The sequence below is a fragment of the Miniopterus natalensis genome, chromosome 12, assembly GCF_054644295.1.
Source record: "Miniopterus natalensis isolate mMinNat1 chromosome 12, mMinNat1.hap1, whole genome shotgun sequence".
Taxonomy (NCBI): domain Eukaryota; kingdom Metazoa; phylum Chordata; class Mammalia; order Chiroptera; family Miniopteridae; genus Miniopterus; species Miniopterus natalensis.
In genome coordinates this window covers 3,837,368-3,981,546 of record NC_142092.1, presented here as the reverse complement: position 1 = coordinate 3,981,546, position 144,179 = coordinate 3,837,368, and the positions used below count along the sequence as shown (strand labels likewise).

The window sequence follows — 144,179 nt, the reverse complement described above, 5'->3', positions numbered from 1 at the left end:
AGCCCTCACTTCCCGCTGACACAGAGCCTAGATGCCAGCCGGAGGTGAGAGCTAAGGTCGTTCCTGAGCGCGCCCGCGGGCCTGTGCACCTGCATGGCCTTCTAGAGTCCCCGGGATGCAGTGTAGCTTTTCAAAGCCCCTGTGAATATGTCATTTTCCAACTTTTCCTTTTAAGCCTTTTTGTTAGCCTATAATTTTCCCCAACTTTGTGCAGTTGTGAAGTTAGACAATTGCCTCTAAATGTTTTTAACAAACACCTTTTAGCAAAGAGGTGTTTTTTCTTGCTGGGTGAGCTCTGAATCAGGCCAAATGAAGACAACCTTTAACTAGAGTCTTCTAGGGAACCGCAGACATGTCAAATAACGACAATTCTCTGAGACAAGGACCTGAAGAGGTTCCACTTCCATTCTGCCCTTCCTGGTGGCTGTCAGGCTGCTGCTTTTCAAAGCTTCTGAAAAGCTGGAGAGAAAAGGATGGGTGCAGGGCAAGTTAAAGCTCCACAAAGCTTTCTGTTCTTACTGAGACTTGGCTGCTTTTCTTGCATAAATGCTCCCTGGATTGCAACAAGACTTCAGTTACTCTCCAAGGTTCTTAGAAAGTTGATTCTGACAATTTTACCAGTTTTCTCGTTGCTCTTATGAAGCAGAGAATTTTCAGAAGCCCTTACTCCACCATCTTCACTGACCTTGAACTCACTCTTACCTGGACTGCACCTCCACCTCTCCACAAAAGCTGCTCCAACAAGGCCTTGCGTGATCTCCATCGCTCTAACCCCAAGGGTCGGTTATAAATTTTAATCTTATTGACTTGTTAGTGGCATTGGACCCTCATCTTCCTGAAGCCCTTTCTTGGCTTGGCTCCTGAACATCTCGCCCCCCAGTTTCCCTGGGGTGACATTGGTCATTCTTTTTCCGTCTCCTTTTCTGTTTCCTCACATTGCCTGATCTCTGCGTCCATCCTTGCCCTGCCCTGTCTGCTCTCCACATGGCAGCTGGGATGATGCATTCAAACTCTCACTCATGCCCTGACCAGGAAGCTCAGTCGGTCAGAACACCATCCTGATATGCCAAAGCTGCGGGTTCGATCCCCAGTCAGGGCTCATATGAGTGCATAAATAAGTGGGACAACAAATCGATCTCTCTCTCCCTTTTTCTCTCTCTCTCTCTCTCTCTCAAATCAATAAATATTGTTTAAAATCTTTAAAAAATAAAATAAAATTTTTAAAAATCCAATTCACATCTTTTCCTCCTGTCTCATTAACAGTCTCTGCAATTTTCCCATCTATAGAGAACACAAACATCTTTCCAGTGGCCCACAGGTTCTGTGTGATTTGGCCCTCTTCTCTCCATGTACCCTCCCCTCCTGTGGCCGTCCCTGTTCCTCCCTCCCTCACTCCTCCCTCGCTGGCTTCCTTAGTCTTCTCAACAGGCTGGGCCCAGTGTCCCTGTCACCTGGAATGCCCTCCTCCCAGAGGCTGCCTGGCTTCTCCACCTCCTCCAGGTTCTGCTCAAGCGGCACCTTCTCACTGGAGCCTTCCCTGACCACTCTGTTCCCATGCCCGTAGCTGCTCTATTTTTTCCTTAGCATGTACCACTAACTACAACACTATACATTTTACTTATTATTACTGAGTGTTTATTCAACTCCCCATATGAGCTGATCCAAATGGGTGTCTTGCTGTTGTTGTTTTTCAGATTTCACCTCTTTCCCAAGACACTGGGGCATGGGTGTAGCTTAATGCGCTGTGACAGTGAGAAGAAAGAAAAGCCTCAGATCCATGCAGAGAGCCCAGCAGCGTTACCGGTGGGATGGCTGGACTGGTCTGCTCCCTGATCCCATCTGCCCTTTGGAAGTGATTTGCTGTCATTTGCCTTTGGAGTCTGTGCCCCCAGCCCTGGACTGCCACCTAAGTGGCCTTGTTCTCCTGAACCAGGGCTCTGACATTCCACAGATGTGCTCAGAGTTCTTCCGCTGGCCCACATGGAAACTCCTTCTATTCTGCTACACAAGAATGTATGATTTATTCATCTCTTAGGGGGCATAGATTATACAAACAATGTATTATGCCACAAATTCCAGCCTTGCTCCTGTCAGTATTTATTTGAGAATCTGATGCCGTGTCATAAAAATGATATGAACAGTAACAACTAAAATGGATCAGGACTAGGTGAAAAAATAAGATCGAGAACTTGTTGGAATAATAAAACACAAAATGTTTTTCTTTTTAAGGAGAGAAAAAGTTAGTATTCACCTGAGATGGAAACTAAACTTTTTTTTGGTAAATCCTGATGTATGATTTACTAAAGTAATATAATATAAGCAGCAAAGTAATATAACAGGATGCATACCATCCTCAAAATTGATTATATTCTCAACTTAAACCGTTTCTGAATTGCCATATATAGTAATTTTCATGAGCCTGCTGTAAACAGACTACTTATAATGAAGTAAGGTTGAATAAATTTATATATATCACTCAGAATGGTGTTCGTCACGCTGTAAGCACTATATGTGTGAGCAATTATTACTCATTATAGAATGCAAAGCTGTCTGCCACATTATGTATTTTACTTTCCACATAAAAAATAGTTATAGTAACCTTGTAAATCTAGCAGTTTTGTCTCAGCAGCTATTTTAGAACTTTTGGAGGACTCAATGAACACACATTGTTGAAACCATGAAGAAGCCACACTAACAAGCATGTATATTGCCTGACTGTGCTTCATTCTAACCAGGACTCTCCTCACATTTAACCAGCACAAACTTTCTGAGCTGAGGCTCATCAAAGCCCAAATTCAAGCAGAGGGTTTTTGTATTCCTATTTTGTTTAGGTGAGGTGTTTAGCATGTAGTTTAAGAGAATGGATCTAAAAATCTAGGCTCTAAGACCATGTAACCTGGAACAGTTTTGGGTGTTTATAACATATGTAGAAGGACATCAATATAATAAAGAACAAATATAATAGCCATGGCCACTTTGGCTCAGTGCTTAGAGCATCAGCCTGTGGACTGAAGGGTCTCGGGTTCGATTCCAGCCAAGGGCATGTACCTCGGTTGCAGGCTCAATCCCCAGCCCTGGTCGGTGCGTGAATGGGAGGCAACCAATCGATGTGTCTCTTTCACATTGATGTTTCTCTCTCTCTCTCTCCCTTTCACCCTCTTTGAAAAGCAATGGAAACAATATCCTCAAGTGAGGATTAAAAAAACAAACACAAAGAATAAATATAATAATAAAATAAAGAAGAAAATAAAAATGGAAGTATAGTATTATAAGGTACTCACACTACCTGTGAAGTATTGTAATATCATTCATAAGTAAATTGTGATAAATTAAAAATGTATACTATAAACTGTAAAGCAACCACTAAAATTACAAAGCTGTAATTTTAGTTGTAGCTAATTAGTCAATGAAAGAAATAAAATAGAAAACTTAATATCTGGAAAACAGACAGTGGCTTTTTTCCCCTGAAATAACCCTGGCCAATATGAATTGCCATCATGACCCTTAGATAGATTCATGTGCATCAATAAGACAAGAATGGGTTGCTATGAAAATGGAGCAATCAGCAAACGTTGCAAGAAAAATTTAAAATTGTATATGCCACATATAAAATCATGTATGATTATTAAAACAAATTTCATTTGAAGTTTCAAATTATTGATTTAACATAGGTAAACATGGAATTACCTGTGGTCTATAAAGTAAAATAAGAGAAATTAGAAATGAGGGAAAACTTAAGAGACCTAAAAATGTACATAGAAGTCAGACAAGTCTATTAGATTCTTTGAAGCACAGAATAAAGTCAATAGGCAGACAGGGAGATTCCAAAGCAGCTGCAGTGTAGCTAGAGGATCCATCTGCTTGCTTCCAACACTGGACCAGACTTGCAGCTAAACTGTAGAGCCATTGGCTTGAAAAACCAGTTGAAGTGTAACTGATCTGAAATATTGAGAGCAGGGAGGACGGAGGAAAGAAAGGAGGAGACGTGCAGAGGGTGATCCAATTCCCACAGCTGGGAAGCCATAGGGGTTTGGGGGCAGCAGATTCCCCACCCCTGAAAGTGTGGGGTCTTGGCTTTATGCAGGGATCCCCAATCCAGAGCAGCAGAGAAGGGAGGGGAGCCCATATAGGATGGGCAGTGGGAATCAGTAAGGATTCAGTCCACCTGGGAGACTCAGACCCCATTATCCCAGGTAAAAAGGGATTGCACCAGCCTGATAAGTTCATCCCAGTCTGTGTCTGTGGGCAAGGCCATGTGGCAAAGCTCAGGGCCCACCCTTAAATGGGACAACAGCAATCAGACACAACTGCAAGAGTGAGGGCCCACATAACCCAAATAGGAGACATTCCTAGAGCACCCAGCTCTGATCAAGGACACTAAACCACCGGGTCCCACAAGAAACCCAATACAGAAGACCACCCCACCAACTCTGGGAGTCATAGCATCCTATCCAATACACAGAAACAAACACAAAGAAACAGCACCAATGGGGAAACAAATGAAAGAGCAGGAGGAATCTCCAGAAAGAGAATTAAATGAAATGGAGGCAAGCAATTTATCAGAAACAGAGTATAAAGTAATGATCTTAAGAGTGCTCAACAGCATGAAAAAGTACATAGAAACCATGAAAAACAACCAGTTGGAAATTAAGAATGACATATCTGAAATAGAAAATACAGTGGAAGGAATAAACAGTAGATTAGACGAAGTAGAAGATTGAATCAGTGAATTAGAAAACAAGAAAGAAAAAAATCACTCAATCAGAGTAAAGGAAAGAAAAAATAATAAAAAATCATGAGGATGTCCTGGAGAGAACATGAAACACAACAAAATCTGCATGATAGAGGTAACAGAGGGAGAAGAAAGTGAGCAAGGAATAGAGAACCTGTTTGAAGAAATAATGACAGAAAACTTCCCTAACTTGGTGAAGGAAAAAGTCACACAAGTTCAGGAACCACCAAGGTTCCCAACCAAGATGAACCCAAAGAGATCCACACTAAGACACATCTTATTTATTTATTTATATTATTATTTTTTTAATCCTCACCTGAGGATATTTTTTTCCATTGCTTTTTCAGAGAGAGTGGAAAAGGGGAGAGAGAGAGAGACATTGATTGCTTGCCTCCCTGACCAGGGCCAAGGACAAGCCTGTAACTGAGGTAGGTGCCCTTGACTGGAATCAAATATGGGACCCTTCAGTCCTTGCAGGCTGATGCCCTAACCACGTAGCCAAACCAACCAGGGCAAGACATCATTTTTAAAATGGCCAACCTTAAAGACAAAGAGAGGCTCTTAAAAGCACACAGAGAGAGACAGTCAGTTACCTACAAGCGAGCTCCCGGAAGGCTGTCAGCTGACTTCTCATCAGAAACTCTACAGGCCAGAAGGGAATGGCCTGAAGTGTTCAATGTAATGAAAAGCAAGGATCTGAAACCAAGACTACTCTATCCAGCAAGGCTATCATTCAAAACAGATGGTGAAATAAAGAGCTTCCTGGGCTAAAGAGGCTAAAGGAGTTTATCACCACCAAAGCAGCACTGCAGGAAATGTTAAAGGGACTCCTGTAATAAGTAGTCAAAATAGAGAGAGAAACATAGGCATAAAGAATTAAAACGGCAATAAATAAGTACCTATCAACAATAACCTTAAATGTAAATGGATTAAGTGCTCCAATAAAAAGATATAGGGTAGCTGAATAGATAAGAAAACATCACCCATATATATAATGTCTACAAGAGACCCACCTAAGAACCAAACACTCACAAAGGGTGAAAGTGAAGGTCTGAAAAAATGTTTTCCATGCAAATGGAAACAACAACAAAAAAGTTGGGCTAGCAGTACTTATATTTGACAAAATAGACTTCAAAACAAAGGACATAACAAGAGACAAAGAAGGTTACTCCATAATACAAAAGGGATTGATCCAAAAAGATTATATGACTCTGAAAAACATATATGCACCCAATACAGGAGCACCTAAATATATTTAAAAACTCTTGGAGGACTTTAAGGGAGAAATAGACAGCAATACAGTCATACTAGGGGACTTTAACACCCCACTGACATCACTGGATAGATTTTCCAGACAAAAAAATCAACACGGAAAAAGCAACCTTAAACAACACACTAGATCAGATGGATTAACTGATATTTTCAGAACATTTCACCCCAAAGCTGAAGAATACACATTCTTCTCAAGTGCACATGGAACATTCTCAAAGATAGACCACATGCTAGAACTCAAAATAAATCTGAACAAATTCAAGAAGATTGAATCATATCAAGCATCTTCTCAGATCACAATGGCATAAAACTAGAAATCAACAAAGTAAAAACACTCAAAAACATCAAACACATGGAGACTAAATAGTATGTTATTAAAGAATGAATGGGTTACCAATGAGATCAAGGAAGAAATTGAAAACTTCCTGGAAACAAATGAAAAGGAACACACAACAACCCCAATTCTATGGGACACAGCAAAAGCAGTTTTCAGAGGGAAATTCCTAGAATTACAAGACTACCTCAAGAAACAAAATAAAAATCTCAAATAAACAATCTAACCCTACAAGAGAACTAGAAAAAGAGCAACAAACAAAGCTCAGAGTAAGTAGAAGGAAGGAAATAATAAAGATCAGAGCGGAAATAAATGACATGTAGAGACCAAAAAAATACAAAAGATCAATGAAACTAAGAGCTGGTTTTTTGAAAACATAAACAAAATTGATGAACCTTTAGTCACACTCATCGAGAAACTAAGAGAGAACCCAAATAAATAAAACCAGAAATGAAGGAGGCGAAGTTAATAGCTGACATCACAGAAATACAAAGGATCATAAGAAAATACTATGAACAACTATATGCCAACAAATTGGACAACCTGGGTGAAACGCACAAATTCCTATAAACATACAATACTCCAACACAATCAGGAAGAGTCAGAAAACATGAACAGGCTGCTAGTAAGTAATGAAATTGAAGTGTTAATCAAAAAACTCCCAGCAAACAAAAGTCCTGGACCAGATGGCTTCACAGGTGAGTTTTAGCAAACATTCAAAGAACTAACATCTCTCCACCTCAAACTATTCCAAAAACTTCAAGAGGGTGGGAGACTTCCAAGCTCTTTCTATGAGGTCAGTATCATCCTAATTCTTAAACCACACAAAGACACTCCAGCCCTGGCAAGTGTGGCTCCGTGGATGGAGTGTCGGGCTGTGCACTGCAGGCTTGCAGGTTCGATCACAGCCCTGTTTGGGGCACGTGTGGGAGGCAACCAATCGATGTGTCTCTCACACTGATGTTTCTCTCCCTCTGTCTCTCCCCCCCTTTCCATTCTCTCTAAAAAAAATCAATAGGAAAAAAATATTCGGGTGAAAATTAAAAAAAAAAAAGCTGCGATACATTTACACGAAGGAATCCTATGCAGTTGTAAGAATAAAAAGGACCTCTTACCCATTTTGACAGCATGGATGGACCTGGAGAATATTAAGCTAAGCGAAATAAATTAGCCAGAGAAAGACAAACATCACATGATCTTACTTATTTGTGGAATCTAATGAACAAAATAAATTCACAAGCAAAATAGGTGCAGAGGCATGGAGACATGGAACAGAGTGACAGATGGCAGAGGGGAGGCGTGAAGAGATTAACCAAAGAACATATATGCACATATGCATAACCCATGGACACAGACAATGGTGTGGTGAGGGACTGGGGTGGGGTGGGGGCTGGGTGGAGGGAGGTAAGGGGTAAAAATTGGGGTCATCTGTAATACTGTCAACAATATAAATAAACACATAACTACATAAAATCATGACAAAAATAGGCAGCCAGAGAGCAATAAAAGAAATAATTAATGTAAGAATAATTCCTAGATACGAGCAAAGACTCAAGTTTTGACATTTAAAGAACCTATCAAGTGCCAAGCAGAAAAATTTAAAGACACACACCTAGGTACATACGAGCAAGAGCCACTGCCAAGGGACTCCCATAACGACTGAAATATAATTCAATAGCGTGGGAGGAGTAACGGTAAGTGAAGGATCCCCTGAAAACCTCAGCTGGACTCCTCAAACTCGGTGGTTCTCAGAAGGTTCTTGGGAAGCTGCTGCTTTTCTCATGAATCTTTGGCAGTTCCTCCACCTTGCCCCCTGCAGAAGTATGGTGGGAGCTCTGTCAAGCAACCTGCGACAGTGTTTTGAATTCAACAGCTGGCATGTGTTCTGTTACAGCTGCCATCTCTTAACAATCTGTCGCTCCCGGGCACACTGTTAGGCCCAGAGCCACCCAGGGAGGGGGCCCCGGGAACGCGGCGCAGGCTGCCTTGCAGTGTGGGGATGCAGGGGGAGCCTGATGCCGGGCTGAGGGCGGACTGGCACTCACACCGCCCCTCGCTGTGCTCCTTCCAGGTCATCCCCTGCGCATCTTGTTTCTTCTCTTCGCGCATGTTCCAAGTGCTTCAACGACAGAAAGTGGCTGAGAGCATCTGGTGTGTTTCCTTTGCAACCCGTCTTGAACTCGGCACTCTACAGTGCCTTTGTTAACACGTGACTCTCCAAGTCTTTCCTGTGCTCGGCACACCAAGCTTGGGGAGAAAATGTGAATTTGGGGAGGGCCAATGGATTAAAGACTGAGCATATTATTAGAATCTTCTCAGGAAAAAAAATAAGAAAATACTCTTATTTATATTTTTTAATGTCTTACCTAGAGAACATCTGGAAAATGCCATTGTCACTAACTCATTCTATTTATACTGTTTTAATAAAAATAAAAGGAATTCCCAAACAACAATTTCTTTTTGCACTGCCAAATATCTCTCCTTATTATAGACATATTTAATTATAGCTGTTGGTACAGCTCTCAACATTTGGTAACACAGGCTTATAGTGAGTGTACACTGTTACGGGTTGCTGAATACAATAATTGTTACTACCGTTAATCAGGAGTGTTCTGTGAGTACCTCCTATCTTAGAACATGTGCTTCAGAATGCAGGAGACACAACCTTCCCATGTGGCTCCTGCCTGAAAAGAACGTATGGTCCAGTTACAGAGGTTATATTAATGGTCCTGGTGCAGTCTGAGATAATGAATTGTGTGGTTCTGACCATCAAGGATTAGCAGGGACTCAGAGCATTAGGGTCCTAAGGATACTAAGGTATTTAGATTGGTCTTTAAAGACTGGTTAGGCTTGAAATATAAATTGAGGTATGTGGGGCATATAAATTATCTATTGTTAGGTAACAAATCACCCCAAAACTTATTAGCTTAAAACAACATGCATTTACTACCTCATCGTTTCTGTGGGTGGGAATCCAGGTGCAGCTTAGCTGAACGGTCTTGCTCAGGGTCTCGTGAAGCCACAGCAAGGTGTTAGCCACGGCTGGGGTCTCATATGAAAGCTCAAATGGGGAAGGAGCCACTTCCAGGCTCGCGTGCAAGGTTCTTGGCAGGCTCTGGGTCCTTGAGGGCCTCGTTGCTCGCTGGTGAAAGCTGCGCCGGCTTCCTCCCCCCCGAACTTTTCCAGCATGGCAGTTTGCTTCGTCAGGGTCAGCAAGAGACAGAACCTTCGGGCTAGATGGTCGCTGTTGCACTAGCCTGGTCAGGGAAGCGACCTCCCTCACCTGCTCTGTATTCTGCTGGTCAGCAGCAAGTCCCCGTCCCGGCGACACAGGAGCTAGAGGCACGCCGCGCCTGCGGGACAAGCGTGGCCTCTGGAGAGCGCAGCACACGCGGAGGCTCGGGAGCGGGACAGGGAGCGGGGCGCCAGGCCGGTGTCCGAGAAGCCTGCCTGGGCCTGGAGGGGACCCCGCCACACGCCAAGAAAAGAAAGCGTGAAAACTAGCCCAGGGATCTCCTGCCAGGTTCTTGCCAAACATTTAACTCAAATCTCATCAAACCTTTACATATAACTCCAGTTACGGGAAATATAGGGACAGAAACAATAAAATGACACCAGAGGAAACAATCTGACAAACCCTTCCAGTGAGACACTTCATGACAACAGGCTTGTTCTCTTGCACAAGCCAAGAAATGAGGGCAGGGGCTAGTTTGGGTAACGACGCAAGGCAGTGCCCAGCTCGGTTCCGAAGCAGCAGCTGCAGGCGACACGCAGGCGGGACAGCGGGAACCGCTGCGGAATGGGCGTTGGATGTGTTAGGGAATCCTAACTATGATAATGGCTTCCTGGTTATAGGGGAGAAAACCCTTCCCGTTGCGGCTGTAGGGCAATGCATTCGGGGACAGCGTCATGAAAGCCAGGCCTATGTTATAGTGGTTCACAAAAATACACACGTCGCCTTATGTTGGGAGGTCATACCGGAAAAAACAAAATGTAAGACTTGGGGACGCGACAGAACTCTCGAGTGGGCTTCCCTGTACGTTCTCAAAAGCATCGTCTCGGGTGCGTCTCTAGGTCAGGCCGCGGCTGCCCCCGGCCAGCGCAGCGCCTGCTCCGGGCACGGGCTCCACTGCTCGCGCCGAACCGACGCGCTCAAGGACGTGGGCCACCCCTGGGTAGACGCTGTCTGAAGAGAGGGCCCGTTGTCCTACAGAACAAGAGGCTTGGAGCTGGCAGGCGCCCCTGCCCGCGGGCCGCTGCCTGCTACCCCCCAGAACCCCGTCTGTCTGTCTGTCTCCTGCTCCCCCCCCCGGGTGTGATGAACCGGAGTCCCTTTCACCCTCCCGTCTGCAGGCCGCAGCAGCCTTCAGAGGAACAAGCAGGGGAACAGGGTGGCACTGGTCTGAGAGGCCTCCGACGGCTCTTCCACTGGCAGCTTTGGCCGTGACTACTCCCGTAGCACACGGAGCTGCAAGGGAGTCTGGGAAGCCAGTATTTTGCTCTTCCAACCTCTCACGGGGGTCATGAGTTGGGTTTTGAGGTGCTAACGAACAGGCTCTACTTCCAACCATTCCTACAATATCTAAAGGTATCTTTTAAATATATTTCTCCATATGCAAATTAAAGGAAAGCAAAAAGTTGAAAAAGCTTAATTTGAGTAACTTTTGAGTGTATGGACAGAACACAATTTTTTTCCATAAACATTTAAGAAGTCACCAAGGGCTGAGCTGAAAACAGGGAGCAGATGAATGAGGGGTGCTCGGTGTCCCTGGAAAGTTCACACTGCAATGGTGGAAACAGCCCTGTAAGTAAATAGTGACAAAGTAACGTGGGAAAGAGCCCCTAAAAGAAGCACTGAACAGGCGGTGATAAACTAGCCGGGACTCAGGCATGTTTTAGAGAAAATTTGGCACAGGTAAGGCCTGGCGCTGAGGGCAGCTGGCACCCAGAGGAGCTGGAAGCAGCTCTATGTGACCGCTCTTGGGAGGAGGGTCTGTACCTGCTCTTCAAAGAACTTCCATTTCTCAGGTTTGCAGAAACGTGCAAGACGCGGAGCGAGGGGTAGACTTCTGTTTCTGCTGCTGATTAGCTGGGTGAGAGCAAGTCTGAAACCTGAGTCCGGAAGCCGTTGCTTTATCACCGCATCGTAGCCGTTCCACGTGCTCAGCACACCGGCTCTTAGCTTAGGCGCTGACACAGGGTTGGAACTGCGGCCATCTGCTAGCACTTGGGGTATTTTTTTGCAGAATTAGCCAGACGTAACTTACTATGGCAAATTTGTACCTGGAAATCATGGGGATGTGATGGCAGACGAGCTGTGCTCTTTGAGGAGCCCCGCTCCCTGGGACAGTGCGGCCTCCTGGTGACCATGCGGGAACAATCAGGAAGCTGTTGAGATCACTGCTACCCACCCCGTTGGGAGAAAGAGCTGCACTGTCGTCAGCGCTCTAACTTAATTTATTTCATAGAAAGCCTTCACCTCTCCTTTTTTGGTCACTAGCCTTTTTGCTGGTGACTTAGAAATGCCTTTTATTCCATGGCATTGCAGGGAAGGCTCTTGGAGCCACAGTTTAGTTATAAATGACTCTCGCACAACTGTTTTTTATTTCCATTTTGTTTCACTGACGGAGAATGTAAATTGAACTCCAGTGCCCTTGTGCTTTCTTCTCTTTGTGGAAATGTGTTCTGAATTAAGGCCTCGAGGAAGCCGGGCAGGCCCGAACACTGCCCTTCAGCTTTCCAACAGCCTGAGAGCCAAGAAAAGATAGCGAATGCGGCTTATGAGCCCCAGATGGCTGGTGGGTGTCGCGGACGGCTGTGTGCAGAGAGGTCAGGGGTTCAGGCTCCATCTGGAGCTGACTCGGAGCCACTTCACAAGGGAAAGAGTCAAGACGGGGTCTTGGGGGAGGCACCCGGGCCTGCGGCACCTCGCCGGACCCTGGCAAGGCCTGGCACTGCTGCTCCCTGGCGCAGAACAGAGCCCTGCGGAGCCACTCCTGTCACCTGTCCCCACCGCCTTTACCTTTGCCAGGAGCCCAGATCAGCTTCTCCCCTGCTCATTCTGGGCCTCACAGCGTCCTCGACCCACTCGGTCCTGAAGCAGGTAGGCAGGTCCTGAGAGCATTTTCTGATGGTCCCTGTGCTGTTGCCCTGGAGAGGCAATAACCAAAACAAGCGTTTCTGAGGCCTTTTTCTGCTTCTCCCCAAAGCAGACATAAATCTAGGCAGAGTGGCAGCCTTCTGTTCCACTTTTGAATGGCACCGATAAGGTAAAACCACAGTGAGTTTGTGGCCGTGTTGTTAATCCATGTACCTTTTAAAAACACCTTTTAAAATTGTGGTAGAATAGATAGAAGATAAAACTTACCATCTTGGCCTTTTATTTTAACCCTCACCCGAGGATGTTTTTTCTGTTGCTTTTCAGAGAGAGTGGAAGGGGGAGGGAGAGAGGAACATCGCTGTGTCTCTTGGTTGCCTCCCGCTTGGCCGGAATCGAACCTGGGACCCGTCAGTCCCCGGCCGAAGCTCTAACCACTGGGACAACCAGCGAGGGCACCACCTTGGCCGTTTTCGAGCTGCAGTCAGGTGGTATTAAGCACGTTCACCGGGTGCTGCCATCACCACCACCCATCCCCCGGGAGGACGCTTCCATCTTACTAAACTGAAACTCGGTCCGGCAAACACAAACTCTCCGTTTCCCCTCCCCCACAGCCCCTGGCAGCCTTAATTCATGGGCTTTTGCTGGACTTTTAGGTATAAGCTGTAGGGCAGGGGTGCGGAAACTTTTTTCTGCCAAGGGCCATTTGGATATTTATAACATCATTCTCAGGCCATACAAAATTGTCAACTTAAAAATTGGCCATGAAAAAAGCTCCTAGATTTATTGAATTTCAAGTCCCGCCTGTGGTTGCCTTGGCAGGGCCAGACCCAATGATTTCATGGGCGGGACGGTCCCCACCCCTGATTCTGAGCGTGGCCCAGGAACGAGAAATCCCTTCCCCTTCGCCGCAGTGGGTGTGAGGGAAGGGGGTTCTTCTCTGATGGGTGTTTGGGGGAAGCCAAGTGCGCCTGGCTCATCCACAGTCTTTGGAGATAACAGGCGCATCAGGTGTGGTCATTGGATCTTCAGCCTCCTCAGGGTCTGTGACTGGATGGGGCTGGGGAGAATATTAAGGAAAAGCCCTTAGAAAGCAGAGGAAAAACCCTTTTCTCCGATCAGCTTTAACATGAGTGAAGCGTACTTTGATCTCTGACTCTCTGTTTGTGAGTTGGTTCAGAAGTCAGGAGAAAAGAAGAGTGTTGCTCGTGCCCCACCAAGCCTCCGCGTGAGCCTGAGAACCTCGCGGGCCTTCATTTGTGGACACATTCTGGTCAGCTTGTGAGCATCTCTCCGAAGGTTCCTTAACTCAGCTTTCTGCTTAAGCCACAGGCCAGTCTGGGGACTGAGAGCCAGTGCTCTTATTATTAAAACTGGCACCTTCCCATCTTGTAAAGGACGAACTAGTCCTGCCCGCCACTGTCCTGGCACCGGGCTGGTTGCCCTTCAGAGAAACGGCCGGACTGCGGATCGCAGACCCAGGCCAGGGTCGCAGACCCTGCAGTGGGACTTGTGATTTGGTGCTCAAGTGGGAGGAAACCAAGCTCTCTGTTGCCAGTTTCTTTTCTTTACATTTTTTATTTTGAAATAATTTTAGACTCACAGAAGAGTTGCACAATAGGACGGAGAGTTCCTGTACACCCTCACCCAGGCTCCTCGACGGCAACATCTCCGAGCCGCGTGACCAGGCCCTGGACGCTCAGAGGGCGCTCCCAACACCGGTGTCCCACCCATGCCGTCTTTCTGCTCCAGGGCCCTCCGTGCACTCAGTGCCCCGCTCTTGGGCAGTTCCGCAGTCTTCTCCCTCCTTCACGGCCTTGGCACTTTTGAAGGTCACTGGTCAGCTGCTCTAGAGACTGAGCCCCCAGATGGTTGGGGCTCGTCTGGGGCTCCCTGTGCCCCGCCCGAGGCTGCACCTGCAGCCGGAACCCCAGCGGCGCCGCGCCCTCCTCAGCGGGTGCCCTCGGGCCTTCCCCGCGCCTCCCCGACCCTCGGCGAGGTGGTCCCGTTGTTCCCTCGGGCGCGGCCGTCCCTCAGGGTCTCCACCGTGCAGTGTTTAGCAGAGGGCACCTTCTGAGGCCAGGCGAGCATCTTGCGTCTCCTCGACTCCGCTCCTGCTGGTGGGCCACTGCTGCGTCTGCCTGTAGGTGATTCTCCATTTCCCCGGTTTCTTCCACCTCTGTTAACTAGAGCGCATCCGCAAGAAAGAGCTCTTCCTCCTTCCCATTATTTACTTATCAAGCTTTACTTGAATCCTGTGGTCTCACAGATATTTATTTTATTCTAAGGCCCTGGCTCCATTGCTTTCACTGTGCATCTCGCTGCTCCGTTTGCCTTCCCGTGTCCAGCCCTGGGCTCCTCTCCCCCTATGTGCGGACCATGCAAAACCTCTCTGAAGCCCGGGCCGCCTCCTGCAGTCGCCGTTCCACAGGGCGCTCCAGGGAAAAGTCACTGGATGTTTTTTAATATCTTACTCTAACATCCTACTGATTTATCTTGATTGAATGGTTAAATGTATTAGTCATTGAAAGTTTGGTGTTCGTGGGAGGTTCTGCCTGGTGTTTGAGTGAATCAAGGAAGCGCTTGACACTTTGCAGGGGCTCGTGAAATGCTCGTCACCATCGCTGTTCTCCCCACCCAGGTGCGGCATAACCGAGGAGGCCAGGCTGCGAAGACCCAGCAAGGCTCATTCCCGCGAGACCCAGCAAAGGCTCATTCCCGCGAGACCCAGCAAGGCTCATTCCCGCGAGACCCAGCAAGGCTCATTCCCGTGAGACCCAGCAAGGCTCATTCCCGTGAGACCCAGCAAGGCTCATTCCCGTGAGACCCAGCAAGGCTCATTCCCAAAGAATCCTCGGTTCCTGGGGTGGGGAGGGCGCCTACCCACAGAGTTGCTTAATACATAAAATTATTTTTTAAGTGTTGAGTGGCCCATACTCGAACATTTCTTCTTTAAATATTGCTTTTCTACTCCCTGAGCTAAATCTGTCACTAATTAGGTTACTACTTTCAAATCTTAATAATTTGTTGGTTACCTTTGTGTGGCAGGATTAAGGGTGATTTTTGTACTTGATACTTTCCTGAACTTTTAAAGTTTTTGTACAAAGAACATGTATTTCTTCTATTATAATAAACTTTTATTTGAAATATTTTATGATATAACCTTTAAACGCCGCTCAAAACGATGTAGAGCCTTCACTCTGCTGAAGAGACACGGTGCTCATACTGAAACAGCTGTTTCCCCTGGACACTCACTCAATTGTTTATCATTAGGATGGTGTTAGGGAGATTATTTTGTTAGCTTATAAAATACACCCAATTTTATTTGTAGTTCTCCTTTTGAAAATAGCACCACCAGAAAATGTGATCTGTTAAAATTTCCCCAGTACAGTAAAGAATTTTAATTTACTTATGTTTTGGCTTTGAGAACAGGGTTGCTTAAGCAAACTCCCTCGAGACCTTGGAGCATTTGGGCCAAGTACTGGATCAAATTAAGCCGAGTTTCCCTACCTATGTAGGGCTGTGTAGTGTATTAGCACTGGGTAACACAGCATCGCTCACCATACCCTGTTAAAAGCTTGAATGGAGTTTTAACCTAATTGGGTTAATTCAGAAAACTTTCTACAGAACTAACCTTGAAAGCACTGTCATTCAATAAAACATTTAGGATGAAGCCGTCCGGCCTGGACTCCAGTTGAGATGAAATGCATTACTCTGGGCTGTGAGCAGCCACCTGGATGGTTTAGGTAAAGCCCACTGGAAGGGCAGTGGAGGGGCTGACACTGGGGAGATCCCCAGCAAGACCCCAAAGTCAGGGCCTCACAAATTCTGGTCATGCAGCAGAGCTCATCTAAGTCCCAGAGCATTTATTTGCATAGAATATTTATAATATTTCTGGTTAAAATCTCCAGGCTATTTACTTGCTAAATGAAAGTTAATGACCCTACCCTGGGAGAAAGCAGGTGGGAGGTGCGTGGAGGAAGGAGTGTGGACACCCTACCTGCTGAAGGGAGCAGAACACGCCACCCCCAGACAGGCCACTTTGGCCTAAAGATTATTTTGAGCTGAAAGCACTTGAGAAGCGGCAGGTGCAGGAAGGGCTCTCTGCCCTCCTCCTTTCTACCTACAAGCAGGACATACAATTTCCCATGAGAAAAGCGCCCTCCATGGACCAAGAAGAGAACAGAGGGATATGGAGCTCTCTCCACTCCAGGTGATCGATAGTCTTCTGAGCTCCAAAGATACTCTTCCTCTATCTCGTAACTTCCTGTATTGCTGCTGATTATTTGTCTTACGCTGTTATTGCTGATTGTTCGTATGTGTATTAAGATACATTGGGCAGCAGGGAACCGTAGGGGAGAAGAAACTTCCCCACTACCCTCTTAGGTTCTGGAGCCGCGAGTTGTGAATTAAACTGACAAAGGACACATTAACAGGAAAAAGCACACAGATTTTATTTGCTGTACAGCTTCATTTCTATGTGTACACGGAGGCCTTCATAGTAAGAAGTGAAGGCCCAAAGCGGCAGTGAAACCCGGAGGCCTCTGTACCAGTTTAGAAAAGGGTGGAAAGTTGTGGAGACAACTACACAAAGGAAAGGGGCCTGGGCTTCTGGAGGCAGGAACCTGTGGGAGGGTAACGCAGGGGATAGTAATGGAGGCACCGGGGCCGTCAGACTCATCTCGGTGCCACCTCCACCTCTGGATCAAGGGCCCTCGTCCCTCCGTGGCACGGGGAAGGGGGACTCCTTCACACGGGAGCTCACGCCCGTTTCCGGCAGACAGGGCTGGCTGAGAGCTGTTCCTGTGCGTCTGCTGTCTCTCAGGTGCCTTCAGTTCAAAATAATCCTTGTGCCCTCGTGGCCTATTTTGGGGTGTGATGTTCTGATCCTCCCAGAACGTAATATCTATCTAAAAATAGCATGTGCACCTTGGGAGTAGGCAATCCACGGGCGGGTGGGCCCCTCCCCCACTCAAGGGCCCAGGCTTCCCTGGGTTCGCTGTCCCTCCCTCCTCAGGGTGTTAGCAGCGGTGCCCCCCCTGGGATCAGATGGCTGCACCAGCTCCAGACATCACAGCTAGAGTCACAAGTAGAGTAGTGATAAGACTAAAGGACCCCCAGCAGATGTCTTCCCGCATTTCCTTGGTCAGGGCAGTGCCACACCACACCCAGCCCAATTACTGGTCAAGAGGCCCTGGAGGACCACGCCTGGCTTGGTCACAATTCTTCCCCTGGGAATGGCCATTCTGCAGGCCTCCAATCTGGGTTCAGAGGAGCCAGGAAGGGGAACAGGCAATTGAGCAGACATTGGCAGTGTCTGTCACAATAGAGGATCTGTATTTTTTTCTCTCTGGAAGTTTAAGATGAACAATCTCTCTGTGTTTTGGGTAGAAGTAGGTAACTCTAAGCCCAAGATTCATTAATTTAGCCTTGACTAGAACATTTGCCTTAAGTGAAAGCATTTAATGTAAAACCCTGAGAATGAGAATCTGCTAAAACAGTTACTTTTAAAAGAACAGCCTAGGGCTAGACATTAAATATTTTTTAGATCGATGGGGAAATGTTCCGTGACAAACCTGTTAAACCTACGTGTACGCTCTCTCACCATCAGAAAGGAAACCTCTGGCTCAGTCTTTTTGATGAGAAGTAGAGAGGCTTTTATGTCATATTGGTAGTGCTGTGTTTTCTCGTAACCTTGGGACTGGAGTATCCTGAGATAGTCCAAGTCTTTAGCCTACTTGTACAGGCAACTGAGTCTGTCCCCTTGGAGCTGATGGCTGGCTTCACTCACAGCCCGGGGACCTACCCTACTCCGCTCCCCGGATTCGCTCAGCCTCTGCTAGAGACAGCCAGGGCGCCGCTGAAGCACAGCTCCCACGCTCCGTGCTGTGAATCAGTGACGTAACGGACAGGTTACTGAACGCGACTCAGACACTCGCTTTGCTAAGACATTTGACACCTCCTCACGCTGTGCTTTGCTGGGGTCGTGGACACTCGTCCTCGGAGGCGTTCCCTGGGCTTTTTCAACGTGGAGACGCCGTCGGAGCTCTGGGATACGCCCAGGGGTTAAGTTTTGAGGAGTGAAAAGCCTGGGTTATTTGTCCACTCTCATTCTAGAAGGTCCAATATCTACTTAATATTTTTGTTAGTTGAGCTTTTAGTTAATTAAAAATTTTTCTGTCTTTTCATTCTATACCTTCAGTTAATCAGATATTGTACCTTCTAGACTGATGCTCTCATTTCCTATATTTTCTCTTGTATTTTTCAATTTCTCCATCCCCCTTACCCTGGCATTTCCTTTTTCTTTTTTTTTTAAATTTTCTTTTTGTTTAAAATATTACCGATGTCCCTTTTTCTCCCCAATGACCAGCTCCACCCCACCCCATCCCCCTTCCCAGTCCCCCTCCCATGCATTGTCCATGTCTTTGGGCTGTGCATATCTGCATATAAATTCTTTGGTTACTCTCTCCCCCTCCACCCCCCCGCCCTCCTCCCTCCCTCTGACATTCGTCAGTCTGATCCATGCTTCCATGTCATTGAATCTATTCTGTTCATCAGTTTATTAAGTGCTTTAGATTCCACGTATAAGCGAGATCATGTGATGTTTTTCTTTCTCTGCCTGGCTTATTTCACTCAGCATAATATTCCCCAGGTCCATCCATATTGTCCCAAAGGGTACGAGGTCCTTCTTCTTTACAGCTGCATAGTATTCCATGGTGTGAATGTCCCACAGCTTTTTATCCACTCAGCTACTGATGGGCACTTGGGCTGCTTCCAGATCTTAGCTATTGTCAACTGTGCTGCTATGAACATAGGGGTGCATATATTCTTTCTGATCAGTGTTTCAGGTTTCTTAGGATATCTTCCTAGGAGTGGAATCACTGGGTCAAAAAGCAGCTCCATTTTTAATTTTTTGAGGAATCTCCACACTATTTTCCATGGTGGCTGCACCAGTCTGCATTCCCACCAGCAGTGCACCAGGTTCCCCTTTCCCCACACCCTCGCCAGCACATGTTGTTTGTTGATTTGTTGATGGAGCCATTCTGACAGGTGTGAAATTGAGCGTTTTCTCATGTGTCTCTTGGCCATCCATAGGTCCTCTTTGGAGAAGTGTCTATTCAGGTCCTTTGCCCATTTCTTAATTGGGTGGTTTGTCTTCCTCTTGCTGAGTAATATGACTTCTTTGTACACTTTGGAAATTAGCCCCTTATCAGATGCATCCTTGGCACATATGTTTTCCCAGACTGTGGGGTTCCTTTGTATTTTGAGGCTGTTTTCTTTTGCTGTGCAGAAGCTTTTTAGTTTGATGTAGTCCCAGATGTTTATTTTTTCCTTTCTTTCTCTTGCCCCAGGAGATGTATCAGTGAAAAGTCCACTATGTGGGATGGCTGTGACTTTACTGCCTATGTTTTCTTCCAGGATTTTTATGGTTTTGTGACTTACATTTAAGTCTTTTGTCCATTTTGACTTTATTTCTGTGTATGGTGAAAGTTGGTGGTCTAGTTTCATTCTTTTGCATGTATCTGTCCAGTTTTCCCAGCACCACTTATTGAAGAGACTGTCTTTACTCCATTGGATGCTCTTGCCTCCTTTGTCAAACATTAACTGACCATAATGGCGTGGGTCTACTTCTGGGGTCTCTGTTCTGTTCCATTGACCTATATGCCTGTTGTTGGACCAATACCAGGCCGTTTTGGTTACAGTGGCTTTGTAATATAGTTTGATGTTCCGTAAAGTGATCCCTTCCACTCTGTTGTTTTTTCTCAAGATGGCTGCAGCAATTCGGAGTCTTTTTTGGTTCCATATAAATTTTTGAAGTGTTTGTTCTAGGTCTGTGAAATATGCTGTTGGTATTTTCATAGGAATTGCACTGAATTTATAAATTGCTTTGGGTAGTATGGACATTTTAATGATATTAATTTTCCAATCCATGAGCATGGTATATTCTTCCACTTGTTTAAATCTTCCTCTGTTTCTTTTTTAGTGTCACGTAGTTTTCTGAGTACAGGTCTTTTACATTCTTGGTTAAGTTTATTGCTGGGTATCTTATTTTTTTAGTTGCAATGGTCAATGGTATTGTTTTTTTAGTTTCTCTCTCTGAAAGTTCATTGTTGGTGTATAAGAATGCCATTGATTTCCAGATGTTGATTTTGTATCCAGCTACCTTGCCAAATTGGTTTATCAAATCCAATAGTACTTTGATGGAGCCTTTACAGTTTTCTAGATACAATATCATGTCATCTGCAAATAATGACAGTTTTACTTCCTCCTTTCCAATTTGGATACCTTTTGTTTTGTTCCTGTGATGGCTGTGGCGAGGACTTCCAATACTATGTTGAATAAGAGGGTGAAAGTGGACATCCCTGTCTTGTTCCTGTTTTTAATGGAAATGGTATTTTCCTTAACTTTATCATCTGCCTCACCTACTGAAATTGTAAAAAAATAATTTAGGTTATGTTTGGTCTCTGATGATTATTCTCAATTCATGAATGCAAGATTTTCTCTTTATTTCTTATATCCAACCATAGGGGGGGGTGTGTGTGTGAATAATTTATCTAAGTTGTTTTGTCTATTCATTTGTTTTGGTCCCTCCTACGAAGGTAACTGTTGTCTTCCTGTCCTATCGAGAGTCACATGCTAAGAAGCTGGTTGTACTGTACGTGGGTGAGGGGAGCTTGGGGCCTGGTGGTCCCCACTGAGGTGCTTGGCAAGGACCTAATTCTGTCACTCCACATGTCAACACCCGGAGGTTTCTTGTCCAAAGAAGTGTTCTTGGAGGGGGTGGCATTGCCTGCCAGAATTCTAGAAGCAAGATAAGGCAAAGGTGCCTGACAGACACCCATCCAATTCCTCCTTCTAGGAAGAGCTTGTCACCCCAGCCGTCAGCTCCTTCAGGGTGGGCCTCAGTGTAGGGAGCCCCTTCCATCCAGTGCCCTCTGGCACAGCCCAGTCCTTTGCCTTCTGTGTCCAGCCCTGAACTTGAGCCGCTGACAGTTTCAGGGTCCCTCAAAATCCTTGGTTTAAGTCTCTGGTGAAAGTGACCAACGTCACCCTGGGGACTCCATACATAAGTTCTCTTTTGCAAAAGCTGTAACAGCTGATGTAGCAGCCAGTGTGGATGCTGCAGGCCCGTGACCCCCAGTGCCAGGAACGTGTGCAGAGCAGGCAGGGGTGGGGTAACTGGCCAGCCTCGCTCCCCAAGGACTGAGCCCCGCTGCCCTCAGGGGCCCTGTACTGACCCTGTTCCTGGAGCAAAATCAGCGCCCCCGCCCCCCTGCAGGAGCCCCTGGGACAGCCGCCCAGCTCGGGGGCTGCGACCAACCCTCCTGCCGCCGCTTCTCAGGAAGCCCCAGCTCGAACGGCAGTCAGTGGGCACTGGGCTGCCCCGGGAAGCCGCCCCGGGCGTCCTCAGGTCCGTGGGCCCTGAGCAGCGTGGCCTCCCTCCGTGCTCGCTGTGCCAGGCTGCAGCTGTGCCAGGCTGCGTGTCCACTCACTGCCTAGGAGGGGAGCTGAGGCTGTCCACGAAATAATATTGAATGTCAACTGAGATTTTTAAAATTTAAAACATTTACAAAATTAAAAAACCAAAACATTGCCTGAGGTCACAGCTGAGAACACCCGGCTCCAGGCTCCAGGCTCCAGGCTCCAGGCTCCCGGCCCCCGGCCCCCGGCCCCCGGCCCCCGGCCCCCGGCTCCCAGTCCCCGGCTCCCAGCCCCCGGCCCCGGCTCCAGGCCGGGCTCCCAGCGGGGAGGCTGCGCCTGGACAGGAACCCGAGGAAGAGCGATGCAGAAACAACAGCCGCAGGAATATCCTCATGTTCTCGAGGCTCTCCACTACTCCCCCCAAAATACACCAGTTCCTCTCACTTTGTGATGTAAAGAGTCCTTTTCGATACACAAGGAAAAACACCATAATACGAAGAGAAAAAAATTCCCAATTTAAAAGCAGAGGGTGGTGAGTGGATCAAAGGGAAGTCACGGGGGTTAGAACTTAAGGGAGATTCAGAGGCCCTTTTCCATTGTTTTCCCAGGGTTTTCGCCTCCAGTTATTTTTAGCCTATTTTGGTTTGCTGGGGTGAAGGGAACACTTCAGCTAGTGAGGCAGAGGAACCCGGAGAGGGTCTGGGTGACCCCCTGGCTGTGGGGCCTGGCACAAGTGAGTCCCCCGGTCTCTGCTTTCTCCCCCGTAAGGAGACTGGGGGGTTGAATGAGATGCCAGGCCTGCAGGTGCCCGCGTCCCGCACCCTCCCAGGGCTGTAAGCGGGGCCTTGGGAGGCACCAAGTGTGATCAAGCCAAGGGCTGCTTTCGGGTCTCTTGGCGCAGAATCTCTTCCCAGAATATTAGCTGCTAAACCCGTTTCCATATATGAAAGCTCGTCAAAGTTTCCTATTCCTCTCTGAAATGTAAATGCACTCGGAATTTGGTGTCTGAAATTATCTGAGCAATGCCTGGTGACTGTTTCTGAAACAACATAAAAGAGGGAACACAGGCAGCTGGTAAGCTCTTTAGATGTGAAAATGTCTTCTTTCTCTCCTGACTCTGACCCTGAAAAACAAACTTCCAAATACAAATGCTCCTTAAATCAGAAAAGTTTACATCCTAGCTGCTGAAAACGGGGTCTACCCCCAAGTTCACACCTTCTTGCTTGACTGCAGGTAGGGTGGAACGGGAGAGTTTGGTCTGAAGCCCTGCCTCCTGGAGATGGGCAGGGGGACGCGGGCGGGACAGGCCGCAGGGAGCGTCGAGCCGCCCAGAGCACACTCCTACACTGACAGGAGCTTGTTTTGGAGTAATTCCCATTCCTTTAATAAGTATTCATAGAAGAAGCTATTTAGTGTCACTTGTGCTCCTGAGGAAAAAAATTAAATACTAATAAAATGCTCCAGGTTTAACTTACCTGTGGCATGAAAGCCATCATTGCTGATCAAACATAAAAGGTGGCATTCTGAAAGATTATTAAAATGGGGCACCGGCCCGGCCGGGCATGGCTCAGCGGTTGAGCGGCGACCTAGGATCCAGGCGATCGGGGTTCGATTCCCAGTCAGGGCACATGCCCGGGTTGCGGGCTCGATCCCCAGTTGGGGGCGTGCAAGAGGCGGCCTATCGTTGATGTTTCAACTCTCCCTCTTCCTCTCTCTGAAATCAATAAAGATATATTTTTTAAAATAGATAAATAAAATAAAATGGGGCACTGACTGAAACAACAGAGTGCAGAATGAATATGAGAACTTATTCCTAAGTATTTAGAATTATATTAATTTCCCATATCATCTGGGGATACAAGGTCTGTGTGCAGTAGCAGTTTCATAGAGGGGTGGGGACCAGCACCCCACAACCTAATTTAAAATAATCAAGTCCAGACACTTGCCAAAAATGGTTTGCACCATTTGCCACAGTGACCTGGATCCTATTTCAAAAGTGTCAAATCAAAGCTGTCCCACCAAAGACTGATTTCTTAATGAATTCCTTACGTATTTCATCTCTTGAATACAAAATGTGGGGTATCCGCTGAGGGTTAAAATTCAGATTTACAAAAACAAAACCTGCGGGTGTGGTCCTCGCTGAACCCGCACACTCTGACCCCTCAGGGAGAGTCATTTACTGTTTCAGTAAGAGGCTTCCACTTAAACAGCCACATCTGAGAGGCATCATGATGCTTACAGAGAAAGGGAGCGCGAGCTGAAGGGAATCTTGCTGAAATCTCAACATTTAAGTCTTTAAAAAATGCTGGCATTCTGTCATGCTAATATGATACTGTTAAGGGCAAAATATTTTTAAAAATTGTCATTTCTCTATGTTAAATACTGGCCTCTTTCCTGAGAAAGATTCCGGCCAAAGGTTTGTAGTCCTGACTTATTATGCTGAGTGTGTCTGGACACTGAACAGCAAGACTCCTTCTTTTTGGAAAGCTGAGAAAATAATGATCCCCAAGGTGACTAGATAAACATCTATACACAGTACAGACAAAAACACAGTCGGATAGGCGAACAGACAGCTGAATAGATAGATATATGTAAACAGTAGTATCATCAGCTTTGGAAAACAGCAGTGTGCCACCTGCAGACCCCTGGTGCCCGGGGTCTTTTCTCAGGAAGATGCAGCCTAAAAGCCCTGAGAAGCACTTGTCTAAGAACTTAGGGAATGGAGCTCTTTATGCCTTTAGGACACTGAAATTAAAGTATGGAAACTCATCCACTCATTCATTTAACCAATAATTATTGCAGAATGTCCACTACGTACCAACGCTCTGCAGTCATGGAATTTAAATGGTTCATCTGTGTTTCCATTAGCAAAATCTCAAATGGTACTTCCAGAACAAGCAGGCATAGATCCCCGTCCCTCCTCCTCCCCTGGAAACAACTAAATAGCCTGGAAATAATCCAACAGACAACAATAAAAGATTCCGGAGGCTGGAAGGAATGCGGTGCCTTGGTTAGACCTCCGGCTTGAGGACCAATGTGGTGAGTTGTTTCACCTCCCAGATGGGTGCCAGAGAGGCCTGAAACCTGGAACCACCAAAGGACACAGACAGACAAACAAACAAGAAAGGCCTGGCCAGTGTCAGGGTGGCCACAGAAGCCGTGAAGCTGTCGTAGGACCCCGGGCTGTCGTATCCTCCCCTTTTCCACTTCCCGTTGCAACCAATAAAGGTGTTTGTACAGTTGGGGGGTGGGGGTGGGAGAAGGACTGCGAAAGGAGAAACCTAACAAAGCCCATTTTCAAAGGGGCCCAACTTGCCTTCAAAGCCCTGCTGAGCTGACCCAACCCCCTACTCCACACCTGGCAAGGTGGATGGACTGATCCACTGAGGAGCAGCACTGGCACAGCCTAGTATCTCTCTGCCCTTCATCCAGTGCCATGAGAAGACACAGACCCATTGGCTTCGACCCCCCTCACTTTCCATGCAGAAGGTGGACTTGCACCACAGGTGGCCCTCAGAAACAACTTTCACCCCTTCAGCAGCACCAGTAGGGACTGAGTGACAGCTCCAGAAAAGCCAGAAGAACGGGGCAGGCCAGAATAGAAATGCAGGGGCTCTGTAAACTAAACTGTCACTGGAACCACAGCCCACAGAAGTGGGCCAGAACCTAGACATTAAACTTAAAAGGGGTGACTCCTGCTAAAGTAGAAGATTTAAATAGCATTAAGAGTCTCCTGACATAATAACCAGAATGTCCAGGATTCAATAAAAATTCACTCATCATACCAAGAACAGGGACAGCCACAATTTAATGAGAAAAAGGTCAGCTAATACCAATGCTGAAATGAATGATGTTGAAATTATTGCGCAAGGGTTTTAAAACCATTGTAATGCTTCAATAAAAAATTACAAATTCTCTTGAAAACAAATGAAAAATTAGAAAGTCTCATCAAAGAAGTAGAAGTTATAAAAAAAATGTGGAAATTATAGAACTGAAAAATACAATAAGATTTTAAAAATTCACTGCACAGACTCAGCAGTAGAGTGGACGTGATGGTGGTTAGAATCCATGGACCTAGCCTGGCCCGGCGTGGCTCAGCAGTTGAGCGTCGACCTAGGATCCAGGCGATTGGGGTTCAATTCCCGGTCAGAGCACATGCCTGGGTTGAGGGCTTGATCCCCAGCAAGGGGCGTGCAGGGGGCAGCCGATCGATGACTCTCTTGTCATTGGTGTTTCTATCTCTCTTTCTCCCTCTCCTTTCCTCTCTCTGAAATCAATAAAGATATATTTAAAAAAAAAAAAAAAAAAAGAATCCATGGACCTGAAGATAGATCAGTAGAGTTTATTCAATCTGAATAAAACAGGGGGAAAAAAATGAATGGAGCTTCCAGGATCTGTGAAACACATATCTAACTAAATATCTAACATTCTATCATTAGCATCCTGGAGGAAAAGAGAAAGAAGGTGTGACTGAAAAATATTCAAAGAAATAATGGTTGATAACTTTCTAAATTTAGCAAGAGACACAAAACTACAGATTCAAGAAGCCGAATGAAGCCTACAGAGAATAAACCCAAAGAAAAGTACATCATCATTAAACTTCTGAAAAACTAAAAGAGAGAGAGAGAAAAATGATGCATTACCTATAGAGGAAAGCCAAATTAATGACACCAGATTTCTTATCTGAAACCATGAAGGCCAGAAATTAATGGCACATTTTTCTACTGATAGAAGAAAACAACTGTCAACCATGAATCCTGTATCTGGCAAAACTATCTTTCAAAAATGAAGTGGAAATAAGACTCCTCAGATAAAGGAAAATTAAGAGAATTTGTGGCTAGCAGACTTACCTTTAAAGGTTGGATAAAGGAAGCTCCCAAGTATTAGAAAAAAAAAAGTTATGTATTGAGTGCTGTCACTGAAAATCCGTATGTTGAAACCCTAATCCCCAATGAGACTGTATTTGAAGATATAAACTTTAAGGAGGTAATTAAGGTTAATCCAGGTCATAAGGATGGGACCCTAATCCCTGATAAGACTAGTATCTTTATAAGAAGAGGAAGAGACACTGGGAGTGTGTGCATATAAAAAGGGCCATGTGAGGACATAGTGCAAAACTGTTCTCTGCAATCCAAGGAAAGGAGCCCCAGGAGAAATTAAACCTGCCCACACCTTGATGTTGGACTTCCAGCCTCCAGAATGTGAGAAATAAATTTCTGTTGTTTAAGCTGCCTGGTCTGTAGTGTTTCTTTTGGCAGCCCGAGCAGATAAATACAGAAAATGACAACAGACAAATGATGGGACCTTCAGAGAGGAAAAGAGCAATGGAATGAGGAAATATAGATAGGGGTCAACATAGGAGGCTAGCCTTTACCTCTTTAGTTTCTTTAATTATACTCTGTGTTTGGAGTCCAAATCACAACACCGTTTGATGTGGTACTCCATGCATGTCGTGGAAACACGTAAGACAATTGTATTTGGAAAGTGGGATGGATAAAGGCATCGAAATGGAAGTCATGTTTCTGCACTTCACTCACAGGGGTGAAACGCTGACACCACAGGTGATGGCACATTTCAGAGGCATCAGGAAAAACCCAGAGCAACAACCAACAGAACTATATGAAGTGGTGTAAAAAATTACAAATAAAGAAGAGTCTAATGCTAAACAGTGTTCAAGTAACTATGGAGAAAGCAAGAACACAGACCTCAGAGGAATGAAAAACAATTGGACAAATAGAAAACAAATATTAAAATGGTAGACTTACGCTCTAATGCATCAATGATTAACAAATATAATTGGTATAAATACACCAATTAAAAGATAGAGGCCAATTATTCCTCAGTAAAGATGGAAAAAATTAAAAATATAAAAAAGAGAGTAGATGACACATAACTCAATTATTTGAAGTTATAAGAAAATGACTTCAAGGATAATAACAATAAATAAGTAGGAAATAAAAGCATGAAAATATATAGCATGCAGATATGAATGAGAAAAAAGCAAGAGTGACTTATGATGACGTCAGATACACTTCAGAGCAAAGAACATTATTAGGAACAAGAGTGGGTACCACACAGCGATCCGTCCGACCATGAGGATGCAGCCACCCAAAGGGTGTGAGCGGCACACGGCAGGACTTCAAAACAAGGAGCGAAAGCTGAGACGGTGAAAGGAGAAACGGACAAATTCACAGCTCGGGTTTCAAAACCCAACTTGCAGCAACTGGTAAGAGCAGCAAAGATAAAGAGGGATGAACACCGCCTTCGGCCTGTTGGATCTGGCATTTAGGGACCCCTCCGGCAAAAGCAGGACATACTCTCCAGTGAAGCGGCCACAGCGCGCTCACCGTGAAGGCCATGCCGAGCCCAAAGCCTTAACCGATTGCAAAGAACCGAAATTACACAGAGAATCCAATTAGGAATCAGTAACTGAAAGACGACAAACAAATCTCTAAAAACTTGGAAATTAAACAATATACTTCTAAATAACCCATAGGTCAAAGGAGAAGTCTCAAAGAAAATTAAAAAATAAAAATAAAAAATTTGCACGAATGAAATGGAAAAAACAACATATCATAGTTTGTGGTGTTCAGCTAACGAAGTGCTGAGGGGAGATTTACAGCACTAAATGCTTACACTAGAAAAGAGAAATAATCAATAATCAATCATCTAAGTCCCCAGCTCGAAAGACTGGAAAAAAGCAGAGAAACAACAAAGCGAGCAGAAGCAAGAATGAAAAAATAAAAGTAGAAGTCAATAAAAATGAAAACAAGAGAGAAAATTAATGAAACAACCTGTTTGACAAAAAAGTCAATAAATTTGACAAACCACTAGTGCAACTGAAAAAGATCGAGAGAGAGAAAGCGCGAATGGATGTGAAAATAGAAGATGGGCATCAGCGCGGACCCCGCAGCCGGAAAGATGCGGGAAAGTCCTGCAGACCTCCCAGCTCAGCCGGCCAGTCGCGCAGTGGTTAGCGCGCTGGCCCAGAGGCTGAGGGCCTGGGGTCCGCCCCAGCCAAGGGCTCGAGCCACGCGTCTCTCTCACATCGATGTTTCCCTCTGTCCCTCTCTCCCTTCCACTCTCTGAGAAGCAACGGAAAAATACCCTTGGGTAAGGGTAAAAACAAAACAGAAATTTTTTAAAAACCTCCATGCTCATAAATTTGACAGTTTAGAAGAAGTGGACCTTACGGGGTGGAACGGGTCATTGGGGAGAAAAGGGACCTCTGAAATATTTTAAACAAGGGCGTGCAGGAGTGTTTCTCTCTCTCTCTCCCTCTCCCTTTCTCTCTCTCTCTCAAATCAATAAAAACATATTTTTTAAAAAGGGAAAGAAAGAAAGAGCCAGGGAAGTGGTCAACTCAGCATATTTCTCCCTCTTTCCCTTTCATCTGCGGGGGATCAGCTGGTGCCTGAAGACACGGGCCAGGGATTTGGACAGAGGTCTCTCCCTGGTTGACCTCAGCTCCGCCCGTAGAGCACACTCAGTTCCTCAGTCTCCTTTCGGTCACGTGTGGGGAAGAGGGGTGGGCCTGGAACTTACTGCCGGGAGATCTGCATTCTCAACCACAGGCGGGCTGGGTCCCGAGGCTGCGTGAGTGGAGGGCAGGGAGCTGGCTCCCGGAGTCACAGCCCAATCCTGGACCCCCAGGAGGTCAGAGATCTGCACTCCTGTATGGAGTTCTTTTTGCCAATTTGTCTCAGTCATGCAATTATTGTTAAAAATAATAACAGATAATATGTATCTGGGAGGCACCAGGTTCAGTTTTAAGTGGTGGCTCGTTGTGGCTCCTAATTCTCACACAGGCCCTGTGGGCTTGGGCACGCTCATCCTTCACTTGCAGGTGAGGAAGCCGAGGCACAGGTTTCAGCCCCTGCTGAGGCTCACGGGGACGGTGAGTGGTAATGCAGGTCCTCGCTGGGTGACCTGTCCCTGGGGCCTGAACTCTGTGCTGCGCATGGACTCTCAGTGGCCTCTTTGGGCATCACAGGGTCTGTGGGACAAATGACAGTTCTTGATGGTGCATGCGGGGAGGGTGCCTCCGAGACAGCGCAAGGAGCCCAGTAAGCGGGGGAGGGATGGTAGGGGCTACAGGGGCAGAGACACTCCGCTGGTAGGTAGTGACAGTTGTGGGAATGGAGCCCAGCATGTGAAGCTTTCTGGCTGATCCGTTGTCACCAGAATGGGACGTGGGCTGGTGTGCGAGAGAGTGAAAGGGCCTCTGCACGCCCTCGAGAAGTAGTTCATTCTCCCAGATGGAAGTCTGTCTGGCACCAAATAAAACTTTCCAAGCTGGCATGGGAGAACACTCTGGGAGTCAGATAATTCAGACAAACACTGTCCCACTCGACCCTCTGTTTCACAGGCAAGAGCTTGCCCAGTGAGGAGCAGGTCTCACCTAAGGTCTCTCAGCTGCCGAATAAGGGAGCTGGGGTCAGAATCTGCCTGCCCTCCAGTGCTTTCCGTTTTCAGACTGGCCTTGGCTGCCCCCGCTCCCAGCTCGGCCTCTTCCAGCCCCTGGAGGCTGCTGGTGTTCCTTGGCTTGTAGCTGCCTCCCTTAATCTCTGCCTGTCTTTACACTGCCTTCTCCTCTGGCATCACCTCCTCTGTGTCTATGGACCATCTCCTTCTGCGTCTATCTCATAAGGGCTCTTGTGATGGCATTTAGGGCCCACGGTTACAATTCAAGGTAATCTCACCTTTATATCCTAAACTTAATCATAGCCACACAGATCTTTTTTTCCAGATAAGGTAACATTTACGAGGTCCAGGGATTAGGACTTGATTCTTTGGGTGGTCGTTATTCAATCTACTACAATATCCAATTTTCAGCAATATTTGTTGAAGACTAGCCTTTCCCCATTGAATGGTCTTGGCGCTTTGTCTAAAATTAGCTGACCATAAGCCTGAGGGTTTATTTCTCAACTCTCAGCTCTATTCTATTGATATATCCTTGAATCAGTACCATGCTGTGTTGCTAACTATAATATTATAGTGTTTTATTTTTATTTTATTTTATCTTTATTGTTGAAAGTATTACAGATGTCCCCTTTTTCCCCATTGATCCCTTCCACCCCCCACCCATCCCCGCCCCAGGCCTTCACCACACTATTGTCTGTGTCCATGGGTTATGCATATATGCATATAAGTTCTTTGGTTAATCTCTTCCCAAACCCCCCAAACCCCTCCCCTCCGCCATCTGTCTGTTCCACCTGTCCATGCCTCTGGACCTACTTTGTTCATCAGATTATTTTGTTCATTAGATTCCACATATAAATGAGATCATGTGATGTTTGTCTTTCTCTGCCTGGCTTATTTCACTCAGCATAATATTCTCCAGGTCCTTCCACACTGTCCCAAAGGGTAAGGGATCCTTCTTCTTTACAGCTGCGTAGTATTCCATGGTGTGAATGTCCCACAGCTTTTTATCCACTCAGCTACTGAGGGGCACTTGGGCTGTTTCCAGATCTTGGCTATTGTAAATTGTGCTGCTATGAACATCGGGGTGCATATATTCTTTCTGATTAGTGTTTCAGGATTCTTAGGATATATCCCTAGAAGTGGAATCACTGGATCAAAAGGCAGCTCCATTTTTAATTTTTTGAGGAACCTCCATGCTGTTTTCCACAGTGGCTGCACCCGTTTCCATTCCCAGCAGCAGGTTCCCCTTTCCCCACACCCTCGCCAGCACTTGTTTGTTGATTTGTTGATGGAGCCATTCTGACAGGTGTGAGGTGACACCTCATTGTGGTTTTAATTTGCATCTCTGATGATTAGTGACTTTGAGCATCTTTTCATATGTCCCTTGGCCATCTGTGTGTCCTCTTTGAAGAAGTGTCTATGCAGGTCCTTTGCCAATTTTTTAATTGGATTGTTTGTCTTCTTTTTGTTAAGTTGTATGAGTTCCTTATATATTTTACAAATTAACCCCTTATTATATGTATCAGCTCTTGGTTTCATTGATATATTTTATTTTATTTTTAGTCTCTGTGTCATTTATTTCTGCTCTGCTTTTTATTATTTCCTTCCTTCTGTTTACTCTGGGCTTTTCTTGTTGTTTTCTTTCTGGTACTTTCAGTTGTAGGGTTGCATTATTTGAGATTTTTTCTGTTTTTTGAGGTAGGCCTGTAATGCTATGAACTTAACTCTCAGGATTGCTTTCGCTGTGTCCCATAAATATTGGGTTGTTGTGTGTTCATTTTCATTTGTTTCCAGGAAGCTTTTTATTTCTTCCTTGATCTCATTTGTAACTCATTCACTGTTTAACATGCTATTTAGTCTCCATATGTTTGAATGTTTTTTAGTGTTTTTATTGTAGTTGATTTCTAATTTCATGTCATTGTGGTCTGACAAAATGCTTGGTATGATTTCAATCTCCTTGAACTTGTAAAGACTTGTTTTGTGTCCTAACATGTGATCTATTTTCGAGAATGTCCCGTGGGCACCTGAGAAGAATGTGTATTCTTCAGCTTTGGGATGAAATGTTCTGAAATATATTTCAGAATATCAATAAATCCATCTGATCTAGTGTGTTAACGTTGTTGTTTCCTTGTTGATTTTTTGTCTGGAAGATCTATCCAGTAAAGTCAGTGGGGTGTTAAAGTCCCCCATTATGACTGTATTGCTGTTGATCTCTCCCTTAATGTCCTCCAAGAGCATTTTTAATATATTTAGGTGCTCCTGTATTGGGTGCATATATGTTTGTCAGACTTATATAATCTTTTTGGATCAGTCCCTGTAGTATTATGTAATGTCAGTCTTTGCCTCTTGTTATGTCCTTTGTTTTGAAGTCTACTTTTGTCAGTTATAAGTATTGCTACCCCTGCTTTTCTTTCATTTCCATTTGCATAGAATATTTTTTCCCATCGCTTCACTTTTTCATCCTGTGTGTCTTTTGTTCTGAGGTGGGTCTCTTGTAGACAGCATATATTTGGGTCATGTTTTCTTATCCATTCAGCTACCCTATGTCTTTTGATTGGGACATTTAATCCATTTACATTTAAGGTTATTGATAGGTACTTATACATTGCCATTTTTATTATTTATGACTGTCTCTCTCTATTACAGCAGTCCCTTTAACATTTCCTGCAATCCTGGTTTGGTGGTGATAAACTTTTTTTTTTTTTTTTGGTCTGGGAAGCTCTTTATTTTACCTTTACTTTTGAATGATAGCCTTGCTGGATGGGGCAGTCTTGATACAGCTTCTTGCTTTTCATTACTTTGAATATTCACGCCATTCCCTTCTGGCCTGCAGTGTTTCTGTTGAGAAATCTGCTGACAGCCTTGTAGGTCGCTGTCTGTCGCTCTCTATCTGCCCTTAAGATTCTCTCTTTGTCTTTCATGTTGACCATTTTAATTATCATGTGTCTTAGTGTGGATCTCTTTGGGTTCATCTTGATTGAGAATCTCTGCGGTTCTTGAACCTGTGTGACTTTTTCCTTCACCAGGTTAGGGAAGTTTTCTGTCATTATTTCTTCCTACAGGTTTTCTATCCCTTGCTCACTTTCATCTCCCTCTGCATCCCTATGATGTGTATGTTTTTGTGTTTCATGTTGTCCCAAAGTTCCCTCTTGCTTTTTAAATTTTTTATGCTCTGATTGATATTTTGTACCTTATCTCCCAATTTTCTGATTCAATCCTCTGCTTCCTCTAACCTACTGTTTATTCCGACCAGTGTATTCTTTATTTCAGATGCCATTCTTCATTTCTGACTTATTGTTTTTCATGGTTTCTATTTTTTCATCTTGATAAGCATTCTTAAAACCATTACTTTATACTCTGCGTCTTGTAAATTGCTTGCCTCCTATTCATTTTACTCTTTTGTTCTGGAGATTCCTCCCATGTTTTCATTTGGGGCTTGTTTCTTTGTTTTCCCATTTTTGCTGTTCCTTTTTGTTTGTTACTGTGTATTGGATAGGACTGCTATGGCTCCCAGTCTTGGTGGAGTGGCCTTATGTAGTGAGTGTTTTGTGGGACCCAGTGGTATAGTCTCCTTAATCTTCTGACCTGGGTTTTCTAGGAATGTCCCTTGTGTGCATTATATGGACCCTCCTGTTTTAATTGGGTCTTGATTGCTCTTGTCCTGTTTGTAGGTGGGCTCAGCCCTCTGGCTGGCTGACTGTGAGGCTGAACCCCAACCATGTCATGCCTGTGGAGCTTGCCAGATTTTGTTACGATGTTGTTCGAATCTGGCCACTTGGTATGCTGTTCCTGGGACAGCCAATGTCAGTGACTATCCCTGCCTGGCCTTCCGTGACTTGACTGAAGCTTGGCAGAGCAAAGCCCCAAGTAGTCCAGCAGGGGGGGGCCTGTAGCCCAGGGGCTGGGTCTGGTTCAGGTCTCGCACTTTGAATGTCCCTGCTCTGAGCTGCTCTCCCTTTCCCCATGGAGCTGGGCTCTGCGGGAGTATCCAGACCATGCCAGGGTGGTTTAAACAGATTCATATTGGGGATGGTGCCTATAGCTTGTAGGAGGGGGGGCAAGCATTTCCTTTCCTTCTCAGGGCTTCACTTGCTGAACTCACTTGGAAGCTCGGCTCTGGTTCCCTGTAATGCAGCTGAAGGGCCCAGGACATGCCCATCTGTCTCTAGGACAGAAGCCCACCCCAGAGACACAGTCACAATGCATCAGCTTTACTGGATTCCCTCGCACCCCCTCACCACCACACCAAGTAGGAGGGGATAAAAAAATCAGCGCCTCTTGGCACTTCAATCTTTCATCACATCTGGCCCTGGTGGGTGGGGTCTCCACCCAGGCTCTGACCCGGCCAAATGCCCAGTCCTCTGAGCCTTAAGACCTAGCTATATGGGCATAGATTTCCAGCCCAGAGCCCTTCCCCTTTGCCTTGGGTCCCAGCAGCATGGGACAGACCCAGACGTTTCACGGTTTGGGGTGGGGTGTCACTCATGCCCTTGAGGTGGACAAGACAAATTCTTTTTCCCAAGTCACACTGTCCAGCCCCCATCTGGCTCTCTGCCCACAGTTCTTACAGAGACTAAGGGCCCCTCAGATTCACTACTGGGTGTACCCATCAGACCCTTCCCTCGCCCAGGGCTTTGCTGCTGGCCCCTCCCACAGACACAGATCTGAGCAAACTTCCCAGGCTGGTGTTGCTACAAACAAATCTCTCTTTGCCTGGGGTGGGGTGGTCTGCATCTCCCAAGTGGACAAATCCCCACTGATTCCCATTACCAAATACTATGCCAGTCCCCCTTCTTTTCTATGTTGATCTGAATTAGGGATCCCTGTGTGGGGTTGGGATCGCTGCCGCTTTCCTCTGGCCTCCCAGCCTTGTAGGTGTGGTAGTTGGCTCACCCTCACCGCTCTCCCACTGTCCTTTCTCTGCATCTCCTGCTCGCAATGTTTCAGAGCAGTTACACTTCAACCAATTTTCAAACCAAATGGTCTGCTGTTTGGCCACAAGCCGGGCCCAGTGTTGGGAGCAGCTGTTTGGGATCTTTCTATCGTGTTTGTTTTCTCTCTCATTGCTCTCCTCTCTAATCAGTTTCCTCCCTCAGGCTCGCTTTGGGTTTAGCTTGTTTTCTAGTTTTTAAGGTGGAAGCGCAGGCTATGGATGGAAACCTTCCCTCTTTTCTGGTGCAGCATTTACATCTATGATCCTTCCCACCACTGTGTTAGCTGTGTAACATACATCGGGATGTGTTATATTTAATTCATTCAGTTCAAAACATTTAAAATTCCCTGTGTAATTCTTTTTTATGAGTTATTTAGACATATGCTGGTTAATTAACAGATATTTGGGGATTTTCCAGTTTTCTTTCTATTGTGGATCTCTGATTTAATTGGGTTGTGGACAAGGAACATACTTTTTATGATTTCAATCTTTTTAAATTTTTTGAGACTTGTTTTATGGCCCAGTATGTGGTTTGTCCTAGAGACTGTTTCATATGCAGTTGAAAAGACTGTGCGCTTTGGAATCTGTGGAGAGTTCAATAAATGTTTGTCCAAGGTGGTTGATAGCGGTGTTCAAATCTTCTATATCCTTACTAATTTTCTTTCTGGTTGTTCTACCAATTATTTATGGTGGGCTATTCAAATATCCAATTATTATCAAATTATCTATTTCTTTCAATTATGTCAGTTTTACTTCATATATTTTAGGACTGTTTTTAGGAACATATATACTTATAATTATGTTTTCATTATATATTGACCCTTTTATCGTTCTGAAATGTCTCCATTTGTAGTAACATTTCTTGTCTTAAAGTCCATTATTTTTCTAATATCCATTCAGGCCACTCCCACTCTCACGGTTTATTTGCTCGCATATTACTTTGCATCTCTTTACTTTCTACCCACTTGAGTCTTTGAATGTAAAGTGTGTCTTTCATACACATTAGGCTCTGTTTTCTTTAATTCAGCCTACCAGCCTTTTGAAAGAAATGGTTGGTCTATTCCCATTTTAATGGAGTTACTGACATAGCTGGGTTTTTATTATTTGTGTTGTATCATTTCTGTGCCTCCACTGCTCCTTTACTGCTTTCTTTTCGGTTCAATATTTTTCGGTTTACTATGATTCCTCTAACTTTATTATACTCTGTGAGTTATTTTCTTATTGTTCACTCTGTTGATTACAATGTGCATTTTAATTTCAGAGTAATAGTTACCTAATTTGGTAGAATACAGAGCTTTTCTGTTTTTACTCCCTATTTCTTTGTGCTATTATCATATATATTAGATGTGTGTTATGAACTCCCAAAACAGTGTTACAGTTATTGCTCTGCACACTCGTATCTTTTAAAAGAGTAAAGGGAAGAAATGGGAAATATATTTATAGTTTAAAAAAACTTACCCACATATTTACCATTTCTGGAGGTCTCCCTTCTTCCTGCAGATGTTAGTTACTGTCTGTTACAGTCATTTCTTTCGGCCTGAAGAACTTCCTTTAGTATTTCTTATGAGGCACATGTGCTGGCAATGAACTCTTAGTTCTCCTGGGAATGTCTTTCTTCACTTTTATTTTTGAAGGATGATTTTGCCAATACTGAATTCTTGGTTGATAGGCTTTTTCTTCTAGGACCTCGGTGTCTTTGCTCCACACTCTGGCTTGTTATCTATCCCACGAGGTCAGTGCTGACCGTTGCTGCCTTGTGTACGGTGAGCCACTTCTCTCTCGCTGCTTTCAAGATTCTCTTTGTCTTTCAACGTTTTGACAATGATGTGTCTGGATGTGAATTTCTGTGCTTATCCTACTTTGTGAAATTTTTCAATCTGTAGATTCATTTTAAAAATAAAATATGGGGAGTTTTTAACATTATTTCTTCAAATATATTTTTTGCCCCTTTCTCTTTCCCTCCTCTCTGCCTCTCCCATACAGACATGTTGGGAGGCCTGACACTGTCCACAGGCACCTGAGGCTCTGCTCACTTTCCTTCAAGCATTATGTTCTCTTTCCTTCAGGTTGATTCCTACTTATCTGTCTTCAAGTTACTGGTCCTCTGTGTGGCCCTCTTAGTGAGTTTTTTACGTTTTCTTATTTTTCAACTCCAGAATTATTTCCATGTTACTCTTTTAAAATATGAGATTATTTTATTCTTTGTCATAGTTTCCTTTACTTTTTATAAACGTGGTTTCCTATACTTTGAAATATCTGTAATAACTGCCTTGAAATCTTTGCTAAATGCATTATATGGGGTGATGAAGACAGTATGGGCCACACTTCGCTTCTTTGCAAACCTTGTACTCTACGAAGTTAATCCGTGCTTTCTCATGTATGATCAGTACTTGTGACAGTCCGTGTGTTTGAGAACGAGCTATTCTCTAACATCCAGGCACCTAGCTTGGCACTGCCACGTGATCTGTCATATCACATTGCTTAGGTCATCTACAGCCCTATTCCCTTCCCACTTGACTTTTCTAGGACTAAAAGTTCCAACCTGCTACTCTTGATTGTATTTCTAATTTCCCTTGAATCTCTATGGAATATAGTATATGCTTGGGGTGTGCGTTGTGGTATTTAGAGCAAAATTATCTGTAACTGTTGTATCATTAAATTGTGCCCTTAAGCAATCCATGCTTAATGACTACTGGCTTGAATTCTACCTTGTGCCATCAGGATTTCTATGTCTGCTTCCTTTTGTTTCCATTTTTCTTTTCGTTTAGCCCAAGTCACGAGTTTAGGTTTGTCTTTTGTATCTACACGATGAGCATATTCTGCAGTTTTCCCTCCCACATTTTACTGCTATCACTTCTTTCTACTTTGTCAGAGTAACATTTATATATTACTCTCCCACTTGTCCCATCTTTACTTTATTCTTATATTTAATTTTATTCATTGCTCCTATTTTGTCCTTTTGATGAAGTTTCCTGTTACTCCTTTCTTTCTTTAAAAAATACCCGAGGATGTGTTTATTGACTTGAGGGAGAGGGGAAAGGAGGGAGGGGGGAGAGAGAGATGGAGTGGTTGCCTCTCGTATGTGCCCCCACCGGGGATCAAATCCGCAACCTAGGTATGTGCCTGACCAGGAACTGAACCTTCAACCTTGTGTGTAGGGGATGATGCTCTGACCAGCCAAGCTACCCGGCCAGGACCATCACTCTTGACTAGATGGAGCTGTTCCTGAGTAAGCTTCTCAGGAAGGCTCACGAGCACAGCACTGAGCTCTGATTTTGTTTCTATACACTTGTCACTTAAAAGACAGCTTTTCTGGATATAAAGTCCTTGATTCACACTCATTTTTTGCCTTCAATCTCTTCAAAATGCGACCTAACTTTCACTTTGTTTGTATGTTGCTGTTGAGATGAATTTTTACTTGTTTTATCTACCTGTGCTCCATCACCCGTACGCTGCCCAGTCCATACTCGTCATCAGACAGCAGGCAGGGAAATAAAGCTTAAGCGCCCTCTACGACCCCCTGTGCTGCACTGCGGTTTTACTTGACATCTTTCTTCATAAGGAGTGTCGCAGAGATGCTCAGATTTAGTGGCTGTAATTATCCTCAAACATCTCTATTTCTGGGACTAAGGTTTTATGTCCACAGGAAATATAGCATCAGGCCCACACACCAGATTATGGTCTTATTTCACAGATTTTAAGATGCCCCTTTCCCACCCACATTACTGAAATGCATCTTACAACTGATGGCATATTAGAGAGCAGGGTGCACAACACACACACACACAGTCGTCACGCGCGTTCGGTTTGGGGTACTGCTCTCTTTTCTGTCCTAATGCCTCAAAGCCCCGCTTTCGCTGAGTTGGAACCTCAGTGCAGACAGCAGAAGGGGGGCAGTCACGTGGCTCCTTCCTCCCCTGGGGACACGACCCTGCGTGGAAAAGGGGTTGTGCCACTGACGCTGCTTCTGGCAGCCACCGCCATTCTCAGCAGAGGGCCATCACAGAGCACCCCAGAACCCCATTTCTAAGGGAAACTTGTAACCCGCACCAGATTTGTAATAAAAGACATTATTTTTGTTTAAAATGTTGGTATTTTTCAAGGATTGAGTTAAATAATGTGTTCTACCATCTTTCCCAGGAACTTACAGCCATTTTTAAAAGTAGCAATAAACACCTAGCTGTTGCAATTTTGACATAGAAAGTACAAAGTAGTTGAAAAGTGCCTATCCTCATCATTTACAAAATAATGGTTCTGGTATTTTTGTAGTTCTGTGTGGCCAAGGCTTAGATTAATAGGAACCTAGGAAATTTCAGATACTACACACACTGAAGTAAAGTACCAAGAAATTAATATTTTCTACCTTGCTCATCCCCCACAAAAATACCATCTTAGAATTGTAGGGAAGTAAAATCAAAGGACTATTCTGCCGAATACATTATATACACAAATATCATTATCAAGAATGTAACTTTATTTTCATTAAAAAACAAACAAAATAGATTCATCCTGCAAAGAGTACTGTATCCTTTAAGCAGCAGCAGCAGTCACAAGGCACATGTGTACGAAATAACTCAAGCAAATCAAAACCAAATATTAAAAAATGTGTTATTTTAGAAGATGGTGATCGGGGGGAAGAGGGGATATCTGTAATACTTTCAACAATGAAGATTTAAAAAAAAAGATGGTAAACACAGATTACAAAAATGACATTTTTACAATTTTATTCCTTTACTGTTAATGAAAGAACAAATGGTATAATATTTATGCAACATGTGTGCACATCACAAATATTTACACCACTTGCCGGGGTTCGCTAAGTGCTTACATCATTTTTGGATATTTGGATTACTATGCTGAAGAGAAAAAACTTCACATTTTCCTTAGGCCGGTAGCTCCATGTTCCCAGGCAAACCCACTATACAAAAGAGGAATACATTAAAGATATTCTAAAATATCGAGGACATGACTTTACACCTTGGGATCATCACAGGAACCCTCTTCTTAACGCAGACAGGTCTCCCCATAATAAAGGGGAAAGTCATCTACCAGAACAGGCCAGGGCCCAGTTTAAACTATCGCTCACGCAAGGACGTCTAACGACTATTCTCTGGCTAGAGGTAAGATTGGCCGTCAGAAACGGTGTAACATCAATATTTAGTGTCTATAAAAATCCTAGGAGTCAAATAGGATGAAGGGTTTATAATAACCGCCGCAGCTGAGCTTCACAGGATGGACACTGAGAGCCGGCTGAGCCAGGCCTTCGAGGACACACTGCGCCCCCCACACTGTTTCCTGTGGGCCTGAGGAGGGCGAAAGCCTAGTCTTCACCAGAAGGGAGGAAAGAGAGGCTGACCTCCGTTTTTAAACGGTGACAACAACAAAAAAGAATATAAAATACTAGTATAATGAAACATTTAAATAGTACTAAATAGCCCAACTTAATACCAGTTATACTCTTATTAGTTTTCCTTTAAAAAAAACCAATCGGTTCCTGGGCTTTTAGATGTGTTTTCTTTGTCATGCCAAGTCCACCACCACTGCATATGGCGACGACAGTGCCAGCGTGTGCAGCCCTCCAGAAGCTCCCTCCAGCAGTCCCGAGCTGTCTGCGCTGGGCGGAGGCCACCAGCCCTGACACGCACTACAGCAGGACGGCCCGGGCTACCTCCTTGATCACAGACGCAGCTTTCTCCAGTTCCTCTTCCGTTTGCTCCACTGTGACCACAACCCTAATGCTGAGAGGGTAAAGGGCACAGGAAACCCACTGGTCAGCTTGCCGCCTGCCCATAGCTGGCCCACGGGCTGCAGCTGCTGTCTCACCACTACAGCAGGTGAGGGCGGGGACAGGGGCCCTATGTCCAGCAGGCAGAAAACTTCTAACACCAGGCCGTCCACAGAGGTCTGTCGCTCCTGCCTGGACGGCTGGAGTGTATCCTCGAGGTGACCTTGCAGTGGGGCTCTGCCCGGGATGCCAGAAAACTTGGTCTTTTAAGTAACCTACTGCTTCAGGCAGTATCAGACCCAAGGCCAAGTTCCAATGTCTGGAATCAGTGCTGTCTGGCTGCTCATGTTTGTACCATAAAGTCATGTGGAAGTTTCTATAATACTCTGAGGCAAGGCAGACATTTTCAAGTTTGCAGAAAATTGAAGACAAATATCAGCTCCTCAGGGCAATTCTACCTTTGCCTCCTGCAAAGACCTGCTGCACCTACTGGACAGCTTACTGAGCGGCACTGTGCTGGGCATGGAGCCCAGGGCATAAAACAAAACGCAGCCGGTCCTCCTGACATACTCAATCACACCTCTGCCTGGAGCAGTGGGAAAGGAGGGGGTAGGATCTTAGGGTGCTTGAGCTGCTGCCAGGGTGTACCTCCAGAACCCCAGCCTGCCTCCGTGTCTGCACTCAGGTCCTCTGGGGACTTCTCCAAACTCCCTTTCGCCATTGCCGTTCAAGCTTGGGCTCTGGCTCACGCCTGCACCTGGCGGCCACCATGCCAAGCACACCCTGCTCCATCCTGGAAGGCCTTGATGCCCACTGGGCCGCATGACATATTCGACTTTCCGGGCTCAGCTTAGGTGTTACCTGCTCTCAGAAGCCCGAGTCCCTCCCAGGCTAGACTCCCCCCGGCCGACTCTGTGACCCCATGGAGCCCATGCCCTGGCCCTGCAGACACCATGCTCCAAGTCTCCCACCTCAGCTGCACTGGAAGGCCAGCACGCAGGGCCCGTGCTGTGTAAACCCTGGGCCAGGCGCACCCCACGCAGGTCCCTGTGCCGCGCTCCCCACCACAGCTGCTTCCGAGGGTGCTGTAAGGGTTGTGCCTCAGCCAAAAGCACTGTCCCCATGGTGGAAGCTGCCGGCACCCTGTGTGCTGTCTTAGGGTGTGGGGGTATTTGCTGATCAAAACTTCAGCTGTCTCAGTTTGTTCTTGGGACCTCAGACATTTCTTTCAGTCAATGAAGAGGATGCCCTGAGCCCTGGGGGCTTCTTAGTTACCATGAAAACATCTACTCTAAGGACAACCAATGCTGATGTACTATAACGATAAACATTCTTCCTTCCCCAGCATTTCAAAAAACTTCAAAGCATGATACATTTCACACAGATTTTAAAGTAGGAAACAAAAGTAGGGCCATAGTTGAATGTCTACCAACCTGGGAGGAGGGAGGCACTTCTCTTCTCTCTCCAGGTAGCGCGCCTGGGTCAGTGCTACGCCCCTGTCCATGCACTGCGGAGAGAGAGGGACAGTCAGCCCAGCTGCAGATGCTGTGAAGCACAACCGCAGGTCCCTGAGGCGCCACCCTCCACAGCAGCTCTAATGCACGTTTCCACTTGCGGCTGCCGGGCGAGACTGACCCCCCTGAACAGAGCCCCCCGGCTAAATGTGTCTGCTCTGCACCATCCTGCTCTGAGGTCCAGCCAGCGCCCTGGGGCTGGGCTTTCAGTCCTACTTCACTTGAACGGAAACGGCCGCAGCAGCTAGTAGCCACTCCAGACAAAGCCAAGTTTGGGACGGGGCACGGTGCCAGCAGAGCCCGCAGGACGACCACCCGCTGGACAAGACTACAGAGCAGAACATCTAAGAAAGTGCTCGCACTCTGAGCACCAGCGGTGCCCGACCCTGGCTGCTCCGCGGCAGGTGCTCCCGGCACACCAGCCGGCTGCCACACCGTGCGGGTGCCCACGCCCTCACCACCTGCCGACAGCTTCAGAACGGAAACATCCTCCATCGAAACGCAGCAAGCATGACAGTAGGGACTTACGGGGGTTCTTTGGGGAGAGGAGAACGTTTGGAGTTAGTGATAGCTGCACACCTGTGTGTATGAAAAACCTCTCAACTGTGAACTCTGAAACAGTGGTGGACAGAGAGCAGCCGCCGGAGCGCACCTTCTGCAGGCCGCAGGGCAGGCTTCCTGCTGGGAAGGACCAGACGCCAGGTGGACACACCCGAGCTGTGCCTGTGTGGTCAGTGCCCTGGGCCCGCACCGGCTGCTTCCAGCCTGCTAGTTAAGGGCATCATCGATCGACCATCACTCAGTTTGCACAAGCAACTCAACACACACTTGATAAAACTTCTCGCTTCTACGAAGCTTAAACGAGAGCCACAGCTCCACGCTTCTTCCATCTCCATCACTGGAAGGAACAGTGGAGAGAAGCCGGGCAGCCAGTGTAGACAACGGAGCAGGATGTCAGCGCCGACTCACCTCACTGCCTGCCCTCTTCGGCGCCTCTTCTGCACAGAGCAGTAGTGAGACCTGCGCCGCTGCTGTGCAGTGAGAGGCACAGAGGTGGGTCTAACGAGGCTCTGGCCCCGCGCACTGGAGGAGGCCCTGTCCCACCCACTGCAGGTCCCAGCGTGCCCTGCAGAGTCACACCCGCCACACTCCTAGGCCGTCCAGTCTGGGGACAAGCTCACTGCCAAGGAATGGCAGTGTGATGACACTGAGCTCCTGGACTGACTTGTCAGCTTGTGTGTAAGTTACAAATGTGTTTTGGTATCGTGTTTAAGAACTCTAATATCGAGGATGCTGTAACTATCTTTTTTCTGTACACTTTTAAGTAAAATTACAATAAAAACACCAAGGCAGTATTGTGGTTGGTAGGATGCTTGTCCCTCTAAAAAGCCTGTGCTTTTTGCGCTTGGGGAGCTGTCTGTACCTGAGGGGACATCTGTGACATTTCCTCACGCAGCAGGCCGAATCACTCCAGCCTAATTAGGAATCTCACATTCTGGGCCTGATAATATTTTGGGTTTTTAAGAGGACTGACTCTAGAAGCCATGACTCCAGAAGCTGTCCAGGAATCTGCTACTCCAGGTGCTGTGGTTCACACACCACAAGACACAGGACACCTAAAGCAAGCTGTGAAGCCAGTGGTTGGCTTCACACTGTGGTTCCCATCCTGAGCAGCCACGTGCCTGTGGGCAGGGCCTGACCTCAGCCAGAGCCAGGCAAAGGCACAGGACAGATGTAGCCATCACAAAACCCTGGGGCCAGTGGCAGGGACCGGAGAGGAGTCCCTGGAAGGAAACGGCAGCAGGAACAGCAGGTCAGGGAAGGAGAGCGTAGCCCATTTTCACTCCCAAATGCACTCTGATGGACCTCAGATGAAGTGAAAGGCATGCTCACTCCCAGAGCTGCAGGGCCCCGGGACATTTCTGAGGAGCAGCAGCATGGAGGGAAGTGAGGGGAGGACTCCAGGAGGCGCAGATCTACTGAGCAGAAAAGGGCTAGTGGTCTTCCCCAGGGAGCATTTCTCATTAATAACTGAGTTACAATTAGTAATAAACTGACTTTTAGACAATAAAGACATTGAAATCAATCTCCCAAATTAGGCATGGTTACACAGTGGTCCTCCTTCCTTTCTGGTTAAAAGATCATTATGACCTGTTTCTGAGCCAGGCTGGGGATTCGCCAGTGGGCTGCTGTCCAGTGTGGCATGGGGCCGCCACACAACGCCGTCTTTGTAAACAGTAAGCAAAAGGGTTGTCTGGAAGGCCAGTTATTCAGAGTAGAAGCGGAGCGTGCTTCCACTCTGATACAATGTGGCACAGAACACAGCGCCTCCAGCGCGAGCTGAGCGCGGACCCAGCGGAGAGCTGCTCCTGCCAGACACGGGCTCCAGACTCAATGCCGACAGCGGCCAGCGACCTCCACTATACCCTATCCTGAGGCAGAGAGCTCTGAAAAATGACAGAAAGCTCTTGGTTCAGGAGAGGAGTACAAGGAGACTCGCTGGGACAGAGGGACACTTGCCTGACTGACGATTTCCTGAAGCAGCTGGATGTCCTGTTCCCGCGACCCAGTGCTCTCTTCCAGCTGCAGGTGGAACGCGGGGGACACGGCCTCTCCCACCACTCTCAATCCAGAAATGCTGAGGGAGGGAAAACACACGTCAGAGCCCAAGCCCCTTCCAGGATCAGGGGTCTCCACACAGATGACTGCACACAGTCTGCATTAACGAATGTCACAGAGACTGTGACTTTTACAAGAAACATCCTGAGGTGGGATTCTGGTTCAGACAAAAGTCCAAGGCATGCTCTGGGCAAAGCTCTAGTCCAGGGCCCCGCCAGTGGACACCCCGGATCACATATCAAAGAAAGCACAGGTGTTACCTCCAGTCTCCCACTAGGTCTGCAGGCCTTGCTCCCTCACCTACCTAGGCTCAGGTGACCCCTCATGTGGCTCCTCGCAGGCCCCAGCCCCAGGCCTCTGCCCTGCTGTTTCCTCCCCCAGCCTTCCACTGCAGCACACATGCCTCTCGGCCGTGTCACTCCCGTGGGGGAGGGGTCTGTGCACCATTCTCTGTACTTGGTTTCCTTCACTCCACCTCCTACTCATTACTAGTCGTAACACTGTTTCCTTGCTCGCCGTTTAAGTCTTTAGTCTGTATCTCATCTTCTCAAAAATCATAGGAATAATTTCTGATATTGAAAATGTTATTTGACTACCAGCAATATGTTTTGATTGAAAAGTCTCCGCCGTATTTGTATGTTTAATTTTAAATTTTACCTGAGTTAATTATTTTCTTCTTTGTTAGGGTTAACAGCACAAAAATCTGCTACTTCCCAGGGAGGGAGATTTTAAGGATGATTTTTGGCCTATCTCCTGGAACACAAAAGGTAATGTATCTTTATCTGAAATCAGGTTAAATATCTTGGGTTGCTTTCATGTAGTGTGTTTTACCTGGAAATGTTTACTCTTCCCTCAGGATGACATGGGGCAGAAAGCACCTGGTAGCATCCCTGATTCCAGGGTTATGTTTAGGACTCAACAAGCTTTTACTAAATGTCTACCACATGCCAAGAAGCATGTGAGGCACTAGAAGCTAACCTGGCTTGGCTCTCAACCAGCCCTTGCACAGTATTAAATTGTGTCTCCTTTCTCTGAATGCCATACACCATGCTATGATCTTGTAATAAACCAGGCTGCAAATTCAAACCATAGAGTCTTAGAATCTGGGGTCTGGAATGGGGGAGAACCTTCTAGATTAGTTTTCTTTACTAATGTAGAAGCAAAGCAATATGCTTTCAAAACCCATATCCTATGTGAACTTTGTGTTAAACTTGTACAAAAGAAAGTACCAATTCTTTTTAGGTCATGTACTCGCAGGGGAGAATTTTAAAAATTGCTTCCCAAATAGCATTTCATATGAATTAAATGCCCCAGATTTTTCTTTTCTTTTTAAATACATTTTTATTGATTTCAGAGAGAGGAAGGGAGAGGAAGAGAAACATCAATGATAAGAATCATCGATCAGCTGCCTCCTGCACGCCCCCCACTGGGGATCGAGCCCACAACCTGGAAATGTGCTCTAACCAGGACTTGAACCGTGGCCTCCTGGTTCATGGTTTGATGCTCAACCATTAAACCACACTGGTTGGGCCTGGATTTTTCTTAATACATACAGGGCACCTACAGCCCAGCTAAGCCTGTGCTTTAACCAAACAGGCTCATCTCACATGGTGGGTGGGGCTGGTGGGAGAAGGAAGGAAACAAAGTGCCCTGGCTTTGGCTGCCATGGCTGAATGTTAGGTGCAAGTGTCATTAAAACCAAATGGAGAAGATCTGACTTTGGGTGGTGGAGACACACAGAGCAATATAAAAATCTTGTAACATAGAAAATCCACACCTGAAACCTCTGTTCATATTAACCACCGTCACCCCAATAAATTTAATAAGTATTAAAAAAACACACACAAATGGGACACAAAATGATAGCTTGAGTTCAGAAGCTTAAAAGCTGTGTTTCAGGACCTAAAAATTTTGGAAAGCATGTTATTTCATCCATATGGGTAAATACTAAGCACTGGGCTAGGTCCCAGGACAGACCAATCAACAGTTCAGACGAGGTGTCCATCACGTGCTTACAGTCTGGGAAGCAAGCTGGACACGAGTAACTCTCTGCTAGAATTTAGGGACTCTTCAAGTTTCCAGCAGGCAACCAAACCAGCACAGGCTGCTGACTTCTCCCAAACGCAACCTTGGAGGTGAGAGAAGAGAATCACTGATTAAAGGAGACTAATTACTTAGATTTGAATGTTGATCACTGACTTTGATATTGTTTATCTTTTAAGAAATTTATTGAAAAATAAGAAATAAAACCAATAACCTAAATGTAAGAAGCTAAAAAGAGTAAGAACAAATTCAAACACGGAAGAAAAGGAAGGAAGACCTCAATGAAAAAGAATGATAAAAACACAAACAAAATTAAATTTAAAAACAATGAGCTAGGTAAATTTCTGGGAAGTTTATCATAAAAATAAAAAAGAAACACAAAATATTAAGGGGGAATAACGTAGACACAGAGAGACAGTCACTGACCATCCCCAATGCAAAGGCCCAAGCCTAGACCTGCAGGGGTGGGGTCCAGCCCAGCTCTGGAGAAACAGCGAGCCTGGCTTACGTGGTGGCTTCCTAAGCAGGAAAAGGGAGAGCTGCTCAGCCGTTCACCAAGGCTACCAGAACACTGATTCCTAGGCTACATAAGCTTGGTATAAAAGATTATAGAACCATTTATTTATTTATTTATTTTAAAACTGAATTTACTGGGGTGACAATGGTTAATAAAATTATATAGGTTTCAGGTGTACAGTTCTGTATACATCATCTGTATATTGTATCGTGTGTTCACCACCCAAGTCAAGTCTCCTCCGTCACCATGTACCCCTTTACCCTCTGCACCTCCCTCCACCTCCTTCCCTCTGGTAACCACCACACTGTTGTCTGTGTCCAGGAGTCTTATTTTTTCCCCTTTGCTTAATCCCTTCACCTTCTCACCCAACCCTCCACCCCTCCCCTCTGACAGCTGTCAGTCTGTTCTTAGTATCCATGGGTCTGTCTCCTAAATAAACTTTGTTAGTTTATTTTGTTCATTAAATTCCACATATAAGTGAAATCATAGGGTACTCATCTTTCTCTGGCTGGATGATTTCACTTACCATAACACTCTCCAGGTCCATTTAAATTATAAGTATAGATGTAAAAATCCAAACTAAAATATAAGCCAACTAAATCTAATAGTGTAGAAAATTAAATTGTAATCAAAAGGAGTCTAGTCAGAAATGCAAGGATGGCTTAACATCAGAAAATACATCAGCATGGGGAAGACCTGGGGTGGGGTGGGGGTTAGGTGGAGGGGGGCAAAAAGGGAGAAAATGGGAGACATCTGTAATACTGTCAACAATACAAATTTAAAAAGGAAATATATCAATGCAATTCAGCATTAGACAAATCTATAATTTTTAAAAAGTCTCCAAACCTAGGAATAATTTGATAGAGGCCACCCAGCAAACCCCTACTGTATGATGTTTTATACTGAATTAAGAAAACACTTTATATTGGGAATGAGAAGGATGTATGCTCTGACTGCCAGTTCAAGAGAGTATCAGAGACCCAGACCAATGCAATATAAGAAGAAAAAGATAACAGGGTTTTTATGAACATCATCACAACAGAAGGAAAAGAACTGCTGGAATTAATAAGATCTTTAACATTCTTATAAATCAGCAATAATTAGAAAATATAAAAGACAACTCTACTCATAATAGGAACAAAATCTATAGGATATCTACAAATTACCCTTAAAGGTACCATGAGGTAAAAGAGCTTCAGGGAAAATTTTTAAATTTCTATTAAAGGACACAAAGGAAAATTCCAGGAAGTGGATACATATTCCCTCCACATTAATCAGAACATTTAATACAATTACAATGAAAATTCTAGTACTATTTTTGACAAAACCCAAAGTTATTCCAAAACTTATATATTGATTGTGCTCACTTTCGCCGCACATATACCAAAAGTTACATAGTGATAAGAACAGAAATAGTAATAAGAAAAACAGAGCATTGAGCAGATAAACTAATGAAGGAGAAAAGACAGCTAAAAGCCAGATTCGGGTACAGCTGGGAAACTGGTACATGACAGAGAGCTGGTCTCCAGCTACCGAAGAAAGGCTGCGACATTTGGACATTCATAAACAGACTGCACTAGACTAACACAAACCAAGACGTCCTTCTCCTGACCCAATCTCTTCCCCATTCACCATCCCATTTCTCTGTTCCTCTTAACAGCAAGACTCAAAATAGTTACAGAGCTGTGTCCAATCCCTCCTTTCCCAGTTTCTCTGGAACCTGCCTCTATGAGGCTTTTTGCACCCGCTGCTCCCCTGAAACTGCTCGAGTGCAACAGCCTGTGAGTCAGTGTCCGTCTGCTCCGCCAGCAGCGGTGCGTGCCATGCTGACCCACGTACACTTTCTGCAGTAGACTCCCCTGGTTGCCTTTTCCGCACTCTTTCTCAGTCTCCTGGCTGGTTCCTGACCTCTTCGCAATGAAATGTTTGAAATACTATTTATATGCAACTGACTCCAAAATGTATCTCTAGCTCAGGCCTCTCCCTTAAACTTAAAATTGTATATCCAACTGCTACACACTCCTGGACGTCTGATTGCATTTTGAGCTTAACATATTCAACACCAAACTTACCCAACAAACTTCCCCGAACAGTTCTAACCATCTCACTTACTAGCAACTCCATCTAGTTACTCAGACCAAATACCTTAAGCCCAAGCTTGAGTCTTCTCTTTCTCACTCACCCCGAATATGAACTTCCAGGAAACCCACCTTCAAAATACATCTGAAGTCACCATCATCTTTTACATGCAGCACTGCACAATTTCTCACTGGTCTCCTTGTCTCTGTACTTGCCACCACAGAATATTAGATATTTCTTCACACAGCACAAAAGCAGTTTTGCTAAGATGGAAGCTCAGTCACGTGATGCCGTATTTTGCTCAGAACCAGGCCATGGCTTCCTATCTGTGCCCGGTCCTGTCACGGCCTCCAAGGCCCTGCATCCCTGGCCTGTCTTCCCCTCTTGCAGCACTGATGTCCTTGCTGTTTTGTTTTCTGTTACCCCTAAGTATCGAGATACCTATGTGACATGCTCCCAAACTTGCCTTACTGTGTGTGTGGTATGAGGTGCCTGTGGAGTCCTCCAAGAGATACTAAGTGAGCCTCTGGATGTGAGACCCGGAACCCTAAAGAGCGGGAAGCATTGGAGATGCAAATTTGTGAGCTGTCCACATATAGGTGTCAGGATCTGAAGCCCCAGGGGTGGAAAAGCACGATTTTCCAAGAAGGTAACAGAAAAAAGGACCACAGACTAAGCCCTGAAGAGGACGGTGCCAAAAGAAAGGCTTTGACCGAGTATTAGCTGGAAGGAGTGCTGCGGAAACTAACCAAGGAGGCATTATGCTTCCAGAAAAATCTCAAGGAAAAGTATTACAAGCAACAGTAGTAGCTGATGGATCGGGCTCTAAAGGAAAGGGTGGAGAGATTCAACCAGTCAAAGGAGAACAAGATGAAGCAATTCAAAGAGGTAGAAGACCAGTGTGTTGTAACAGAGCCCAGAGAGAGAGCTGGGAAGGAAAGCAGTCAGCTGTGCTGAGGCTCCTGGGTAGCGAGATGAGCTCTGAGGACCGTCTGCTGGACTCGGCAACAAGCAGTCACCGGTGGCTCCACAGGCACAGTGGTGAAGTGTAAGAGCAGAGGCAGGTTCAGGAGTTTCAAGTGTAAATGAGAGAGGTGAGGCTGTGGAGAAAGCACACAATCCCGGAGAAGATGAGCTAAGGAGAAGCAGAGCACGGGCGAGTCGTAGAGGGAAAGGTGAGGTCAGGGAAAGGAGTGTGAGAGGGCCATGGGCCTGAATGTAGTCACGCGGCTCGGGACCAGAAAGACCCAGGACAGAGAGGAGGGGACAGCCAAAGGCACTCAGCGTTTAGGAAGAGGGGCTGTGATGGCTGGAGGGACATTTCTTAGCTGTAATACAGGGAAGACTGGCTCGGACACCCATAAGTGCACAGGTTTGTTAGGAAAATGAAGGAGTTCCCAAGTGACAGCATGAAGCACGCTTGTCAGCTAGAAGTAGGTGGAGAGAGACAGAGGGTAAGGATGTTGGAGACGAAAAGGTGTAAAGAGCTGGGAGAAGTGGGGGATAGGACTTACAAACAAAATGCCTGAGCACCCCAGACAGAAGGCAGGGCCTGAACACCCCCAAGAGAAGGTATGGCCTCGGCACCCCAGAGAGACAGAAGGCAGAGCCTGAGCACCCCAGACAGAAGGCTGGGCCTCAGTATCCCAAAGAGAAGACAGGGCGTCAACCCTGCCAGACAGAAGGGTGACTGTTCTGAACTGACAGCGGCGCCCATGCTGCCCGCATTGGTAGATTAATATTTCATAACCTAATGTGACTGGAATCAATACAAATTGTAATCTCTCCACCATAAATCATGCAGGAACCTTTGTTGCTACGAGGCAGACACACCCAGAACTTTAATCACTTCTGCCCCTACTGTATCAGAACAGCTGTGATCTCCTCCTTTTCCACCTGTCTTTTTCTTTCCGTATCTGGCATAACAAGAAACAACCTGGCAACGTGAGATCATTTTCTTTAAGACCAGAAATCTGCCTGAAAATGTCACCAGCCTCATTTTTTCTGAGCTCTGGAGGAATCTTAAAGTGCTCGTGTGTTGTTAAAAACACATAAACCACTCATAAGGTTCCCTCCCATTTCACTTGTTTCTTTTTGCTATATTAACTTGAGGTGAAACTTAGTGACTCTCTAAAAAGAATGTCAGCAGTGCGGGCACTGGCGTCTAGTGACGCAGCAGGGAATTGCGCCTCTTGCTCGTAGGGACGTGGAGTCTCCGGGCTTTACGCTGATCACTTCTGTGGCTGCGTGCTGGGTTATTTGATGTTTTTATCTTGTACACTGCTATAATATTTTAGTGATGAGCCTGTATCATTTTTTTAGAAAAACAATCTTGATTCTTTAACGACCCAACAGAAGCTCTGGTTTCACACACACAGACAGATGTGGGTGAACTGAGGTTTTGGTTTCTTAGTTGCAATTTAAGTCAAACTGACCCAAGCCTATCAACTGTACCCAAAACCAAAGAAATGACATTCAAAATTTTTCATTAGTTTATATGTGCAGCAGATAAACTTTAAGTTGGCTGAAAACTTGTAAAACTTACCCTTGCAAAGCTTTATGAATTCTCTTGCACTTTTCCTTCAACACTGCAAAAATACCTGGGTGGAAAAAAAACATTCCATGGCACAGCTGCACCTTGAACAGCATGCGTTAGAAAACCTGCCTTGAACTTTCCACTTCTCAAAACCTTGAGCTGTCCTTCAGCATTTGTGGGGATACCGAAATCCACAGGCGAGTATGACGACACAGGTCAATGAACGCAGCACACCCTCGTACCCTCGACTTCCAATAGCAGATCCAAAACAGTTCAGGTATTTATTGAAAAAAATTGCATATAAGTGGATCTGTGCAGTTCAAACCCATGTTGCTCAAGGGGCAACTACATATTTGGGAAACTTGATATTAATCCAAAACTATTTTTAAAGATCCAGTTCAAGTTCATCAATTTAAAATGCTGCAAATCCTTCTACATACTAATAACACAGACAGGCGGCCAGATACGCCTCTAGAGGCGCCAGCTTTCGTCCTTGGCACACACTGATACCTTTACACCCCTTTCAGCAATATTTGGGATGGCGTTTTTCTACAGCAGAATAGTGGCTCTTGCTCTCATCAAAATTCTACAATCTGTTTAAGAATAAAAGGGCACCAAGATGTTACAGAAATAAATTGGCAAACAAGTTGGTAAAAAATAGAGACTATATGTAATAATGTTTATGATCTTTTCCCTTTCCTCAGGAAAACTCTAAACAACCTGAGCAGGAGGGCCAGGCCACCTGTCGAGCAGGAACGCGAAAGTGCAGAGAAAACACGCATGTTTCCTGATTCTCTGAAGAAAGACCAAAGCTGAAAATTTAAAATGCAGAAATACCAGATAATGCCTGTCTCTCAAGTTCTGTTTCAGGCTTTGGTGAGTAGGCATGGTCACAGCCAAAGCCATGTTTTAAATTTAGTCCAGCCCAGCGGGGTGTGGCTCAGCAGTTGAGCGTTGACCCAGGATCCAGGAGATGGGGGTTCAATTCCCGGTCAGGGCACATGCCTGGGCTACAGGATTGATCCCCATTTGGGGGCCTGCAGGAGGCAGCCGATCAATGACTCTCTCATCATTGATGTTTCTATCTCTCTCTCTCTCCCTTCCTCTCTCTAAAGTCAATGAAGATATATTTAAAAATAAATAAATAAATTTAGTCGACTTTGCCCGTTAAGTAACCATTAGGTTCTTAAACTAGGTACCAACTGTTGATACAAAAGAGCTGAAGGGAAACTAGACAATACTTATAAAACATATATAACAAAAATTAGTAGCACACTTTGGCTAATTTCTGAAACAAAAAGATAAACCAAATGACAAATGGCCCAGAACTGAGCCCCCTCCTGTGGGCAGCCCCACCCACCCAGGGAGCCAGGCTCTGGCCCCAGCTCTGGGACAGGAGAGACGGCTGTACCCGCTCCCAGATGCAGGACAACTGCTGCACTGCTGCTCCTTCTACTAATGCCGGGAGTGAAATTCAGACTGGAGCTATCAGACCAATCACTTCCTCTAGCTAATTCCTCCAAAAAGCACACCGGCAGCATGGCTAATGTGACTTGCACAGTCTGACTTCCTGGCTGTACCTGGACTCTCTTCCATGATGTTGAGGGCCTCGATTGCAGCTGCAGCTAGCAGGGGTGGCAACGAAGCTGAAAAGCAGTATCCCTGGCCGGAAAGTCGCTGAGAAGAAACAAACAAGTTAAAAACATAAATACATCTCTCCCTCCTTCTTCTCTCTCTAAAAAGCAACAGAGAAAATATCTTCAGATGAAGATTAACAATAAATAAAAATTGTGTGATTTACTGTGAAGGCTTTTAATTATAAGTTACATTTTGAGGCAACCAAGGAGCAATGCATTTCAGCTGCTGCTTTTGTTTTAAAAGAACCTACCTGATGGTCAATTACGAAAGACCTGCCACAGCAGAAACCCCCAATAGAAGCCAGTGAATTCTCCATGTTGGCACTGATGAGGTCAATATCATCTATCTGCCAGGAAAGAGGCACCGTGTCAATGACTCCTTGATTGAAACAGACCAATTTCAAGCCTAGAGACAAAATTTCAGCACTCACCATGTCAACATCTGGGCTCTACAAACTACTTACGCAAAATAGAGGGTAAACCACATAAAACCTATCATTAAAAGGACTGATGTTTCAAAGCCCTCCTGAAAGTGCCATTTCATCACGCATTAACATTTATACACAATGAAAGAGAGAGATAAATTAGAAGATGATGAAATCCAAAGCTGTTTGATACTAAAAGTATTCAGAGGTACAAAATAAAACCATCTCCTGGCCTTCCCCACAGAAGGTACTTGAGGTTTTAAATAAAACCTGAGTTTTAAGCACTTGGTTCCTACATTCCATTTACCTTTCATCTTTTCAAAAATGAAATCATACATGGCAAGCAATTCTTTGACCACAGTGGACGAACTGGGCAGTGGACGAACCTAACGTAGTCCATGGGCTTCTGAGTTCCCACTAGCTTCTCAACTCCTTAAGTATTCCTGGGATCCTCACCTTCCACTCCAGCTCCAGAACCAAGTTTCATCCTGGCTACATGGTAACCATCCAATAGTTACTCACTGATGGCCACGACAATGACTGGTCAGACCAAATCCGGTATTTTGCTAAGTGTTCCAACATATACAAAAGTAAAGTGAATAGAAAAAGAACCCCATCACCCAGATTCAAAGTTCAACTCGTGGATAATCTCATTCCATGTACAGCCCCCCTACAACCCTCACAACCCTCATCAATTCCTTCAAAAACATAATAATAAAACTATTATCACACCTAAAAAATGAGAAATTTCTTAATATCAACTATTTGGTTTAAACATTTGTCTCATGAAGCTTGCTCCTGTGTTTGACTTGGGATTCAAATCAGGCCCCTATACTCGGTGCTCCTCCTCAAGGTCTCACGTATACATCTCTGAGACGGGTGATTAAGCACTTGAGAACTAGACAGAGACACTGGACATGCTTTTTCCTCCTTCACACTGTCATGCCTTAAATTTTGCTTAAATTACGCTTCCATTTTATCTTCGATTCCTCAGTGCCTGTCTTTGAGGAGCACATGTCAGTCTAGCTTCTCCAGGACTGTATGGGTAGTGGATGCAGTTCCTCTAGGGGGATTTTATGTTTATAGTTCAACTTAACACAGGTTGCAGAACTTTTATGCACAGGATTTGGAGAAAGCGTCCTTCAGCCGGACTATACACAGTGCAGGGTGAAGACAGGTTCTGCAGATGGACTGACTCACTTCTCCCTGAGGCTCCAGGAGCACAAACCACTGGGACAGCGGGGGCTCACTTCCCTTTAGCAAAAGTAACATGACAAATTCATTCAGCTGTTTGGGACTCTAAGGGGCTTTGCTGAACCCATGCCAGTGGTGTTCCTGATGTAAGAGTATGTGTGCATATATATGTACATATATGTTTATGTGTCAGGACTTCAAATATTAAAAGGACATCCTCTCACTGCCATCACAGACACTTTCTAAAGGACTACTTAGGGAATTCTTACTGATTGTAAGAAAAAAACCAGAAGGCAAATTTATCTGTTTCTAGAGAAGAGACACTGAGAACCAGGATCCAATGCTGCCACATCACCACAACACAGATTCCACTTTGAACCGCTCTGAGTTGCCAGTGCTGACCGATCCTCCGCGGGCACCGTGAAGAGCAGACACCAGAGCGGCAGGCCCTGCACGCCCATGAGGAGCACTGCCAGTGCACATGAACCTGCTCGGCAGGATGAGACTGCATATCTCCTACAGGAGGGGAGGTTCCAAAAAAGGAGAACTTACATTGATTCCAAAGTGTTCAGTGACTCCTCGGCCGTGCTCTCCCAGGACTCCAAATGAAAGGCTTTCCTCCAGAAAGATCCTGGCTTTGTATTTGTACTTTAACTTAACCTAAGTGTTAACAAGACATAACTTTACAATTCTGATGATGAGTAGCAGCAAACAGAACAAAATTAACCTTAAATGAAAAGGGAGAAAAGCACATACAGTTGCTCCTCAATATAGGTAGATTCTTATCTGTGGATCTGCCCACTTGCTGAAATTGATCTGCAACCTCCGAATCAATACTCTGGGCCAGGGGCAGAGCAGTGAAAACTCCGAGTCATCTGATGCTGTCCCAGTTGAGCTGAACAGGATACGGCTACAGCTCATATTGTAAGCAAGTGTCCTTTTCACAGTCTATTTATTGCCACTTTTTTTTGCACTTTGTGATTTTTGTTGGTGACCCTGTTGTTTATACTGGTCCAAAAGTAGTGCTGAGTGTGCTCTGTGTTCCTGAGAGGAGGCTGGGGCTGCCTCATGGGGACATGCGTGTGTTAGACAAGCTTCCTTCAGGCGGGAGTCACAGCGCTGCTGCTGTGAGCCGAGCACTGGTGAGTCAACAGTATCAGTTAAACGAGGTGTCTTTAAGCAGAAACACACAACATGAGGTCATGTACTGAAGGAATGATGAACATGTTGTGACTAGAGGCTTGCAGAAAACGAACTGTGTGCGCCCAGGAGCAACAGTTCACAACTCTGTAATTCGGTGTGTGCAGCATGTTTATAGAATCTATGTACCATGAAAAACGAAAATCAATTGAATTTTCAAAGCTCCAAAATGTTCAATTTAACTCAATAATAAACAGAGTGCAAGGCCAATTTCTAAAGACATAAATGGTAAGGCATTATGAGTATAGACATGTAACCTGTTAAATACTGGTCTGATCACACAAAAACTCCTGGGGAAATGTATGCACTCTTCCCTCCTTCAGGGGCACTGTTTTAATTTTGATTTCATGGCATTTTTTAATGCAGAAAAAATGTTCATTATAGGTTTTCCCCTTTACCTCCAGGCTTTTAAGATGCTTATTGATCTATACGGTCTTCTAAGCATCACATTTTATTTATATTTTTGCTTACACAGTGGGAAGTTGAACATATGCATGTTTGTTTGTAGGTTTTTTTACCCCCTAATGACATGTATGTGATCAGTTTCACAACTGAGTTAAAATACAGCAATTATCAACCACTAAGTTTTTACATATATGATAAGATGTTGACCTCTCAAATATTCCCATAACTCTTGTATTTTAATTACTAAAGATTTAACATTAAGATCTTTCCACACTGCCAGGCCAGCGTGGCTCAGCTGGCTGAACATCGTCCCATGCACTAAGAGGTCACTGGTTCAATTCCCAGTTAGGGCACATGCCTGGGTTTCAGGCTTGATCCCCAGGAGGGGGAGTACAGGAGGTATTGATCGATGATTCTCTCTTATCATGGATGTTTCTACCTCTCTCTCCCTATCCCTTCCTCTTTCTCTAAAATCAATAAAAAAATATTTTAAAAAAAGATCTTTTCACACTGAAATTACAGGAATCATGCATAAAATGTATAAGATAATTTGCTGTTCCAAATCACAAGTCTCAGATAATTTACTGATTTTTCATTGATTTTTTAAAATATTTTTATTCACTCATCTACTGATGGGCACTTGGGCTGTTTCCAGATCTTAGCTATTGTAAGTTGCGCTGCTATGAACATAGGGGTGCATATATTCTTTCTGACTGGTGTTTTGGGTTTCTTAGGATATATTCCTAGAAGTGGAATAACAGGGTCAAATGGCAGCTCCATATTTAAGTGGATAAAAAAGCTGTAGGACACTCACACCATGGAATACTATGCAGCTGTTAAAAAGAAGGACCTCTTACCCTTTGAGACAGCGTGGAGGGACCTGGAGAGTATTATGCTAAGCGAAATAATCCAGTTAGAGAAAGACAAGTACCACATAATCTCACTCATATGTGGAATCTAATGAACAACTGATGAACAAAATAGATCCAGAGACATTGAAGCGTGAAACAGCCTGAGGGACGTCAGAGGGAAGGCGGAGGTGGGTGGGGAGAGATTTACCAAAGAACTTATATACATATATGCACAACCCAGAGACAGACAATAGTGTGGAAAAGGCCTGGGGGGGGGGGGGGGGAGAAGGGGTCAATAGGGAAAAAGGGGGACATCTGTAATACTTTCAAAAATAAAGATAAATTAAAAAAAAAAAAATCAATGAAAACATATCCCTGGGTTAGGATTAAAACAAACAAACACTTTTCCTTGATTTTGAGAGAGAGGGAGGGAGAGAGAGAGACGTCGATCTGCTGCCTCGAACTCCAGCCTGGACTGAGGTTGACTGTGCAGCCAGGCACATGCCCTGAGCAGGAACCAAACCGGCAGCCCTGAAGTACATGGATGACTCCCAACAAACTGAGCCACACCACCCAGGGCGACAAATTATTTTTCAATCAAGATTTTATTGGATAATCTTGCTAATCAATATCAAATTTGGGGGGGGCGGACTGACCTTTTGCTGGATTTTAATTAAAAATCAATGCACTTGGGGAGAATCACATCTTTTCAACACTGAGTCTTTTCCATCTGTTAGTATGAATGAGAAAGTTTCTAAACATCATGTTTTAGGATATGTTTAATGACATTACGACAGTCCTGGTGAAGCAGAAGCCCACAAACCCTATTTTGTGTCCTGTAATCTCTCTCTACTCAACACTGACACACACTGAGCGGCCCTGCACTTGAGGCATTCTGTCTCCCTGCTGGGCTGCACACTGCCCATCGGCACTGCTCTGTGATCCGAGTCCTACAACGTGGGGCTCTAGCACCGCCTGGCCTGCTGCCTCCCCTCATCACTCTATCAGTCTTTGACACTCATGTAAACAAATACATTTCTTTCATTGATATTTAGGATGTATCTGTATTTTCTTAAAACATAGTAAAAACTTTAAAAATAAGATATAAAACCCTTATTTTAATTCCTTATTCAATTGATAGACTCATAGATTCAAATCAGTGGTCAAATGCAAGGGCGGTTGAACACAGGAAAATCAATCAATGTAATGTATCATATTAACAGAACAGGACAGCCACTGTGGAAAATGTATGGCGGTTCCTCAGTAAGTTAAACATAAAACTACCATGTGACTTAGTAATTATACTGCTAGATATATACACACAAAAAACTGAAAACAGGGGTTCAAACAAATACTCGTACACAAATGATCATAGCAGCACTATTCATAATAGCCAAAAGGTAAAAGCAACCCAAATATTCATCAGCAGGTAAACAAACCGCAGTATGTCCTCAAAATGTAGCATCACTCAGCACTACAAAGGCATGAACCGCTGACACGTGCTACAACGTGGAGAGTGATGAGCACACGAAGCTTTGTGGACAGAGCCACACACAAAGGTCGTGTATTATGTAGTCTCCCCTCAGCTTAGTGCATACTCTGTGGTCTCATTACCCACAGTTAACTGTGGTCTGAAAACATTAACTGGAAAATCTCAGAAATAAACAATTCAATAAATAACTTGTGCCCTGAGTAATGTGACAAAGTTCTGCGCCATCCCCACCGTCCTGCCCAGGACATGAATCATCCTTTGTCCAGTGTGTGTGTGTGTGTAGTACACGGACACTTAGCAGTCGCCTCATTTATCAGAACTACTGCTGAGGTGTCAGGGTGCTTGTGCTCAAGTCACCCCCATTTTACTTAGTCATGGCCCCAAAGTGCGAGAGTAGTGATGTTGGCAACTCAGATATACCAGAGAGGAGCCAGAAAGTGCTTCCTTTAGGTGAAAAAGTGAAAGTTCTTGACTTAAGAGAAAAACACCCTATGCTGAGGTTGCTAAGGTCAATGGTAAGAATGAATCTTCTATCTGTGAAACTGTGAAGAAGGAAATGAAATCCGTGCTGGTTTTGCTGCTGTGCCTCAAACTGCAAAAGTTACGGCCACAGTGCGTAAGCGTTTAGTTAAGACAGAAAAGACACCAAATTTTGGGGTGGGAGGCTTAAACAGAGAACCTGTTCTGATCGATGGCCGAGTGCTGCACCAGAAAGCACTGAGCCTCCAGGGGATGTCCGCAGGGGCCAAGACCAGCGACCTCACCCACGCAGCTTTTATAAGGAATAGTGTGACAGCTGTTCCACTTTATTATTAGTTAATCTTTTACTGTGCCTAATTTGTAAATTAATCTTTGTCGTGCATATGCATTTATAGGAAAAACACAGTATACATAGGGTTTGATACTATCTGCAGTTTCAGGCGTCCACTGGGGGTCTTGGAATGTGCTCCAAGCAGACTACTCTATGATACGTATTAGGATGATCCCTTTTACAGAGAGATCCAGAATAGGTAAATCCACACAGAACGCAGGCTGGCGGTGGTTCCAGGCGAGGGAAGAGGGAAAATGGAAGTGACTGCTTAATGGGCTCAGGGGTCTTCTTCGGGAGTGATGAGAAGGTTTTAGAACAAGACAGATGATGGCTACCCACACTGTGCATGTACTAAATCCACTAAACTGTTTACTTTAAACAGCTAATTTTATCAACTTCCACTATCATTTACTTTTCCTAGAATTTGGATTCAATTAACTGTAGCAAGACAGTGCTCAATACTATTTAAGCCTCATCTTAGGTTCTTTAAACTTCCTCAGTATTTATAAAAATGAATTCCCATTCCAGTAAAACTGGAAAACTAAAATCGATACTGGAAGTTGAAAAAAACCCTAATTTTATGTTATGTAAATTTCACCTCAATTTTTATAAATCTCAATAGTCATGATTTCTAAAAACAGTATATTGCTTTCCCTGTTAAAAAGCTGTTTTACAAAATACATAACGCAGAATTTTATTTGTACAGAGCTCTGAAAGGCAAAGCTACAAGAGCGAAAAGTAGATCAATGGTGGCCTTGGGCCAGACTTGGGTGTACTGACTACGAAGGGGCATGAAGGAACTCTCTGGAGTGACTATGGTGGTGGTGGCGGGGTGTATACATCTGACAAAACTCATCAGACTCTACACTGTAACTGTATTTTACTATATGTGAATTATACGTCAGTGAAGCTGGTTTTAAAAAGTTGAATCTTGATTACTCTTTAAAGGCATTAATGCTAACCTACTTCCCTGGTATGAGTAGAGTGAGCTTCTGATACCTACTGTGCAGAGCAGGGCAGATGCTCCACATTAGAAGTGGTCATAAACACAAGGCAACTCCAAAAACTCCAAATGCTAAAATAATGAGTAACTGTGAGTGCTTACCAATTCCGGGAGAGGACAAATGGTTCCAGTATTCATATACAACCCTTCGGCTACAATGAAACGCCGAGTTACACGGGCCTTCCGGGGATTCTTTAAAAGAAAAACCCCCAGACATTTTAAATTTTAGCAACTCCAAATATAAAATCTCTTACAAGATTTATTCATCAAAATAAAATAAATGGACAGTGTGGATGAATTTCAAGCCCAGGCTTGAAATCATGCTATCATGAGAGGAAAAGTAGTGCTCTCTCATTTCAGACACGTTTTTCAGTTCCTGCAATCAACTAGGAGACCTGAGACAGGCAGGCAGACAGGCAGGCAGGCGCGCGTACACACACACACAGCTGAGCACTCTGAGACTATTATAACACAACCCTCCAAAGCTGAGAATGACTGGGAAGGGGCCAGGGAACTTTCTGGGATGAGAGGATATTTGATGTCATGACAGGGGCCATAACTCACGGGTTGGGTCTACCACTGGTCAAAACTATATGGCTAGGATTTGGGCATTTTAGTGTCTATAATTTTACCCACAATAAAAAGAACTATAACAATGATGTTCATCCTCATCACACATGCAGTGAGGAATTAGATGGTGGTTCAGATGCTAGAAGAATGGCAAACACTGATAACAAGCTGGGAGAGGAGACAAGGGCATCATTATACTACTGTGCTCCCTTCAAACGTGCCTGGAATTTTCTATCATAAAACCTTAGAAAACCAGAGAAACCTGCTTTACTTCATTTACCAAAAACAGATGAAACCCTCTCCTCCCTCATTCCTCACTGCTGGGTCAAGGAAAATCTGACTGTGGCCTCACCCGGTGATGCTGGGAATCAGAGGTGTGGAGGGACTTTTTCAGACCACACACACCTTCCCCACTCCAGTGACTCCAAGTCCCTCTGCCGAATGTGTGGATGCTTCGTGTGTCCTGGGCTGAAAACACTGAGATCCACAGAGACAGCTGACTGCCGCCTTCCCACTCAACTGTTTCTTGCCTCTGAGCTTCTGTCTGATGGACAACTAGAAACACTAGGAACTCAAATATCAGAGCTCTACTGGAAGGGGTGTTTGGGAAGCTGCGGCTGGAACACTCTGAAGTGCCCACCACTGAGTCGGCCTGGTTATCTCCACTGTCACTAACACAAACCCGAAGGTCACAGGTCTGCTGGGGTCCCATATGAGGACGTTGGGCCATCCCACCTCTCCGCTCCCTGCCTTTTAAAAATGAAGTATTTTATTTAGCATTTGAAAGTATTCAATGTAGAACTCTTGGGAAATAGAAAAGTGCAAAAAAGAATTTAACACATTAGTTCGTCACACCACACCTTGATAACTTGTCTTTCTTGTAAAAAACATCTTTATAAATTAAGTTGCTCAAATCAGGATTTTACTGCAATATTTTAGGACATGAATTTTAAAAACACTATGTTAGGAGCATTTTCGCATTACTTAATATTATTTAAAACATGATTCTAGGGGCGAAATAATATTCCACTTCGTGGGTTCCCCACAGATTAACAGTTCTCCCGATGCTGGATTCAGGCTGCTTCCCTTGCTCTGCTTTTTCACACTGGATCATAAAGGTCCTTCAACCTGATACCACTTCTAATTATCATCTAACAACAGCTCCCCAAAGGGTTGGAGGGTTCACAACCTGGAGCAGATCTGCTCACTGACCCTCAGGAAAGGCTGTGCCGACTGGAACTTCCCGAGTTGCAGGAGGGCCTCTGCCTCATCAAACATACCAGTGTAGAAGCTGATTATTACTATTAAAAATGGTCCCTAAACAGCAAAAACTGCTAGCCTACTTTCTCTATTATTAGTGAAGCCAGATTATTGTTCACATGCTCAGTTATTTGTATTTCTTCCATAAAACGCTGTTTTTATCTACTGTCCTTTATTTATTTTTTTAGAATATGGGACAAGGAAACCCTGTAGGTAAAGGAACGAGAAACATCTTGGGAAGTTAACCAAAAAACTTTTAAAGAATTAAAATAATTTGATCCAAACCTGGACTAAAATGCAGCATTTTAATTCACTTTCAAAGATAAGCATCTAAGTAGAAAATATTCAAAAATTTAACATTTATATTTATGTGAAAATAAAACTGAAAAGGAATTATTTTTAAAAACAAAAAGGTAGAGTACTTTAGAAAGCCTACTCTTGGGAGGAAAATATAGTATAAATTAGCAACAAAGTAAAAACTATGAAATGGAAATAAATTTCAAGGTAATTTTATTTCTTGTTACTATCCATAAAAAGTTTACAGGTAATAAATCTGGTGACGTTAGCGTGCTTCACCCCCAAATATGATGCTTTCCAAATGTGTACAACACTAACTTGGCAACATAAACTCTACAGCAGACTGGTCACTGGCCACCCTTCCCAAGGCAGTGCTATTACTAAGTCAGAATAAGGGACCTCCTTTCATGGTTAGTAGAAAGAAAGTCATCAATGGAACACTTTCAATGTAAAGATTTCCTTGCTGTGCAGCTACAACACATGCACAGAGGAAAGTTCATCACAGAGTGTGTGTACTCAGTGAGAACTGTTCTTAAGCTGTCACCAAACAAAGACAACAGAACCCTAGAGAAATAATGCAAATATTTGGAAAAACAAAAATTAACACAAAATTGAAGGACGTGACAGGCACTCTTACATTACTCGACAATGGGGGAGCTGCCCTGGCAGTCCTCTTGAAAGTGATGCTGAGACAGGCTGTGGCAACCAGGCTCCTAGCCCGCTCCACACAGAATGGCTATCCCCGTCATCCGGAGAAACTAAATGACCATTCTAACAGTGATGCTCTGGTCACATCTCTGTGACACTCCAATGGAACAGAGGATGAGCCCCACACCCCCAAAGGGAAGAAAAGGTGTAACTGGGAGGCACAAGGGCAGGAAGCCCAGTGTGGGGCGGCAGCTGCTCAGAGCTGCAGGTGAAGGTGGGGTGGGGAGAACAATGTCTCACTTTGTTCATACATTTGCTGTTGTTTCTTCCACTTGATAGACGATTATTCTGATATGAATGACTCTATTTTGAATTTAAGAGGGACAACTCATCAACATTCGTCCTAGTGAGTTCTGGAGTTATTTCTGTAGAGCCCAAAGTGCACATGCCCCACCCACAAAGTGCAGACTGTTTTCTCTCCCCCTTTCAGAAAGATGCTCGATTATCTTCCCCAAATCTGCCACATAATTATGGCAGTGACAAGGCAACTGCAATCAGACTTGGTTCTACAACATGAAGTACATTTAATAAGCAGGAGTGCCCTTAATAACCGAATGTGACCCACAGGCAAGTGCTCATGACAAATTACCACCTCATACGTAACTCAGCTGGTTAGAAAGTACAAAAGAGATGCATCCTCTTCTTGAAAAGAATCATACCTTTTGATCTTCGATTTCTTGTTCTTTTAGCAGTCGCTCCAGGTCGGCCATGTCATTGTGCTCAAATAACTTAATGTCACTGCGTGATGCCTGCAATCCTTTCTGAATAGCAAAGCAGGCAGCTCTATCTCTGTAAGGAAGAGAGAACAGCCAAACTGGGGTTTAAAGGGCCTTGTCACTATTCTTAGAACAGGAATGCTTGCTTTAGCAGGATAACCAAAGTTCACTTGTTGACGTAAACATGACATGAGTGAAACACACCTGAACATTTACACATTGTTGTCTGCGCTTCCCTCGACAAGTTCTGCTCACAAAACCGCCATACTGATTCTATTCTAAGCAGCACACTCTTCCGGAATTCACCTCAGAAGTCAGCATGCCTCTTATTAGAGATGGCTCTCAGTGCCCTCACAGCAATTCTCTGAGAAATACACAGAACACTGCATTTCACATCAGCAGCATCTAACTGGGACCGCACACTCCTCACAGGAGCAATACTGGACAGGTGACTCTCTCTGTAAAATCGGGGTAAACTCTGAATCTTGCACATTAAACTTCCATAAGCTCTTCTAAACTGGGTTAATTAGAAGGAAATGTATTTTTAAAGTAAGCTGTATTAATTAAAAGTATAAAGATTTCTACTTCTGGGGAAATGGAGTAGACATATTTTTTTTACTAGGTACAACCAAACCTCTGACACTACATATAAAAGAAACATAAGAAGCCTGAAAGGTGGAGAGAAAAGTCAGTCCAGCTAGGGACCTGAGAAATGACATGAAACGAGTTTCCTGTATTTTCTAGACTTGGAGCTGATGAAGTTGGCTACCTGGAAATGCCACAGACACTGACACAAAACCTCTAACAGAAGCCTGTGTTCTGTAGCCAAAGGGAGAGGAAACAGAGTTTGAAGCCAGTAACAATAGTCTATGGCAGCCATACCACAGGAAAACCTGCACCCATCTTCTCTGCACCAGCAAACGTTGACCCTTGAGAGGTTGTAACAAGGCACCTCAACATGACCCAGGGCAGCGCTGGATAAGGGAGCTGAGACTTTTATATGTGCTGATGGTAACATGTGGCCCCAACTGTGGTGTCGGTGAGACCATGTACAGAGCCCCAAGTTCCACCCACCCGCCAATTAGGGGCACCCTCCCTCTTTCCTATGGGCTGTATCAGAGGCGGCTCAGGAGATTGGAGGGAGAGAAAAACACCCCCACCTCAGTGTCAACAGAGGCTGAAGGGGGACCTCCACCTGGCAGTAATAAGGCAACGGTGCCCCCTGTACCTGCTGGAAGAGTGTCAGAAAAGTCAATTAAAACAGTTGGTTGAAATCAAGCATAAACTATAACAACATAATATGAAAATGAACAGGTTTCAATCAACTATCATTTGACATACCAAGAACCAGAAGACTCCAAACAGAATGAAAGAAAACAGCTAACAAACATCAATACTGAGGTGACAGAGATGTCAGCATTTCTGATGATAATTTTAGAGCAGTCACAATAAAAATATTTCCTTCAAAAATAGAAAACAGAACTATCATACAATCCAGCAATTTTACTTCTGGATATTTATCCAAAGAAAATAGAAACACTAACTTAAAAAACATATGCATCCCTATGTTCACTGCAGCATTATTTACAATAGAGAAGATATGAAAACAACCCAAGTGCCCATCAGAAATAAGTCAGAGAAAGACAAATACCATATAATTTCACTTATATATGGAGCTAAAAAAACAACACCACACACACAAAAACAAACAATCAAAGCAGAAACAGACGCATGAATAGAGGAAACAAACTTGTGATTACCAGACAGGGTAGGCAGTTAGGCCGTGGGGAAAAGAGGTGAGAAAGAGATTAAGAAGTACAAATTTCCAGTTATAAAAATTTAAATGAATCAATGGGGATGTGATATACAACATAGGGAATATAGCAATAATACTGTGATAACTTTATATGGTGACAGATGGTAATTAGAGTTATGTGCGGATCATGTCATATGCATATATATGTATCAAGACTATAATGTGTATCTGAAACTAATAGGATATTGTATGTCAATTATATGCCAATAAAAAAAGTTTCCAAGGAAACGAAGAGCGGTTCTTTGAAAAGATAAATAAGACTGATAAACGTTTAACCAGATTCAGGAAGAAAAAAAATGAGATGAAAGATAAAATCAGAAATGAAAGAGAAGTGACAACTGACGCCAAAATTGAAAGAAAATACTACAAACAACTATATGCCAACTAATTGGAAAATCTGGAAGAAATGGAAAAATTCCTAGAAACATACAATCTCCCAAAACTGAATCAAGAAAAAGAAAATCTGAACAGATTATAATTAGTGAAATGGAAGCAGTAATCCAAAAACTTCCAACAAACAAAACTTCTGGAACAGATGGCTTCACAGGTGAATTTTACCAGACATTCAAAGAAGAAACAACACCTATCCTTCTCAAACTATCCCAAAAAATTCAAGAGGAGGGAAGATTCCCAAACTCTTTTAATGAGGCCAGCATCATCCTAATTCTAAAACCAGATAAAGACACTGCACAGAAAGAAAATTATAGGCCAATATCCTGAAGATCACTGATGCTAAAATCCTCAACGAAATACTAGCAAACCAAATCCAGCAATACATTAAAAAGATCATTCACCATGACATACTGGGATTCATTCCTAGAATGCGAGGCTGGTAAAATATCCACAAATCAATTAATGTGACACATCACATACACAAAGTGAAGGATAAAAGTCATATGATTATATCAATAGATGCAGGAAAAGCATTCGACAAAACCTAGCACCCATTTATGACAAAAACTCTCAGCAAAATAGGAATAGAGGGAACATATCTCAACCTAATAAGGGCCATATAGCCCTGGCCTATGTGGTTCAGTGGTTAGAGCGCTGGCCTGTGCATCAAAAGGTCTCAGATTCGATTCCTAGTTAAGGACACATATAAGAGAAAAACAGAGTGACAGAGGAGTTTTCTTATAAAAAACCATGGAGACCAAAAAAAAGTATCACAATATATTTCAAATGGTGAAAGAAAAAGTCAACCAAAAACCCTATAACTAGCAAAAATATTCTTTAGGAATGAAGAGGAAACCAAGACATTCTCAGCTGAAGGAAAACTAAGAATCTGTTCTCCAGACCTCCCCTAAAGGAATGACTAAAGGAAGTTCTTCACATAGGAAAAAACAAGTAAAAGAAAGAATCTTAGATTATCAGGAAGGAACAAAGAACATAGTAAGTAAAAAGTATGAACACATATGGCTCTTCTTCTCCTTTTGAGTTTTCTAAATTATTCTGGATGGTTAAAGGAAAAATTACAACACTGTCTGAGGTGGTTCTCAATGTATGTACAGGAAATACTTAAACAATTATATTATAAATGAGGAGAATAAAGAGATTTAAAGGAAGGTAAAAGTTTTATACCTAAACTAGTAAAATAATGAGCAGTAGAATGTGATAACTTATGTTTATACATAATGTCATACTTAGAGCAATGACTTAAAAGATCTATACATTCACTCATTCACTCACTAAACTGGTATTTACTGAGCACTATTAAAAGGCAATGAACTACTAGAAACTGCTGGATTCTAGTGAGTCTGAAGCAAGATGAGCAGAGAGTGGGGGGGGGTTGCATATGCATGAGGACATGAGAAGGCCTGAGGAGCAGAGGGACTCTGACAGGCATCGACGGCCAAGTGGCCTTGGATTCATGAGGCACTAGAGCCCTCAGGCTGTAAGCTCTTCTCCACATGCAGCAGGGGTCCTGACCTGGCCTGAGAGGTCAGGGAAGACTTTCCTGCAGAGGCAATATCATGTGCAGGGTGAGCAGGAATTAAGCAGGTGAGATGAGGAACAATATACTTAGCATGTGCAAAGGCCCTCAGGTGAGAGGAAACTAGTGTTTAAGGCTGGTGAGGTTACAGCAGAACGAATTGAGGGAAAATAGTATAAAATGAGCTTGAAAAAGTAGTCTAGAACATGCAAGGTCGAAATAAAGACCTGCATCGTTATTTCAGGAACAGAAGCTCTTATACGTGTGATATGATTAGGTTTGCATTTTTTAAAAAGATAGTTCTGGCTATGGTGTTAAAAAAAAGAGAGAGAAAAGGCAGAAGTAAATTTATTTTTAAAATTAAAAGGGTCATTTAATTGTCTACTCAAAAGATGAAGAAGCTTGGGCTAGAGGCCTCTGACAAGTGTGGCAGCTGCCTGGGCTATGTCAGCCATGACTGCTTCTCTCTGTCCTTCCTCTCCACAGTGAACAGCAGCCCACCCCGTGCACATACATGTGAGGGGCAGATTTGCACATGGGAAGTGAAGGAAGCCTCGACTCACGGTTTCTATGTTGTTAACATGCCATGAAGCAAGACCAGTAGAGACCAGGGATTGGGGTGGGGTGCAGAGAAGTGGAGTGACTGTGCCAGGCAATGAGTGGGTTGTGACCACAGTCTCACAAGGATACCACATGGCCACAGAGCTGCACAGGGGAGGGAGATGGTTGGCCTCCTCCATGGTAGGCTTGGCTTCTCGATATCAATAACAAAATCATAATGAAAGATAAGTGAGTGCTGACACCTTTTGGTACTCATTCTTCTAATGACTGTCTCACAAATTCGGCAGAATTACTTGGCTGGGGTGACTATGAATTTAAAAACAAAAAAATCAGTATTATTTTAGGTAGAGAACCTCTAACAAAAGAATTTTTTAAGAGAGTCAGTATTACTTCCAAAGGAATACTAATGGGAAATGTAGGTAAAGGTCACTTACACAAACACAATGTCCCCTCTCTTAGAGTAAGCCGGAATAGCACTGGCTATGGTGGCAAATCCATACGAGTAGATAATGGCTTCTTCTGTCTTCATAAATTTTGCTAGGCGTTCTTCCAAATCCAAGTGCACATCTATTTCAATAACAAAAAATTAAACAAACTGTCACATAGCTTTTTCACTAACTAAAGGGTAAAAATAAAGTATAATTATTAACGTAATTGATTTTAAGTTACAAATTACTTAAGCTCTATTAAGATAATTCTGGGCCAACAATACTTCTAAAACCTGTGAACTGAGTGAATCAGCTACTCATCTGTCCATACAACGTGTTACTGGGCAGCTCCAATTTGGGGTTCTGCTCTGATATCACTCTAGACCAAGAATTCAAGGCCCAGCGACTTTATCAACTTTGAAGTCCTTCAACCAATGCAGGGCATTAATTATTAATGACTTCCTGAATTTTAGCAGAGGTACCAACCCAGGCACTAAGACAACAGTCAACCAGCTTTCAACAGGAAAGGGCGGGGAAAAAGTAGTTCGTTTAAAAAGAAACCCATGCACTCTACATTAAGACTGTGACTTTGGAGATTAAAGATAGTGGCAGACTGAGTGGAAGCTACACCAACACTCTCCCAGTACCGAACTGGAATGACAACTAAAATATAGAAAAACCATCCTGAATAACCAACTGCAACAAAAGACGAGCTGGAGAGCACCCTCATAACCAAGGAGGAAAAGTGGAGACCGCATAGAGACCTGTAGGAAGTGCGGAGGAGCGAGAGGGCTCGCTGGGCTCCCACAGGCAGAAGCTGAAGGTCTGGAGGGAGATCTCAGCTGTGGCGGGTTCCCACTGAGGACTCTGGGGGCTAAACCCCAGGCTGGGCTTCTCAGCCCAGAGCACTAGAACTGAGACAGGTACCCACATAACATCTGGCTGTGAAAAGCAGCAGGGTTTCTGTCTGCCAGGGAGAGATGGCTGGAAATGCAGGCACCCTCTTATGGAGCCAATGCACAGAGTTTTGTGTGTAGTCAGTCACTCACCCTGGGCTCCAGCAGAGGGAGAGCAGAATGGACTAGAGCTGTGTGAGGAGAATCTAGAGTTGTGGGCTCTGGAGCTAGAGCTCAAAGGGCACCCCTCTGCATTCCTGTGCGAAGTCATTCCCCCATACTGCAGAGGCAGACATTTATCTTCAGAGCAGCTTTTGCCTGAGAGGGAAGCAACTGCTCCTTACTGCTGGAAAACCTCACCCTACCCCATGGAGTTTCTACAGCCTGAGGCTCATTAAGAGACTCATAGCAATCAGGTTCCCTACCCTGTGAAGTTTCTACAGCTGCTCATTAACAGAATCAGATTAATCAGCCTGTAGGTGGAGGCAGACTTCAGAGTGCTTTGAGCCTTTGCCTGATCTGCTTCTGGACCTGGGCCTTGGAAAAACAGACTTTCGTGGGAAACTTGGTCCTGTCGAAATGCACTTAGCCCCAGCAGAGGGGACCTCAAGCTAAGAGTTGTTGAAAGCTCCAAATAGGGTAGTCAGGGCCAGTCACAAACAGCGTCTGACATTAGCCTGTACCAGAGACTGTCCAAAAAGACTGAGAGTCCTAGCAGGCATACCTAATACATAGAAACAAACCCAAATGGGCAGCCAAAATGGGGAGGCAAAAAAACAAGCCCCAAATGAAAGAACAAAAGACTCCAGAAAAAGAGCTAAATGAAATGGAGATAAGCAATCTATCAGATACAGAGTACAGAATACTGATTGTAAGGATGTTCAACAACATGAGAAAAGACATGGAAATTATGAAGGAAGTTAAGAATGACACAGCAGAAATAAATAATACATTGGAAGGAATAAACAGATTAGAGGAAGCTGAGGACTGGATCAGCGAATTAGAAGACAGGGTAGGAAAAAAATCACTCAATCAGAGATCCAAAATGAAAAAACAAAACACAGGAGGACAGTCTAAGGGAGCTGTGGGACAACATGAAACGTAACAATATTCACATCATAGGAGTGCCAGAAGAGGTCAAAAGTAAGCAAGGGTTAGAGAACCTGTTTGAAAAAATAATGTCAGAAAACTTCCCTAACCTGGTGAAGGAAAAAGGCACACAAGTTCAGGAGGCACAGAGAGTTCCAAGCAAGAAGAATCCAAAGAGGCCCACGCCCAGACATACCATAATTAAAATGCCAAAATTTCACGACAAAGAAAGAATATTAAAGGCAGCAAGAGAAAGCAGTCTGTTATCCCCAAAGGAGCTCCCATAAGGCTGTCAGCTGACTTCTCATCAGAAACTACAGGCCGGAAGGGAATGGTATGAAGTATTCAAGGTAATGCAAAACAAGGATCTGAAACCAAGACTACTCTATCCATCAAGGCTATCATCAAAATAGATGATGAAATAAAGAGCTTCCCAAACAAAAAAAGGCTAAATGAGTTTACACCACCAAACCAGCATTGCAGGTAATGTTAAAGGGACGGCTGTAATAATAAGAAATAGAGAGAGAAACATAGGAATAAAGAATTAAAATGGCAATAAATAAGGACCTATCAATAATAACCTTAAGGACTTTAAGGGAGAGATCAACAGCAATAGAGTCATAGCTGTGGACTTTAACACCCCACTGACATCACTGGATAGAACTCCAGACAAAAAGTCAATACAGAAACAGTGACTAAATGACACACTAGATCAGATGTATTTAATTGACATTTACAGAACACTTCACCTCAAAGCTGCAGAATATACACTCCTCTCAAGTGCACATGGGCCATTCTCAAAGATAGACCACATGTTAGGACACAAAACAAGTCTCTTTAAGTTCAAGAAGATTGAAACCATATCAAGCATCTCAAATCACAACGGCATGATACTAGAAGTCAACTACAGTAAAAACACTCAAAAACATTCAAACACATGGAGGCTAAATAATATGCTATTAAACAATGAATGGGTTACCAATAAGATCAAGAAAGAAATAAAAACGTTCTGGAAACAAATGAAAATGAACATACAACCACCCAAAATCTGTGAGTCACAGCAAAAGCAGTCCTAAGAGGGGAGTTCATAGCACTACAGGCCTACCTGAAAAGTCAAAAACCATTTTTAGTAAACTATCTAACCCTACAACTTAAAGAATTAGAAAGCTCCCCTGTGAAGCCCTCCGGACCAGGGCTTTTGTCTGCTCGGAGTTTTTTTTATTGCTGCTTCGATTTCATCAGTTGTTATTGGCCTATTCAGGTTTTCTGATTCTTCCTGATTCAGTTTTACAGGATCTCACTCATATGTGGAATCTAATAAACAAAACAGACTGAGGAACAAAATAGCTCCAGAGACATAGAAGCATGGGACTGACAAATCTCAGTGGGAAGGCGGGGGTGGGGGAGTGGGTGGGGAGAGATTAATCAAAGAACTTATATGCATATATACATAACCCATGGACACAGACGGAAGTGTGGTGAAGGCCTGGGGGGGATGGATGCGGGGTAGAGGGGATCAATGGGGGGAAAGGGAGAGGCGTATCTGTAAAGATAAATAACAAAAAAACTGGTAAAAAAGTGCTCCAAAGTAACCAAGAAGAAAAAAAAAGTGACTTTGAGCAGCAGTGGTAACTCCTCTACAGCTGGTAAGTACTGAGTGGCAGCACCTGCCATCACTCTGTAGGACTGAGTTTCTGCCCTGGGGAATTAACATGTAAAGTTCCAAGAGAAAGATGGTCCTTTTACAGAGAGAGCTTAGGAAGAACGCTGATGTAGCAACGGGAACAAACTGTAATTATTAAGCTGTTTTTCTCTCTCTCCTACATCACAGTTCCCTTTAGCCTTCACCTTCCCAGGCTGAGCCATGAGGCTTCATGCCCTAGGATGCAAGAACCAGTGATGTCTAGAATAAACAGTGCATTGACTGGCTTTGAACCTGAAAACTTCAAAGTGGTCTTAAAATGAGGCATTATCAGGAGAGAAAAAGATTTGTAAAACTTCCTTTAGCTCTTCAACTATAGCAGGACCCAAGCCTGGAGAGCTGGATCAGAGTTTTACCACATATTCTGCGTAAAGAGAACTCAGAAGCTGATACGGAAGGATGCCTTGAAGCTTCATGGGAGGAAGGACGGAGGTCAGAGATGGGAAAGGCAGACTTTCAGACCATGGAAGAGGGAACCGTAGCACGGCCATTCAGGGGAACTTGGAAGTGTAGGCAGCAGCAGGGAACCTAGACGGTCTGCAGAGAGGGGTGGAGCAGAGGGCTGATGGGCTGGCACAGCCCTCTGGCACAGATGTTGAGGCCCGGTGGCCACTCCAGACCTGCAAACTCCACCATCCTCAGCATCAGCCTTCCCTCCAGGCAGCACTGGCACCCCTTCCAGAGACCAGGGAGAACGCAGGGCCCTGCAGCTCCTCACTCTAGACAGGTATGCCCTCACCCTCTCAGGGGCCTTCTTGGTGAGAAGGGGGAGAGAGGCAGGACCTGAAGAACTGAAATACACAGAAGAGACAGCATAACTAGCTGGGTACAATGCTAGACTTGAGCGGACTAAACAGTCCCACTGTAAGGGATGTGGTGAGCTGTCAAGGGCCAGCTCTCACCACCGCAGAAGGGACAGGTGAGGCAGGTCAGCACAGCTAGAGGAAATAAAGGAACAACTTTCTTCGCACATCTGAGTGTCTGAAATCTGTAAGCCCACTCTGATTTAGGAGGCAGGCTAATCTGTGATGCTCTCTAACGAGCTGAAGGCAAAATTAAGAATTATAAAAGTTGTAACTTCACAAAGGACTGCATTTTTAAAAGTAGTCAGATGAGGGAGATTCAACAATCTTCTCAATTCATTTATTAATAATTTACTGAATATCACATAAAGACAGATACTCTGATAAGCACTGAACCAGAGTTTCTGCCACAGCTAGTGACATAGCTAAGAGAGTCACCCAACTGTCCTCGGAGAAATCCAGGCCGGGGCGCAGGTGCAAATTGATCCTATGCCTTCAACCAACTGGTCTGAAACACTTGGGTTCCTTCCACACTCAGAACCACAACACATCCAGAGCAACTTCTGACTAAAGACAGGGAACACTCATCAGCAGACCATAAGTGGGAGTAGAAATCAGGAGGACCCAGGTGGTCTAAACCAGGCCCCAACTGAATGGCAGGAGACAGAGCAAGGAATTAGAAAATTCAGTAGTGATATCCAGAAACTGAAGCCCTCTTTACTTACAGATTTCTTATAGGATATTACAAAACTGTGTAAATGAACTATTTATCCTATCTCACATTTCTTCCCATTTATAAGTTAAAATACATATACCAACAAAGTCTATTATAGAAAAAACACAGGAAAACCATTTGACTTTCATTACTAATTGGTTATAATCACCCTGCATTGGTAGAATGACGCTTTCATTCTATCAATATGAAATGCATTTGGGATTTTTACAGTAACAAAGAAGAATGTATCCCATCTGATCAAAATGGTACCAAAGGGGTATCTGGCTCTTCAAGTATCAGATCTGTGACATCAACACCACAAGTTCAAGGATCTGACCCTGCACCTGACTGCTTGTCCTTCAATGGTAGATGCTGCCAATGGAAGGTTTCAAGCAAAATCTGGCGAGAACAAGAAAACAGAAAAGCATTAGAGGACCAGCCACCCCCCTGGTGGCTGACCTCCTCCCTAGTGCTCTTTGAGTGCCTCCCTACAGGCAGGTCCCCACCACCTGCCACCTCTCACTTTCAATCAGACATGAAGGCAGGTCCCCTGTGGAAGGCCTCCTTCAAATCACAATGCTGCCTCTAAACTGGACTAGCTACCCCAAATTTTCACAACTTAGTGAGTAGGCGGCAACCCCAGCTACGTGCACTACTTTAACCCAATCTCTATTTCATAAGGAAACTTGAGCCATGGGTGCAAGCTACTCTTGCTGACTACAAATGTGGCCTTAAATCACACTACAGACTTAGTTTAAAGAAATCTTTTCCCTGATTAACAATGAGACAGTAAACAAACCTGGCTTTGTTTCAGAGCTTCGGAGGTTTTACCAAGTTGATGGAAACTGTATTAGTAATACTCTCATCATTATATATAGGTCCTGGCCATTAAGTGTAAAAAGAATCTCGATATAATAAATCAATCATTTATTGGTTCTTTCTCAGTCCTAAAAATTTAAAGAAGAATGGCCTTCTCCTGCTCCTACCTAAAGACACTGACGTCAGCCCTGCGAAGCGAGTTTTGTCATAGGCAAATATGAGTAAGTTACATAATGTCTCCTGATGTATGATAATTACTTTGCGCAAGGAAGGAACTCTTGACCCAAGGGAATGGGGAGGCAGCAAACAGGAAAACTGCCAGAGCCTGTTCTCCAACTTCTGAAGTCTGTCTTCTACGTGCAGGACCCATTTCACCAACTGGTGCCATAGACGTGCATGGAGTGCAAGCACTATGTTCTCTGATTCACTGCTTGGAACCAACACGGTAAGTAAGAGGCCACGGTGGGAGGCGGCCAGAAAGCCTCTGTCTCTCCTAGCGCTGGCTGCCCTTGGCTGTACCTGCCCCTTCACCGGAAAGGAAGAGCCGGGAGGCAGAGGCAGTACAGGATGCCTGGTACAGGCCCTGGCTGTGGCAACCTGCTCTGTGCCTCTCAGGTCCTTCTCCATCAAACGGGTAATGGTTGTACCTGCCACAAAGGGTTGTTCTGAGAACCTCTGGAGTTAATGTCTATAAAACTCAGAACAATACCTGGCATGGAAAAGGCAATAAATAGGCTGTGTGTTCGTTCAATTAAACGAATATTTCTAGAATTAAAAAAAAAGTTTTCTTTTAAAAAGTAAAAAGTTACAGTCTTCTAATTAATTTATCCAAATCCCAGATATTTCAGGACTACCTTATCTTAAAGTCACTTGTTCAGTTTTCCATTTATGTTCTATCTCCTCTTAATCTGATTAAGAGCAGATAGCAACATTAGACCAGTTTAGAAAACAATCAACCAACTACATTTTCTCTTGAGGGCTCCATGTTTGTGTTACACACTGGTGTGTTTTTTTTAAATCCCTTGAGACTCGAACAGTTTTTCGTAAAAGTAAAGATAATATCACTTATGCACTCATTAGAACATAAATACAGTGCTGAATGTTTCTCAAAATGTTTTCACAGAATCTTATGGAATTCTTACCAAAATGTTCTGAGCGGCGCAAACAAGGACTGTTCCCCTGCCCTGTGAAAGCCCTCCCATGACTGGTGGGGAGAAGGGGCAGATCTGGGAATTTTATGACCCAATGCCCTTCCTACTAAAACATGCAGTCATGGTTCAGCTGACTGCTGTAAGAGAGAGAGAAATATCTTTAAAAATAAATGAACAACTGCTTGCTGTTGGCTTTAGAACACAATCAAATGCCACTCTCTCACCATGGAACCCCACCACTAACTGCCTTTTGATCTAGTTTAAGACCAGAGCCAAGTAGGTATCATATATGCAAAGCAGATCCTGGGCACCAGCAATAGGCCACTGGCAAATGAGATGTTTATATTATAATCAAAACAAATAAACAAAGAAGTTCTTAACAAGAGAAACTATCAAAGGGCCCTGGGCCTCCATTACCCATAGAGGGAAAGAAGGCTCCACAATCTGATAAAACTACTTGCTCCACTCATTCTACAAGACACATTAAAACAACAAAATGAGAAAGCCGGAAAACTTCTCGTCACACAGTCCTTACAGACCACCTTAAGAACTTCGTTAGTTCTACCTGCAGGCCTTCAGGACGCAGGAGAACAGTTGGCCTAAGAAACTAGATGAATTTTTACTCAACTGTTGTTTGATTTTCTTTTTCTGTATTAATCACCTAATATTATCGAATATGTTACTGTGAAATAAAAAGAGAGAATGTTTTAATAAGGAAATGTGCTTTTACAACAAGTGATGTATATTTATTATCTGAAAAGTTGAGAAAAGAGATGAAAGAGGGAGGGTGTTCATCTTTGGAAACAGATGCCTGAATGTGAGACGTCCAGGAAAAAGGAAAAGACAAAATTAAAGGCAACCTTTCGGGGATCCAGAGAAAGAGACCCTGGCCACACAAATACACAAGCAACTACAAAGAAAAGGACAGGTCCCCAAGTCTGCATCATTACTCGATGCAAAGAGCGAATGTATCCTAAATATTTTAGGATAAGTTAATTGTTCGGGGTATTTGAGATATTTAAAATGTAGCCTTACTGACCTCAGGTAGCTTCTCTGACATTATCTAACACTGAAACTTCAAGGCAATTTAATATAACTACAGTAATTTAAGTGATCACTTCCAGAACAGGAGAGAGAGAAAAACTATCCTATTGGAAAACCAAAACGGGAAAAATATAAACAGGCATCTGAGGTAAGGAAAAAGATGACAAGGAAACATGGGCAACTCTTAAGGAACAAGACAAGTTTATTGGAAGGACAATGCACTTAAAGAACATTACACATTACTCCAAGCTATAGGTTTAGTGTCTTGTCACAAAAACAAGGCAAATTAATCTTCAACCTTTGCCAGACGACGGTCTGTTTGAACCTTCAACTACAGTTAGGATAAGATGACCAAGGGACCAACATTCATTTACAGAGGAGCCTGCCTGTGGTGGCACAGTCACACACCTGAAAGATCAAATCCAATTTAAAACAGTCATTCCAATCCCAAGGCAAAGAACGTATGGTATGCGACCATTATTTTTAAAATGGGGAAATATATATGTATGGAAGTGGTTTATATATGCCAAGAAAAAGTCTCCAGAAGAACTGTTAAGAAACTATTGATCATAACTGTCTTTTTTAGGGGTAGGATGGCAGTGGGAAAGGGAAAACTTTTCACTATCTCTATAAACTTATTGAAGTTTACCATGGACTGAATTAGTCAATCAAGAAAATTAATTTAAAACTATCCATCTGAAGACCCATGTCTGGAAGCACACAGCATCCGATTATGCACAGTAAATTTCAGGTGAACCAAATGGCAAGCTGGCTGAGCTGTTCTAACGATGTATTTCCACAGCTTTGGGGAAACTAGTCTTGAAGATTTGAAACATTTGTTTTTCATGATTTGATTTAGCAATAAATTTCTTGTCATCTCAGATTAACTCCCAAGCAGAGGCCAATGCCACACACGCAAAGAAAATTCACTAGAAAGAGAGGCTTTTAGGAAAGCACATTCTTTACCCCAGTAGGCAGATCATAGAAAGAAAGCCTTGTTGACCAGATTACAACAAACCACCTCATAAAAATGCCTTTCCTAGTTTTCTAATCTTAATCAAGGAACTCATTCCCAACCAATCAGAACCAAGCAAACAACCCATGTTTGCATTAGGCTAGAGCAAAGAAGAAGACTGATCAGAGCTCGTTTTAGTCTTTGATCCTGCCTTTAAGACTGGAAGTCAGCCCTGGCTGGTGTGTTCAGTGGTTAGAGCATTGGCCCAAGCACCGAAGAGTCCCAGGTTCGATTCCTGGTCAAGAGCAAGTACCTGGGTCATGGACTCGCTTCCTAACCTGGTTGGGGCCCATGTGAGAGGCAACCAGTTGATGATGTGTCTCTCTCACATCGATGTTTCTCTCCCTTCCACTCTCTCTGAAAAGCAATGGAAAAAATACCCTCAGGTGAGGATTAAAAAAAAAAAAAAAAAAAGACTGGGAGTCAGCATTAATCATGATGGCAGAGTAGGTAAACCTCCTCCCACAACCACATCAAAATTAGCATAAACTACAGAACAATTATCACTGAGAACCACCTGAAGGCTAGCTGAACAGAAGTCCCATAACTAAGGAGATACAGAAGCAGCCATGGGCAAAGATGCAGAATGGGCTAGAGTCCCATACCTACGTGTGGAGGTTAAAAATGGGGAGGGATATCTAGGCTTCGGAGGTCCCCCTGAGGTTCCCAGATCCACACCAGACTACCCAGCCCAGGGTTCCAGTGCCAGTAAGAAAAGTCCCCATAACTTCCCCCACCTAGAGTTGGCAGGTGGGCACCTTATCTGAGTCTCCATCAACTTGGCTAACACTGTAATTCCCTGAGATCCTGCCCTATCACATTTGCTGTCCACCAAAGCCACTTTTAGCAGCTTTTTCATACAATAGGCCAGTACTGTCTCATGCTGTGGACTTTCCTAAATTCCTCAAAGGTTCACAAACCCCAAATAAACAGCATCTGGCCTCAGCATGTACCATAACTCTTACTAAGCAGCCCTAAGTCTGGCAGTATTAGCAGCCAGCCTCATCATGGAGCTTCGCCTCTTCCAGGTGCCTCCAAGCCAAGCACAAGTGGTGACCATATGTAGATCACTTTGTTAGCTCCTATCAGGTGGCCCTGGGGAGGGCAGAGGCAGTGGCTGACCTTGGGCAACACCAGAGTGCCTCCCAAGAGGCTCCAGAACCAACACACTTGGTGCCCAGCTTCAGACCACATCAGAGCACCACCCAACCATCTCTACAAACAACATACCAAAAGGATGGACTTGGTAGGCATTAGATCCACACTAAAGTGAATCCTACTGTGTAGGGTGAGTTCCTGCACAACAGCTCCTCTATTGTAGTCACAGCCAGTCTTCAAAACCAATCAGCCTGAGGGTCATTTCCTCCCACTGATGTGCCAACAGCAATCAAGGCTCAATTACAACAGGAGGCATACACAACCCACACAAGGGACACTCTTGGAGCACCCAGCTCAGGTGACCAGGGAGACAGAACCACTGGGTGCTAGAGAACACCTACTACATAAGGCCACTACCAAGACCATGAAATGTAGACACAAACACAGAGAGGCAGTCAAAATGTGGAGACAAAGAAACACGGCCCTTGTGAAAGAACAGAATAAAACTCCAGAAGAACTGAACAAAATGGAGGCAAACAATCTACCAGATACAGATTTCAAAATACATAAAGATGCTAGATGATCTCAATGAGAACTTTAACAAAAGGATAGGAACCACAAAACTGGAAATAGAAAACATTTTAAAAAATAGTCAGAAATGAATATAATAACTGAAATGAAGAACACACTAGAGAAAATCAACAGTAGATTAGATAAAGCAGAGGGTTGAATTTGGAATATAAGGACACAAAAGAACACCCAATCAGAACAGCAAAAAGAAAAAAATAATTAAAAAAAATAATAATGATAGTTTAAGGGGCCTCTGGGACAACATCAAGCTACTAACATTTGCATCATAGGAGTGTCAGAAGGAGAAGAGACAGAGCAAGGGATTAAAAACCAATTTGAAGAAATAATGATGGAAAACTTCTCTAAACTGCCTGAAGGAAAGACTTACAGGTCCAGGACATGCAGAGAGTTCCAAACAAGATGAACCCAAAGAGGCCCGCACCAGACACATCATAACTAAAATGCCAAAGAGAGAATCTTAAAAGCAGCAAGAGAAAAGCAACTAGTTAGCTACAAAGAAAGCTCCCATAAGACTGTCAGCTGTTTTCTCAACAGGAACTTTGTAGGCCAGAAGGGTTGGCACAAAATATTCAAAATGATAAAAAGCAAGGACCTACAACCAAAATTACTTTACCCAGCAAGGCTATCATTTAGAATGTAAGGACAGATAAAGAGCTTCCCAAGCAACAACAAAAAGCTAACAGTGTCCATCACCACTACACCAGTGTTAAGGGAAATGCTGACAGGACGAGGAGGAGGAAAAAAAGATAAATAATGAAGTGGCAATAATTTCATACCCATCAATAATCACTTTAAGTGTAAATGGATTAAATGTTCCAATCAAAAGATACAGGGTGGCTGAATGGAAAAATAACAAGACCCTTACAAACACTGCCTACAAGAGAATCACTTCGGACTGAATGAGACTCAGACTGAATATAAAGGGATGGAAAAAGTTATTTCGTGCAAATGGAAATGCGAAAGAAAAGTTGGGGTATCAATACTTATATCAGATGAAACAGACTTTAAAACCAAGGCTATAACAAGAGCCAAAGAAGGACCCAGCAATTCCTCTTCCGGGTATTATTAGAAAAAAACCCAACACACTAATTCAAAAAGACATACGCATCCCTATGTTTACTGCAGCATTATTTACAATAGCCAAGATATGGGAAAAACCCAAAGTATCCATCAATAGACAAATGGCTAAAGAAGAAGTCATGTATGTATCTTGCCAATTACAACAACATGGATGGACTTAGTAAAATGCTAAGTGAAGTAAGTCAGACAGAGAAAGGCAAATACCATATAATTTCACTTATACATGGAATCTAAAGAGCAAAGTAAATGAGCAAACAAAATGGAAACAAACTCATAGATACAGAAAATAAACTGATGCTTGCCAGATGGGAAGGGGGTTGAGGAGATGGGTGAAAAAGATGAAGGGATTAAGAACTACAAATTGGCAGTTATAAAGTTAGTAAAAGAGATATAATAGAGAATATAGTCATAATGTTATGCTAAATATGTATGCAGTCAGATGAATACTAGACTTATCGGGGTGATCACTTTATAAGTTATACAAATTTATGTTGTACACCCGAAACTAATATATGTGTATGTCAACTATAACTGAAAAATTAAAAAATATTAAGACAAGGATTATTAAATGAGAGAAAAAAAAAAGACTAGGAGTCAGCATTCTTGGTTTCTAGTTTTAGGGCAGAAGTTAATGAACTGTGTGACTGTGAGGAAGTCTCTTAACCTCTCTGGGATTTCTGTCTTATGAATAGTTGGAATGCTGGAGTACAAGATTTTCAAATCCTTTCCAGCTGTAGGATTCTTGGACACTAACTCCTGTCACCTGTTTCCAATGTAAATAATTTAACCGCTGAACTTGCTAAGGAATAAAGAAAGGTGCTCCCTTAAATAAAAACATCGTAACTGTTAAAGAAACACACACACCCAGAAACAGAAATGAGGACAGAAGACAAAAGACTTCCTGGGCTTTATACTCATTTGAAAATTATTTAACATTTTCAAAAATTTCAGAAGAACAATATACATTTAATAAACACAACCAGAAAATGCCAAGGTTGTCTTTGACAAATCTCAGTTAGGGAAGTTCAGTGTTTGAAATCACATACTCATCCTACTATTCACTTAGCCTATCCCAGGGTACCCATACCCAAGGAAATCAATGATCCTTCATCTTAATTCAAGAAAGAAGAGCTACATAGTCTATTGCCTCCCAATCTGTTCTTACCTTTCTCCCTGGCATGTGGTGGCTGTCCAGCTAGAGCTATTTCCCTGCCCTCTTTGCAGCGGGGCATGACCTAGGTTATTGTCTCACCAATGCCATGTGGAGAGAGTGATATGAGGCGCCACCTACCTGCCTAAAAGGGTACTGCTTCCCTGCATTCCTGCTCCCCCATACTTGCCACCTGTCTGCAGCCATGCAGACAAGGATGATGACCTCCACGCTGGAGCAGAGACAGGGAAGATCCCAGTTCCTGCACAATTATGAAGAGCAGAGCCACCCACACCGGACCTTTCCCATTACAGTTGTCATGCACCACAGAAACAAACTGGGTCTCCTCACAACAATGCCCCTTGGGGGGGGGGAGAGCACATGAAACAGCAGCTCAGGCTTTCACCTAAGAACTACACACCTAAAGGAACTACAGCTCTTCTCCACAAGTGACATTCAACCCCAACCAATGGTTCCAAACAACAATGTTCTAGAAAGTTAGGTAAGAAATAGCACTCACCAGCTTAACACCACAACTAAGTAACGATATCTTTTCCAAGGAGTTTTGAAATCAAATGGAATCTTAATTCTTGAAAGCAGTAGTCTGAAAAATACACAAACGTACCAAATGTGCCATAAAATCCTCTAGGTCCACAAGTCCCCACACCGTACTTCTTTAGAGATGCCAAAGCTGCTGCCTTTGTGGAAGAAGAGAAAGTAAGAGGTCACAACTGCATGTCCTGTTCTTCAACCCTGTTACTCCTCCCTCCCTCCCTCATTTTACTTCCTGTCTTAGAACTGACATCCTAACAACAGCATATAAAAAGCAGACATAAAAATTCAGGGTTATAACTTAAAACATGGAAACGTTCTATTAACTCAATTATTAAATCCTGGTTAACTCAATGCCTTTATACTTTTGGGCATCTGTGGACATAAGTCTGGACTCAAAAATATTGACTGGCCAACAATCCCAACAGGAAATGAAACAATTTCCTAGACACATCTCCAACTATCACCAGGTCTGGCTCATACAACACTAAGCCACAATGGCACTCCTGCACCCTTTGTGGAAATGCAGGTCACAGCTCTTCCAGAAAACAGTAATGGCAGGAACTTACAGCCCTTTCTGGTGTTCTGCATTTGTCTTTTATGTCCAGTTTCTTATACCGTCATACTATCTTTCCACTTCAGCATAGGTGCTACTTACCTTGACCCTAGGGTTATCCAACAATCCAAGAAAATTAAAGGAGGCAAAGTTTATACATTCTTTTCCATTCACCACGATGCTGTGGCTTGGAGGGCTGGGGAAGAGAGATGACAATGGTTTACTCAGCTGACACCTGTCACAGCACACATGCTACTACACTACCCTGGCAGCAGATGGGACTCACAGTGATGTTACTCTACCCTATCTGCATTCCGGTCTCCTAGCTCTTGTACTTTTTACTTTTAAAAAGTAAAATGAGACAACCATATATTAAAATCAGATACTCGGTCAGTAACTCTGTTCTTAATAGGCTACCCTGCTGTACACTTAAGAAGCTAGAATTTCAAAATGAATGGATGGCAAATATTTTTTTGATTTTATAATTCACTTAAGAAAGAATAGCTAAATAAAGTATCTCAGAAAAATTCTGGGATAAGATAAACGGGGGAGAAATATAAAGAGAACAAGATCAAAGGCAGGAATGGGCAGAGCAAGTTATGATCTTACAGTTAAGTGGTTTACAAATAAATGTTATCTATAGGGAGCCACTAAAAGAATATGTGGGATATGTAACCAATTTCTAAAGTTAATGCTGAAATACTATTTAACAGAAATTCCTCCCATGCATGCATGCATGCACACATACATACACACACACACATTAAAGGAAACAGAGTGGCCAGCTCCACAGGAGCTGAGTGAGTATGCTTGGGACAGGAGGTGAGCTCCCAAGCAGACAACCCATCAAGTCCTTTGCTGACAAACATTAGCTTTAGGCCTTGCTTCAGAAGTATAGGGCCAAGCTACAGGTCATGAGCAATTAAACAGTTGTAAGACCAAACTGAGTCAGTTACAACCATAGAATAGAATGGAGTGGTACTACCTGAAGGCACTACCTAGGGTACTGGAAAGGACTGTGCCTGGAACATGTTTCAGCCACACATCTGCATTGGTCTGCAGAAAAGGTACTGTAGCCAGAAAAGACTGAGAAACAGCTCTCATTGGTATGTTTCAACAGAACTGGTTTTCTCTGAGAAAGATAACAAAAGATGCTAGGAAACCAGGGAGGAAATGAAAGACAACTTCAAGTAAATTCACAAAAGCATATAAAAATTCACAAATGGCCAAGATGACTCAGTGAAAAGAACAAGGATTGTAGAGTGAGTCAGACAGATCCCATCTGCCCTGTGGCTACTGATGGCTTCAGAAACATGTGGACATTACCAGGGCTTTGTAAATCTTAGTTCCTTCATCTGTAAAATGGGGGGAGAACCTTTTTCTCAAGATAACTGTCATACAAAAGTGCCTGGTCCAAAGAGGTGCTCTCTAAGGGTTTCTTCTTTCTTCCCTATGGCTTCAAGGACTCCTTCTCTTTCCACCCATAGTGACTGTGAATCCATTGTGTGGAGGTTCAGCACCCACAAAAAGATGAGAAAACAAAACACCTACATAGACAAGCCTGTAGTGATGGTTGCTGCTGTGAAAGCTGAGGCCATTCTACAAAAACTGTGTCACAGAGAAATCAAACCATCAAGAACAAGCACACCCAAAGCCCCTGAGCACAGGCAAGAAGCAGCATGACACAGGCGTGGGGATCTGATTTTGTCCAGCACTTGGGACAGGAAAGGAAAGCAGCTTCCCATGAGGAGCAGTAGGCTCACACCTGTGCCCCATGCAAGGAGGAATCCTGGAGGGTAAGACCCTTCAGGGTCACCTTGCAGAAGCAAGTAAAGCCAATCTAGAAAGACAGCTCCACAATCAAGGCCTCAAAGAATGGCAAGGAGGGAAAATAAAACCCTTCCCAATCAAAAGCCACAACCTCATTATTAGATTACATGGGTGAATAAAGGTTTGTCAATGGCTAAGTGAACTTAGAAACAGGGAGAATGGAGAATGTGCTTTGCCAGGAAGAAACAAGTATGACGGACTCCATTAATGTCGGGTTTGGCACAGCTGAGACTAGACAACTAGGCCAGTGAGAGAATCTAGAGCTCAAGAGAAGTGTGTATATGTTTACCTGGCAAACAACAGCACCTGCCCCACAAACGACTAAGTTACACAAAGATATTTCTCTATGGGGAAATATAAAGTTGTATAACCATGTACAAAGGTGAATTCCAGACAAGTCACAAACCAAAAAGACAGTTTGGAAAACACAATCAAAAAACACGTAGAAGAATGTCTTTGTCACTCTAATGTAAACGAAAAAATAAAAACACCCACCAACTTCAAGGTAGTGGTGATCGTGTTTGGGAGGCAAGAGTGACATATGGGAAAGGGTTCCTTTAGCTATATTTGTAATGTTTTTTTTCTTTTTAAAAATAGATTTCAAGTAAAGACAGTAAAATGCCTATTAATTCTGAATGGCTAATAAATATGTGTCTGATATTTTTTGTAGTTTAAAAATACTTTTTAATTTTAAAAAGCACATAAAAAAAACAAAGATAACCAATAGAAGAACTAAAAATAAAACCAGATCAGACACTGGAAGCAAGAAGAGGGGCAGGATAAGTGAGCTTAAGTTTCATAATTCATACTGCGAGTCCACAGGTGTTTTCTACCATTAATCAATCGAGTAGTAGTAGTGTCAGCATACTGTTAATATATTATGAAGGAAACCTGCAACAGACCTAAAATCAGAAAGAAACCAGGTGGGAAGGAGTGCTGCTTTTCACTTGATGGATTTGCCTACTCTAGGCTTTTCACTTTAAGGGCGTCTGACCATTTGACATATTATTACGCACGTGTATTGAAAAAGAGATTTTTTTTTTTTTTAGAAAAAGGGACAAACTGCAATGCCCAAATTGGAGACTACAAAATATGCCCATACCATTCCTAAAAGAACATTTTCTATTGGGAACTAAAGCAGGTAGTTTCTGATCTGCAGAGATTTCTAAATGTTTTCTTTCAGGTGAAAGAGTAGCACCACTAAACTACTGTTACTTTGGCGAGTGTACCCACAGGAAACTAGACCCAAGTCCTTCTGGGAGCAAACTGATTTACCCTGAGACAATGTTGTAGTTGAGAGCAGGATGGTCTTTTGAGATGGGAGGAACAAGAGGTTCTGGCTGCCACTCTTCAATCAATTCTTCTTTTTCCTACAGGAGAAAAGGCGTTAAAACAGCACAATGCTAGTCACGGGACAGTGACTCCAGCAATATCTGAATTGTCTGTTGTAATGGAACCGTCATAATGAACACACTGCTAGAATCAGAGCTCTAGTTGTGGCTAGAAATGAAACAGAATCACTTCTGAGTTTTGGGCACTTAACCTCCTCACCTCTTATCATAGGCTAAAGGCTCTTTTTCCACGTAGTTTTGCGAGTGACTAGAAAATTTAAGAAAACTTTATTTCTATAGTCAGTTTTTGTTGTTTTTTAATATATACATAAATCTTTATTGATTTCAGAGAAAGGAAGGGGGAGAGAGAGAGATAGAAACACCAGTGATGAAGAGTCACTGATTGGCCACCTCCTGCACGCCCCCTACTGGGGATCGAGCACGCAACCCAGGCATGTGCCCTGACCAGGAATTGAACCACGATCTCCTGGATCCTAGGTCGATGCTTAACTGCTAAGCCACGCTAGGCTGGGCTATAGTCAGAATTTTTCACTGTGGGAAGTATGAAGTACAACTTATACTGATTGTGAAACAAAAAGAAAGTCTACAATACAAGGGTGAGAAGCATGATTTCTGCTAAGTCAGCTCAGCCTCTATTCCAAGACAACACAGAAAGCCACACCCGAAGTACAGACAGAGGTGGCCATCATGGGAAGGGATCAACCAGATCACAAAGCACTGTCCTACAAGCCATCTGCAGGGTTCAGGTGTAGCTGAAATACAGAAAAAAAAAAACTCTTATAATTACTGTAATGGGATTTTGTTTGGAATTTCTCATAAAAAGCTACCTTATTCCTTGCATCTGTTACTTCATGCATTGTAAGTATTTTGACTATTTTGTGTTTCTTATCCCTTTTTGAATCAGAAAAAAAAGTAATTCTGAAAATGTGGTCTGTATGTACAGGATGAGATGAGGCACCTAAATTAACATGATGGCCACAGCAATTTTTGCCTCGCAAATAGGCCCCCTCTCAATAGTTCTAGTCTCACACTTCCGATAAATGCTTCTGTGCATTTTTTCCTGGTAGGCAACTCCAGAGCAGCGCCAAAAGCACAGTCATCTGATTTTCAGGCACTCAAAAATACTGGCTGAATAAATCAACCAATAAATTTCTCATCTGTTTCTGCCAATGACCTCAGGGAAGAGAACAGCAGCCCGAACAAGCACAAGCCTGGAGTCCATCACGCACACTGTGCCCTTGCTACCGTGCAGATGTTAGAATCCACTCAAGATGCAATGCCATGCAAGAACCTGTGCAGCTCTATCAAACTGAGAAGGGCACTTCTCACTCACAACACTCAGCTTCCTCCCTTCCACTGCTGGCAGGGTCAGATGTCAGCAATTCCTAAATCTTGTTCTAGCTAAGTCTGCTTTCAGAGGATTATTCTAAAACTATGTTTACCTATCACTCTTTTTTAAAAAATGTATGTATGTGGATTGATATGTTTAAACTAAAACTAAGAATATTTGGATTAATCAACCCCTTTAAAAAGCTGGGCTAGAAATCTGTTTCATGCCCACCTAACCATTCACAAGAAGTTCCTAAATACTAAAGGAAAAAGTATGGACAGGATTTCTGGCCTGCAGGGCCCAGTCTTACTGCAATGCTATAGGAAGAGTGTTCGTTCTGTGGCATGATAATCCCACAAAGTAGTCATTAAAAGAAGCGAGGGAGAGGGAAAGATCCCTGCCTCCCAAGCACAACAATCCGAGTGACCGAAATTATGCTGCGGTCACCCACTCTTACCATACAGAACACATCAAAATTTGATTTGGGTGGGGAGGTAGGGAGTGTGGAGTGAGGAAGATTCTTTCCAAATCCAAATTTCCTTTACAGAGACCACCAGTAAAACTTTCACAGGCTTCAGAAATAGTGGGGCTTTTCACGAGCCACTCATGTAATCCTGCATATGGAAATCGCAAATACAGTAGCTGCCCATGCTTCCCTTTCATCATCAACTCGTAAGACTGCTGTTTACCCTACCTAGCAAGGCAGAGAAGTCTGCAACATGCTACTCCTTTGGGTAGGTCCTTGGCTTTCCCATATTTTGCCTATCCTATATTTCATTCTCCTTGATTTCCTTACATTACAGAAAAGATTTTAGCATATAGTTGGCCACAAGTCCTTTTTGGAAAGACGTAGCAACTATCATATACACCAAATAATAAAATAGATTTAATTTCTTACCTTGACTGTAAGATCAGATCGTTCTTGCAATTTGTAAGTTTTAGAGAAAAGAAGTCTGATTATCCAGAGTATTAGAATTCCTTCTAAAATAAGATGGTAAGCAGGAGCCTAAGAATGAGTCAAAAACAAAAGAAGTGAAATGAACACTTCTAAAACCTGCATATACAATTTAATGCACCTACAAATACTGTCTCCCATGACCTTTAACCTATTATTTCTTAATATTTACTTTCAAAGTTCCTTTCATTTCTACTCATTGCTTTTCCCATTTCTAACAGTAGGCAATTTCTCCTACACATAAAAAATCTCTAATACTGCAGCTTTAAAATGTCTTTAGAAAAAAATCTTTAAAATAAATGACACAGAATCCCAAAATGTGAAACAACATCAACTATGAAATCCTATAGGTAATTTAAATTTTTACTGCTGGGAAATGACTGTAACAAACATATCACAAATTCACAAGCCTTCTAAAACTCCGTCTACCATGGGGAGTTAAGAAAATTATTTGGAAACCAGTTTCCACAATTCTTAGAGAGAATTTTGCACATCTTACTACATATTTTGTATTTTTCTGATAAGCTTCTTTAATTTCTTCATGTAACATGGCAGAGAAAAAAAGACCTTATAAATGCTTAAAGGAACAGCAGGTCTTTTTTCTATTGTAGTTCCCCAAAAGTATGTAGTGTTTTCCATGTCAATAGGCATAAAGATACCTTAATAAAATTATCCGTATCATGTCTTTTTTCAGCTGTACATTATCAGGATAAAGCCAACGTGACTTCTAATTGTTGTCCAACTAGACACACAAAGTGCATATGGGAGATTCCACAAAGCAACTAAACCCTAGTCAGTTACAAGGTGTTCTGCTCCAACAGTTTGTCATTGGAAAATTTAAATGAGGTATTTAGAAACAAACACAAATTATTTCCAAATGTTAGACAGAAAGGAAGTGGTGATGATTCACCACAGTTTTAAAAAAGAGTCCAGAATGTAGAGACAGGAAAACTGCTGAAAAATTCCAGGTCAATGTACAAATAACTTTCAAACTGTTTACATTTGGTAAACATATATACATTATTTCTTCTTTTTTGGGTACACTACACAGGACTCCTCAAATTCTACACACCAAGTGCACAGAAATTGAGAGCAAGAATAGAAATCTCTCTTTAAGATGACTTTTTAAAATTTGTGGATCCCCCTTGAATATAATTCATTTAGGAATAAGGACTCTAGTATAAATATGTTTGGTTTTCTCAATAACTGGATTCCAGTAGGCAAACATCTGCCCAAGTCACTAAACATCCCTCTCCACAAAGAAAGCATCCTAAGAAAAACTGAGATACTAACTGCCTAGTGAATTAATAAAATCCACAAATGCAGCTTCTTTTCCTGGAAATGTGACACCTGGAGGACTTCTCCCAAGTGTCACTCTTGGTCAACTATGCAGTTTTCAACAAGAGAGCAAACACAGAAAATTATTAATTTATACAAAAGTAAACAGATTTTAGTAGCTCTTATCTTTTTCTTTTTTTTAACTAAAATTAACCTAATGTTGGACACCACTTATGCCCTGTCAGCTGTGTGTCAGCAAGTCCTGATAAGTCTTGCAATAGCAGACACCATTATCACCCATGCAGTAAGCAGCAACGTTAAGTTAAAAACTGCCAAATGAAAACTGAGATTCACGTTAAATGATTATGAGCTCTATAAGCACAAGGATGTTTGCCTGTTTGTTCAATGCGCTAGTCCCGCGGTTTTGATCTCTGCTGTTCAATACCACAGGCACTGTCACCAGGTAATTATTTACACATTTCAAGGGCCTAATAGCCACATGTGGTGAGTGGCTCCTGTACTGAACCGCTCAAAGAGAGAACAAACAGAAAGTTCTATTGGACTCTGCGGTGACGTTCAGTTAAATACATGTCAAATGAACATTCGCTGAGACTGGCATTTTGATTTCATGTTATCTGACATACTTAAAATAACTAGCCTTTAAAAAAATTTGACCACTCTTTAAAGATCTACTAAAATAGTTGTCTATCAAGATAGAAAATGAGACATGTGGGAAAAAACGACAAACTACGGGTATTTCATATTCCTAGATCCTAAGTCATTCGGCTTCTTCCCCCCCCGCCCGAGTGAAAGCGAACTTCAGCCTGCACCGGTCCCCCCACTTCCTGCCCCGGCTCCGCGGCCGCCTCCGGCCGCCCGACGGCCTCCCACGCGGCGCGCCGCCCCGCGCCCCGGGCCCCGGGCCCAGCTCTGGCTTCTGAGGGCCGGCTGCTCCCCTGCGCCCCGAGGGGGCCCAGAGCCGCTCCGCGCCCGCCGAGCTCAGACCCAGAGCCGCGGCGCCCGCTCCGGCCGGTCCCTCCGCCTCCGCGGGACGGCGAGAGCCGCGAGCCCTCGGCCCGGCCGGGCCACCCCGCCCAGGCCTCCGGCCACAAGCCCGCACGAGTCCCCACTTCCCCGAGGCCGGGGGTGGCCGCGGGCCACTCGGACAGCCCAGCGCACCTCGTAGAGCGCCTGCACCATCTCCACCAGGACCCACTGCTCCGCGGCCGTCGCCATCGTCAGCCGCTCGCACTTCCTTCCGGGAGGCGGGTCTCCGGGACGTGAGACCGTGCGCGGCGCGGCCCAGTGACGCATTGGCGGCGGGGGCGGGGCGACCAGCGCGGGCCACGCCCCCGCGCTTGCGCACTCGGCGCCCGGGCTGGGCGCGCCGAGGCTCGCGAGCCGGGGGCCGGGGGCCGGGGGCCGGGGGCCGGGGGCCGGGGGCCGGGGGCCGGGTGTGGCCTGCGCGCGGGCCTGGGACTCAGGTTCCCGCGCGGCCGTCGCCCCCGGGCCGCGCCCTGGGCCCTGCGTGGGAGGGAGGGCGCGAAGGTCCTCGCCCGGCGCGGGCATGGGCGCGCAGGAAGTGTCCTGAATGTCACTGAAAACCATCATCTTTACTTTCAAATTACGTAAGTAACCCCAGAATGTGTTATTAAAAATACAGAAACGTGAATTAAAATAGCCAGCTCTCCCCTAGCGCTCACTGTGTGTCGCGTGCGGACTAAGCTGTGCGGGTGTTGTCCCACAGCAGTAGGTGTGGAGCCTCCCGGTGTCCTCGGTGTCCAACAGAAGGCCGACCTACGGAAGCGTTTTATTATAAGAGTTTATTTGGGCCGAAACTTGAGGACATGCCCGGAGCAATCTCCCCGACTGAGAACAGGCTGCAGAGAATGGCAGTTTCGTGGCTCGCCTTATACATCGCACCGGAGGGAGGTGAGGTGAAGCCCGCGGGCCGCAGGGCGCCGAGGGGAGCAGGCCTGCCGGTCGGCCCCAGGCCTGCACCAAAAGTGAAGCGGACAGATCCGCGCTCCGCTACATCGGTCGGCGCAGGTAGTTAACATGAACAATAAACAGATGGTGTGCAGGCAACAAGGTGCGGTGACTGCGCGGAGTCGCTTGTGCTCCGGTGGTCTGTGCTCTTGTGCTGGTGGGTGTGCCTTTTTGGGGGCAGAAATATTAGTCATGCTCTGTTGACCGTGATTGTTAGCTGTAGTTACAAGAAATACTGAGCATGTCCTGTAAACTGATTGTTCTGTTCTAATTAGAAAAAGCACTTTCTAACCTGGCTGGGAGTTGTGCACCCCAAACATGGGAGTTGACCTTGGAATGCGGTCCATTCTCCTTTTGTCATGGAAAGATAACAACTTGTTTCCTTGTTCCCAAAACAAAGGGCTCCCAGAGGAGCCCCGCCGTTTTGCAACCCCAGCCCGCATTTCCTGTAACCTGTAAACCATTAAACCCATTCTTACTCCTTTTTGCCCACTTCCCCAAGTAATCTTTGTCATTCTAACCAATATAAGGAACTGGCTTATGGTGGGGTGGGGTGGGGTGGGGTGGGGTGGTCGGGCAGACAGAGCAGATTTTATGTGAACAAATCCTGCTGTTCTCCCATGTTGCTGGCATTATTGAAATAAACATTCATAAATGATTCAACTTTTTCTCTGCTTAATTGGCTGAAGTAGCAACAGGCAGCCTGGACCCATTGGGTCTGGTTTCACCTTCTCGGGGTGTGGAAAAAAAATTAGTGACATTTCAAAGATATGTTATGCTAGATGCACAGAGACAATACACAAGGCTCACTTAAGGTAAAAACTGACCTTTATCAAGAATGCTATAGCCCTGAGACTTGACTAACAACCATGACCCTCTTAAGAATGTTTTTTATGTTCGTACTATCCTGTGTGGTTACTTTCCATCACAGAGTCTGTAAGGCCTGCCATGCCCCTCCTCACCCCCAAGCTGCCAGGTTTAGGGTACAGCTCTTTTTTGTTCACAGTCGGTATATGCAAACATGGTGTGTACACACACTTACATTGGATTTCTTAAATACAACTGGGCTTATCGACACAACACTGTTCTACAACTTGCATTTTTCTATTATTTTTTTTCTTGTAGTTTTTTTGGTCTATAAATCTTGTATTTATAATGGCTGAAGAAAACTGTTTCTTCGGATAATTCCTTATATATATTGCTTGTTCCATTTTATTTATTATTTATTTATTTTTAAATTATTTTATTTACTTTTTTAATCCTCACCCGAGGATATTTTTTCCATTGCTTTACAGAGGGAAGGAGAGAGAGAGAAACATCAATGTGAGAGAGACACATTGATTGTCTCCCACCCCTACCAGGGTCGGGGATTGAGCCTGGAACCGAGGTATGTACGTGCCCTTGGCCAGAATTGAACCCAGGACCTCCGGTCTGTGCGCCAACACTCTAACCACTTAACCAAACTAGCCAGGACTTGTTCCATTTTATTTAAACATATTCCTGCTGGTGGACACTGAGGTTTTTCCATTGGTCCCCATTATCAACAGTGCTGCAGTAAATATCTACAGAAGTATGTTTTTCTATGCATGTCAGAGCATTTCTCACAAGTTTCCTCCAAGTGGAGTTTTAGTCAAAGAGTATACATGTTATTAATGTTGATAAATATTGCCATGCTGTTCTTCAGGTGGCTCAACCAATTTAAAATGTTTAGAAGTATAACCATACTCTAGCCCATGAAGATAAGCAATCTTTTTTCCTTTTTTTTTTGGCTGATATCATCTGTGAAATATTGAAATATTATAATGCCATTTACCAGGGGAGCATGTTGGAACATTCATTACATAGTAGTAGTTTTATTTAGTAATTATAGTCTTTGCTAAAAACAGGCAGAATTCCACTTGGTACAAATTAATTCCTAGAGTGTTCAAATATTTCTCTACAGGTTTTACAAACTGCACAATTCATTGAAACACTAAAACTAGACTGTTCTGTACAAAATAGCTGGTAGCATTTACATATGTACTGAGATAATCTATCTTTTTAAAGTTTTTGCCAATTTAGTGGAGGTAAAATGATACCTCACTGAGTTTTATTTTTCATGCTGCTGGTTATTCATGAGGTTTAGCAACTTCTTATATGCCTATTGGCATGTCTAGTCCTTTTGTGAATCACCAATTCATATTCTTTGCCCATTTTTCCATTGGTGATTTTTCATGTTCTTACGGATTTATGGGAGCTCTTCATACATTCTGAGTTATCTTATGTTTTCCTATTTTATATGTGATAGTTACTTTTGCCCAGTTTCTATCTAGTTGCTTGTGTTGTGTTCCATCGTCCCTGTGTTTTCAGTTTTATGTAATGTGTCGTCTGCTTCATCATCTTTGGGTTTGTGCCCTGCTTAGAAAAGTCATCTTCAACACACGAACGTTTTCCTCACATACTTGTATCAGGTTGTCGTCGTTTACAATTAGCTATTTAATTACTCTGGAAATTATATTGTATGAAGAGAGGCATGGGCCCTATAATTATTTTTTCCTAAAGGAATAACAAATTTCCCCAGTGCCATTTATTTGCATAATCCAGACTTTCCCTATTCCTGGGAAAGGCACCAGCAGTATGCATTACATTTCCACATGGAGTTGGCAGTATGTCCCCGATGATCAGGGAGCTCTGCCATCATCCCCAGGAATCCAGTACAGTGCTTGTGCACATTGCCTCCCCCAGGTGCTTTCATTCATTCCCAACAGCATCACCTGCATTTTTCAGAGGCCTACCTTCAGGCTGCCAGAACCCATGTTTCCTGCTCTCATGGAGAATTGGAAGGATCTGAGAATGTTTGTTTCCCCCTGGCAGCCCATAACTGGGTGGATGACTGATGGTTGCTGGGATATAGATATTGCAGCTTCCTTGTTCCCCAAAGCAAGACAGCTCTAATGGGAGGATTTCACCATCTTCCCTGAATTGAGTCAGTGGTATTGTTTTCAGATTCCTTTATGTGCCCACCAAGAGGTAGAGTCTGTGTTCCTTTCCCTTATGACTGGGCATAGCTTTGTGACAGCTTCTCCAGTAGAATGCAACTGCCACGTAGAGGGAGAGAGAGATGGCCAAGGGGCCCCAGCTCCAGCCCTCAGCTGTTTGAGTCTTACTAATCCAGGGGCCTGACATGAGGGAAGGCGCCTTCAAGATGGCCCAGCTCTAGTCATCCTCTGGTTACAACCACCTGAGTGACCCCAAGTGAGAAATGTCTAGCTAAACCCAGAAACCCCCAAATTCATGAACAAAATCGGTGATTGTTATTTTAAGACACTGCTTGAGATTTTTTTGTTATGTAGCAGTTTTATTTTTCTCTGTATTATTTTCCTAGGGCTGCCATCACAAATTATCACCAACAACAGAAAATGATTCTCTCATAGTTCTGGAGGCCAGAAGTCTAAAAGCAAGCTGTTGGCAGAGCTGCACTCCCTCCAGAGGCTCTGGTGGAGAATCCTTCCTGGGTTTTCTACCTCCTGGTGGTTCCAGGCATTCCTTAGCTTGTGGCTGCATAACTACAGTGTCTGCCTCTGTCTTCTCACGGCCTTCTCTTCTTTGTTGATCCTCTATGTGTTTTTGGACGCACACTTGCAATGGTTTAGGGCCCATCCTAAATCCAGGATGATCTCATCTGCAAAGAAACTTTTTCCAAATATGGCCATATTCACAGGTTTTAAAGATTAGGATATAGACATGTCTTTTCATGGGCCATCATTCAACCCACTGCAGTCAAACCTCTGGCCCCACAAATTTATATCTGCCCCACATGCAAAATATATTCATACCATCTCAACATCTCCAAAAGTCTCAACCCTCATCTAAATATTATGAGCTCAAAAAGTCTCAAATTTTCATCTAAGTCATCTAAATCAGGTATGGGTGAGTCTCTGGGTATAATCCATCCAGGGGCAAAATTTTTCTCCATCTATTGACCTGAGAAACTAGAAGTTCAAATACAATAGTGAGACAAGTATAAGATAGACATCCCATTCCAAAAGGGAGAAAATGGAAGGAATAAAGAAGTCATCAGTTCAAGCAAGTAAGAAATACAGCAGGGAATGCCCAGCTGGTGTGGCTCAGGAATTGAGCATCCACCTAGGATCCAGGAGATCGCGGTTCGATTCCTGGTCAGGGCACATGCCTGGTTTGCAAGCTTGATCCCCGGTGGGGGGCATGTAGGAGGCAGCCGATCAATGACTCTCTCATCATTGATGTTTCTCTCTCTCTCCCTCTCCCTGCCTCTCTCTGAAATAAAAAAGACATATTTTTAAAAAGAGGAAAAAAAAGAAATACAGCAGGGCAAGTTTCATTTGATTTCAAAGCCTGAGAATGATCCTCTGTGGCTCAAATCTACATCATCCGGGCCTACAGCTCCATAGGCCTCTGTACCCATGGCAGCGTGATAGGCCTTCACTCTCACACCTCCAGCCTCCACCTCTACATTTGTGATTCAGCCCTTGTAGTCATTCTTGAAAGGCAACATATGCTCAACAGCTCTACCAGCGCATTTCCTGCCTATAAAATCTGAAAACCTGATGGCCCTCTTTCATTTTGTCCTCTCTCTGTCTCTTCAGGCCAAGCTGAAAGTGTTGTGCTGATACAACATTCTCAAAAACCTTGTGGTTCTACCGTGTGTGTCATGAAAATTCATGCCATTAGACAAGAGTGTCCCCCGATCTTTTGTGGGGAGCCCCATTTCTGTTCCTGGCTCTGCTGAGAGGTTGAGTGGATCCATGAGTCACGCGCCTAATCTCTTCAGCAAAAGTTTATCCGGCTGCCCTAGGTCCTCTCTCCAGAGCACGCTTTCCCGACAGTGAATCTACTGATTGTTTCATCCTTTGTGATATGGATAAGCCAAGAACCGTCCAAATCCTCAAGAGCTGGTTTCCTTTTTGCTTCACAGCTCCTTCCTCAATTTACCTCTTTCCTCACATTTTATTACAAATAACAGTCTAAGCCCTTCATCATTTTACTCAGCTAATTATCCAAGTTCATCACTTATAAGTCCTGCTTTCCACATAAATATAGGACACAATTCCGCCACGCCTTTGCCAGCATGTTCACAAGGATTGCCTTTCCTGCAATTTCCAATAACATGGTGCTCGCTTTCTCCTGAGCCCTCAACATACATGCCTCTAACACCCATGTTTACTAACATTCTATTCGTGATGAGAGATGCCTTTTCTGAGATAACAGGCACTTTACCATGCTCCTTCTGTGCTCTCCTTAGAATTGCCCCGAAAGTCCATATTTCTATCAATAGTCTCTTCCCAGAAGTCTAGGCTCTTTCCCTCATGCATCTCAAAATTCTTCCTGCCCATTACCTAATTCCAAAGCCACTTCCTCAGTTTTAGGTGTTTGCTATAGCAGCACTCCACTTCCCAGTACCAAAGTCTGTTAATGTTCTAGGGCTCATAACCACCCAGCTGTCAGGAGGGAGTGACTACAGGTCACAATGGGTTTCAGACAAGAAGACTGAAATTGTGAGCTTGTGTGGATCAGGAAAGCCTCCTGGGGTCAGAAGACTTAAATGGGCCGTTTAAAGAAGTGGAGTAGGACAGAGGGGTGATGGTAGGGGCTTGGACAAAGGCTCAAGAGGCAGGGATGGATGGCACTTCCCACCCACACAGCCCGTCACCTTTCCTGGTGACAGGAAGATGGGACGCCAGGGCTACTCAGATCCCACCAGGTGTCACGGGATGCCCCAGTGTCCCTCTTCCTGCTCTGCTGGTTGAGATGGATGACTTGCATTTGTCATTCAGGAAGCAGCTTTCAAATACCTTTAGCATCTCCATTTCAAAATGAATCACAATCACATACAACAGAATTTCCCCATAGACATTACCTATCTGTTTGCATGTGCACACACCCTGCACATATGCATGCACTCGCGTCTGTGGGTCGACACCCATTGTGCACGCTGAACACCCTCCCACAGGGAGCTCCAGCGTGCCCTCCCTCCCCTCCCCTCCCCCTTTTTTCTCCTTTCCCATTTCTCTGGTGGATGAAAGTCCTGAAACAAGGTAATCAAGTTAGTCCTCCCTGTTAGGTACTCAAGGACCAGAGGCTGTGGCTCTTGCTTGGGCTCCAGGTATGATGTGAGCATGGAATAATAATAAAAAGTTTACATTGAATTCTTTCAGGATGCCTGTGGGGGCCACCTCTGGGAGCTGGGCGGGGACAGGAGGCCACAGCCCCCTGGGTGAAGCCCAGTTGGATGGGTAGTCTGGCCTCCAGTCCTAGCTTTGAGGTTCTCAGCATTATTTTTTTTAAATCCCTCTGATTTGTGGTTCTCTCTGTTTTTTTGTTTGTTTTTAATGTCATGGACTGGAGGATATTAATGTACTATTAATTTACTCTTACATAAAATTAATGTGTTATTAATTAATGCACAGTTCCTAGTACCACAGGAATGGTGATGCCCTGTGAGTTATCATGAAGGTAAAATAGTTTAGTAACCATGAAGCTCCTAGCACAGTACTAGATCGCAGTCCCTGGAAGCTGTCATTAGAGAAGTCTCAGTTTCAGTGGGGACAGATGTGCCCAGAGCCTTTACTGAATATTGGAGGGTTTGTCCAGAGCCAGTTCAGGGAGTGACCAGCTGAGATGGGACCAGACATGTCTGCCAGTGGCTTCCTCTGTGGCATCTAGAGTGAAGAAAGCATTCTCATGTACCTCTAACAAAAATATCATCAGGGCATGATGCAGGACGACTCCAGGACATGCTTGCAATCTAGTTTGTCTCCCTTCTTCCTCCAGTATCAGTGACTAAGTTTTCAAGGAAGGAGTCCACGCTTGTCCCAGTTTACGTGGGCACAGTGACTAAGCGTAACCCTGTGGTGCTCTTTCACTCAGTGCTCTCAGGTGAGTCATCCCTCCTCTCCACCTTAGTCCTCTCCTGATCTCCACGCCAAGGGGCTTCGATAGGATTCCCTGCCATGGCCCACCTTTGTGGCCATCACCGTAGCCTTTTTCCCCCTGGAGGAGCCTCGGGATTGGCTGAAATGAACTGAATCTGCCTGGGAGGCGAGGTTTAGACAGCCAAGTGTGACATGGATAGAGGCAGCACAAGAGCCCATCATGAGCCCCATGTCGGTCCAATCCGTAGGTGCTCAGGTGTGGAGCCGGTTGGTGCCGAAGGGGATCTAAACTCCTCATAGTCCCTATCAAACCCCTTCCCCATCTCACATTTACTTGATTTGGGAAATTGGCTTGGTCTCCATCTCGTACAAAGGGCCCTACAAATGCAGGTCCAGCCCCTCCCAGGTGGAGCCCGGAAGGCCTTCCCCAAAGTCTGGACTGAGTTGGATTCAATTAGCTTTTTAACATGAACTCTATCATGTTTTAACCTCAAGCTTTCAAACAGAGTTACTTTTATTTTTACATCACAGACTGGAGGAAATTAACATCCACTCTTTCTTCATTCCAGACTGGTGAGTGTTCAGGTGCATTGCAGTTCTGATGCCGAACCCAGAGTGCACCTTGTCTGAGTGGGAAATGGTGAAGGAGCCAAGGAAAGTAGGAGTGTCCCGTGTTTTCCTGAGTAACTTGATTAGAATCAAGTGCAGGATTTCTGGAGGCAATCATTCAGGATCCACAGGGAGAAAGACGAGTTGGACAGCACCCTGACCCCCTTTGTTGGGTGCCCGTGAGCTCTATTTCTCAATAGCAGGTTTTGCACTATTAGTGTGTAAGAAGTTTACAAGGCCACCCATTTTGCCACTGTTCCTTTTCTGCTCCTGTGGATTAAGTGTGGATTTAAACCCTGGAGCTGCATTTCCAGGGAGGGTAGAGAATTTTCCCATCCAAACCAGGGCTGTTGACACAGGAGTTCTAAAACCTTTCAGAATTCCAGAAGGAAGGTGCAGGTGGTTAGAAACTTACTAACATACCTAAAGCTCTTTCTCATTCCCCATAAGGAAAATCAGCAATGTAATCAACCATAAAAATAATTACAGAACAGTGTCACTCATGTCTCTCTTACTTGTGAGTTGTAAAACATAATAAGCCATTTTTTCAGAGCAGTTTTAGGTTTACAGCAAAATTGAGCAGAAAGTACAGGGATTCCCCATATGCCCCTGCCCCCACCTAGGCCCAGCCTCCCCGCCATCAACATCCCCAGCAGAGTGAAGCATTCGATGAACCTGCACTGAGACATCATCTTCGCCCAGAGTCCAGAGTCCACCTTAGGTTCACTCTTGGTGTTGGACATTCTGTGGGTCTGGACAACCGTGTGATGGCACGTTTCCACCACTACAGCATCGCACAGAGGGGTTCACTGCCCTAAAATTCCTGTGTCTGCCTGTTCATTCCTCCCCCTTCCCCTGGACAGCCACTGGTGTTTTTGTTGTTTTTATAGTTTTGTCTTTTTCAGAATGTCATAGAATTGGAATTATATAGTTTGTACCCTTTTCAGATTGGTTTCTTTCACTTAGTAACGTGCAGTAAGTTTCCTACATGTCTTCTCGTGACTTGTGAGTTCATTTCTTTTTAGCACTAAATAATATTCCATTGTCTGGATATACCACAGTTTATTAATCCATTCACCTACTTAGTTGCTTCCAAATTTTGGCAATTATGAATAAAGCTTCTACAAACATCCTCGTGCAGATTTTTGTGTGGTTATAAATTTTCAATAAAAATCAAGGAGCTCCATTCTGGGACTGTATGGTTAGAGAATCTCTAGTATATACCTATACATAAGCATACTTAACCAAATGCACTGTTGCTATTATTATTAACAAACTTATCTGTTAGATTAATAATAGTAAGAAGTGCAGTATACAGATGATGTATTATAGAATTATGCACTGAAGCTTATATAACGTTACTAACCAATACCACCCCAATAAAATAAAGAATAAAATAAAAAAGTACAGTTGCCTGGCTGGCCTGGCTCAGTGGTTCAGCATCCACCTAGGATCCAGGAGATCCCGGTTCAGCTGCGGGTCAGGGCACATGCCGGGGTTGTGGGCTCAATGCCCAGCAGGGGGCGTGCAGGAGGCAGCCGATCAATGACTCTCATCATTGACGTATCTCTCCCTTCCTCTCTCTGACATCAATAAAGATTATATATATATATATAAAATTGACCCTTGAACAGCATGGGTTTGCACATGGACCCATGAACAGCATGGGTCCATGTACACGTGGATAAAAAAAAGAAATATCCATACTCTTTCTGATCTGCACTTGGGAGTCCATGGATGTGGGGGCTCAGGGTATGCTTTGCTTGATGCTACTTTATGCGGGGGAGTCAGCATTCTCAGATTTTGTTATCTGTGGGGGTGAGGGGTGGAGGTGGGGAGGGTTCATGGAACCAATCCCCTGGGGAGACAAAGACACCACTGAAGTTTTTGGAAAGTCAAAAGTTAAATATGGATTTTCAACTGCACCGAGTGGGGATATCAGGAGATTTTATTTTACCTTCGAATTATTCATTTTCTGATGCTTTTCCTTTATTTTATGTAGGTCCAAATTTCTGGACTATATGCATTTCCATTTCCCTAAAGCATTTCTTTAATCCTTCCTGCGAGGCAGGTGCGCTTGCATCAAATTCCCCCAGTCCTGGTGAGTCTTCCCTCCGCGTCCCTGTGACCACCCTGCAGGGGCGGGGCAGGGAGGCAGGGGCGCCTGCGGGCCCGCGGGCCGCCTGGGGGCCGGGGCGCCGCTTCCCCCCGAGCGTCAGGCCCCGCGAGCGCCCGGACGCAGCTCTGCTCCGCTCGCCGCCCTGCCCCCCCCGCCGCGCGCGGGGACGTCTCCCTGACCTTCACCGGGGGACCCGGGCAGGGGGAGCAAGTAAAACTCAGAGAGGCTCGGGCGCGCCCCGCCCGGCCGCGCCCCCCCCGCCAGGCCCTGCCCCGCCGCGCCCCGCCCCCCCGGCCGCGCCCCCCCGCCAGGCCCCGCCCCGCCGCGCCCCCCCGGCCGCGCCCCCCGCCAGGCCCCGCCCCGCCGCGCCCCCCCCCCCCGCGCCCCCCGCCCGGTCCCGCCCCACCCCGGGGGCCGCAGTTCCCGGAGCCTTCGCCGCAGGCGGCCCCGGAGCCCCCGGCGGTCCCCACGCCTCGGCGGGTCTGCCCCCCCCCCCGCTCCGGCGCCCATCCCCCCGCGGTCCCGGGGCTGTGCGGAGGCGCAGAAACCTCCCGAAGGCTGGAGCGAAGGGACTTGGTGCCTGAACCCCCGCCCCTCGGGGAGACGCGACTGCGGGCGCCCCGCCGCGTGGCTGCGTCCTCTGCGCTCAGCCCCCGCCGTGGCCTGCGAGCCCGCGCCCCGGCAGGACCCCCTGGGGCTGAACCGCCGCCCACAGACGGCGTTGCGGCCCACGCACCCTGTGCCCGCCGGGGCGGGGCAGGGCTGCGCCCGCGGGCTGGACTGGCGGCCGGTGCCTGCGGGGGTGCGCGTGCTGCCTTCGTGCCCTTTCCTGGAACTTCTTCAGTTCACCGTCTGTTTTCCCACAGGGTTACTTTTTTCTTGTATGATTCCACGGGTTTTTTGTATGTCTCATTTCATACATGTTATGCTACGCTGCCTTCCTACATTGCATCGCTTCTTCTTTTTCAGTTACAGCGACAGTGTTTTACACCAGTGTCAGGCGTACCGCACGGCGACTGGCCCTGAAGGCCCCGGCGGGACCCCGCGCTGAGCCGAGTGCGCCCTGGCCGCGTGCGTGGTCACTACCGCGCCGGTGACTACTCCCGGTGCTGTACTTTATGTCCCTGTGGCTCTTCGTAATGACCAACTGTACTTATTAATCCCTTCGCTGTCTTCACCTATCTCCCCAGCTGCCCCCCCCTGGCAGCTGTCAGTTTCTTCTCCGTACCTGTATCTGAGTCTGTTTCTGTTTTGTTTATTTTGTTCTTTAGATTCCACATATAAGTGGAGCCATATGGTATTTGTCCTTCTCTGACATTTCACTTAGCATAATACCTCTAGGTCTGTCCCTACCGTTTCAAATCGTAAGATTTCATTCTTTTTTGTGGCTGAGTAATGTCCCATTTTATATCGTTACACAGCTTTTTTAGCCACTTATCTGGGTACTTGGTTGCGTCCATATCTTGACTATTATAAATAACACCTCAATGAACATAGGGGTGCATATATCTTTTCGAATTAGTGTTTTGGATTTCTTTGGATATACACCCACAAGTGGAATCACTGGGTCATAAGATAGTGCTATTACTGATTTTTTGAGGAAGCTCTGTACTGTTTTCCGCAGTGGCTGTGCCCGTCTGCAGTCTCATCAGTTCAACCAACAGGGTTCGAGTTCACCCTTCTCCCCACGTCCTCACCAGCACTTGTTTGTTGACTTATTGTTGATAGCCATTCAGACAGGCATTGCATCACTTTTTAAAAAAACTTTTGTTTTGGTATCCTTTACAGAATTAAAAATTTTTAATGTAGTCAAATCCGCCGTATTTCCTGTTTCTGGCCCTTGGATTTTGTGTCCCATGTATAAAGGCCTTCTTCAAGCTTACATTTTTCCTCAGTTTTATCGAGATGCAATTGACATACAGCATTGTATTACTTTCAGGTCTACAACGTGATGATACGATATTTGTATATATTGTGGAATGATCGCCAGGGTAAGTTTAGTTAACATCTGTCACCTCATATAGTTACAGTTTTTTTTATTATGGGAACTTCGAAGATTTACTCTCTTATCAGCTTTCAAATATACACTCCAGTATTTTCATAATTTTAACGTTTTTATTTTTAATGATATACCTGCAACTTATTTTTGTGTATGGTGTGGGGGAAGGATCCAGTATTTTCTTTCTCCTGAAAATACCTGAATAGTTAATAAATATAAGAAATTAACTCGTAATCAGAATGGGATACCACTTTCCACCTGCCTGATGGACAGGACTGGAGATGGATTTTACCGCGTGCGGTGGTGCTGTGGGTGAGACCCCCCTGGTGGGCAGGACTGGAAACCGGTCCTGTGCTGTGCTGGTGGTGGCTGGGACGATGCTCCGCTGGCCCGAGTCCATCAGGGTGGCTCTTGAGCAGAGCCGCCCGGTTGCACTGGTGAACCCCAGCACCCACCTCTTACCCCCAGCAGCTCTGGGCTTGTGTTCTAGGAAACCTTCCACACAGGCTCAGGAGGGGCGCAGAGGAGGCCGTTCAGTACGCTGCGGGCGGCAGAGAAATGGGCAGCGAACAGCGCTGTAGCAGAGGCTCCTGGTGCCCGGCCCGTGTTCGCAGCACCCACCATTTCTGAGGCAGCACCTGCCCCTCCTGCCCAGGAGCTTCATCCCGCAGCCGGAGCCAGTGCTGCCTGCCTGCGGGGCAGGCCTGGCTGCCGCAGAAGCTCACCTCGCAGTGTGCCCTTGACACCTTCCTGGCCTCCCCACGCCACTTCCCCGACGAACTCTCAGGGTTTCTCGGGGCCATCTCCCAAGTGAGCCACGTGCACCCACATTCTGAGATGCACTCTCATCTCAGAGTCTCCCTCTCTGGGTCCCAAACAGGACAGATGGATACCATGCGTGCCACATGGTTGCTAAGAGCAGCACATACTCCCAGGCACACGCTCGCCAGCAGGAGCACAGCTTTAAAACCAAGGCGCAGATGGGCACGAGACGTATCGGGGGATCACTTTCTAAGTTATATAAATGTGTAAACATGCTGCACACCTGGAACTAATATAATATTGAATGTCAACTGTAATTGAAAGATAACAATTAAGAAAAATTATTTTTAAAAAACCCCAAAACTAAGAACCAGATGACAAAATAGGAAATAGAATGAACTTTTGAAGCACATACCATTTATATAAATAAAAAAATCATATAGATGAAATAACAGCATGTTTTATTTACATTGCAGTTCACACTCTTGACATTTTAGGGCCCCAGGGATCTGGTCCTCTGGCTCTCCCTGGCACGTTACATCACAAAATCGAGCTCCTGACAGTAAGGGGTGGCCCCCTTCCCAAGCTGCCAGCTCAGGCACTCGGTGTGGAGACGGTGAGGGCAGGTTTCCGGGAGGCCTGTGTTGTCTCTGATCCTGATTCTACTTCTTTCTCATTGAGCAAATGTGGCGAGCTAATTAACTTTCTGTCCCTGAGAAGAATTGGGAAGGTGGTACTTCCTACTACCCAGGGTGGTGGCGGGGAGAGACCAGGATTGTCCTTGTAAAGTGTCTCCTGGCACATGGTGTGTGCTCCCTCACCGCCTCAGCCAGGGCTTCCGTGAGTTCCCCTGCCCCACAGATGCTTGGCCTGCTGGCTCCCCCCGATCTGGCCTTGTCCTGACAAACGTTTGCCTCGGTTTCTGTTAGGTGCACTCTCTAAGGAAAGCCTGGTTGATGCCACTCAAGGTGCCATAAAATGATCATGCTGATGGGGACAGCACACTCTTAAGTCCACTTTGGCCTCAATGTGAAAAATCACTGCAGAGGCCTTGGGCATTTTTCAGTTTCCTGGTCTCCCAACATATTTTTATTAATTTTTTAGAGAGAAAGAGGAAGGGAGAAGGAGAGAGAGATAGAAACATCAATGAGAGAGAAACATTGATCTAGCTGTCTCCTGCATGCCCCCCACTGGGGGTTGAGCCCACAACATGGACATGTGCCCTGACCGGGAATCAAACCAGTGACCTCTTGGTGCCTGGGATGACGCTCAATCCACTGAGCCACACCAGCTGGGCTTAGCCACTATTTCTTGAAATAATTTTTTTTTCCCCCCTCTCTAGGACTCCCACAATGGTTATGTTGGTGTGCTTGATAGTGTCCCACAGGTCCTTAGGCTTTGTTTGCCTTTTTATTTATTTATTTGTTTATTTATTTGTTATCTATCTTTATGCTCCTTAGACTCAGTCATTTCAGTTGTCCTGATTCAAATTCACTGATTCTTTCTTCTGCCTGCTCAAACCTGCTTTTGAATTCCTCTAGTAATTTTTTTGTCAGTTATTGTAATTTTCAGATTTAGATTTTCTTTTTGCTTACCTTTTAGGTTTTCTATCTTTTTACTGATATTTCCATTTTGTTCATACATTACTGTCTTGACTTTATCCACACCTCCCTGAATTCTTTGAGCATCTTTAAGACAGTTATTTTGAAGTCTTTGTCCAGTTGATTTTTTACAGGGCAGTAAGGAGCTAGGAAAATTCCAGGGCAAGTGGAATAGGGAAATTGAGACAGGAAAGTTAAAACAAGGCCAAACAGTGGGGCAATTTGCAGCCACCCAGCAAGTAACAAGCCATTATCTTCCCGAGCCAAGGACACTTGAGAGCAAATGGTTAAAAGCCTCCCTAATGAGAGAAGGCAGGAAAGGAGGGGGAAGGGCAAAGGGAAAACCGACAGTTTTAGTCCCTAAGCAGAGAAACCAGCGGTCTCAAGGCTGGCAAGATAAAATTGCCAAGTGCTTCTCATGAGTTCTAGGAAGGCCACAGCAAAGGAAAAGGGGACCTTGAGAATGAATCTGAACCAGAATATTCAGCAGAGGAATTTTGAGATCTATAGATAAGAGGGTATATAATGCCTTGGACTCCAACCCAATTCGCTCTGCAGATTAGCTGAGAGCCCGCCTGCGCTTCCTAAGCCAGGTGTATAGATTCAATTGCCTTGCTTCTGTGATAAAGGTGCTTGCTTTAATTGCTTTAATAAAATTGGCTTCATCACAATGCAGTCATCAGGAGTTTTCACATATAAATTCATTTATATGAGAAGACAATCGAAGTTGGGGACAGGCCTCTCCCTCTGACTCAGGGGGCTGTCCGGTAGCACCTCTGTGGTGTCAGTAAGAGATGCCTCTAACAGATCTACCATCTCACTTTTCTCAGGGCAAGTTTCTGGTGGCTTATATTTTCTCTCTGAATGAGCCATATTTTCCTGTTTCTTTGTATGCTTTGTAATTTCTTTTGTTGAAAACTAGACATTTGCATCTAATCACGTGGTAACCCTGAAAATTAGATTCTCAGTCTTCCCCAGGATTTTCTGTTTCTTTCTTTGTGTTTTCTTATGTTTTTAAAAATTGTTATAGGCGGTCTCCATGCAAAGGATCAGCCTGATGCATAAACTGAACACTTTCTTGTTCTTGCCTGAGCCTGCTGCTTTCTCTGGTCATGCAGTGATTTTCTGATTCCCCCCACACAGGAATTTGCTTTTGGATGTCCCAGTCTTTAATGTTTGGCCCCAAAACAGGGAAAAAGAGAAAAATGAGAGAGGAAAAGTAGTGCTGTCCCTTTAAATCTCCCGATTTAAAGTGACTTTAGCTTGAGGGGAAGGGGCTTGCAAAAATGGGAGAAGGGCCCTGGCCGGTGTGCTAAGTGGTTAGAACTTCGGCCCTCAAACCAAAGGGTCAGGGGTTCAATTTCCAGTCAAGGGCACATACCTGTTGGGGCACGTGCAGGAGGCAACCCACCGATGTGTCTCTCTCACAGCGATGTTTCTTTCTCTCTCTCCCCCTCATTCCCTCCCTTTGACTCTCTGAAAAAAGGGGGGGAAAAGGAAAAATATCCTCAGGTGGGGATTAACAAACAAACAGAAAATGGGAGAAAGTGCAACAACAGTTACCGCTGCTACATCCGTGTGATCAGAAGCAGCAGTCAGAGACCAGAGCAGAGATTCAGTGTTTGGAGGATGGGTCCTTTGCGCCCGCCTGCCTTCTGCAAGCTGTGTGCAAGCTGCTTGGGGATCACAGGCACGCGGCGACCACAGGACTGAGGGGAGGGGACGAGGTAGCTGCTACTGTGCTAAGGCTGAAATTGACCGAAACCAACGCAATCTGCCATCCAAACCTTCCCCTGGAAGCTGCAAACCTTCCGTAGACCCCAGATTTCCAAAACAGTTACATCACAGAGATTCTGCCTGTATAATTGTTGTCTAGGTGGGTTTGGTTTTCTGGTGCTTTCTACTCTGCCCTCTTCCCAGAATTCTCCCAGCACATCAGCCGCTTTTGCGTGAGCGGAGGAGCCAACGCTCCTGCGAGTGGAGACATGACGCAGCCGCCTGGTCCGCGCTGTGTCCTCAGCTTGCGGCGCAGCCTGCGTAGGGCCAGCTTGTCCATTACGGTTGAGCTGGCCAGGGCCCCCTGTGGTTAATGCAAGGACGACATATGTGCAGGTGGGAGGGTCCAGATCGGGGACCTGGAGACCCGGGTTCCTGTCCTGGCTCTGATGCAAAATGGTTGGACTACTGGGAACCTCAGTCCACTTTCGTATTTGCAAAGTGTATCCACTGGTGTCTTGAACTCATTGGAGAAACTGAGTAAAGCTGTGCTTCTGCTCACTGACAGTGCAGCCACCTTGCAACCCAGAGGGACTTTCAGAATGGGAGCCACAGGTTGAGGTGGTGTGACACCCAGGTTACGCGAGACTGATTCACACAGGGACCAGATTGAGCATTTGGAGATTTATTTAGCCGGCCGCGGCGGCTACGAGCGAGCTCATGCCCTAAACAAACTCTCAGCCCCGAACAGTTTCTGCAGGGAGAATATAAAGGCAGAAAAAGCAAACTACATTCTGTTTGGTGCAGGGGAGCCGTTCGGTGAAGGGCACGCAGGCGGTGGAGCTAGCAGCGCAGCAGACAGAAGCTCGGATGAGCGTCAGTCAGCTTTCCACGGCTGTCTGTCTGCCTTCTGTGGGCTGCCGTCCTTCCCACAGCGCCGGGAAGGGAGAAGAGGCCATTGCTTCTCCTTAATAAATTTTGTTGCTCTTGTTTATCTTAAGTAGCGGTTGTAAGGGTAGAAGGTGGGGTGCTGTGCTTCAGTTGGTGCGGCAGAAACACAGGAGCTTGGATCCCAGCTGCTCATTTCCAGGCTTCGTTTCTCGGAGACAAAGTCCCCCGCGAGCTGTGCGCTGCCGCAGGGACGTGCACAGCCGCCTGGCGCGTGGCTGGGGTGGGGGCGTGTAGCTGCTCCTGTGCAAAGAGCTGAAATTGCCCGAAATTGACTGCCGTGCACCATCCAAGCCTTTCCATGGGAGCTGCGCACCTTCAGTAGACTCCAGGTTTCCAAAAGTTACGTCCGACAGATTCTGCCAGTGCAGCTGGTGTCTAGGTGAGGAGACGGATTCCTGGTGCCTCCTCCTTTACCGCCTTGAATCCCCTCCTGTAAGACCTTTGCCCACAGCAGCTGCACCTTTGGCTATTCCCACCAGCAGTATCTGAGGGTCCAATTTCTCCACATCTGTGCCAACACTTGTTATTATTTCACAAGAAATATTTTTTGATCAATGAACAAGTGAGTGGGAAGGACCAGGGAAACAGAAAAGACCAGAGAAGAGAAGGGACTGAGGGAAACCTAGGAAAAGGGAGCAGGGGCTGGGTGGGGAGGAGCGGTGGGCCTGGGGTGGGGGGGAGAGGCCGGAGGGAGCGAGGGCTCAAGCAAGGGTCAATATAAATTGAGGGGAAAGGTTAAAACACATGGGTGTGCTGGGGAAAGGCCTCACGAGCAGGAGAGACTGAAGCGACGTGAGCGCCTGGGGCCTGCTGGAGGCCCAGGGTCTCGGCGCGGCGGCAGCCAGGCGTGGGGGCCCTGCAGGGACAGCCGTCGGGGACTCCGCTACGGGAGCCCAGGCCTGCGCGGCGTGCAGCGGGCCCTTGGGAAACTCCGCTCTGCGGGACAAGGCTCGGTGACCTGTGCTGTAAGTCCTTTGCTGAGCGTGGAAGGGAGGGCCCTGATCACCGGAGGTGGGCCGGTTTCTTCCCAAGAGGAGACTTACATACGTTACGAGGGAGGGAATAAAAGCGCAAGGGTCCACGGAGCCCCTCTGCCGCGAGCGTGCGCACGTGGTTCCTGCTGGAGACGCTCCCTGAGAGGCGCGCCCGCTCCGGGCCCCGCGGGGGAGCCGAGCCAGGCCCGCGCCGGTCTCAGGGCGCACGGGGGGGGGGGGGGGCAGGGCCCCGCGGGGGAGCCGAGCCAGGCCCGCGCCGGTCTCAGGGCGCACGGGGGGGGGGGGGGGGGCAGGGCCCCGCGGGGGAGCCGAGCCAGGCCCGCGCCGGTCTCAGGGCGCACGGGGGGGGGGGGGCAGGGCCCCGCGGGGGGAGCCGAGCCAGGCCCGCGCCGGTCTCAGGGCGCACGGGGGGGGGGGGGCAGGGCCCCGCGGGGGGAGCCGAGCCAGGCCCGCGCCGGTCTCAGGGCGCACGGGGGGGGGGGGGCAGGGCCCCGCGGGGGGAGCCGAGCCAGGCCCGCGCCGGTCTCAGGGCGCACGGGGGGGGGGGGCAGGGCCCCGCGGGGGAGCCGAGCCAGGCCCGCGCCGGTCTCAGGGCGCACGGGGGGGGGGGGGCAGGGCCCCGCGGGGGGAGCCGAGCCAGGCCCGCGCCGGTCTCAGGGCGCACGGGGGGGGGGGGGCAGGGCCCCGCGGGGGGAGCCGAGCCAGGCCTGCGCCCGTCTCAGGGCGCACGGGGGGGGGGGGTCAGGGCCCCGCGGGGGGAGCCGAGCCAGGCCCGCGCCGGTCTCAGGGCGCACGGGGGGGGGGGGGGGGGGCAGGGCCCGGCCCCGGCCCTGCCGCTGCGCGGACGTGTGGCTGCCGCTTCGCCGCCTGTCCCGGGACGAAGGGCTGTGGCTCTTTTCGTGAAACTATTCAAGGAAAGAAACGCTGCCAACATAACATCTGATTAGTACTTAACGTACAACAGAAAATCAGAGAAACGTGGCTGCAAAGCCCTCGCGCCGGTGCCTGTGCCTCGCTCCTCACCCCGCCGGGCGGGGGAATGAGCCTCCCGTCCGGAGCTCGGCTCGGCTCGGCCCGCTGGCGCAGTCGGCGCAGGGGAGGCCCCGGGAACTGAGCGCGGGCTCGGTCGGCCTCCTGTGGGCTGATGGTAGTCATGGAAGGTAGGGTAGGTTGCTCTAGTTCTCTTTTTTCTTGAAATTGGTGATCTGTTAGAGCTGCCAAAATGTAGGGCACTTGGACGGAACTAAAGGGAACATCAAAATAAGAATTTTTATCCCCCAGTGGCCAATTATGAGACTCATCCAATCAGAAATGTGCCAAAGGGGGAATGCTTCCAAACTTATCCACAACTGCAGGGGGGAAAGAGTTCTAAGAATTCAGAGAAGCACCAGGGCAACAGACACACTATCGCCTGGACAGTTTTTGAATAATCCTTGTGGGTTTTGGCTACCACTTCACTTGCTTTATTTATTTATTACTGTTATTTTCTATTGTTGAGAGTATTACAGATGTCCCCTTCCACCCCCCACTGATCCCCTCCACCGGGCATCTACCACCCCCACAGGTCTTCTCCACACTATTGTCTGTGTCCCTGGAATACTACGCAGCTGTAAAAAAGAAAGATCCCTTACCCTTTGGGACAGCGTGGAGAGTATTATGCTAAGCGAAGTAAACCAGTCAGAGAAAGACAAGCACCACATGATCTCACTCATATGTGGAATCTAATGCAGTATTTATTTTAATTTTTGTTATTTAAAATTTTTACACACAGTAAGGTGACTTTTCTTTGGGTGTACAGTTGTGTATATTTAAATTCATGTATAGATTACTGTATAAATGAATGCATATAGTATGTAACATTCTGAGACTGGCTTTTTCACCTCAGTATAATGTTCTTCAGCTTTAACAAGGATATGTATAGTAATAGTTTGTTCTTTTATTGCTGAGTAACATTTAATTGTATAGATGTATCAGAGTTTATTGAACCACCCATTAAAGGACGTTAGTTGGCAGTTTTTGATGATATATGAAGACAGTTGCTATGCATTTGTGTATAGGTTTTGTGTCAACATGTTTTTATTTGTCTAGAATGAATACATAGGGTTGAAATTGTTGGGTCAGATATTGCATGTATATTTAACTTCTTGAATGTTCCCAGATTTCCCCCAGAGTGGTTGTATCCTTTTGAAATTCTCACCAACAATGTATGAGAGATCCAGTTGCCCTGCATTTTTTCCAGGTATGGTACTGACATTTATAAAAATTTAAATCATTCTAATAGGTGTGAAATTACATCTCATTAGGCTTTTAATTTGCATTTCCCAAAAAGCTAATAGCTACTTATGTTGAGCATCCTTTCATGTGCTTATTCACCAACAATCCTCTATCTTCTTTGGTGAAAGTCTGTTCAAATGTTTTGCCATTAAAAAAAATTGGTCTGTTTGTTTTCTTACTGTTGAAATTTGGAAATTTAAAAATATATATTCTAGTTGCAAGTCCTTTGTCAGATTAAGTGTTTTGCAAATGTTTTCTCCCATTTGTACCTTGTTTCTTCATTCTGTTAATAGTATTTTTCATAGAACAAGTTTTTAATTTTGATGAAGTCCAATTTATTTATTTTTTTCTTTTTGGATCACGCCAAGAACACTTTGTCTCACCAAAGTAATTAAGATTTTTCTCCTGTTTTCTTCTAAAAGTCTTTCTAAAAATATTTATTAAATTTATTGGTGTGACATTGGTTAATAGGATCATACAGATTTCAGGTGTAGATTTCCATGGTACAGATCTGTGCGTCCACAGCCCAGAGTCAAATCATCTTCCATCATCTTATATTAGGCTCCCTTTACCCCCCACCCCTTCCCTCTGGCAGCCACCACATTGCTATTTGTGTCCACGAATCTCAGTTTTCTATCCCATATATGAGTGAAATCATATGGTTCTTAGCTTTTGTCTGTGGTGCATTTTGAGGTAATGTTTGTATAAGGTGTGAGGTTTAGTTTGAGGTTTTTCTTTTGCATCTGCCTGACCAATGGTTTTAACACCATTTATTTATAAAGGTTTATTTTTTTGTTAAAGTCTTGATAGAATTTACCAGTGAAACTATCTGGGCCTGTAGTTTTCTTTTTGGGAAGGTTTTAAACTATAAGCTTAATTTCCTTGTTATATTTAGAACTTTTTGGCTTGTCTCTTTCTACTTGGGTGAGCTTTGGTATATAGTTTTTGGCTTGCAAGGAATTTGGTCCATTTTATCTAAGTCTAATTTATGGGACCACTATTGTTTTAGTGAGTGCTCTCTTATTGTGTGTGGGGTCTGAGATGATACCACTTTTTTTTTTTTTTTTTACACCTCTGATATTGGTAATTAGCATCCTCTCTTTTTGTTTGTCACTTTGCTTTATCAAATTTATTAATCTTTTTAGAGAACCAGTTTGGGGTTTTATTGATTTTCTTTTATTGTTCTTCTGTCTTCAAGTTCACTGCTTTCTGTTTTCAGCTTTACTAATTCTTTTCCCCCATTAGCTTTAAGCTTCTTTTCTCTTTTTTATATTTTAAGATAAAAATTTAAGACTGTTGATTTGAGATTTTCCATCTTTTCTACTACAAGCAGTAAAATCTATAAATTTTTCTCTAGTGCTTTAGCTGCTTTCCAGATACTTTGGTGAGCTACATTGTAATTTTCATTCAGTTCAAAGTATTTTCTAATTTCTCTTGAGGCTTCCTCTTTGGCACGTGGATTATTTAGAAGTGTGGTTTTAGTTGCTAAATATTTGGAGATTTAAAAAAATTTATCTTTTTGTAATTGATTTTTAGTTTAGTTTCATTATGGTAAGAGAACACACTCTGTATGTTTTATTCTTTTAAATTTGTTAGGTTTGCTTTATGACCTAGAATATGATCCCTTTTGATGACTATTCCATGTGTATTTGAAATGAACATGAATTCTACTTTTGTTGGGGGGGAAATTCTATAAACATTAGATCCAGTAGGTTGGTGATGTTCATTTCTTCCATATCCTTACGGATTTTCTGTTTACTTGTTATATTGATTATTGAGAATGGAATATTGAAATCTTCAACTATTGCTGTGGATTTGTCCACTCCATCCGTTTTTGCTTCATGTATTGTGAAGCTCTGTTTTTTGGTGCATACACCTTTAGGACTGTTGTGTATTCTTGATTATTTTGACACTTCTATCATCATTATTATTACAGAATGTTCTTTTGTATCTGTGCTAATTGTCTTCCTCAGAAGTCTACTTTGTGTGATATTAGTGTAGCTACTACTGCTTCCATTAGGGTTTGCATGGCTTATTTTTCTATCCTTTTAGATATAACCTGTGAGTGTCTTTTTATTTAAAGTTTATTTCTTGCAAGAAGCATATAGTCAGGTTTTCATTTTTTAAATTCCATTCTGCCAATCTCTGTGTTTTAATTTGTGTGTTTATACCACAAATGTTTCACATAACATTGATATGCTTGAATTTAGGCCTACTATTCTAGTACTTATTTTCTGTTTGTGCCCTCTATTTTCTGTTCCTGTGCTCTCTTCCTTGGCTTCTTTTGTAGTATTTGAATTTGTTTTTGGACTTTTTAATTTATCTATTGAGTTTTAAACATCATATTTTTGTATTTTTTTATGACTGCTATTGTTATTATAAAATACATATTTAACATTTCATATTTGAAAGGTTAAGAGTCAGTAGTCTGTGGGCAGGCTAAATAGCCATCTCAGACAGATGAATAAAGAAAAGTTAAATTTATTAAAAGGGGATGGGTATCCAAAGGGAAGGGCTACACAGCACTGAGTCAAAGGGTTTTGGGTCCACGATGGCAGCAAAAATACGCTTGAGACAGTGAAACAAGGAAGGGCATAGAAGCAGCAACAGGGGAGCCCAGGCTGGGCTGCTCTGGCCACTGAGACGTCAGAGAAGAGGCCTTGGGGAAGGTTCAAGGGGTTAGCCCGGGATGAGCTGCAACTGCCCATTGCACCCCTGGTTGCAAGTCTGGTGGGGTCCCCTCGGAGGGATGGAGATGGTGCTGGCATGCTCCCCTGGTGGGGAACAAGCACTGGGTCCTTTGTCCTGAGCGTATTTCTCTCTTTCTTGCAGGCAGGAACCTGAAGGGAGGGCTCAGGGGAGGGTCTCAAGAGAATATTCATCAGCTTTCCAGGTGGGCTCTTTCAGGGTTGCGGTCTCCACTGATTAGTCTCCACCAGGGCAGGAGGTCATTAGTCAGTGAAGCTGGTCCTGAGGCATCCATGGTGCCACTTGTCTGGTTTTGCTGCTTTTCTGGGCCTGGAGCTGAAATTCAACTGAGGCCTGGATGTTATCTTTAGGGAGGAAATGTTCAGGGGATCTTAATCGTATGACCAGTGATATGCTGGGGGAGGATAGGTTACCCTGGGGACAAAGTTCTTGTATTGTCAGTTTGGCCCGGCGAGGCATCCAGGGCCTCCTGCCCTGGTGAGTTTCTGTACCTGGCCCACCTAACAATATTGTACTTAGGATTTAATATGTTACCACTTCAAATCAAACGTAGAATCTTTACTACCATATTTAAGTCCATTAACTCCCCATTTATGTTGCCATTGTCCCATGTGTTACTTACACCTACATACATTTAAAACCCTCCCTATAAGATGTTATAATTTCTGATTGTAATTGTCTCACATACTTAAAAGAACTTAAGCAAAGAAAAATAGTTTATTATATTTACACAGATATTTGCTGCGTGTTCCCTCTTCTTTCATTCATGCAATTCTCTCTATGTATTTTGGGGGTATCATCTCACAAGAATTTCTGTTGGCATTAACTTTAGAGCACGTTTGCTGGTGACAAATCTTTTATTTTTCTTTCATCTAAGAATATGTCTATATTGCCTTTATTCCTAACTGATAGTTTAACTGGGTATGGATCTCTAGGTTTACAGTTTTTTCTCACAGCAAAAAATATGTTCCAGTGTCTTTTAACCTTTGTGGTTTTGATGAAAAACATGCCATCATTCAAATCACTGTTCCTGTATATGTAATGCATTATTCCCCCACACATACCTTTTTTTTTTAAGTTTGCAGTGTTTGTGATTTATCTGAGCATGTGTTTATTTGGACTTACTGAGTTTCTTGAATCTGGAAGTTTATATCGTTTGCCAATATTGGGAAGTTTTCAGTCATTATTAATTTCTTTTTATTTTTCTCAATCCCTCCACCCCCAGCCCCCCAGCTTGCATGCCCCCTAACAGCTGTCAGTCTGCTCTCTATCTATTATTTCTTAAAATATTTTCCTCTCTACCACACTCTCCTCTGGGACTGCAGTGAAGTGAATATTAAACCTCTGGAATTGTCTAATAGGTCTGACCCTCTGTTCCTTTGTTTTCCATCTGTTTCTCTCTCTGTGGTTCAGTGTACTTCAACCCACTGTATTCAGTATCCTATTGCTGTGTAACAAATTATCATAAACTTAGTGGGCTAAGACAGCACATACATTTATTACCTCACAGCTCATGTGGGTCAGGAGTTCAGACACCATTTAAGTGGGCCTTCTGCTCAGTGTCTCATATGGTTGCAGTCAAAGTGTTGGCCAGGCTGTGTTCTTACCTGGAGATGAAACTAGGGAAGTATTTACTTCCAAGTTCATTCATGTTGTTGCCAGAATTCATTTCTAGTTGTGACTTTTGCTGGCTCTCAGCTGAAGGTTGCCCTCAGATCCTAGAGGCCATCTGCTTTTGTCATGTAAGCCTCTCCAGCCTGGCTGCTTGGTTCATCATGCCCTGAAGGAGAACCTATTGCTCTAGCCTGCCAACAAGATGGAGTCTTATAAAATGTAATCTAATAACACGTGTGATTTCCTATCACTTTTGGCATATTTTGTAGGCTAAAAGCAGGCCATATGTCCTACCTACAAGAGGATGGGATTATACAAGGATATGAATGCCAGAACCGGAAGACAAATCACTGAGGTCACTTTAGGGTCTGTCTGCGAAAGTCCCCTACTCTGGCCCCTAATGATTCACATCCATCCATATGAAAAATACATGCATCCTCTCCCAAGGTTCCCAAGAGTCTCATTCCATTTTAGCATCATCTCATCCCAAAATCTTAGTATCTCTATCAAATCCAAGTGGTATAGATGAGGCTCCTGGGTTTAATCCATTAAGTATAGCTCCTAGGACACAATTTCTCTGCTCCATATGTGGACTTGTAAAACTAGAGACAAGATATCTGCTACCAAATACACCCAAAATACAATAGTGGTCAGGCACAGGATAGCAGCTGTAGACATTTTGGTTCAAAAGGGAGGAAAATGGAAGGTAAAAACAAGTCACTGCTCTATAGAAGTTTTGCAGTACATCCAGGCAGATGTTGGGGTTGCTTGATCAGATGTCAAGGCCTGGCAATAGCTCTCCTTGGCCCTTGGCACCAGCTCTTGGCTCTTGATTCCCCCTTCTAGCTCCCTGAGCCATTCTTTCTTTCTTGTGAAAGATTGATCAAAGAGAAGGCTCCTTTTGGAATTCATTCCGTTTACACCTGGTACAGAATTTCAGGTTTCCAGCTGCCTTTGAATCCAGGCCAGGGGATACCAAAGGCGAAACACAGTAAGAGCCTCACTGCTGTATGATTCTTACTCGGGTTCTGGCTTCTTCCTTTTTTTTTTTTTTTTTTTAAATATATCTTTATTGATTTCAGAGAGAGAAAAGGAGAGGGAGAGAGAGAGATAGAAACATCAATGATGAGAGAGTCATTGATTGAGCCCGCAACCCAGGCATGTGCCCTGACCGGGAATCGAACCCCGACCGCCTGGATCCTAGGCTGATGCTCAACCGCTGAGCCACGCCCGGCCGGGCCTGGCTTCTTCCTTTAATTAACCTGCTATCATTTATGTTTCTGAGTCCTCTCAGAAATATAACTGCCCCATATATTCTGTCCAAGGATTTGGGTTGCATTCAACAGAAGAGACAGGCTGGAGTGTGTTTATTCCATCCTCACTAGAACTGGAAACTTCCTTTATTTGTTTAAAAGAATTTTTAAGTAGAGAGAATAGATAATAAATTTATATGATATGAAAGTGCATAAACTGAAAAATCTCCCTTATTCCACTGTCCCCTACCTACTTAGTTTTCTTTCCTGCTGGCAAGCAATACTGTTAATTCTTACTGTATTTGCTCAAAGAACAGTTATGCGTATACTCAGTGAATATACAAATACTAATGTGTACTCTTATACTTTCATTTTCACAGGATAGCGCACCATGTACTGTGTTGCTTTTTTCACTTACGAATGTTGTGGAGATCAATCTATAAATACATGAGCATTTCCTTGATATGACCGCTCAGTATCCCATTGAGTCAAACTCCCAAAATTGATCTATTTACTGTCCTTAGAAACAAAGCCATAGTGAATAATAAAGTTATCCACACATTCTCTCAAACTTGTGAGAGCTTATTTGTACTATAAATTCTTAGAAGTGGATGGCTGAATAAAAGAATATGTGAGTTTGTAATTGTTACAAGTATTGTTGAAATTTCCTGAGCTCAAATCAAGTTACATTCATATCTGCAGTTTGTGGGAAAACTAATTTCCCTATATTCTTCTCAAAACAGGGTGCTATTAAACTTTTAAAAAATCATAATGAATTGTTTTATACCATTGATTTTTAGAGAGAGAAGAAGGGAGAGGGAGAGAGAGAAACATCCGTGTGAGGGTGTAGCAGAGATGGCTGCCCCCTGCACGCCCCGACTAGGGGTGGAGCCTGCAGCCTGGGCACGGGCCGGACAGCAGCCTCTTGGTGATGAGATGAGGCTCAACCAGCTGAGCTTCACCAACTATTAAATTTTTTAATCTCTGCCAATCTGATCAGTAAAAACTAAAGATATAATAACATTATTGTATTGGTAAACTTGTTTTTAATTGAAGCAAAAACATATGTACAATAAAATAGAAAATATTAAATTTACAACTTCATGAAACCTCACAAAGTGAATGCCCCCGTGGAACCACCTCCTGGAATAAGATGGAGACTGTCACCAACTCACCAGAAAGCCCTCCTGTGTCCCCACAGTGGTCCCGACCTGCCCTGAGGTTGCCACTCTTCTGATCGTTTTCGAGTGTGTAAATAAAACTGTATACTCTGTAGTGTTATACATCTGGCCTTGTCTCTCAATTTTGTGTTTGAGAGATTTACTTATGTAGTTGCATACAGTAATATTTTCTTTCTCATTGCTGTTATAGTCCATCATTTGAATACATCATAGGAGCAAAAAATTTTTTCTGCTTTTGATTGATGTCTGGATTATTCCTAGTTTTTAGCTATTATGAGAGAATTTGCTATGAACATTTGTGCCCATGTTTAGTCTGCATATCTAGATATTTATATTGTGTTTTAAGGGATGGAACTGGTGGATCACAAGCTATGTTCAGGTTCAGAGATTCTGCTAGTTTGCCAAGGTTGTTTTTATCAATTTATGCTTTCCCTAGCAAGGGGTGAAAGTTCCAGCTATTCCATATCCTCACCAACTCTTGGCATGTCCTTTCTTTTTAATTTTAGCCTTTTTGGTGGTTTTGTAGTAGTATCACACTATGGTTTTAACTTGTGTTTACCATATGAGTATAAAGTTAATATTTCTACTGGGTTGCCTGCCTTTTTCCATTGATTATATGTGTGTGTGTGTGTGTGTATGAGAATATATAATTTATGTTATATAAAGCGCATATAATTTATATATTATATATGCATATATATTATAGGTGGTATTACACATTTCATATGAGACCTTTATACAGATGTATCTGAGGCTTACCTTTTCACTCTCTTAATGGTGTCACTTTTTTATCTAAATTTTATTTTTTAAATTGTATTTATCAAGGTGACATTGGTTCGCAAAATCATACAGGTTTCAAGTGTACAACTCTGCCCGGGTTGCAGGCTGCAGCTAATCAATGACTCTCTCATCATTGATGTTTCTATCTCTCTCTCTCCCTCCCCTTTCCTCTCTCTGAAATCAATAAAAAGATATATTAAAAAAAAAAAAAGAAAGTCAAGTGTACAACTCAATAAAACATCATCTGCACACTGCATTGTGTGCCCATTGCCCCAAGCAAAGTCTCTTTTGGTCCCCATATTCCACTCCTTTGCCCAGTTCATTCTAGCCCCCACCCCCCTTCCCTCTGGCTATCACTAAACTATTGTGTGTGTCTATGTGTTATGTATATATGTGGGAGCCCAGACAGCCCTCTCTCACCTCCACACTTCTTACCAGTCTCTATGTGGTCTTCACTTTTCCTCCTCCAGCTAGTCAGTAGGTTATTCAGGATGGTTTTTCAGTATTTTAGTTGTAATTCCAGTTTGGTCCTGAGAGAGTGTCAGTGTAGCTTCCAATTAATTTGCTGCCACCTTGGAATCTCTAGTTGTGTACTTTAAAAACACTGCCTGAGGTTCAAGCTTCTAAGTTGGCATGTATCTAGGGGCTGCCTGAGATCCTCCCTAGAAACCAGAGAAGCCTGTGGATACCTCCTCTGCCCTCTTCCTCTCACCCACTCCAAGTTGCTAGTATGTTCCTAGAAGAAGCATTTCTGCATAGCTGGTGCACTAAATTTTGTGGCTGCTTCCCCGAAAATGGGCCCCTGGATGTTCTGACTCTCATAGCCAATGGATTTCAATTCATGAGTCCCACACAGCTGTAGCAAACAAAAAAGTTCTTACTGGCTACAGGTGCAGCCCTCTTCTGTGGCTACACAAGAGCAGACACACGCACACAAAATACAAAAATGTTCATGTTCTAGTTTATCCCTAGAAAGGGTGAAACTATACACTTTCTTTGCTGCTGAATGTGGGTGGAGCTTCTTATCAACCTCAATCTAAATGCTAACTGCAATCCTCCCCTTTGGGACATTGATGAGTCTTTGCACACCCTCAACTACTGAGAACCACTAAGAACAAAGAAGGTGACTTGTATAATCACAAAGGTTTAAGAGGCAATCAAGTGCACAAGCTGGGCTGATTGATGAGGCTCATCATCTACATGAGACCACTCCATCAAGACTGGGAGAGGTGGTTCTTTTATCTAATGTGCAGAAACAAACACAGAGTCATGAAAAATTAAGAAACAAAAAAATACGTTCCAAACGAAATAATAATATAAAATTTTAGAAACAGACTAGAATAAAATGGATATAAGTGCTTTACCTGATACATAGTTTAAAATAATGGTTAAAAGGTGCTCACCAAGGTCTGGAGGATAATACATGAACAAAGCACGAATTTCAATGAAGACCTAGAAAATATTAAAATATGAAAAGCACCCAAAACAAATCACAGACCTAAGGAATACAATAATTGAACTAAAAAGTTCAATACAAATTAAATCAAGTGCAGATTAAATCAAGTGGAGAAAAGGATCAGCAAACCCAAAGACAAATTCTTTCAATCAAAGAGAAAAAAATGGAAGAGTTAAGGACCTTATGGGACACCATCAAGTGAACCAATATACACATTAAAAGATTACAAAAAGGAGAAGAGAGAGAGGGGAAGAGACAGGAGCATAAAGTGTCCTTGAAAAAGTAATGGCTGAAAACTCTACGTGGGAAAAGAAACAGACTTCCAGATCCAGAAGGTCCAGAGAGTTCCATAGAAGATAAATCCAAAGCAACCCACACCAAGACCCATGATAATTAAACTGTCAAAGTTTAAGACAAGGAGAGAATCTTAAAAGCAGCAAGAGTAAAGCAACTTATTACATACAAGGTAACCCTCATAAGACTGTCAGCTGACTTTTCAGCAGAAACTTTGCAGGCCAGAAGAGTTGCATGATATAGTAAAAGTGCTCCCCCAAAATACTACCAATCAAGAATACTGTGTCAAGCAAGGTTGTTCTTCAAAATTAAAAGAACGATAGTTTTCCAGACAAGCAAAAGCTGAAGGTGTTCATCACCACTAGACCAGCATTACAAGAAACGTTAAAAGGAGTTTTTCAAGCTAAAATGATAAGACACTAATTAGTAACAGGAAAACATATCCAAGTATAAAACTCACTGATACCGGTAAGTATATTACTAAGTGCAGAATACTCCAGTGTTGTAATGGTGGTGGGTAAACCACTTATAACTCCAGTACAAAGGCTAAAATATAAAAATGTTAAAAATAAGTATAACTATAAAAAAAGAATGAAAGGAAACCATGCTTAAAAAATTAAATGAAAAGTCAAATAATAAAAAGTCAACAAACACAAAAGCCCAATAAAGAGTGACAAATATAAAAAAAGAATCAAACAAATTCTGGAATTTAAAACTGCAATGAATGAAATGAAAAATTAACTAGGATTACCAATTGAGATGGCAGAAGAAAGAATCAGTAAACTTAAAGATGGACTAATCAAAATTATGGAAGCTGAAGAACAAAGAGAAAAGTTTGAAGAAAAATAACCTCTGTACCGTCATTAAGCACACATATGTTGATATGTGGAAAGACAGTCTCAAAAAAAGAAAGGAAGGAAGGAAGGGCCAGAGGGGGGGAGGAATAAAAATGCAGAAATAATGGCTGAAAACATTAGATTTGATTAAAAAAGATTTATCTGCAAATTCAATGTTTACCTCTAGTAACATAAAAAAAACCAGATCCACTCTTAGAGACATCATAGTCAAACTGGGAAAACAAATGAAAAACACATAAGTTGCAAGAGAAAAAACACTCTTCACACATAAGCATACCTTAATAAGACTGAGCACTGCTTCCAACCAGAAACAGTGGAGGGAAGGCTATGGGGTGACATATGCAAAGAAGTAAAAGAAAAACATTGTCAACCAGTGATTCCATACCTAGCAAATATATTCTTAAAAAATGAAAGCAAAATAAAGACAGAAATAATTTGCAGGTAAACAAAGAAATAATTTGCAGCTCAAAGTTCTACTTACAAGAATTAGTGAACAAAGCCTTTTAACATGAATGAAATGCTTTCTTCTTAAATTGGAAAATGCCAGATTGGTTTGTTAGAGGATGTGTGTGTTCAGCATGTTTCAAATGTTTTTGTGCAGATTAGCCTTTATTAATTTCAGAAGTAAAAATGTTAGAAATGTATTAAAAATATACTTTGAAGGTTTAAGTATTTCAATTTGTTTTATACTTATTTAGCTTTGTAAATTTTGAATAACTAAAAAATTTTTAAGTCTCCCTTGCTGAAGATAGTAAAGAATGTTTAAAATAAAACATTTAAAATGTTTTCAAAATGTACACAGCTGAATACTTATAAAAGAAATTTAAGTTCTATGACTGGGTTGATGCAAGGCAGAAACATATGTAGCAAAGATGGTGTTGCAGACAGAGAGCATTCTGAGAGTAAAAATCCCTGGGAATTAACCAAAATTCTAGGGACAACTCTACACTTATTCAAGTTGAGAAACTGATGGAGCTCAAGGAGAGATCTCAAAGGAACCAGGTACTGTCTGAGATCCATTGGTAATGAATAGAAAGTTGGCTAAGGTAATTCTCTAACAGGAAGGGAGAGCACAGTATTGAGAGGCTCACAGAGGGTAGAGGGATCTGTGGGCTGGATGAGGGGAGGGGCAGTGGTTCAGCCTCCTCCACTGTTGCCCTCTTTGTCCTCAGGAGCCCTTTGTGACCTACCACAGCCCTGAGATGTGGGCCTGGGCACCTAGGCCACCAGTCGCCACCAGTGCTCAGTTGCCTGAGGGCAGCAGTGCGATTCAGATGATGGAGAACCCCCTCTTTCCTCTGAAAAGCATTATTGCTGCCTGGGAGTGCTCCAGTTCTTGCAGGGTGATTGGTACCATCCTTGGCACTGTGTGGGGAGTGCTGCTTCTCATGCTAGTCCAGTTCTTGAAGAGTGATCCATTCTCACCATCACCTAGAAAACACAGAAACGTCAGGAAGGTAAGGAACCCTGGGCCCAGACCCAACAGAGGTTATTGTTTTTCTATTCTTATTTCCACTTTTCTGAATCACCTAGAGAGATTCCTGAGATGGGAAAGAACAGAACAGCTGTTCTCAGGAAAGGATAGGAGTTCATCCTTCTAGGAACAGGCCAAGCGAGGCAGAGGTTAGAGCAGGCGTGAGGATTTCTATGCAAAGGTCTCCGCCCAGGAGTCCAGGTGTGGTGGAGGGCTCTAGGCACAGCCCCAAATGCAGTGACCAGTGGCCAAGGCCTGGATTCTAAGGGCTGGGTCTCTGTGGGGGCCGGCCCCCAGCCCTGGCTGACCAGCCGCCTTCCCATGGCAGGTGTCTCGGAGGAGTCTCTCTCCTGTTGGGGCTGATCCGAGGGAGAGCCTGGGAGCCTCTGAGCAGAGACTGGGGGGGCTGTGGTCAGGAAGCAGAGTCCTACCTGAGGGAGCTCAGACGGGCCTGGAGGTCTGAGAATGTGTGTGTGTCTTGAGCAGAGGAGCAGTGATGGAAGAAATCCATGGTTGGTCTTATATAGAAAGTCTTCCTTTACTTTTTTCAAAGAAGAAAAACATGAAATAATTTGTATCCACTTCAAAAATAAAAGGGGAAGAACCAGAGAGCCCCAGTAGGTAAGTGTAGAAAGTCATGCTGCTCATCCAGAGAGAGAGTGAGAATGGGGTCCTGGCCCCTCATTTCTTCTTGTCTCTCAGCGATCAGTGGAGCCGAGGCAGAAGAGCAGGTGCAGGAAGAAAAGTGGAGCTTTGAAAAGTGAGCTTCTGCCCCCAGCCCTGCCCCCTGAGAGTTTGCCTCCATCTGTCTTGTCCCTGAGGGCCCAGGGCCAGGTCCCCGAGGATGCCAGCAGCAGAGCTGCCTCTCAGGGAGCAGAGCCCTGGGGAGGCTCCCCGGAGGTGGTCAGAACCTGGATTCTTCCTAGATTCCGCACTGGGAACGAAGCCTTGAGGGCCTGGAAATGGGTGTTTCCCTAGCAGGGGTGTCCCAGCAGGGACATTTCAACAGTACCTGACTGGGAGGGGGGACCTCCAGGCCCAACTGTGGGTGTGTGTTATCCTTCGCTCAGGTGCCTCTGAGGTGCCCCTGCCCTTTCCCCCCTGCAGGGCAATGGGGAGGCTGAGGGGGTACTGGATGTGGAAGCACTTTGTAAATGACAGAGCACCACCGTCAGGAGCCTCCATCGCTCTTAGGGCTCATTGGCCTTGGCCCTGAGGCTGGGGCTCCTGAGTCCGCTCTCCCAGGCATGTGCCCTAAAGGGCCGTGGCACTCAGCCTCCTGTAAGACCCCCGGGCCCTGCTCCACCATGTGACCCAGCCTCCTGATTTCCAGCCTGCAGAGAGTGTCTGCAAGAACTGGAAAAGGCTCGGAAACTGATTTCCCTTCTGCAAAGGTAAAGAATCTGCCCCTTCTCTCCTGGGTCCTCTGCCCTCTCAAACCTATGATGTCCCCTTAGGGCTATAGACTGCCTTGCTCTGACCTGGCAGGGGGGCCATGGGGCGGTGTGTGGCTATGGCCCTGGGGCGAGGGGCAGCAGGAACACTGGGAAGTCAGGGTTGAGGCTACAGAGCACCCTGGGCTCCAGGTGCCCACCCCGCCTGGCCTGCTTGCCTACTCCTGGCTGCAGCCTGTGTCTCCATTTCCTGCAGCCACCTGGGGAGGCCCCCTGACAAGGATGGCTCTTGTCACCTCTCATGTCAAGACTCTCCTGGTGAGGTGTGCAAAGCAGTGCCTGCTGGAGCCCACCGGCCCTGCAGGGAGCCTGCAGAAGATGCTGCTCCAGCCATGTCCTTGTTGCCCCCTCCAGCTCCTCTGACTGGGTGCTCACTACCTCTGGCCTCCACTCTGTCACTGGGCCCCACAACTCCCTCAATTTCTGCTCAGTCACACTCATCCCTGAGTGCCTCTCAGCCACCAGAGCCTTTCCTTCCCCTGGATGGCCTTTCGGCCCCGCCACATGCACTTTCCCACCCTCCCTTCCCCCACCCCGATTTAGAGGTCCACCCTCTACCTCCCACAGCCTCCTCTGACCCCCTAACACCAGATTCCACTCTCACTCTTCCTCAGTGTGACTCAGTGGCATTGCCACTGGGCACCATCCCAAAGGGCTTGCTTCCACACATCCCTTGGTTGGCGTCTCTCACCCCAGCCATCTCAGGCCTTGGGCACTCAAGCTGTCCCATTTTGGCCCTGTCCTGGTGGCAGGAGGCTCCCAAAGCCTTGAGCTTCTCAACCTCATCCCAGTGCAAGTCCCAGCAAGAGCACTTGTCCCACCACCCACCAGAGGCCTTGTTCCAGGAAGACCCCACAGACAGACAGGCAGAGGCCGGCAGCCCCTTTCTGGTCTACCCTGGTGTCCAGAAGCTGCTGGAGATCCAGCTCACCAAGGGAGCAGAGCTGACGGTGTTCAAGTCGCCCGGTGCCGAGCGGGACGCTGTGAGTCACCAGCCCTTCTGGAGAATGAAGGGCAAACCAGAGCAGGTGCTCGGTCCTGGGGAGCACCCACATTCTCAGACACTGGGGGACCATGCACAGTGGAAAGGCAGCCAGCTCTCTGGGGTCTCCCCTTTCTGCACAGCGAGCCCCTGGTGGCTACTGTCAGGATAACTGGTCCCACGCTGGAGTTGCCCTGTGTCACCTTCAGTGAACTCTCCGTTCCAAATTCGGGCGACAGTGCCTTCCCTGTGCTGCCCCAGCCCTGCCGGCCCGTGCCCAGCGCAGCTCGGACTCCAGCGTGCCTCCCGCCCCAGCCCCCGCTCTGGCTCAGGTCCAGCCCAGCCCCATCTCGCCCCCCAGTCCCCCTCCCCGGGTGGGGGCCGCGGGGGTACTTGGCCCCACATCCCAGCAGAAGCAAAAATGTTCCGTACCCATCGCAGCTCAAACCCTGCCCGCCACTGTTTTTGCTGTTACTGTTAATGCTCACTCAAGGGTATTTCTCCACTAATTTTCAGAGAGCAGGAGGGGCGGAGGGAAGGGGGGGAGAGATGGGGGGAGAGAAACATCGGCGCGAGTCTCACATCGGTTGGCTACCTCTCTGCGCCAGCCCCGACTGAGGCCAGGGTTCAACCTGCAGCCCAGGTCCATGCCCTTGACCGGGAATTGGACCCGAGGCGTTTCGGTGCCCTGACCACGGAGCCACACGGGCCAGGGCTGGAATGTCACCTTCTGAAGAAGCAGCTAGAGCGGGAGCTCTCTGACCTGTCTGGCTAAGACAGCTCAGAAGTCTTTAGCCAGCTCACTCCTAACCTTCTTTAGGACGAGGCCTGGCACGCCCGCAGCTCCGTCTCCACTGTCCCTGGGGATTTCATCGGCCCTGGCCTCCGGGAGCACCTGGAGCAGCACCTTCAGAAGCGGTCCCTGCTGCAGCAGCAGGCGCACCGGGGTGGTCGGCCCTGCAGGGTGCACTTATCTCTGGCACTGACACAGCCTGGTGGCCAATTCCCAGGGGCCTGTCAGACACAGGACAAGCAGGGTCCCTTGCAGCTCTCTGCATTGACAGACAAAAGCAGCCAGGACACAGAGAAGACGAGCTCCAGCTGCCCAGCAAGGATCCCGCCAAGGAGGGACCTGGGCGAGGATGTGGGGCATAATGTGGCGAGGATCCTAGAAGACCCACGCTGTGGCTCAGCCGGCCTCCCAGTGAGGGCTCTGGGCGTGAGCTGTGAGGAGTCAGGAGGAGACTTGGTGAGACCTTTGACAAGGGCCCCAGGCAAAAATGTCCTGAGGGCCCATTTGGACAGAAACTTGGGGCCGATTAGCGAGGGTCAGATCCCTGTGGGTGTTCATCACGCCAGGCTTGCTGCCAGCCACGCCCTGGATCTTCCCAGAGAGACGAGGGTTCACAGGGAAGCCAGGAGTCCTGCCTCTTCTGGGGACTGGGAATCCTGCAGGAACACCTCCCCTGAGTTTTCCTTCCTCAGTCGACACACTCGACAGGCACTGGAAGCATCTATTAGGAAGTCTCAAGTGAGGCACAGGTGGGTCCTGCCCCTCAAGGTCCTCAAGCCCTCAAAAACCTCGAAGTTGAGAAAAGCTCAACGCTCGCCGCTTCTACTGCCCCTCCTCACCTGCCCCACCGCCCGTGCGCGCGGGGCCCACTCGAAACGCAGTTTTGCCAAGTTCTTGGGAAAACCTGTCCCGCCTCTTCCAGGAGAGAAGGTGACAGCAGAACAGTCGGTTCCCAGGGCTCAGCGCCTTCCAGGAGACATGGTGGTAACAGAAGAACCAGCTGCCACCCTGGCGAGTGCCCCCCCTCCCTCACCTGCATGTGAGAACATCCAGGGGGCCCGGGGAGGGCCCCCACCTGATGACTGCCATGAGCCTTCAAAGGCCCCTCTGACTGCACAGGAGGGCAGGCTGCCTTCCCCGTCGCTCACATACGCCTCTGTGGGCAGAATCTGGCATAGTGAGACTGCGATGAACGCAGGGAAAGGCAGCCGGGAGCCAAGTCCAAGTTCAGCAGTGGCCAGGGAGGAGCCAAGGGTGAAGAGCGCAGGTTGGACATCAGAAAATTCCCTCGAACACGTAACAATACTGGAGCTCAACTCAGAGTTCCAATCTTCACAGGCTGAAGAGGCCAGGGGGGCAGTGGAGGCCAAGGAGGCCCCTGCTTGGGAAGTCACCTGGGAACCCCATGTGCTGGCCAACTCCCAAACCATGAACATCAATCTGAGGAGATCAGGAACCCCAGGGCCCAGGAAAAGCTCCTCACCAACTACAGAGCTGGTTGCCCGCGAGCCACAAGAACCATGCCTTCATGCACAGCTTCGTGAGTTTGACGTCCTGGAGTTTGTAGAGTCAGAAAAACAGCCTCCAGGCCGAGCCACTGGTGTGCTCCTTGAAGACTGCAAGACTGGTGTGCTCCTTCAAAACCATGCCACTGAGGTGCTTCTGAAAGACTGCGACTTGGACATGTTCCTTGCTGCAGATGTCTTGGCTTCTCAGAGGTCTCAGTTTGGTTCCCAGAGCATTTCCAGCGAGGACACGTCAGCTTTGCAGGAGGTATGTGATCGCAGTTTCAGTGGAGGGAGCTGCCGGCAGGAGTCCCTCAGACTGCAGGGCCAATATAAGAGCCAGAGCAAGACGTGTGTCTCCACAGGTGACAGGGAGGACAATAGGTGGCCCAGTCCAGGCAAGCACAAAGAAGGGTGGGCAGGGCCAAGGACCTCACAAGCCAGCGGGCTGAGCACCGCCCAGGATCAGAAATCCGCACAGTCCTTGAGCAAGTCCTGCCAGCTCAAGCAGAAGGGACAGGCTCCTCCAGAAAGCCCGATCGAGGAAAGGACAGGGCACCTTCCGTGGCAGGTGGTCCCCAGGTACGGCAAAGGACTGCAGGGTCCCCTGCAGAGAGGCCAGCCCGCATCAGCCGCTGCGGAAAGTGTGGAACCAGCCAGACGCAGAGCAATTAAGGACGGCAGAGCTGCGGAGGCTCAGGTGCTCCTGGCGGCTGTCAGACACCGTCTAGAGGAGAAAATAACATTGCACCCTGGTTTTCGTGCCTTAAATTGGCACAAAGGACAGCTCCAGGCTCCAGGAGGCCCACATCTCTGCCACCACAGGGTCCTCTACTACGGAGAGCATACGAGGGTAATGAGAGGTGCGGTCGATGGCCACCAGGCCACCCGCAGCGGCCACACGTGCTTTAATGAGAGCAGGTGGATCAGATACAGGGACAGCAAGTGGGCCTTCCCACCCGCGGAGCCAGGGGCCCCAGGCAGACCCCGCCAGCACAGGCCGAGGGCGGCGGGGCCCTCAGGCCTTCCCCGCCACTGCCCAAGGCACTGTCCCTTAAGGAGGTGTGTCTCCTGTGGTCAGCTGGAGCGTGCTGCACACGCCTGCCCCGACAGGGCTTATCTCCAGGAAAGCACGCACAGCACGCGCAGAGAAACCTTTGTGTCCTGTGTGCGCACGCCACCCACACAGCTACCCAACCTGCTTCAGAGCGGCCTCTCCTCCCACCGACACGGGGAGCAGTGTGGGGACTGCGGGGGCTGGCGGGCGGACCGAGGACGTAGAGGGCGCACGTGGTGATGGGGAAAATAAAAAACGATAGTAAATTTAAAAAAACTTTCTTCTGGTCAACTGAAATGTGCTCTCACACGTCTCCTGGCAGAAAAAATTTTTAAAATATTCAGTTCAGCCCTGGCCGGTTTGGCTCAGTTGCTGGAGCATCAGCCCTCGGACTGAAGGGTCCTGGATTCGATTCTGCCAAGGGTATGTACCAAGGCTCCATCCCTGCCCCTCGGTGGGGCTCGTGTGGGAGGAAAGCAGTCCAAGTGTCTGTCTCACATCCATGTGTCTCTCTGTCCCGCTCCCCCCCTCCCTCCCTCCCTCCCTCCCGCCCTCTATGCTCTCTGGAAAGCAATGGAAAAAACATTGCGTATTAAAAAAAAAAAATCAGTTCATAGGGAGAAAACATGCCTTTTCTCACTATTGCGTTCTCTATGCACTAATGCCTTCTTCCTAGCACAAATTTACTTGTTTCCAAAATATATGATGATTCTTATGAGAGCTGGTGGCCTCTGCCGGTGCCCTGCAGGGGAACAGAGCGGTTGTGGGCTCTTCCCAAGCACCTGCTTTGGCTTCCAGAAGGAGGGGCCGTGGAGGGAGCTGGCCACGCTGAGGCGCACCCACTCGCACCCATTCCCTAGATACACCGTGTTTCCGTAATTCAGCACCACAGAGAAATGAAAGCATTCAGGGGCCGTCAGGACGCGCAAATCGCTGAGCTCTGCCTCCGCTGTCCTTCGGGCTTCCTCTCTGCTTGGGCTTGGGGGTTGCAGGGGAAGGAGCTGCAAAGGCTGAAATGCCCTCAGTCTCCAGGAAGGGGCAGAGCGTGGCGAGGGGCTCCGGGGGCAGTGCTGGCCTGAGTCCAGAGGCGGGTGAGACCTTGTCCTGGTCTTGGTGGGAATAGGGGACACCTGCCAGAGCCCTTCTTCCTCACAAAGCTGAGATGCAGATGGGCCGGCCAACCTGTTAGCTCGATGCCCAATATCTCCTCCCTCTGCCTCTCTCATGCTCTGGAGCAGCAGCGAGGCTTGGCCAACACCCAGCTCTGAGGGTGTGCATGTGGGGAGCACAGAGGTCACTAATGACCCCACACCTGCCCATGGGGAGAGAACCAGCTGCTCAAGGTTGCCCGCAGCCCCCTTCTGAGGAAAGGAGCAGGACATCACTGTGTTTGCTGCCACCATGTGATACTGGGACACTGTGTACCAGGGTAAGATGCAGGGGAAGGAGGAAAGTGACACAGTGTGCCCATATAATGTGCAGTGACCAAGGAGCCTCTGGTGTCCCACCACCGTCTGCAGGCCCAGAGGGGAGAAGTTAGGGGTCCAGTGGCTCACGGTGACCCCACTCCGGAGTGTCCACCCCTTTCCAGGTCCCAGAGTCAAGACAAAAGAAGCCTCCTGTAGGTGCTACTCAGAAGGCCAGGCTCACAGAGGCAGCAGAGCCTTCAAGCAGGGAAGGGTGACTTCTCCATAGTATATTCCATCAGCTTTCACAGGACAGGGGACCTCGGGACACAGTTTGTGACCTTCACTTACACGTGTGTCTCCAGGGGGACCAGGACTGGAGTGGAAGCATGGGGAGGGCACAGGCCTCCTCTTGCCAGGGGTTCTCCCTGGAGCCAGGTCCTGCCTCTGGGCCCTGATCCAGAGTTGCCTCCAGGAGGGCACAGCAGTGACTGTGCAGCCAGGACCTGTGGGAGGGGTGGGACCCAGGGCAGAGGGTGCCCTGGGCCCTCAGGAGCTCAGGAGGGTGTGGCACGGGGCAGGGACCCTGAGCCTGGCTGCTGCTGGGTCCTCACAGGGGACCATAAGGTGAGTTCTCCGAGTGGGGGAACTGGATGGGGACTCCATGCTCCTGTAGGGACAAGTGCCACAGAAGGACAGGAATGCTGAAGGAACAGCAAGAAACAGGAGAGAGCAAGTCCCTCTCCTGCTGTGAGAGTGCGGGAGGGCGAGCCCTGGAGAGCCCCACACCGAGAGCCCCGCATGGATGGCGCACAGAGAGACACCGTTAGTGGGGAAAGACAAATGGAAGAATGGCTAAAAAGCTATATAAAGAGACTGTATGTAGCCCTTTGTTCAGGCATCTGCTCTGCACTGTGAGAGACACGGAACGTTTCTGTAGTCAAGTGACCCACATGGCAGACGTGATCATAATTTGAAGAACCCCATGGGTACAAAATACAAATGAGTACTTGAAAATAAAGTTACGGCCAACTTTGAAAATTACACAACTTTTTGGTAGCAAATTTCTTCACAATAGTTATTTTTTAATCATTTAATCGATTCAAAGGGGAGAGAGTATACGCCTCACTTTAAGCATTTCGGTAAAGGCTCTTCCCCCCGGACCGTGGGTGTTGTGCTGGATGCGTGCTTTAGATTGAAGGTCAAGCCAGCGGCTTCAGGTTTCCCTTCAATGTTACTGTTTCTGTTCAGCGTCTGCGTTTGGTAGGTTTCCTGTGGATTAATACCAAGGCTCCTTATGATAGACCTGCAGCGTTTGTTTAGTGCTGCTGTGAATTAATGCCACTTAGGGTTATTGCTGGTTCTTGGTTCGTGGGGTGCACATTTTTTCCATGTAATGAAGAATCGATAGTAGGCATTTTATGTATCTCCCACCGGGGAACTGCACTGCTTGGCTGTAACCAGGGCAAGCGCCATCTCACCTGAGATACCTTCTCCAGCCCCCCAGTCCGAGCAGGTGGATGTCTTCTCCATTGCCTTTACAACTTTAGAAAATTTACACATTCACAGAGATCTAATAGGCACACACACCTATACATATGCATGTATGTGCATGTATATACGTCCACATGTCAACATTTCATTTTATTCTTTCTTTTAGTAAGATTTTTTCCCTATTTTGTTTGTGACTTTTCTTATAATTGATCATTTGTGTGAATTCTAACACCAATGACAAAGCCCTATATGGTCAAACATACAAGCAGACTTTAGCAGGGTATAAGCATCTTAAAATTGACATATTGTAAAGATGTGAAATATATCATCACCAAAACTGAACAAAGCAACTCGATAATTTCAGAATAAGTGCTTAAGAATCACATGATTTTCAGAAGACAACTCAATAAAACTTTTATATACATACAATAACGTTTTATATTCTCTAAAAAAAGAATTACATGACTTTCAATAACTGCCTATTGGTTCTTAATTATACTCATGTTCTTTTAAAAAATATATATCTAAGTTTTTACTTAATGGTTTCAAATTTAGTTTCAACTCTCCTTCAAGATGCCTTGAGAGCAGGGATGTATTATTTCTCAAACTGTTTACTTAACTGTAAGCACCTCTATATTCCAATACCAAGGACAGTATTGGAGGGATATTATTGTTTTAGCTTGTTTGAAAAGGCGGTTATTTCTGAAATCTTTTTTTTAAACTAAAAATTTTGCCTATTTTCTTCTAAGCTGATATTCAACAGTATAACATGAAATTTCTCCCCAAGAATAAAGTAAGTTTCTTTTGTTGTATTGTGGTTTCTATTTTCGGTTTTTGAATATAATTTGGATAATCTCGTCGGGAGCCTCGTATTAAATGACTTCCCATGTTCAGGCCATGGAGTTCCTAGCCCCGAGAATCGGGCTCAGCATCATCAGACGGCACTGCTTTCATCCTCCGATCCTCTTTGCTTTCTCTACTTTATGACCATGAACCTGCAGTTTCTACAAGTCTGTTCATTTATAGTTAAAATTAACAATATGGATTTCCACATTTCTAGTTTCACACAAATATTTTGTTACTCTCTTTTCACAAAGCAGACCCCCCAGAGAATCCAGCTGTGGGTGTTGATCTTGGCCTTGACAACTTCCACAGAGAGAAACTCCTCAACACTACAGATTCTTAACCCGGCAGCACCAGAGACTCCGTCCCATAGGTGTGTGGCCCAGTGTCCAGCTGCCGCCCTGGCCGAGCCGGGTGCTGACGCCGGTGCCCGAGCTGTGGTGCTGGGCCAGGTGCCTGACCTGCAGGGAAATAAGGCCTCGCTGCCCAGGGTTAGATGGGCTGCACAAGGCACCCCGGGGAGGTGGTGCTGAGGGGGTGGTGAGGGTGAGGAGGGGGGTGCGGAAGGTGGTGGTGGTGACCTGCGGCTGCTGTTGCAGGTGCACCGCCGTTGTAAGCCACCATCAATTAGTGTTGGCTCTTGTGCCACAAAGAGACACTTAAAAATGCTCCTAGATTGGGAAGAAAACTGGGCCAAGCTGTCATTGGCCATTTAAAAATGAAGAAAACCCACTCACTCCACCTCAAGAAACATGGAGCCTAACTGGCTTTGTTTTCATCAGTCAATCCAAACAAGTTAGAGGATCTTGGTGTTTAATTTTTGGGTGTGAGTGGAGGGTGTGGGTTGCCAAAGAACAAAACAGAATAAGAAACAGAAAGGTTTCCCACCACAAGTGGGTAGTAAAACTCCATCCTTAATTTGGGACAGGTTCCAACTTTGAATGAGGGATTCAAGGCCAAACCTCCTGACCTCTGAACTGCACACATGAAAGGATCAGGTAAGAGGACCCCATATTTGGAATCTCTACGCTTCCTATAACCACACCCTCTTCTACACCCATATCATTTTCTAAACTCCTACCACGTCCTCAAAAAGACCACCTCAAAAATTGCAACCACTATAAATTAAGAACATGAGGGGAAACTTTCAGGGAAGCCAGCTGACATTCCGACCCTCAGGCCTCCCAACACACCCTACTCCTGGTCAGATTGGCCTGCTTGAAGAGGGTACTTAAGTCTCCTGAACAGAAATGGACCCGGGAAGGAGGCAGGTGGGACAGAGTCAGCCATGGAGGCTACAGGGCAGGGCAGGGGAGACAGAACCAGGCGAAGGTAAGGAGGTGGAGTGGGGATGAGACAGCTGGGCAGAGCTCAGATGCCCAAACAGAGGGAACCACCCAGGGCTGGGGGATGGTCCCAAGTGGTCTGACTCCTAACCTCCCCACCCATGCAGGCTGCTTCTGCTAGAAGGTTTGGGGGAAGAGTGGGTGGGCCCCGCCAGGATGGTCCCTGAAGGGCTCATGGTTTCTTCATTGCCCCTCACCAGGCTTCTGTCCCCTAACAATGCCAGGTAGGGCAATTCATTCCCATTCTGAATCGAGTGCCTCTAAGACGCGTACCACACTTCTGTCAAGCTGTCAGATCCATCAGGTCTTTGTTTACTTGCTGGTTTACTCAAGCAGTGTGCTTTTACAGTGTTCTTGCCAAGTTCCAGCTTGTGTTGCACTTACATTTCTCATTCCAGAGGAAAGCTGAAACAGAGGTATTGGTAACGTCCAGGAAATACTACTATAAGATCAAGACACTCTACATCCTTGATGCACCGAAGACAGAGCAAAAGTTTTCTGAGAGGAGAAAGTCCACCTTGTTTCTCTGAAATACTGTGTACTGGGAACGTGTATGAAATATTTTTATTGAGAATAAATATATGGTTTTAAGAATGCTCTTTAGTATCAGTGTTCATTTATTTTCTGAATTACGCAGCCTCCCTTTATTACCTACCATATGCATGACCCCACATTGGATGCTGAAGTGGAGAGGGGTGATGACAAGTTAACTGAGGCAAATGGAAATAAACAATGTACTGAGGACAATCCAGAGTTCCACAGAATGGGAGAGGTGGCCACTTGCTGCCAAGGGCACTGGAGAAGGTGTTTCAGGTGAGGTGATGCCTGTGTTGGTCGTGAACATCACAGTGGGGCTTCACCAGGTGAAGAGGAAAGACAGTCCTTGAGGAAAGGCTAGAATAACAGAGTGGAAAACAAAAACCATCAACAAAAATAAAACAGTGCAGTAGGAAATGATAGGAATTTTCAAAATGGCTAAGCATAGGATTTGGGGAGAAATAAAAAACAAGATGACTAGCACAAGAGAGAGGACCTGTATAAGATTTTAATATTTAAGCAGTGTGGACAGAGAGAACTCACTGAGAATATTTAAATAGGTAACAGTCCACATGCTGTGGTAACACTCCTGCTGAACTGTGGCAGTGACGTGTGTTTTGCATTTGTGTATTTGTTTCTGCTTCATGATTCCTAAAGAAAGTGCCAGAGTCAGCAGGTGTAGTAAGACGTCAAGTGGGCAGCCAGAGCTCTGCAGGCAGGGGAAGCAGCAGCCGCAGGGGCACAGTGGGGCCTGCTCCACAGCTCTGCGCTCCAGCAGCCTTTTCTGTGCTTCCCTGGCAGTCACTTATGTTCTTATGTTGTGCCCTGTGTTGTCTCTTCTTAAAGACATGTGGCAAAACTAATTCCAGCTAAGGTGCAGAGCCCCACCCACACCACAGAGCAATGCTAAGCCCCCCAAAATGACACACAAATTATGGAATCAAGGGCATTAGTAAATATCATGGCAGAGAAATAAGGTAGTCTCCATGCTTATTAGTAACACGCAAAGGGAGCATGAGCTGCTTTTTGACTCAGTGGCATTACTTAATATACATTTCGACAGGCTAAGAGATGCAGTTGTGATCAGTCTTACTTCTGAGACACTATTCCTGCTTGTCCTGCTCTCCCAATTCACTTGGCCACATGGCATTTTTTGACACTAAAGGCTACTGGATACCAATCATCACAGTTTAGTTTATAGATAAGTTTTCTACTTTGATGCCTGATTTCTCATTTATTGTTTACTTTGTTTCCCTCCATGTCCAATTACTCTCTTTTCTCTAGTCTCTAAAAATTTGGCACAAATTTATGATGATGAAAATATTGCTTGATTTAATTACTTCTTATATCTAACGTACATATCACAACAAAGTACTCTGGGAGCAGAGTGGAAGGTCATGCATATAAGGAAGTTCAGGGACACTAAAAAGAGATTTTATGGAAAAGTTAACATTCAACCCGAGCACACCTATGAGTAAGTTTATAAGGTGGCAAAGAAGCAGGGTCTGACAAGAAGTTTGGAGCCAGTAGAATTAAGGATATTTAAGAACTAAAAGATATTAGAGAAATTAAAAAGAATGCAAAGTAAATGGAAGAATATACCATGCTTGTGGATTGGAAGGATTAATATAATTAAAATATCCATAATGCCCATTTTGGATGTGTCTCCTCAGGCAAGGAAAACAAAAGAAAAAAAATAAACAAATGGGACTACATCAAACTAAAAAGTTTTTGCACAGCAAAGGAAACCATCGACCAATCAAAAAGACAACCTACCGAATGGGAGAAGGTACTTGCCAATGTTACGTCTGATAAGGGATTAATATCTAAAATATATGAAGAACTCTATACAACTTAACAACAAAAAAATAAACAATAACATTTAAAAATGGGCAGAGGACCTGAATAGACATTTCTCAAAAATGGACATACAGGTGGCCAAGAGACATATCAAAAGGTGTTGATCACTCATCATCAGAGATGCAAATAAAAACCACAATGAGGTATCACCTCACACCTGTCAGAATGGCTCCATCAACAAATCAACAAACAACAAGTGCTGGCGAGGGTGTGGGGAAAGGGGAGCCCTGGTACACTGCTGGTGGGAATGCAGACTGGCGCACCACTGTGGAAAACAGTATGGAAGTTCCTCAAAAAATGAAAAAGAACTGCCTTATGACCAAGCAATTCTACTTCTGGGTATATATTGAAAGAAATCCAAAACATTAATTCAAAAAGACATATGCACCTCTGTGTTCATAGCAGCATATTTACAATAGCCAAGATACAGAAACAACCTAGGTGTCCATCGATAGAGAAATGGATAAAGAAGATGTAATATATATATATGTGTGTGTATATATATATCTCACACCTGTGTGTGTGTGTATATATATGTATATATACATACATATATCAGAAAATTACTGGCCATATGAAAGAATGGCATCTTGTCATTTGTGACAACAGAGATGGACCTAGAGGGTATTAAGTGAAAGAAGTCAGACAGAGAAAGTCAAATACCATATGATTTCACTTATATGTGAAATCTAAAAAAACAAAACAGAAACCTAAGAAAACCACAAAATAATGAGTAAATAATATAGAAACAAACTCAAAGATACATAAAACAAACTGATGGTTGTCAGATGAGAGGGACTTGAAGGCTGGGTAAAAAAGATGAAGGGATTTAGAAGTACAAAATTGGCAGTTATAAAATAATTACAGAGATATCAAGTACATCATGGAATATAATCAATAATATTATAATAACTATGTATGATGTCAGGTGGGTATTAAGACTTACTGGGAGATCACATCATGAGTCATATAAATGTGTAACTACTATGTTTTACACCTGAAACTAATGTAATATTAAATGTCAAGTGTTATTGATAAAATATCCATACTGCCCAAAGCAATTTATAGATTCAATGCAATTCCTATCAAAATACCAATGACAGCCCGGCTGGCATGGCTCAGTGGTCGAGCATTGACTTAGGAACCAGGGGGTCATGGTTTGATTCCCAGTCAGGGCACATGCCCAGGTTGTGGGCTTGATCCCCAGTAGGGGGCGTGCAGGAGGCAGCCAATCAATGACTCACTCTCATCCGTGATGTTTTTATCTTTCTCCCTCTCTCTTCCTTTCTCTGAAATCAATTAAAAAATATTTTTAAAAATTCCAATGAAATTCTTCACAGACCCAGAAATAGTAAACCTAAAATTCATATGGAACTACAAAAGAGCACAAATAGACAAACCAATCTTGAGAAAAAAGAACAAAGTTGGCAGTATCATGGTCCCTGATTTTAAACTATATTACAAAGCTATAATAATCAAAACAATGCTGTTCTGTCAAACAAACAAACAAAAACAGACACATAAATCAATGGAACAGACTACAGAGCCCAGAAATAAACCTTCACTTATACAGTCAATTAATCTATAACAAAGGAGACAGGACTATACAATGGGGGGAAGTGGGTGGGGCGGACAGGATGAAAGAAGGTGAAGAGGTTAGCCCAAGGCCATAAATGCATAGCCACGGACACAGACACCAATGTGTGAGGGTCTGGTTGGAGGGCGCAAAGGAAGGGGGGAATAGGGGGCATTTGTAATAATGTCAACAATAAAAATAATATATAATTAAAAGAATAAAAAATTTTAAAACAGAAAAATGATGGTTGTTTCAATAAGTGGTGCTGGGAACACTGGAGGGATACATGCAAAAAACAACAAAACAGAAAGGAAGCTGGACCACTCTCTCACATCGCGTGCTGGAACAAGCTCCGAATGGGTGGTGAGTAACTGAAACGTAAGGCCTGACACCACAAAGCTCCTAGAAGTACTTGCAGGTAGTAAACTCTCCAATATCACGCTTAGTAATAGCTTTTTCAATTTGTTCTCTTGAGTAAGGGAAACAAAGCAAAAATGTACACGTGGGACGACATTAAACTACAAAGTTTTTGCACAGAGAAGAAAACCTTCAATAATATATCTGATAAAGGGTTAATATTCAAAATACATAAGAAACTTATATGATTCCATAATTAAAATAATTCGATCAACAAAATAGGCAGAGGACTTGTATAGACACCTGTAAGTGGCTATTATCAAAATGTCAACAAACAAGTGTAGGCGAGCGTGTGGAGAAAAGGGAACCTGGTGCACTGCTGGCAGAACTGCAAATTGGTGCAGCCACTATGGAAAATAGTTAGGAACTTGCTTAAAAATTAAAAATAGAACTACCATATGATACAGAAATTCCACTTCTCAATAGTCAGCTGAAGAAAACAAAACCACTAATTTGAATAGATATATGCAACACACGTCATTTGTTGACTTTTTTTCAGATACTTTTTCCATTGCTTTCCAGAGGGGGAGGGGGGAGCGGGAGGGGGAGGGGGGAGGGGAGAAGCTGGAGGGGAGGAGGGGGAGGGGGAGGGGGGAGGAGGAGGAGGGGGAGGGGGGAGGAGGAGGAGGGGGAGAGGGGAGGAGGAGGAGGGGGAGGAGGGGGAGGGGGAGGAGGGGGAGGAGGGGGAGGAGGGGAGGAGGGGGAGGGGGAGAGGGGAGGAGGGGGAGGGGGAGAGGGGAGGAGGAGGAGGGGGAGGAGGAGGAGGGGGGAGGAGGAGGGGGAGAGGGGGAGGAGGGGGAGGAGGGGGAGGAGGGGGAGGAGGGGAGGAAGGGGAGGGGGAGAGCCCGGCCTGCTGGGGGGGGAGAGCGGGGCCTGCGGGGGGGGGGAGAGCGGGGCCTGCGGGGGGGGGAGAGCGGGGCCTGCGGGCGGGGAGAGCGGGGCCTGCGGGCGGGGAGAGCGGGGCCTGCGGGCGGGGAGAGCGGGGCCTGCGGGGGGGGGAGAGCGGGGCCTGCGGGCGGGGAGAGCGGGGCCTGCGGGCGGGGAGAGCGGGGCCTGCGGGGGGGGGGGCGAGAGCGGGGCCTGCGGGGGGGGGAGAGCGGGGCCTGCGCGGGGGGGAGAGCGGGGCCTGCGGGCGGGGAGAGCGGGGCCTGCGGGCGGGGAGAGCGGGGCCTGCGGGGGGGGGGGAGAGCGGGGCCTGCGGGGGGGGGGAGAGCGGGGCCTGCGGGCGGGGAGAGCGGGGCCTGCGGGGGGGGGAGAGCGGGGCCTGCGCGGGGGGGGAGAGCGGGGCCTGCGGGCGGGGAGAGCGGGGCCTGCGGGGGGGGGGGGAGAGCGGGGCCTGCGGGCGGGGAGAGCGGGGCCTGCGGGGGGGGGGGGGGAGAGCGGGGCCTGCGGGGGGGGGGAGAGCGGGGCCTGCGGGGGGGGGGGGGGGAGAGCCGGGCCTGCGGCGCTGCGAGCACCCCGAGGCGGCCGCGTCCTCCCGCGCTGGCTGAGGGAGGGGTGGCTGTGGGAGCCCTGGGGGACGGGAGGCGTGGGACCACACACAGCCTGGGGCGCACCACGGACACGTCCCTAGGAAAGAAACTCTTGACTGCGGGGGGAGGGGGGCCTTTTGGGTCAGTGCCTGTGGTGGGCAGCCCTCAGCCTTGAATCGAGACTTTTGGGTCCTTTGGTTGTAGATGTTATAATACATTTCTGCCCCTGCCTGTCTGGAAACTTTTTGGTACCTCTTGCCATCTCCCAACCCCACTGGGCCTTGATGCCCTGAAGAGTGGTCTTCTGGGCACGCCAGCCTTCGCCATTGAAGCTGGGGTGTTTGGATTATAGAAGAGCATTTGCTCCCCATCTCTGCCAGAAGGGAAGTTGTTTCTCCGACCCAACCCTAGTGGGCCAGCTTCCATGCCATAATGCTTTGGCAAGTGGGGTACATGGCATCAGGGGCCCCATCACCGGAAAGTACCAAAGCCCTTGGCACCCCACCTCACGTTCCCCAGCGATCCAACTGCTGTGGCAGTGTCTAGCCCAGACAGACGCTGCCAGCCTTCCCTGCACTGGGCACCAGCTCTACTTCCTCCAGCAGGGCAGTGCCCTGGCTCCTCAGCCCAGCACCATCTGTGCCCCTAGACTTCTCAGGGGCCAGCCCAGTCTGGGCCACCCTCTCGCCCTAGCCCTTGGCTCCCACACAGGTGACAGGCGCAGGCAGATTGCTGCTCCCTGGGAAAGGTCGGATGCTGCCTTATGCCCCCTCTCAGCTCCCTCCTGAACTCAGGCACCCAGGTCCCCACCATACCTGGTCAGCTTGTTTCTCACCACAGGTAGGGAGGGTGAGACCAATCCCCTAGTGTCTTGAAATATGAAGAACAGTGTGTGTTCCGGAGCATGACTCCAGTGCTGGGCTCTTGGGCCCAGTTCAGTCTGTTTTGTCTCAAACCTAGGCATTTTTGCTTCAATTTTATTTTTTTTTAAGAGAACAGAAACGAAAATCTGCACGAATTTACCTGGTTTCGTAGGAAAACTTTTTTATTTTTTACAATTTTTGGTGTCTGTATTGAATAATTTGCTACATTTGTAAAATGTAAGAGGTATATATAACATCTGTATATTTCTAACATAAAATGTAATTTTTTTTCCTTTAAGGTTTTTTTCTTAAGAGGAGAGAAACATATTTTTTCAGGAAAAACAAACTTTAAAATAAAAGAGAATAAAACCTTTTTCTCCCTTTCCCCGTCCTCTAACTACCCCTTTCCAGGAGCAATTAAAAGGTGGGTCGTCTTGCAAAGAGTGTAAACTTTTAGTCCAGAGTGATATATTTTTCTCAATGCAGTGAGCTTTAGATTCTCTAGTTTGACCCCTAGGGATGGGAAGGGGACACTGAGGCGCTGTGGAGAGGGGCTTGGGTGAGCAGGGCAATGAACTTGTTTTCTTTAGTGAAGGAGGAACACAATCAGCGTTTTGAATTGAGAATGTTGTGCAATATTTTGAAATGGGACATTGGTGTGTTTAGAGATTTAGTTTAAAAACAAAAAGATCAAATCTGTACAGTTTATATTGTTCCAGATTTTTTTTAAGTTTATATTAAAAGTATCATATATAATAAAAAAAAGAAAAGAAAAAAGAAAGGAAACTTAATTCCCAACTTCAGCTTGACTGAGGCCTTTCCCTCCTAAAAGATTTAACTGGAGATTTTCTTTCTCATGAGAGAAACCTGAGTAATGATAAAGTGATTGTACATATATTAAAAGATTTCCACAAGTCACTGACAAATTATAGTGACTTCATTAGTATACTGTAACTTTGTCATCTTCTAGAAGCAGCTAATGTTCCCCATATAATGCAAACTGATGGCTCATTTTGTAATATACTGTTAGCCTACACAGACATGTGCAAAAATATTTTTCTAAAAATATCTGAGATAGGAAGACTTCAAGGGAGAGATCAGTCATAGTAGGGGACATTAACACCCCACTGACATCACTGGATAGATCTTACGGACAAAAAATGAACAAGGAAACAAGTGTCTTAAATGACACACTAGATCAGATGGATTTAATTGATATTTACAGAACTTTTCATCCCAAAGCAGCAGAATACATATTCTTCTCATGTGCACCTGGATCACTCTCAAAGACAGACCACATGTTAGGATACAAAATAAGTCTTAACAAATTCAGAGATGGAAATTATATTAAGCATCTTCTTAGAGCACAATGGCATGAAAAGTAGAATCAACTACAATAAAAAGACCTCATAAACATTAAAACACATGGAGACTAAATAGATTGTTACTAACCAATGAATGGATCAAGGCAGAAATAAAAAACTTCATGGAAACAAACAAGAATGAACACACAACAACCCCAAATCTATGGGATACAACGAAAACAGTCCTGAAAGGGAAGTTCATAGCACTACAGGCCTACCTCAAAAAGAAAGAAGAACATCTAATAGGCTCTCTAACCCTACAACTTAAACACTTAGAAAGAGAACAACAAAGTCCAGAGTAAACAGAAGGGAGGAAATAATAAGATCAGGGAGGAAATAAATTACACAGAGTCTAAACAACAATACAAAAGATCAATGAAACCAAGAGCCGGTTCTTTGAAAAGATAAACAATATTTATGAATCTTTAGCCAGACTCACCAAGACACAAAAAGAGAGGACCCAAATAAACAAAACCAGAAATGAAAGAGGTGAAGTAACAACTAATATCACAGAAATACAAAGGATTGTAAGAAAATACTATGAACAACTATATGCCAACGAACTGGACAACCTGAATGAAATGGACAAATTCCTAGAAGACACAATCTGTGAAAACTCCATTATGAAGAATCAGAAAACTACTGTAACTGAAGAAGTAATCAAAAACTCCCAGCAAACAAAAGCCCTGGATTGGATGGCTTCACAGGTGAGTTTTACCAAACATTCAAAGAAGAATTAACACCAATCCTCCTCAAACTATTACAAAAACTTCAAGAGGAGGGAAGACTCCCAAGCTCTTTTTATGAGGCCAACATTATCCTAATTCCAAAGATAGATAAAGTCACTACAAAGAAAGAGAATTACAGGCCCATATCCCCGATGAACATAGATGCTAAAATCCTCAACAAAATATTAGCAAGTCGGATCCAGCAATACATTAAAAAGATCATATGCCACGACCAAATGGGCTTTATTCGGGGATGCAAGGATAGTTCAATATTTGCAAATCAATAAACGTGAAACATCACATAAACAAAATGAAAGATACAAATCATAAAAATGAAGGACAAAAATCATATGACCATATCGATGCAGAAAAAGCATTCAACACAATCCACCCATTTATGA

At 45.1% G+C, this 144,179-nt stretch overlaps 2 protein-coding genes and 1 long non-coding RNA gene across 7 annotated transcripts; 2 read left to right on the top strand and 1 right to left on the bottom strand.

Moving 5' to 3' along the window:
* Positions 1-40,767: 40,767 nt before the first annotated feature.
* Positions 40,768-91,833, bottom strand: SPTLC1 (serine palmitoyltransferase long chain base subunit 1). Of its 3 annotated transcripts, XM_087822519.1 has the most exons (15): positions 91,738-91,833; positions 89,224-89,331; positions 86,919-87,013; positions 83,916-84,009; positions 83,331-83,403; positions 69,559-69,691; positions 64,761-64,890; positions 61,369-61,458; positions 56,057-56,164; positions 54,137-54,232; positions 53,829-53,925; positions 52,258-52,312; positions 44,975-45,092; positions 42,374-42,447; positions 40,768-40,953 (listed from the first exon to the last, which is right to left on the bottom strand). In XM_087822519.1, the coding sequence occupies exons 1-15, from the start codon at positions 91,792-91,794 to the stop codon at positions 40,860-40,862; spliced, it is 1,422 nt and encodes a 473-aa protein (XP_087678645.1). In that variant the 5' UTR covers positions 91,795-91,833; the 3' UTR covers positions 40,768-40,859. The 3 variants fall into 3 exon arrangements, with proteins under 3 accessions (XP_087678645.1, XP_087678646.1, XP_087678647.1); XM_087822520.1 differs by lacking the exons at positions 83,331-83,403; positions 83,916-84,009; positions 89,224-89,331; positions 91,738-91,833 and having other exon boundaries at positions 86,919-87,006; XM_087822521.1 differs by lacking the exons at positions 83,331-83,403; positions 83,916-84,009; positions 86,919-87,013; positions 89,224-89,331; positions 91,738-91,833 and adding an exon at positions 83,226-83,313.
* A 276-nt stretch (positions 91,834-92,109) lies between these two features.
* On the top strand, positions 92,110-100,712 carry LOC107534031 (uncharacterized). Of its 3 annotated transcripts, none has more exons than XR_001602916.2 (4): positions 92,110-92,186; positions 92,309-92,490; positions 99,337-99,441; positions 100,007-100,712. It is a non-coding gene; the product is annotated as an uncharacterized LOC107534031 (long non-coding RNA). The 3 variants fall into 3 exon arrangements; XR_001602915.2 differs by having other exon boundaries at positions 92,126-92,186; positions 92,306-92,490; XR_015715393.1 differs by lacking the exon at positions 92,309-92,490 and having other exon boundaries at positions 92,116-92,186.
* Positions 100,713-123,416: 22,704 nt separating this feature from the next.
* On the top strand, positions 123,417-130,112 carry LOC148091750 (spermatogenesis-associated protein 31A3-like). Its single transcript, XM_087823137.1, is given in 5 exon segments — positions 123,417-124,194; positions 124,784-124,841; positions 125,651-126,633; positions 126,636-126,790; positions 127,338-130,112. Coding segments are annotated over 5 exon segments (4,356 nt in total). The 5' UTR covers positions 123,417-123,809.
* The last annotated feature ends 14,067 nt before the right edge of the window (positions 130,113-144,179 follow it).

What these genes read in the sequence shown, in the direction of transcription:
- SPTLC1 (XM_087822519.1), bottom strand. Translation starts at nt 91,794, where the DNA reads ATGGCGACGGCCGCGGAGCAGTGGGTCCTGGTGGAGATGGTGCAGGCG. An exon ending in GATCTGATCTTACAGTCAAG is followed by an intron (nt 87,014 to 89,223) that starts GTAAGAAATTAA and finishes TTTCTCCTGTAG; the next exon opens with GAAAAAGAAGAATTGATTGA. An exon ending in CTGAACACTTTGGAATCAAT is followed by an intron (nt 54,233 to 56,056) that starts GTAAGTTCTCCT and finishes CTTTCCTGGCAG; the next exon opens with ATAGATGATATTGACCTCAT.